Source organism: Coffea arabica, chromosome 3c (assembly GCF_036785885.1).
Source record: "Coffea arabica cultivar ET-39 chromosome 3c, Coffea Arabica ET-39 HiFi, whole genome shotgun sequence".
NCBI lineage: Eukaryota > Viridiplantae > Streptophyta > Magnoliopsida > Gentianales > Rubiaceae > Coffea > Coffea arabica.
This window is the reverse complement of record NC_092314.1, coordinates 13,664,347-13,807,130: the sequence shown is the minus strand read 5'-3', so window position 1 is coordinate 13,807,130 and position 142,784 is coordinate 13,664,347. Positions and strand designations below refer to the sequence as shown.

General features: G+C 36.0%; 13 protein-coding genes and 1 long non-coding RNA gene across 19 annotated transcripts in view; 10 read left to right on the top strand and 4 right to left on the bottom strand.

The window, feature by feature from the left end:
* LOC113735017 (probable disease resistance protein At4g27220) overlaps window positions 1-474 on the top strand; it is a 5,400-nt gene extending 4,926 nt beyond the window's left edge. Inside the window, exon 3 of the mRNA XM_027261893.2 lies at window positions 1-474. This exon is cut by the window's left edge and continues 3,424 nt beyond it. Coding sequence (XP_027117694.1) covers window positions 1-426 — 426 coding nt within the window. The 3' untranslated portion in view covers window positions 427-474.
* A 4,111-nt stretch (window positions 475-4,585) lies between these two features.
* Window positions 4,586-6,559, bottom strand: LOC140037641 (uncharacterized). Its single transcript, XM_072082309.1, has 2 exons — window positions 5,335-6,559; window positions 4,586-5,032 (listed from the first exon to the last, which is right to left on the bottom strand). The coding sequence occupies exons 1-2, from the start codon at window positions 6,371-6,373 to the stop codon at window positions 4,995-4,997; spliced, it is 1,077 nt and encodes a 358-aa protein (XP_071938410.1). The 5' UTR covers window positions 6,374-6,559; the 3' UTR covers window positions 4,586-4,994.
* A 7,510-nt stretch (window positions 6,560-14,069) lies between these two features.
* On the top strand, window positions 14,070-14,531 carry LOC140037832 (uncharacterized). Its single transcript, XM_072082974.1, has one exon. It carries the CDS (start codon window positions 14,070-14,072, stop codon window positions 14,529-14,531), a length of 462 nt encoding a protein of 153 aa, XP_071939075.1.
* Window positions 14,532-16,866: 2,335 nt separating this feature from the next.
* LOC113734711 (BURP domain-containing protein BNM2A-like) lies at window positions 16,867-17,955 on the top strand. The gene has a single exon (XM_027261367.2). The coding sequence runs from the start codon at window positions 16,965-16,967 to the stop codon at window positions 17,805-17,807; it is 843 nt and encodes a 280-aa protein (XP_027117168.1). The 5' UTR covers window positions 16,867-16,964; the 3' UTR covers window positions 17,808-17,955.
* A 15,156-nt stretch (window positions 17,956-33,111) lies between these two features.
* Window positions 33,112-33,804, top strand: LOC113735633 (uncharacterized). Its single transcript, XM_027262629.1, has one exon. It carries the CDS (start codon window positions 33,112-33,114, stop codon window positions 33,802-33,804), a length of 693 nt encoding a protein of 230 aa, XP_027118430.1.
* Window positions 33,805-40,992: 7,188 nt separating this feature from the next.
* Window positions 40,993-45,339, top strand: LOC113735631 (disease resistance protein At4g27190-like). The gene is made up of 3 exons (XM_072083236.1): window positions 40,993-41,320; window positions 41,419-41,524; window positions 42,038-45,339. The coding sequence occupies exon 3, from the start codon at window positions 42,191-42,193 to the stop codon at window positions 45,305-45,307; it is 3,117 nt and encodes a 1,038-aa protein (XP_071939337.1). The 5' UTR covers window positions 40,993-41,320; window positions 41,419-41,524; window positions 42,038-42,190; the 3' UTR covers window positions 45,308-45,339.
* Window positions 45,340-46,989: 1,650 nt separating this feature from the next.
* LOC113734753 (amino acid transporter AVT1H-like) lies at window positions 46,990-49,692 on the bottom strand. Its single transcript, XM_072082308.1, has 3 exons — window positions 49,342-49,692; window positions 48,460-49,067; window positions 46,990-47,762 (listed from the first exon to the last, which is right to left on the bottom strand). Exons 1-3 carry the CDS (start codon window positions 49,616-49,618, stop codon window positions 47,220-47,222), a joined length of 1,428 nt encoding a protein of 475 aa, XP_071938409.1. The 5' UTR covers window positions 49,619-49,692; the 3' UTR covers window positions 46,990-47,219.
* Window positions 49,693-56,663: 6,971 nt separating this feature from the next.
* LOC113734710 (uncharacterized) lies at window positions 56,664-64,148 on the top strand. 2 transcript variants are annotated; one of them, XM_027261365.2, is made up of 6 exons: window positions 56,664-57,330; window positions 57,909-58,038; window positions 59,129-59,457; window positions 60,819-60,900; window positions 61,004-62,710; window positions 62,893-64,148. In XM_027261365.2, the coding sequence occupies exons 1-6, from the start codon at window positions 56,909-56,911 to the stop codon at window positions 62,986-62,988; spliced, it is 2,766 nt and encodes a 921-aa protein (XP_027117166.1). In that variant the 5' UTR covers window positions 56,664-56,908; the 3' UTR covers window positions 62,989-64,148. The 2 variants fall into 2 exon arrangements, with proteins under 2 accessions (XP_027117166.1, XP_027117167.1); XM_027261366.2 differs by having other exon boundaries at window positions 57,081-57,330; window positions 57,914-58,038.
* Window positions 64,149-66,712: 2,564 nt separating this feature from the next.
* LOC113734709 (fanconi-associated nuclease 1 homolog) lies at window positions 66,713-81,011 on the bottom strand. 2 transcript variants are annotated; one of them, XM_027261361.2, is made up of 16 exons: window positions 80,669-81,011; window positions 80,431-80,575; window positions 80,063-80,122; window positions 79,114-79,628; window positions 78,948-79,052; window positions 77,313-77,577; window positions 77,177-77,239; window positions 76,404-76,478; window positions 76,197-76,318; window positions 72,529-72,632; window positions 72,353-72,440; window positions 72,133-72,273; window positions 71,826-72,049; window positions 69,569-69,842; window positions 69,185-69,418; window positions 66,713-67,748 (listed from the first exon to the last, which is right to left on the bottom strand). In XM_027261361.2, exons 1-16 carry the CDS (start codon window positions 80,768-80,770, stop codon window positions 67,305-67,307), a joined length of 2,961 nt encoding a protein of 986 aa, XP_027117162.1. In that variant the 5' UTR covers window positions 80,771-81,011; the 3' UTR covers window positions 66,713-67,304. The 2 variants fall into 2 exon arrangements, with proteins under 2 accessions (XP_027117162.1, XP_027117165.1); XM_027261364.2 differs by lacking the exon at window positions 66,713-67,748 and having other exon boundaries at window positions 69,356-69,436.
* Window positions 81,012-82,160: 1,149 nt separating this feature from the next.
* Window positions 82,161-86,241, bottom strand: LOC113734740 (uncharacterized). The gene is made up of 6 exons (XM_027261394.2): window positions 86,006-86,241; window positions 85,822-85,893; window positions 85,626-85,726; window positions 84,975-85,073; window positions 82,586-82,725; window positions 82,161-82,466 (listed from the first exon to the last, which is right to left on the bottom strand). Exons 1-6 carry the CDS (start codon window positions 86,048-86,050, stop codon window positions 82,357-82,359), a joined length of 567 nt encoding a protein of 188 aa, XP_027117195.1. The 5' UTR covers window positions 86,051-86,241; the 3' UTR covers window positions 82,161-82,356.
* LOC140037640 (uncharacterized) lies at window positions 82,697-83,703 on the top strand. The gene is made up of 2 exons (XR_011841585.1): window positions 82,697-82,811; window positions 83,263-83,703. It is a non-coding gene; the product is annotated as an uncharacterized lncRNA (long non-coding RNA).
* A 1,083-nt stretch (window positions 86,242-87,324) lies between the features above and the next one.
* Window positions 87,325-97,193, top strand: LOC113734708 (3beta-hydroxysteroid-dehydrogenase/decarboxylase). Of its 3 annotated transcripts, none has more exons than XM_027261358.2 (13): window positions 87,325-87,452; window positions 87,551-87,843; window positions 89,527-89,616; window positions 89,767-89,900; window positions 91,138-91,308; window positions 91,591-91,716; window positions 92,946-93,025; window positions 93,350-93,548; window positions 93,942-94,047; window positions 95,003-95,177; window positions 95,540-95,696; window positions 96,342-96,408; window positions 96,532-97,193. In XM_027261358.2, exons 2-13 carry the CDS (start codon window positions 87,579-87,581, stop codon window positions 96,675-96,677), a joined length of 1,716 nt encoding a protein of 571 aa, XP_027117159.1. In that variant the 5' UTR covers window positions 87,325-87,452; window positions 87,551-87,578; the 3' UTR covers window positions 96,678-97,193. The 3 variants fall into 3 exon arrangements, with proteins under 3 accessions (XP_027117159.1, XP_027117161.1, XP_027117160.1); XM_027261360.2 differs by having other exon boundaries at window positions 96,342-96,446; window positions 96,532-96,649; XM_027261359.2 differs by having other exon boundaries at window positions 87,329-87,452; window positions 87,573-87,843.
* Window positions 97,194-103,925: 6,732 nt separating this feature from the next.
* Window positions 103,926-116,372, top strand: LOC113734706 (aspartic proteinase 36-like). 2 transcript variants are annotated; one of them, XM_027261357.2, is made up of 10 exons: window positions 103,927-104,339; window positions 105,250-105,379; window positions 105,501-105,748; window positions 109,708-109,932; window positions 111,156-111,318; window positions 111,401-111,474; window positions 112,643-112,730; window positions 113,327-113,402; window positions 114,740-114,811; window positions 115,947-116,372. In XM_027261357.2, the coding sequence occupies exons 1-10, from the start codon at window positions 104,047-104,049 to the stop codon at window positions 116,102-116,104; spliced, it is 1,527 nt and encodes a 508-aa protein (XP_027117158.1). In that variant the 5' UTR covers window positions 103,927-104,046; the 3' UTR covers window positions 116,105-116,372. The 2 variants fall into 2 exon arrangements, with proteins under 2 accessions (XP_071938407.1, XP_027117158.1); XM_072082306.1 differs by lacking the exons at window positions 111,156-111,318; window positions 111,401-111,474 and having other exon boundaries at window positions 103,926-104,339.
* An 18,317-nt stretch (window positions 116,373-134,689) lies between these two features.
* LOC113734705 (uncharacterized WD repeat-containing protein C2A9.03-like) lies at window positions 134,690-142,661 on the top strand. Its single transcript, XM_027261356.2, has 10 exons — window positions 134,690-134,989; window positions 135,562-135,744; window positions 135,881-136,048; window positions 136,148-136,234; window positions 139,274-139,408; window positions 139,575-139,685; window positions 141,113-141,204; window positions 141,291-141,396; window positions 141,620-141,706; window positions 142,064-142,661. The coding sequence occupies exons 2-10, from the start codon at window positions 135,604-135,606 to the stop codon at window positions 142,475-142,477; spliced, it is 1,341 nt and encodes a 446-aa protein (XP_027117157.1). The 5' UTR covers window positions 134,690-134,989; window positions 135,562-135,603; the 3' UTR covers window positions 142,478-142,661.
* The last annotated feature ends 123 nt before the right edge of the window (window positions 142,662-142,784 follow it).

Below are 142,784 nucleotides of genomic sequence, written 5' to 3'. Positions count from 1 at the left end.
GTCGAGAAAAGGCCAGATGTATCAGTTGATCAATATCAGCATAATTGTTTTCCAAACCTCAGGATTATTGAGGTGAGTGAATGCTCAAGGCTGAGAAAGCTGTTTTCAGTTGCTGAGGCTCGATATCTTCAACAGCTCAAAGAAATAAACATTAGCAGCTGTGAGGATATGGTTGAACTAATAAGCCATGATGAGGAAGGAGAAGAAGACACTGAAGACAACAGAATTTCACTGCCGGAACTATACAGCATGAAGATCAAAGACATGTCTAACATAAATAGACTCTGTGCAATGTCTTTTTCTGTTGATCTACCATCCCTGGTACAAGTGGTTTTAGAGAAGTGTCCTAACATGGAAGAGTTCAATTCTGACCCCCAAAAATATGGTGTGGGACATGCACCAAAACTGAAGGTTGGACAAATTTGAAAGCAGGCAGCTTATGGCACATCAGATGAACAACTTTCAAAATAACCGGTATGGAAACCTCAAATGATTACATGTTTATGCATTCTCATTATAAAATGTTTCCATCAATAATCTACACGTAAAAAGATTTCTTTTTGTAGCATCATTAACTAAATAGACTTAACATCAAAACCATAACCAGGTATCAATCTCTAAGCCATTAACGATATTCCTTAAAGTGCAATTCAGGTATATCTATACAAGGCCTAAATGATATAGCGGATAACTAGCATAGCATCACTACAGTTTGTATTCCTTGCATGTTGAATTTAATGCCAGCTTCGCGGGGGGAGTAATTAATGTAATCACAATATTTCAGAAGAACGGGTGAAGCCATTAAGGTTTGTGATTAGCGAACTCAGAAATTTAAGCATTCAGCTTTATACGTCCAAAAATGATTAATTCTGCCTCTTATATGCCTTTTAATTGGATTATAATCATTTTCACTTTCATATTCCAACTGATAAGCTTTTTGGTTGTAGATGCTATTCATTCATTTATATTGTACATGTTGTCTATGTAGAGTTATGGAGCACAACTGAATGTGATAGATTGCAAGTAGTTCCTGGTGAGATAGTTGTTATACCTCTAGGGTTTCGCTTTGTTGTTGACCTTCCAGATGGGTCTTCACATGGTTATGTTGCTGAGATTTTTGGAACTCATTTTCAGCTTCTTGATCTTGGGCAAATGGGTGCAGCAAAAATTTTGAAAGTGATTATTTCTTGTGCAATCATTTGGTATTGATTGATTACGGTCAATTGTTATTATTTGTAGGTGCCCAATGGTCTTGCGGCTCCAAGGGATTTTCTTGCTCCAGTGGCCTGATATTGATACAGAATCTTCTGTTCTTAATATAGGTTGAGTTCTGGTTGGAACAATGTTTCCAAAGCACTGGAAGTTTGATGTTAGCAAGTTGTTGCAATTGTTTAGTGAGTCAAGCTTTTATAATAGATATCTAGCCACAAAATCAATGTTAAGCTACTGACTGCACTTATCCAGTTTTGATAGTGAATGTTTGAAGTGTTTTCTTTGGTAACTTTGATGTCCTCTTTCTTTAGTCATTGCGATTTCTTTTGCAAACGGTTTCCATATGCAAAACAAATTACTAAGCTTAAGGATCCATCCTTTTTGAATTTTACTAATAATTACTAATAATCGGAATACTATTTTTTGCATAAATTACTATTTTTATTACTTCATATATTTTGTTTTTCAATCTATACAAAATGTTTGAAGGAACGAAATTTAGAGAGAGAGTTTTGGGAAGATTTTCTTTATTTCTCTGATGCAGACTAATGATGGTACCGATGCCTATTTATAGGCTTTACACAAGAAGGTCATTGATTATCCTCTCACCTATCAACCACTAACAGATATCTATCAACCACTAATAGATAACAATCATTCCTATCATATCTCTAATTGATATACATTCAAACATTAAGAATATTCACGAATCTTATCTGATACCAATTACAATTCAATCCAACACTCCCCCTCAAGTTGGTGCATAGATGTCATGCATGCCCAACTTGCCGAGTGAGTTGTAAAAGTCCTTAGTCGGCACGGCTTTTGTGAGTATATCAGCTAGTTGATCTTCAGATCTCACAAACGGAAGCCGTATTATTTTTTCTTCAAGATTCTGCTTGATAAAGTGCCGATCGACCTCAACATGCTTAGTGCGATCATGTTGAACTGGGTTATGGCTGATATCGATAGCAGCTTTGTTGTCACAAAATAAGTTCATCTCAAATATAGGAGAAAAACCGATATCGGCCATCAACCGTTTGAGCCACAGAAGCTCACACATACCTTTAGCCATGCCTCTAAATTCAGCTTCTGCACTCGATAATGCTACCACCTTTTGTCTCTTGCTTCTCCAAGTAACTAGATTACCACCGACGAATGTAAAGTAACCTGAGGTTGACTTTCGATTGGTAGCATCTCCTGCCCAATCGGCATCAGTGTAACCATCAATATTAAGATGACCATTTTTGGAAAATAAGAGACCCTTCCCAGGAGAACCCTTTAAGTACCGAAGAATTCTCATCACAGCTTCCATGTGCCGATTACTGGGTGAATGCATAAATCGGCTGACCACACTAACAGAATAGGCAATATCGGGCCGAGTATGTGACAAGTAGATCAGCTTACCGACCAATCTTTGATATCTCTCTTTGTCAGTTGGTTTCTGATATGGATATTCTCCTAACTTGTGGTTTAGCATAATTGGCGTGTCAGCAGGTTTGCAATCCAGGAGCCCAACATCTGCCAACAGATCAAGTACATACTTCCTCTGGGATAGGACGATGCCTTGTGCCGATCTCGCCACTTCAATTCCCAGGAAATACTTGAGATTCCCTAAACTCTTCATTTCAAATTCAGCCGCCAGCTGATTTTGTAGTTTGGAGATTTCCTCTTCATCATTGCCTGTGATAATCATATCATCGACATAAATTATTAAGGCAGTTACCTTTCCATGCCGATATTTTAGGAAAAGAGTATGGTCGGCATTACTCTGCTGAAAACCATACTTCTTCATAGCTAGCGTAAAACGGCCGAACCAAGCACGTGGTGACTGTTTGAGTCCATACAATGCTTTCTGTAATCGGCACACAGTAGTTGTTTTCGATACTGTAGAACACCCTGGTGGGATATCCATGTAGACTTCCTCCTCCAGATTCCCATGCAGGAAAGCGTTCTTCACATCAAACTGATGCAATGGCCAATCCAAATTTGCCGCAAGAGATATCAGTACTCTGACCGTATCCAATTTAGCCACTGGTGAAAAAGTTTCCTGGTAATCGATGCCATAGGTCTGAGTGTATCCTTTAGCCACGAGACGAGCTTTATATCTATCGATTGATCCATCAGCCTTATACTTGATTGTGAAAACCCATTTGCATCCCACCGTCCTCTTCCCATCTGGTAATGGGACCAAAGTCCACGTGTCATTTTTTTGCAATGCCGACATCTCATCCTTAATTGCTTGAGTTCAGTTTGGATCTTTGAAAGCAGCATGCACATCTTTTGGAATGTCAGTTGACGACACATTATTCACAAAGGCTTCAAGAGGTTCAGATAGCCTGTGAGTGGACATATAATTGGCAATGGAATACTTTGATCGCTTTGCATGACTTTCTGGAGAGTACCGAGTCGGTGGCTTACCCCGATTGAATCTGTCAGGTAATACATATCTTGCAGTAGTATCTAACATAACATTAGAATCAGCAGGAGTACTTACCTCAGGAACATTCTCAGGAGACATGCAGTTAGGTACTGAAGAGGGAGGGATTATATCAACAATTTCATCAGTAGCATCAGCATTTCCATCGGCAGCTCCTCCATCGACGGCTCCACGGACAAAATCAATAGGACAGCTAGCAACCGTACTTTCATCAGCAGCTTTATCGGTTCCATCGACAGTGGGCTCCGTGGGCTCGGCAATGGGAGAAACAGTAGCTTCACCGACAGAATCAGTGGGACAGCACGGCCACGCTAATCCTGGCCAATTCTTTTCTTCTGTATCCCTTGTCTCCCCCTGAAGGGAAGAATTGGATGCCGAGGAGAAAAATGTGTCCGACTCCAAGAATGTAACATCCATGGTTTCATACATCTTGCTAGTGGTTGGATCATAGCACTGATAGCCCTTCTTGTGCACTGCATACCCCACGAAGACACAACGAACAGCACAGGGATCAAGCTTACTTCGTTGATTCTTGTGCCGATGAACAAATGCTACACAACCAAACGCCCGTGCCGGAAGCATTAGAACCGATGGTAGAGTGAAATGTTGAGACAGTGCTTGCAGCGGTGTCTGGAAGTTGATAACTTTTGAAGGCAGTCTATTCAATAAATAGACTGCTGTTGTGACTGCATCATTCCAATATCGGCGAGGAACATGGGCACCAATCAGTAATGCTCTTGCTATTTCAAGGATATGTCGATTCTTTCTTTCAGCTACTCCATTTTGCTGTGGAGTTTGGGTGCATGATGTTTCATGTATAAGACCATTGATATTAAAGAACTCTTGTAGTGGCCGATTAACATACTCACCACCATTATCAGATCGAAGAATCTTGACTGTTGCTGAAAACTGTGTATGAATCATGGAACAAAATGACTTGAAAATATCAAGAACTTCATTCTTATGTTTTAACAAATACAACCAAGTCATTCGAGTACAGTCATCTACGAAAGTTACAAACCAACGGACTCCAGTAGATGAAGTGATCGGGGATGGTCCCCAAACATCAGAATGTACTAAAGCAAAAGGTGTATTCGACTTATTCAAACTGACAGGATATGAGGCCCTATGACTTTTGGCTAATACACAGGTCTCACATTTTAAATCGGCAGTTTTGATACTCGAAAAAAGTGCTGGAAAAAGGTGCTTCATATACCCAAAAGAAGGATGTCCTAGTCGCTGATGCCACAGTCGAATCTCTCGTTCTTTGGTGTTATCGGTACTCCTTGTCTGATTGGCTCTACCGATACTGAAATCATCAATGTAATATAGATCCCCCCTCCTAGTACCACGACCGATTATCTCCTTTGTGAGAATTTCCTGAAGAAGACAGAAGGTTGGATACATCAGTACCATACAGTTAAGATCAGTAGTTATTTGACTTACTGATAGTAACTTATTTGACAGTGAGGGAATCAATAAAGTATTCGGTAGAGATAAAGACGGAGATAAAGTAACAGTTCCAGCTCCTGTAACTGGATACTGCACACCATTAGCATTGGAAATTTTCAACCGTCGTGGTTGAGTTACGGATGAGAAGTCAGTTGGATCATAGGTCATATGATCAGTGGCTCCTGAATCGACAATCCAATTACTATCGCGTCGATGTGAGGAGTTCATACCTTGATGCTGATTGGTAGAAGACGTAGAGTGCACCTGGGCAATATTGATATCAGCAACTGCAACGGCCACCTTTCCGTTCTGACCAGCAACATTCAGTCGATCAGCTGGCCAATTTCGCCCTTTGCGCTCTTTCCACCATGTTGGATATCCGTGCAACTTGAAGCACGTATCTTGTGTGTGCCCTTTCTTATTGCAGTGGGCACAATTAACTTCCTCAGTTGGCATCTCGGCTCGGGGTACTAAAATCGGCTCATTCTTCCTTCCCTTGGAAGCCATGACAGAGCCGATTGAGTGGTCTCCCCCTGTTATCATCACCGATTGTCTGCTGTCTTCTCGTCGGACATAGGCATATGCCTCTTCTACTGTTGGAAATGGTTTCATCCGCAGAACATCACTGCGAATCTGGTCCAGTCGGTCATCTAACCCATCGAGGAAAGTGTAGACTCTCTCTTCCTGTATGAGAGAATTATACCTGCTGATATCGGCAGCACATTCCATCGGGTTCGGCCGACGAAAATCGATCTCCCTCCACAAACCTTGCAAATCGTTGTAGTACTTTTCGATCAGCCCACCAGCTTGTCTCAGTCTAGTCACCTTCCGCCTCAGATCATACAGTTGGGATGTATCGGTTCCATCAAAGTATGTGGTAGCAATAGCATCCCATACCGCTTTTGCTGTGGGAAAACGAACGAAGGTACCGATCAAGGATGGAGCCATATTATTTATCAACCACCCTTTCACGATAGAGTCTTCAGTTCGCCACCGTCGATACGCTGGATCTGTTGGTGACGGCTGAGGGAGTTCACCATTAATATACCCCAATTTGTCCTTCCCTGAGATATACATCTCGACAATTTGGGACCATAAGGCATAGTTGGTATCATCCAACTTGATGCCGATCTGAGCCGAAGACGAATCCATGCTCGGTGTAGACTTCTGGCAGCTATTCAGGACTTCCATCATCCGAGTGGCAAAATCCTCTAGAACTACGTCAGCTTGTCCTTTCCTACCGTCCGTGAGCGTAGACGATTCGGCCATGGCTGGTTGTTGAAGAAATTATCAGAGTAACACTTTGGAGCAGAGATCCTAGAATCCCTGCTCTGATACCATGTTTGAAGGAACGAAATTTAGAGAGAGAGTTTTGGGAAGATTTTCTTTATTTCTCTGATGCAGACTAATGATGGTACCGATGCCTATTTATAGGCTTTACACAAGAAGGTCATTGATTATCCTCTCACCTATCAACCACTAACAGATATCTATCAACCACTAATAGATAACAATCATTCCTATCATATCTCTAATTGATATACATTCAAACATTAAGAATATTCACGAATCTTATCTGATACCAATTACAATTCAATCCAACACAAAATTGGGTAGGCCATTTTACATTTCTATCCAGCGAAGTGTGATTATGCCTTCTAGTTCAACACTTGGAGGCATGGGCCGCGCGATACGCGGCAACAATTTATCATGGATGCCCATGAAAAAGATATAGTAGATATATCCTTTAGAAAATAAAAGTTGACGTTGTTGGATGTAATAAAGGATGTAATAAGAGAGAATAAAATAACCAACAAGTAAAGGAAATTGTAACGTTACAACAAAAAAATAGGTTTTCTTTTATAAGAAAGCAAGATGTTTTTGGCGATCTGCAGCACTAATTTTTCACCCTCTCTTCATGTTACTTTATCTAATATCATACCATCTTGCTTTCTTATATCAGTTCATGAACTACTCTACTGATAAATTTTATGGTTGCTATTATCTTGATGCAATTTAATGAAAGGGCTGTGATAGTTTCTCATATATATATGACCTTCTTGTGATGTTCCATAGCTTCAACCGCAGTGAATGTGAGCAAATTTTCAGCTAAGTCACCAAATATCGACGCAGTTAGTGTATCTGTGTCATCGGTGAGATCGACATCAAAGCTGCATCTACATTACATAAGATTAAAGTTGCTTAGTATGGTAATTCATACAGAGATTAAGAATTTTGTGCAAAAATTAAATAGCTGAAAGGTAAGATTATTTTCCTGGGTAATGCTTTTTGCTTTTCATCACAGTGATTTTAGGTGTAAGTAGTGCCAAAATTTGCCGATGTCATACGATGGCATTTGGTACAAGCCATGTAATAGTACTTCTGGAAGATGCGTTGAAAGGAAAACTTTGCTTTCACCCATGACAGCTGAGGTATTTTAAAAAAATACATTCAAATTTTGAAATAAAATGGCTGATGAATAATATGTATAATACACCAAACAATCGGAGAAAAAGAAAGCTATTAAAAAATACAGCTAACCTTTTGAGTAGGAACAACATCAATAAGCAAGTGATTTTTTGCTGCGACGGATAAAACATCTGAGGGCTGCGATTTGAAGTCTTTTTATCTTGAACAAGATCAGCTAAGTATTTTTCATTCCTAACAGCCCTACAAAAATAGCAGAAAAGAGCATACTGATGTTCTTTTTAATGGTATTTAGGTCTAAGAGGTAGGAAAAACAAATTGCTGAGGAAAAGTTACCAGTGTTTGAGTTGGTTGGCATCTCTAACTGGTGGATTAACAAGAATGGCTGTCTTTTTTAGTTGACAAAGCAATCCCTATTTTTTTTTATATATTATTAAACTCAAGACAAACATAGGCATAAAGCATGAGAGAAAAGTTAATAAAAATACTTAGCAATAGTGTCACTAACCATCATACATGACAACTTTAAGCCTGCGACATATGACAACAGGAAACTTATCCTTCTGGTGAAGGATTGCCTTTCCTTCGTTTTCGATGAATTCATTCCAGAGAGATAGTACAACAGGATTCATTCTATGCATAAGGAGAGCAAAGAAGAAAACAATTATTATTGCAATAAAAGTTAATGCTGCAACAAGAACAGACATGTAATTTATGACCAACAGATTTGTAGAAGAAGATAATGCTTAACTCTTCATTGACAAGCACAAATCTCTGCACAGATGAGTCACCAGAATCCTTATGGACTAGAATGATAGAGGATGCATTAACAATAACGCCAATGACATCTGCATTAGAAAAAAAAATGTAAACCAGCACTACTTGAGGTTCATATAAATATAATATACAGGAAAATGCGCATTGCACTGACCAACAGTTTCATTCGCAGAGTCTGCATAATGGCCAAGATCTTTATATTCTGTAAAATTGAATCGAAATGGCAACACACCAGAATCATCCTCATCAACTTCTTCAACAACCGTGCCAGTTCCTATAACCCACTGAAGTTTAAGATCATCAATTCGAAACTTTTCAGCAGTAGGCCTAACATCTGCATTAGAGATACGATATTTTTTTTACAGCCTCAGCTTTGGACCCATTTTTTCTATGGCATAATTAAAATGTATCCCCTGAACTTTAGATCCCTGCAAAAGAGAGATTAGTGTAAAGGATTTAACAAAAAATGAGAAAAGTAAAAAAGAAAGAGTTAAAACCAAGCAGATCATAAAGTATATAATATTTATTAACTACTGAAAATTTCTATAGTAATAGTCGTTGCTATCATAAGTCTACCTTTGAGTCAGCAAGTATGAATTTTTGGTACTTGGTTGGAGTAGACAACGAAGATCTAATATTCATTTTTTCTTGGACTGTTACTATAGATGTCCATGACTTCATTCCAAGCTTTATATCATCAATAAACAAAACATCACCCATACTGCATTAAAGAAGAAGCAAATCTATATAAAGCCTCAAACTGAACAAATAAAAATAGAAAGTAAACATTAAATGCAGTGAGCAGAATGCAGGCAATGCAAAGAATTTTTGCAGTTAAAGCTACAAGAGTACAAATACCTTAATGCCTGTAGTCAATTTTTAGCTAATTCTAGAATTTCCCTGTAAACAACATTTCGGGTCTTAACCTCAACGACAGTATCATGAAAGGTTGGCGGCATTATCAAAACCTTAACTGCAGTTGCCATTTTAGCGCAAGATAAAGCAATGTATAGCTGGCCATGCGAAAAAACAGGCTTGCGCAGATAGATGCCTACACAGTCCAATGTTTGACCGTTGACCCTGCGACTTATTGATTGTCATGGCAAAGCAGAGCTTTATTGGAAATAGAATTCGTTTTAAAGGAATTCCAATTTTCTCGGTATCAAATGCCTACAGTGGAATTCTAAGCAAAACAACTTGTTTGCCTCGATGCTCACCCACTGTAGTCTCAGCACAAAGCACATGCTGTTTTAAGCTTCTACAAATGAGTCTTGTCCCATTACGTAATCCTTCTGTAGGATTTAGGTTCCTTAGAAGAATAATAGGACAATTTTCTTTCAGGACAAATTTATACGGAGGCAACCCTTTTGGATTTAAAGAATTCAGGAAGTCTTGGTAGTCCCCTTGATCTCTTTCATTAAGAGTTCTATCAGTGCTCATATAAACATAGGCTTGTCCAGGGAATTGGTCAATCATCATTTCATTAATATCATCAACACAAGAGTTCTTTGGTATAAGAACACACTTGTTGATCATCTTGAAATATTTTGATCTTTTGAAATCTTGTTTGACATACTCGAGTAGTATCGCCCTCCCAGTGAGTATTTGGTTACGGATCCGAAAGAGTGAAATGAAGGATGGAGGATGTAAGTGAAATTTCTACGGATTCGATATCTATCCGGTTGATGGAGTGTCATCATGTGGAGGTATTAAATCGAGACTTGGCAAGGCAGTGGGAATTTAGCTCCTGAAAGCTCCTGTATCCTTATTGATTGTGTTTTATCGTTATTTGTGAATTACCCAAACTTTCTAGCTATACTTCTTGTACAAGTGTAATCGTTACTTGAATTATTTGTTGCATGTTTTTCTTGGTCTCGCTGTGCGTTAGCTCATCCCATTAGTTTGTTTTCCTTAATAGGAGCTCGGATTGGAAAGAATTTTGGGGAAGCCGACTTGATTATCTTTTGATAGAAATTTGAATGTAATTGATTAGTCGACTTATGGTGATTGTATTTATGGGGAGATTTGATGTACTTTTGAAAACTTGTGATGTAAGATTTGAATATTTATTTAAGGAAGCAACCTTTCTTTGTATATACTTTTATTATTGGTTGTTTATCCTTAAGTTTGAATTAGATTCGTATTGAGTCCTAGCGAGATTTAAGCAGGCGTCCCGCCGATACCCTTGGGTTTGCCCTATGGAGAAATAGGAGCGTCACATTTTCTCGCTAAATCATTGAAATAATGCTCAAAGAGAACTCAAAGGTTGTTTTCGATTCAAGTTGTGACAACTAATCTCAATTCCAAAAAAAGTATCTTACATACTTTCGGCACAAAAATAGAGAAAAGGTAGATGATTTCGATTTCTCAAAACTTCTAATCTTATGCCCAAACTTTAGAATATAAAGGGACATTCACATTTTCCAACTAATGGAGTCAAAACTCATCAAAACTCCACTCATTTTCATAGTAAATGTCAAAGATAAAGGTTCCAAATTTCGAGTATAAAACTAGTGAAATTCTCCAAGAATTACTCTAGTTAAAACGCTCTATTTTTAGAGTTCAAACTCATGGGAATCAAGGGCATAAGACTAGGGTTTGAAATCCATTTCTCAAGTATGAGGTGAGTGAGGTGCAATTGTCCAAGAAAGTTAAGCAACCAAGAAACACATTAAGGGAAGTATAATCATTTGGAAACCAAGATTCAAAATGAAGGCCTAATGTTCAAAGAGATCTTATATCCAACCGTGAAATTAAACTCAAAAGGGACCAACAATCTTAAAGGAAGGTTGAAAGTTCTTAAAAGAGTACTTTGTTTGAAACCAGAAAATTTCCAGCTTGGTGCGACACTACTTGAAAAAATCATATCTCGAGCTTCGTAAGTCCAAATTTTGGAAACTTTATACCGTTGAAAACTAGTCTCAATGCACTAAAATTCTAGAAGACACTTTTCTCATAATCCCATTCAAAAGCATTCAAATTGTAGCTCAAAGTCACTGTTCCAGACAGGACAGAACAAAACAGGCTTGCAAATTCAGTAAATTTTGGAAATTTGGAAAAATTCATAGAAATAGAATCCACTCTTGAAATTTACATAAATAATATAAATTCAAATCTAGTTTCAAATGCAACAAATGGAATTCAATTCGGACCTTTCTACACCAAGATACAACAGTTCTAAGAAAGCTAATTTTTGGAATCTGTTTCACGGAATTTCCAGTTTTGAAGTACTTGACAGGGTTTCAAAATCTGGTCTTAACTAAAGTTACACAGCTCAAAATTTAGCATGGTTTGTGGCATTGAAAACTAGATTCAAAATTCTAAAATTCACTAGAAGAAACTATCTTAAAATTCGTTTGGAAAGATAGGTAAAAATGAGCTACAAGCTGCAGCTACACTTGTTTCTCGGATGAAAACAGTGAGGAAAATCAGTCATTTTTGCCGGTTCACTACGGCTTATAGGAAACGAATTAGGAGGTGCATTTTATACTGATAGAAAGTTCTCGGAGTCTAGTTTCAGATGCCACAAACAATACCTAATTTGAACTCCCAGACAACAAGTTATGGGCCAAAATGTGAACATTGGTCGAGTCTCCTAATCAAAAAATTTTCCAGATTTCTTCCTCACTTTAACCCCACTGTAACTCTACCAATTGTAAAGCTTTTTGGGAGATATTTGACACACGTAAACACCATCATATAAAAATCATTATAGCACCAAAATAACATCAAAATTTGAAATTAACACGAGAGATTCATCCAGCCAAAATTTGGATAGCAAGCATCCTTCATCTTCTAGTTTTCTTTTCTAACTTTCCAACTAAAACTAAGCCATATCTTCTCAAAATAAGCATCAAACCAACAAGTAAACATACAAAATCCTCAAGACCTCTACCTATAAAGTCACCTCAAGTTCTCTACCTAGTGTCAAGGTTCTTATGAATCCATCAACAACCCAAAGATTAACTAGATATAACCACTAACTACTATAAGTTGAAAGGAAAATATGAGGGCTTTGGATGATTACCTTGCTTCCAAGAGAGGTAGATCAACCACTAGTGTATAAGCTCCTAAACCACCAAAGTTCCTTCCTCCTTCAAGTCACCCTTCAAGCTTGTGTGATGAACCAAGAAAAGGAGCAAGTTTGAAGTGTTTTCTTGTAGCAAAATGGAAGACAAGCTAGCTGAAATTTTGAGGAGAAATGGGTGAAGGGGAAGTCGGCCAAGGGGAGAGGAGGAAGAAAGGGTTTCGGGTGGTAATTGGTGATTTGATTGAGTGACAAGAAAAATGACATAAAAGTGTTCTTGGTGCCCAAAAGTTAACAATCAATTAGTGAGCAATTAGTGCTCCTAATTGAGTTTAATTTAACTCACTCACCTCTAATCCCGCCATTAACTTTTCTTAGTCTACTATTGATCATTCTTAATTCTCCAAGATTATTGCACTCTTGGACCAAATTTACCTCGAAAAATGTGTAGTCGCTATTTCTTACTAAACGAGTCGGAGAAAAATTAATTTTACTAGCAAAACGTTTTAAAACATAAAATGAGACATTGTTCCATGCAAATAAAATTAAAATGGATGAAATAAACTAATTGGAGAAAACGGATAATTAAATAATTAAATAAACTAGTAAAATAAAATAAAAATAAGTAAAAATTTGGGTCCTCACAAATGGGGCTAAGTTATGAGATATGTTACAAGAAGGGAAAAGAAAATGTGGTAGCAGATGCTCTCTCCAGAAAGGGAAGGGAGGAGGCGCTGAGTGTACAGTGACTACCACAGTGATACCAGAGTGGATGAAGGAGGTAATGGAGAGCTACTAGGGTGATGACTGGGCTCAAGACCTCATCAGAGGAATCCTAGCATCTCTAGGACAGAGCTCAGATTACAACTACCAGAGCGGAATACTGAGATACAAAGGGAGACTTGTAGTAGGACAAGGGGATGAAATAAGGAAGAAACTCATTTCTGGCCTTCATGATTCACAACTAGGAGGGCATTCAGGCATACAGGTCAGTTGGATGAGGGCTAAACAACTATTCCATTGGCCAGGTATGTTCAAGGAAATCAAGACAGCAGTACTACAGTGTGATACATGCAGGAAATGTAAGGATAAACGTGTTGCTTATCCAGGTCTACTCCAACCCCTCCCTATACCACAATACTCTTGGAGTCATGTCACCATGGATTTTATTGAAGGATTGCCTAAATCAGAAGGGAGAGATACTATCCTGGTTGTGGTAGACAGGTTTACTAAGTATGCTCACTTCATGAGTTTGTCTCACCCTTTTGATGCTCCTAAGGTAGCCAGAGTTTTCCTGGACCATGTCAGTAAGCCACATGGCATACCTCAGAGTATGATCTTAGACAAAAATAAGATCTTTATCAACCAGTTCTGGACTGAGTTATTCACACTACTGGGGGCAGGACTGAACCTGAGCACAGCTTACCACCCCTAGATAGATGGTCAAACTAAAAGGGTAAACCAGGTGTTGGAAATGTATCTCAGGTGTATGACTCACCTGAAACCTAAGAGGTGGAACTCATGGCTATCCTTAGCTGAGTGGTGGTATAATACTACCTACCACACTGCTGTACAAATGAGTCCATTCAAGGCTTTGCATGGAACTAAACCCCCCCCCAGCTAGCCTTTGGCCCCTATATGCAAGCTAAAGTGGCAATAGTGGAAGACTGCATGAGAGACAGGAAGAAAATGGATGAACTATTGCAATATAACCTGAAGGCTGCTTAGGAGAGGATGAAGAAATATGCTGATGAGCACAGGAGTGAAAGGGAGTTCCAAGTAGGAGATTGGGTTTACTTGCGATTACAACCTTACAGACAATCAACTGTGATGATCAGGAACAATACCAAGCTATCTGCTAAGTACTTTGGCCCCTACCTGATAGAAGAGAAGATTGGAAAGGTGGCCTACAGGGTCAGACTGCCTGCTGCATCAAAGATACACCCTATATTTCATGTATCTTTGCTGAAGAAGAAACTAGGAGACAAGGCAACCCCTATCCTGCAACTGCCAGACACGGATGAAAGGGGGCAGATTAGAGTGGAGCCAGTGGCATTACTAGGCAGGAGGATGATTAAGAGAAAGAATGCTCCTGTAACTCAATGGCTAATTCAATGGTGGAGAATTGAACCTGCAGAAGCAACTTGGGAGGATGTTGTGATGATAAGGGAGAAGTTTCCTCAATTCCAATCTTGAGGACAAGATTCTTGCGAGGAGGAGGCATTGTAATGCAGTAAGAGAGCTGGACTGAAGTTGAAGGCACAAGCTAGGAAGCAGGAACGAAGAAGGCGTGAATATCAGAAGCTGAAAGTGTGATCATTGAGTAGGAGGATCACCAAAGGCGTGCTCTCAAAATCACGCCTTTTCTGGGTTTCATCTGTTCTAACAGAAGCCAAGAATCGCAACTTGCAGCTGCAATTGGACACGTGTTTAATTCTGATTGGTTTAGTTAGTAGTTTGTTAGAAATCGATAGCATTATAAGCGGGCCTGTCTGCTTCATTTTAGTCAGCTTTTTAGATCATTCTTTCCTGATTTGTTTGTAATACTTGGGGTGCAATCCCCGTTTTTTTCCCTCCCAAATTTTCCTTCAGATTCTTTCACCTTCTTTGCTTAATTCATTCTCTCTGATCTTGTAACTTGTCATTAAAGATACATTAATGAAAGTGAGTTCATTACAATCACTGTTCCATTGATTATTTGCTGAGATTTTGTTCCCATTTGAATTTGATTCATTTTAAATTGCTGCAATTCGGGTTTCTGTACCATAACATTCTGTCTCTTTGTTCTACTGCTTCTAATAATTAGGCAGCAAGAACATAAATATAAAAATGGCCAAGCAATGGAGAAGAGGTAAATATTGCAAAATCTATACCATGACCCTCTAATTATTGATGTGATTATAAATTATACCCTCAGCTTATACAAAATTTTTAACTTAGGCAGAAAGGCTTGGTATTGGGGACTTAGGTAGTGCACACCTGTGTATGGGCTTTAGTTGTAGCATTACCAAGTATTCAAGGTTTTTTGCAGAGAAAAATAGCCATGGAAACTATGACCTGAACATGAGAAGAAAAGCCATGAGGTACCAAAAAAAAAAAACCTTTCTTTATCAGGAAACTTTAATACTGTTAAATGCAGAGGTAGAGACAATTTAAAATTCAAGTCGCGGCCCCAATAATTCGTGACCAGTTTTATTATAAGATATATATTAGCGGATTTAGCCATTAAAATATCGTCCAGCGGCGAAAATGATAGTATGATCAGCTGCCGCAAACGATAACTGATTATCCCTTGCTGGATGTAAAGCGTTCCAGGCTAAAGAAAAAGTTGTTCAAAGAATTTGACAGGACTTCCATATTGGGGGACAATTTGGAAATAAATTACTCATAACCATACTTACGCATGATGTCAATAGCACATATAATTTCTTTTTTCGGTACAATGGAGGGGCCTGAGGACGGTTAAACCGCAACTTAGCAGATATTAATTTCGAATGTCTCGAAAGCAAAAGGCAACAAAATGTCAATAATTGAGTAATTTAAAATTCATTTACAGTGAATTTCAAAATATCAATAATTGAGATGATTCAATCATGTAGACAGCCTTGCAATTATTCTTACGATTGGCTATTTTTTAATTCTCTCTCACATGATCTTTAGGATATATGCTTATTAATCTTTGAGTTCCTATCAAGAAATTCTGCATCGATGTCTATCCACTCCCTTCTTTGTTAACTACTACTACTGAAGTATATCAAGCGGAGTCATAGCCATTTGCAAACTTCAAGCTCAGCTTTCAGAGATGGATTCCAGATTTGCTTCTTTGATTCTCTTCCTTCATCTGTTGTTTCTGCTGGTAACATAAAACATGCTACAACATTTTCTTAAATTATTCTACTTCATTTGCCAGTCTGCTAGCTAATATGAATATGCGCCTTAAATTTGCCCAAGTTTTTTTGACGTGGTAGGTTCTCTAACTGTGAGATGGTAATATACCTAGTCTAATTGTTACATCGTTTCCTGTCGGATTTCTACTGTGTTCTAGGAATTTGAGCCCAAAATTCTGATTTCGTTGAGAAAGAAGCAAAGGAAAAATTGATAATGTCCTTGTACATGTGCTCAATTTCGATTGATTTTTTTTTTGTTCCCCTGCTTCATCATTTGGTGTCGCTTTGCTGTTAACATATGCTTGAAAAACTGAATTGATACTTACTGTAAAAATATTTCCAAGTTCTACAGTCTAGCGGAGTTGCTGGGGTACAGGACAATCAATTCTGGATATATGACAAGAAAGATGACAGCACAATTGGCAATCAATTGAGGGCTATAGATAAGAAAATTGATGCAGTGGATAATCAGGCGTGGATCTATGACGGAAAAAGTGGTGGAGTCGACAAGCAGCTGTGGATCTACGATGGGACAAATGAGGCAGTAGATAATCAGGCATGGATCTATGATAGGAGATATGATGGAGTGGCCAAACAGCTGTGGATCTTCAATGGGATAAATGATGCAGTGGACAAACAGGTGTGGATCTATGACAGGAAAAATGATGCAGTTGGTAATCAGGAGATACATGATAAACATAATGGTGATAATCAGGAGATACACAATGGAATAAATGATGCAATGGACTATGACAGAAAAATTAATGCAGTTGGTAATCAAGCATGGATATACGATAAGCATAATGGTGGCAATCAGGACATAACAGGGACAGGACATACATCATCCCACCTATATCATACGGATCCAACAGGACACACATCATCCCACTTAGATCATATGGATCCAACACTCTTAGGTTTCTTCAGATTGGAGGATTTAAAGGTAGGAAAAACAATGTTCACCAAATTCCCCAAAACAGATCCCTTGTCATCTCTTGTATTGCTGCCCAAAGCAAAAGCAGACAAAATTCCTTTTTCCTCAGTGGAATTCCCAAAACTTCTTCAATTCTTTCCCTTCTCTCAAGAATCTCCCCAGGCCAAAGCCATGGAAGATACGCTAAGAAAATGTGAAGCTAAGCCCATTAAAGGAGAGAAGAAATTTTGTTCTACATCCTTTGAGTCCATGCTTAATTTTGCCAGAGGGACACTTGGGTTGCAAAAAAACGTCAATATTCTGTCAACAGTTCACCTCACGAGATCAGTTGCCGGACTACAAAAGTACACAATAATTAAAGTTCCTGTACGAATTTCAGCACCAAAGATGGTGGCATGTCATACCATGCCTTACCCTTATACAGTTTTCTATTGTCACTCTCAAGAAAGTGAGAGTCGCGTGTATAAAGGTTCCCTGAATGGTGAAAATGGTGACAGGGTTGAAGCTATTGCTGTTTGTCACATGGATACCTCTCATTGGAGCCCTGATCACATCTCCTTCCGTGTGCTTGGAATTGAACGAGGAACTTCCCCTGTTTGTCATTTCTTTGCTGCAAATCACCTTGTGTTGGTTCCATCTACTTCAGTTTAGTCCAGAAGTTGTGCTTAAGTTGTTTGCCGTGTGGTGTTATAATTTGTTTGGTTGTGATATCAAAAGTTTCATTTTACCAACTCAAAAGGCCAGTCCTGTTGAGGTTCAATTCGACTAGCATGATGTAATATGTACAAACAGATGCATATGATGGAAATTTGAAAAGAAGATGCACTTGTCTTTTTGAAACTAGATTTTAAACGAGAAATTGCCTAATTTTGAAAGAAAAGTCATCATGCTAAGCAATCTCAATTTGTAACCTTAACCAGCAAACTGGAGTTAAAGCTTAAGGACGCCAAAGCTTTTATGTACTCCAAATATGATCAATTTCAAGCACCAGATGCGAAACCAGTAAACTGTTGTGCAAAAAAAAAAAATGAGAAGAAAAGAGAAAAGTTAAACCGCATAGTTAAGAGAGCAGGCAATCAAAAATTTTAAATGTTCATAAGCAGCTGCACGGGTTTATTAGACTATTTCTTTCATTTTCTTATTGAATTCTATGTAAACTACATTTCATGCATCTGTTGCATACATACACCACTCAAGGAGGCTAACTAATTATTAGCTGTTTCTTTATCTCTTTTAAATACAGAAACATCTACTTCTTTGACAGGAGATTTCTCTCCTAGACAATAAACTTGGCTGGTGAGATATATCATAGCGCAAAGTACATTTTACTCCCTGTGGTTTAGTATTTTTTATATAACCCTCCTATGATTTCAAAAGTTATACATAATGGTTTGGATTAAGTGTTAAAATGACGGAAATAGTCATTCATAATGGAGTCACCTAAAACATTAAAAATAACCTTATGTAAAGTTGAAAATTATTTATTAATCAAAGGGAGTTATGTATATATTTTGAAAATCATAGGCGAGTTATATGATAAAACATTAAATCATAAGAGGTTTATATGATAAAACAAAAAAATTATACGGGGTTCGTGTATCATATATTTATAAGGGTAATTTCGACATTTTTAAAAGTTTCATTACAAATGACTATTTCCGTCATTTGAATATTTTAATCCAAATCATGAGGGGGTTATGTAAAGTTTTTAAAATTATAGAAGGGTTATGTAAAAAAAAATACTAAACCATATAAAGGTAAATTGTAATGCCCTAGATTATAACATTTGCCCTAGTATCAAAATTCTTGATGAATTGCTGTTGGTCAGACTGAGACCGAGTAGTTTGAGGAATGAAGTCCTTAACCACTTAGAGGCATGGCTTCGCCTTTCATGATGTGTTCCAATACTTCGGTGGGTCCTTTCTTGCAGTGCTGAGAGTAGCAGTGCTGGCAACCTGAGACAGATGATATACAAGATAAGAAAAGCTCACAGGTCATGCTAACAAAAAACACTAGCATATCTACCCGGAGATAATCGTGTGGAAGATCTCAACAGAACTAATGCTTGGGGTGCCCAGCTAGTGATGGATAAGATCAAAATGCATACTAAAAAAAAAATGAGAAGAAGAACAAGGGGGGCATGGATATGTCTCATCATATCTTTGATCCTATTTTGCTTCTGGGCCAAAATTTCTTTTGCTGTGTCCTTTGCTGAAAAAAGTGTTGTGGTTGCTTTCTTTTGAACATTGCTTGTACTAGTTACCACGTGTAAAATTCTTGAAGAAGCAGATCGTTAGCTCTCTCTCATTTTTTTTTCCGAAACGGAATTAACACACACACACAAACAATGAACACACGCAGAGGAATGCATCGAACACACCGACCCAAACGAACAATCTAAGGTAGGATCCACGAGAAACATCCATCCAGCCAATTAGCTCTCTCTCGTTAGCTCACACACACACAAACACGAGGAATTAGCTCTCTCTCATTAGCTCACGGGTTGTCTTGTTCTTCTCACCATTTTCGATGGCATCATATGCTGGCCATACCGATTCTTTCTTCTTTTTTTAATTATTACTATTATTATATTTATTTTTTGTTAGGACAACTTATATTGATTCACTTCATTTTCTGGAGAAGAATTTATACACTTGTTTAATATCTTCTACATATGTTAGATAAGTTTGTAGCTCAGACATTCAAATTATATCGAATTATCACCCAGCAACTGCAAATGGAACAAGTAGCAGCAAAAAAGATGTGTCGCCCGTAATTTAGACTTTACGAATTATGCAAATAAATTGAGAAAATTTGTGTTCACATTTTTATTGAGAGTTTGTAGAGAGTAAGAAAGACCGAGAGACTAGATGGAATAGATAAGAAAGAGTGTTAGGAGAAGAAGAAAGAAAGGAAGGTGTAGTGCCCTGTTTTGCTGCTGCAATTTTGTTGTTAAGAAAAGAGTGAGAGAAGTTGCAAGATATCAAGAAGGGAGGGACGCAGGAGCATCACGTAGCCATGTGCACAGATTTAGACAAGGGAACATAAACAAGAGGAGCAAGCTAGAGGCTGATGGGGCTGCGGATAGCTTCAAACCGTGAGGAGTGTTCTCCACTTGAGGTGAGAGATTTTTGACAAATCTGCTATGTAATTAGTATATTATTGTTTATAAGTGTCTATATATGAGTTCTTGATGAAATCGTGGGAATTCTAAGTCAATTAGCCGTATAACATCCATGAATCAAACATTGGATTCGGAACCATTGTAGCTGCCGAAGCTGCAGTCAGCTTTGAGTTGTTGTCGGAATTAAACTGTAATATGGTGTAGAAATATTAGAATTGAACTCCGTCTGTTTTGGATGAAACGACATTATTTGGCCTTCTTTCAGTATGAATATTGCACGCCAGTTCTACGTATAAATGATTTGGTGCAGCTCCGAAATTAGCTGAAAATCAGCTCTGGCGCAGTTGTTCAGCTCCTGCTTTGATGTTGCCTTGTCTTCGTTACCCTCAAATAGGTTTTGATCATAATTTGGGAATGCATTCTCCACGAGATATTTAGTACTTTAACTGGAGTTTCCATTGCTACAATTTGCAGAGCTCAAGATATGATAAGTTGAAAAGCAAAACCGGACCAGCCTGATAAAGGTTTGACAGCAGGCTTCTCTGGATTAGGGATGTAATCGATCCGAGTTGCTCGCGAGTAGCTCAATCAATAACTTGACTTGAAATTGGTTGATTGAGTTTGAGTAGCTCGATTGGTCAATCTAATTGAGTTCGAGTATTCAACAGCAAGGTTAAAGGCTGGTTGAGCCTTATTGAGTTTTTTTTTTAATTTTCAATTTTTAAAATATTATTATTCTGAAATTACTCTTATGCCCACAAGAGTGCTTGAATTTATGATATGTTAGTCTTCGTGTGAATTTTTTGAAGGGTGGAAATGTCTTTTCACTCCAAAAATTGTCCTGAAAAATGAAATCCCCTATTGAAGCAGCAACCCATTCGATTAGGGTAATTCCAATTTCCAACTTTCCATTCAATTCTCTAGCTTCGATTCTACATCTCCAATTAGGGCTTCTAAGATCTGCAATATTCTCCATTCTCCATATCCGATTGAATCAATATCCCCAATTCCTCTCCATTCTCAAAACCTACTAAGGACAAAAAAGAGAGAGAGGGACTGTCGAAGCTGGGCTTGGTCTGAGAGCTTACTATCGGAGTTGGTCCAAGAGCTTGTTGTTAGAGCTTGCAATGAAGCGGAGCGGAGAGCTTGCAGCTGGAGCTGGAGAAGTGAAGAACAATGTTTTAAAAACCGGACCGTTAATTGAACCGGTGAAGTGAAAGGGTCGAGGTTCAACCGGTCGGACCGGTTCAACCTCGGTTCAATGAATTTTTTAAAAAATAATTTATATAAATATATATATGTACAAAATAAGACATGTAATGGACTAATTTAATATTTTATATGATGAAAAGTTTACTATTTTTTAATAACTTGGATTTTTAAAAATAAATTTTTTAAATTATAAGTTAAAACAAATAAATTTCATCTCAATTTCAATTATATCTAAATCCAACCCCAAAATATCACAATATTTTGAAATTATACAAAATTCATGTATCTGAGAATTTAGATATTATGAATTTTAATTTTAATTTACGTTTTGAGATTTAGATATTGCAATTTAAAAAAGAAAATTTGGAATTCGAAGGAAATCAAGAAAATCGAAAATAGAAATGTAAACTTGATAAGAAACAAAAAATAAGATAAAAGTGAGTGGTTGTGGCATTAAATAATTTGGGTTAAAAAAAATTCTTTTTTAACTTTTTTCAATTTAATGGACAAAAACAAAATTAAAAGATGGAAGAAAACATTAATAAATTAAAAATAAAGAGGTTTGATTAAAAAGGGAGTGACAAAAGAAAAGATGATAGAGAGAGAGAGAGAGAGAGAGATGAAAATTAAAAAGAAAGAGCCATGAGGGGATGAGATTTTGTAAGAAAAATGGAAAAAAGAAATATGAGTATTTGCTTTATATAAATAAGTTATCAAAAAAAACTAATAAGATGTGATGGTGCAACGGTTAATACATTGGTCTTTTATTACAAAGGTCTTGGGTTCGAATCTTGATTGTTGCATTTTGCAAAACTTTTTTAAAAAAAAAAAAAAAAGGAAAGTTGAAAACCGGAAAACCGCCGGTTCAATCCGGTTCGGCGGTTTTCACGGTTCAACCGGTCTTTGCCCGGGTTTCTAGCAAAGTCAACAATGTCATTGAACCGGACCGGTGCCATGGCCGGTTCGCGGTTCAACCGGTCGAACCGGCCGGTCTGGTCCGGTTTTCAAAACATTGGTGAAGAACAAAACCTCGGACTGTGAGAACAGTAGTTGAGACTTGAGACTCGTTAAGAGTTAAGACCTGGACTAGTGAGCTTGTTTGAAGGCTGGTGAACTTCTAATAGTGTTTGCTCATTGGTAGAACTTTTAACAAGCCGAATGGAGTTGAATAATTGGTGTTCAGTCTCTATTTGTATATTATATGGACAGGATTCGAGTGCGATTCGAATATTAACAAATTATAAATATTGGTTAAATTTGATTCATATATTTGTATATATATTCGAGCTTGACTCATTAAATTATTCGAGCCAAATTCGACTTCGAACTCAAGATCAAATTTGATTTTGAAGATGATTTAATTATATTTTGAATAAATAATACCTTATTGAGAAAAATTTTAATTGTATTTATTGATTTTTAAAAAATAAATTATGCTAATTTATATATAATTACTTTTTTAGTAAAATATAATATATATGTTTAATAATATTAAATGTGTTTATATTTACATTTATATTTATATTTATAAAAATATATGTAGACACCAAAAAAAAATTTCGATTTGATTTAGTTTATTTTTTGTTTTATTTTATTTTATTTTACTTTATTTTAGTTGATTAAATTGGTAGTAACAAATTAGGTTCATCATTCTTTTTACAAAAAAACTTTTATTATTATTATTATTATCAAATTTCTAAAAAAAAGAAGAAGAAGAAAATTTCCAATAAAAATCCATTTTTATCTTTGACATTTTGTAAGGTTATTAGAAATTATCAAAAATTGATTTTGAAAAGAAAAATACAAAATAAAAAATATGTGGCACACATGCAATAGGTCCAAGTGAAGGAAATGCATATGATTGACAAATGTGTTAGGAGAGATAATGGACAAGTGTTTCTTTATTTCTTTGACACCACATCATCTAAATGATAGGGGTGGCAATTCAGGTACAAATCAGGTTGGCGGGTCGGGTCTGACTCGGCTTGTCAGAAAATCTGTTGACCCGAACCCGACCCGCTAACCCGTGACGGGTCAGGTATACTGACCCGAACTCGAAAATTTCAGGTTGACGGGTTGGCGGGTCGACCCGAAATGATCCGAAACTTAATTTTAATTTATTAATTTATCATTGTAATTTCTAATAAAATTAATTTCTCACAAAACTAATTACATAATCAAGTAATAAAAATTTAAATAAATAATTCCAAACCAAATCTAAAATAAATTAAACACCGTAAAAGTGTTTTATCCCAAATAAAATATAAAATAAATTAAAACAGTATAAAAGTAAAAAATAATATAATATATTATTTGTCCAAATATAATAATTTCAACTTTAGACAAATTAAATAAATTCATTTAGGATTAAGTAATTAATGCCTTTGAAAAAAAGAATAACTTAGTTTAGTTAGATAAAATTATTTTTATGTTTATTAAATTATTTTTAACTCGTAAACGGGTCATATCAGGTCACCACGGGTTGACCCGAAATCGACATGTTTTTTTTTCGGGTTCAACCCGATTCTGACCCGAATTCCCGAAATCTCAACCCAAACCCATTAATTTCGTGTTAGGTTCGTATCATGTTTTCAGGTCATGTCGACACCATAGCACGAAACGAACCTTATCTAACTAGGGAGAGAGGGCTGCGGGGAGGAGAAGAAAGAAAGAGAGAAAAGGAAGAGAGATCAGAAAGAGAGAAGAAAAGAAGGAAAAGCTGCAGAATTTTTCGCAACAAGGGCTGATTTTCAGCCATATTTGAGCTCGAATATCTCTTCGATCTTTGATTCTTTTAAGAAAACTTCAAGTTCTGCACCAATTAAGAAGTCAGGGGAGGAGATTTTGTTCAGAAATCCTTGGCAGAAAACATCAAAAAAGCCTTCGAATTTGCCCTCCAAAACCGGAGCTCTGGTTGACTGATACCCCTGCAATTTGTGCGAAAATCCCGCAGGAATCATCGTCTGTTCTTTCTTGTTGCTTCATCATCGTTCAAGATTCGTTCCCAGGTAATCATGGTCCCTTTCTATGTCGATTTACCGTGTTTTTTACAAAAACTGGGGCCCATCATGCGTGAAATGTTGAGCTTTTGTTGCTGGGTTCTTGAACCATTTCCCCTCCCTTTGCTAGGCTGGATTTCAGATGATTTCCTTGCCCATGAATCTTGTTGTGTTGGTGAATCTTTGATAATTGAATGATGGCAGTAAAGCCCATGAATTGCATGATCTTGTTAGCCTACTGTTTGCTTCGGATAGTTGATAAACAAAAAGAAAAGAAAGTTGCAGAAAGAAAGCTTTCGGTTGAACGCATGAAATATTTTCAAAAATTTTATTTTAACCCCTAATTTCTTAAGTAATGCTACTATGGACCAGAAAATTGGAAAAACTAATCAATTTTGTCCCTTCAACATGTTATTTTTCTTTGGAATGCTTTAGTGTGATTTTGGACAGATTATTCATGAGTTTTTGGGATGAAATGTTGAAGGTTTAATAATTGTTTGATAGATTTATAGTTTTGATTTGGATTTTAGTAAAATAATTAGGAATTTTGGGTAATTTTGTTGTTTAATTATAGTAAATGGGTTTTCATTGATTTTGTGAAGTTTAGCATTTGATTTTGGTAGGCCTCATCCTAAACCCTAATTTTATTTTATTTTAGTTTAGACCTTTAATACTTGTAATAATAATGATTTGACCCCTCAAACTTCCTTAATTCTTTCAATTGGGTCCTTGTTTGTTTTAATTTGTTGAATATGGGTTGTTTATTTTATTTGAATGCTTTGAGTGATTCAATTTCGTGTTTATTTCCATTTCATGTGATTATTTGTTAATTAAAGTGATGTCTTGACCTTTTCTTTGTTTTGGAGGGTAAATAAGAAAAAATTCATTTCATTAGGTCACCAATTCAAGAGAGGTATACTCTTCTTCTTTATTTTGATTTTACTTGATTCTATGTGCTCCTATATGACTTTATGTGTGTAATTGCATGCTTTTTTTGAATGTTTTTTATTTCATCTATTTATTTATTCATTTCATTTGTTTTAATTTTGTATATTTATTTTAATTTAATTTTAGTTAATTGAGAGGCATTTAAGTGCCAAATTGTAATAGTTAGGTTATTATTTCATTTTATTTTATTCCTTCCCCTTTTAGATTATAGTTAGGGCTCTAAATGTAATAGTTAGGTCTTTATTTGTTTTATTTGCTTTGTGTGTTTTGCATGCTTATGTGTTTACATGTTACTCGCTTTCTTAGGGCCTTTGGTATCACAAGGATTGGTGGGAGAATATGAAGAAGGAAATTGTACCATTGTACAGACTTTCTTAGGATTGCAAATGCTCCATTTGGTATCACAAGGTCATTTTGGAAAAAGACCAAGAAAGAATAAAAAGAAGAGTCGACAGACACCAAATAACAGCGATCAAGAAGGAGCATCTAACCATGATAGGTTTGACTTTAGATGTTATTTTTGTAAAAGGAAGGGACATAAGCAGAACGATTGCCCTAAACGTAAGGCTTGGTTTCAAAAGAAAGGTAATCTCCTTTCATTTATGTATTTTGAAACCAATTTAATCGATGTTCCTTCTAATACGTGGTGGCTTGACTCTGGTGCAACTATTCACGTCTCAAATAATATGCAGGGATTCCTTACAAACCGCAAACGAATGATAACCGAAAGGACAATTCTGATGGAAAACAAAATGGGAGTAAAAGTTGAAACCGTTGGAACCTATCGCCTTATTCTTAATTCTGGAAATTTACTAGATCTTCCCAATACTTTTTATGTATCCTCTTTTTCTAGAAACTTGCTCTCCTCATCTCGTCTTGATTTGGAAGGCTTTGTGTTTCATTTTGAGAATAATTCCTTTATCTTTTCTAAGACTAGTAGTTTCATTGGGAATGGCAATTTATGTGATGGATTGTATCAAGTAAATCTTGATCCTACCTTTTGCTAGAGTATGGTTCTTTCATTAAATTTTTGTTGATTTCATTCCGAGGGGATTGGTTTTCGTTATCATATTTGGTGAAAGTTAGTTTTATTTGGCTAGATTGGAAATAATTAAAAAATGGAACTACTATGCTATTTCACTTGTACACTTTAATACTACATTTTGTGCATAAATTGTATACAATCTGAGTCTTTAATGCTTAATCTCAATTAAATTTTGTTAATTAATTAATCTCAATTAATTTTTTTGTGGTCTTTTCTCTCTTTTTTTAGTCTATCAGATTTTTGTTTATTTTCTGTGATGTTAAGAGTTGATGGTACAGAAATTAAATGGCGTCAAAGATGCTTTTTTTCAATCAGCATTAAAAATTCTATTTTCTTCTTTTTCTTTGCTCAGGTAATTTCTCATGTCTTATCAATCCCCAGTTTGGGAAAGTTATGAAAACTTATAGAAGGAAACGTAGAACTATTCATATAACTGAGAATTTAATATTTGAATTTGAATAACTGGGCATTTGTGGGCAAGAATGAAAATTACGATGCGCGGTGTTCTTCTCCTAGTGTGGTTAAAATTCGATCCACAAACTCATATGCCATATATGTGTTACTGGGAAGATTTTGTAGAAGTCTCTAGGCTTTGAGTTTTCAGTGTTAAATAGAATATCTTTTTAGCTAAAGTATAATGCTCTGGAAGAGATAGAACATTGGCAATGACTTTACCTCCTTGGAAGGATGAAGTGACACTAACAAATTATAAAGTAAACATGAAAGTGTAAGAGAGAGGAACCTAATGAAGCTCAAATTTGGTGTTTTTAGAGTAAATTTTGTGATTTAAAAAATAAAATCTCAAATATAATTATTTTATCTTATATTATGAACCAAATACAGAAATAAACACTTTTAAAAAATTTTAAATTACACATTATCTAATATAATAAGTACTTATTAAATTATGTCTTCAAACAATATATTTAAATGCAGTTACACAGTTAATACGTACTTTTATTAAAAATTCTATTAAGAAAGTAGCTTTTAATAAGCTACCGCAACCCTAAACGGGCAACAGAAGGCACAAAGTGGTTCGAAGATAATGGAAGGGGGTTAAAGTACAAATCATCCAAAATAAAAGAGGGTTTAATGCCATTAACTCTAAAGTAGATAAGTTATCTTTTTTCTCAAATTTTACTCGCTATTAAAAAAATACATGGATTCTCACCTCTCACTGTCATCTTCCCATCCCATCCCCAATAAGGGCAGCAAGGCACACACCCAAACACACTAAAATCAGTCATAGCAACCAAAGATCAGATTCACTTGATAATTTTTGTTAGACTTGATAATGATATATTTTGAAAGCAAATATCACTTTAATTTGTCACCAATTGATTGGAAAAAGAATTTTGAACACATTGTTGATCTTTTCATGTCAAAAAAAAAAAAGATTCCATATATAAGAAGATTTATATCAACATAAAATCCATCAATGTGGACAAATTTGGATGATCTGAAAAAGAGTAGACTTTTGATAAATAAATAGAATGACCGTTCTCTCCCGTAAGACCACCCTATTCCAAGAAGGAGTGAAGGATGGTACTTGTTTGAGAACTCAATTATTGTAGCCTCATTCACTCCTTATTTATATGGGTTAATTACATTTACCTCCCCTAAGATTTAGCCAAACTACTAGTCAAACCTTGAGATTTAATCAAATAATAGTCTAATCCCTTGACTAAGCAAACGATTATCAAATACCCCCTTGCTGTCCTAAAACGTTAGTTAAGGTATGATGTCAGCAACAAAACTATTATGAGAGGACAAAAATGCCCTTATAGATCCATGTGTCATCACTAATTTCTTTGACTTTTTCCTGAAGTAATAATAACATTTTTTCTTCTCTTTGTTTCCTGAAATATACTAAAAGAAATTGACTGCCCAAAAACCACAAAAGAAAAAGAAAAGAGTTGCAAATTTTTATGAAAAGTCAATTTCACTAGTTGTTAACTCATAGGAAAAAAAAGAACAAAGAGAAATTAAATGAAAATTATTAAAAAACATAACAATAATAAAATATTATTATTAAATGAAAAGAGGAGAAATTAAATGAAAATTATGAAAAAAAAAGAAAAAGAGAGTATACCAAAATCAAGAAAAAAATGAAAGTCCTTTCGAGTTGAGAGCTTCACCTTGTAGCGGGTTTAGATTTAAATAGCCTTTTAATTTAATGGTTAGAGTTGAAACTAGAATTGTCAATTGGGATAACATATAATTTGCCAGCAACCTTCGTTCAAAAAACTTCTTCAAAACCAATAAGTATGTACTAGGTTTAATTGGAATAATATCATGTGCTAGCTTTCAAGCACAAAAGGCACATAATTGCATGGACGATTTGTTACTTTTCTACTCCTATTGGTACAAATCAATAGTTGCTATATGCCTCATGCCAATTTTCTACATGGTAAATATGAGGAATTTACGAATATAAAGTGAAATGGATTCTTTTTGTTATTAGAGATCTATAAATTTAAAATGAAATGGGTTTCGTCTCTTGAATAGAGTGATCTTGATGTTTTCTTGTTGACTTGTTGGCCGTTTGTGTTCTATTTGTCATGAACATAATTTTCATACAAAATTTGCAGAATGTTGTTTGAGCGGTGATGAGAGTGTGAGATGCAGCTGTTTGGTTTTTATTCTATTTATCATGAATAAATTTTTCATAAAAATTTTATTTAATTAGGTTTGAGTAGTGATTAGAATGCAAGATAAAGCTATTTAGACTTCTTTGGTGGTTTTGTGGTCACTTTGGGCCAAAATTGATGATCAAATCATAACTCACACAAAATTTTAAGTCCCAGCTGCAAATTTGACAAAGATCCACCATTGAATGTAAGTAGCTGGCAGCCTTCGACTGCAGTTGCCATATTCAAGCTTTTAGAAAGTTAGAGATGAAGAAGATTAAAATAAAAGTAAGGAATTATGATTTTCTTAGAGTATAAAATTATATCTGGGTGTTTGAAAATTCGTTCCTACTGTAAAATACAATACAGGCACTAGTCCAGCTAATAATGCTTATGGTTATCTTGTCTTTTCACCAATTCCGTCTACGATACTCAATGGAAGTTACTAATAGGGGGGCATTTGTTATTTGACCAAACTTCAAGGATCATTTGGTAGTTTGGCCAAACCTTAAGAGAGGTAAATATAATTGACCCTATTTACATTTGTTTTTACGATCAAAATGCCAAAAGAACCCATAAATGTGCACAAGTAAATATAATCATACGAAATTTTAAACAAAATTATTCGAAAATTTTAGTCACTTTAATTGTGGAAGTATGAGAAGGAAGTAAATGATGCTAATTTTTATTTAAAATGAAGCTAATTTGAGAGTAAATTTGCCATTTTTTCCTTTTTTTTTATGTTTTAGATTCGCACAATTAATTTTGACCCTAGATACCAGAGCAAATTTGTTTTTTGTTTTTCAAGCTTTAATTCAAAACACTTGTTTGACTTTTTCACGTGATGCCAAGGCTTTGATCATTTTCATAAAAATTGACAGGGTGTCGAAGCCTGTACAATAATAAAATTAAACCTAATTGCCAGTTAAAATGACCAAAACCCAATTCCAAGTACTGGAGCAGGGACTCTAGGTGTGCAATAGGTTACTTGATTCACCCTTTTCCCGAAGAGTTTACTTGGTCTGATATACCCGAATGGAATGGTTATTTCTTTTCTCAAATAATTATGAATTTGTAGACAAGGCAAGTAGGGTCGTATCCACAGGGATTGGGTATATTTGTTTCTTAAGAAATCCAAAATAACACAGTGGGGTGATTTTGTAGGAACGACGACAATCAAATAAATTCAAATAAGAAAATAAAATTAAATAACTAACTAGAAATTAAACCACGATTCACTGAACTTAGAATAACAATAATTAAAGGTCTAAATCAATTAAAACAAGGAAACAATTAAAAATAAAATAAAGTAGGCAACTAAAAGTCAAATGGCAATTCACTAAAATTAAGGTAATATTAATTAAAAGTCTAGCCAAGAAATAACTTCAACAATGGTTCACCTAATTGATCATCGAAGCAAGGACAATTCCAATTATTCATCAATAAATAGGTTATAACTACCAAACAAGCGATGGCAGTCAACCCCTCCTTGCTGTGTCGGTGATTAAGGTACGCCCGTTAATCACTACTCTAATTAGGGAATATTCTTAGGTACGCCCGTAAGATTTAATTCCCCAATTGTCTTACGTATTAGAGGAATCTTATTCTAACCAAATAATATACTACCAGGGTTATTTCAGATTAGCCCGTGTATCCCCCTGACACGAATCTAATCGTGCCAGTTGTCACTGTTTCAGGACAATTAAACAATTACGGATTTAATGCCCTAATTGACAATAGATTACCAAATCAATTAATTACCGGATCCAAGACAATCAATTAATTAAATAACCATAAGCATAGTAATTAAGGAATATGCGAATACCAATAAATAAGAGAAAAAAAATTAAATCGATCTTACAATTTTTAGGCGAACCAGAGCCTTCGTAGCTTCTTGACTAGAGTGAAGAGATTAGTTCATGTTTAATGCGAGGAACCCATGCAAAATTGAAAAGAGAGCCGCGGCCATCAATTGAGAAAATGCCCAAGTTCAATTCGGTCAAAGGAATAAAGCACAACTAAGTTGCAGAGGATGATTTAATGTCCTCGCTTGTCTGCTCATACGAAGGAAGAAGAAAAAGAACAACTAAAATCTACAAAAGGGGAGGTCAAAGGCTGATGCCTCCTTTCTCCTCACATACGTGAGAATGACTACTCTAGACTAAGAGAAGTCAAAAGTGAGGCTAGCTAAAGGATGAAAAGCTGAGGAAGCCGGATAGCTCCCTGGCCTCTGCAATCTTTTTGGTTTTTATCCCCTGCTTCCCTCAGATGTGCGGCAGCTCCAATCCCCCAAGGGAGACTTCGGCCCATTTACCCAAAAAGGGCTCGCATTTTGTTGTTCCAAAAATGCCCCCAGGACAAGCTTTATCATCTGGACTCTTTTCCTGCCAAATTGACATCTGTTATTATATTTTCGTTCTATTCCCTGAAATAAATGTAAAATACTAAAAGTGAGTAGAATCCCGCAATTAATTCACATCAAGTCAGGTAATAGGAGAAATTAATAATAAAATAAATGATAAAATTGTAACTTATCAATTTTCATACTTCTCTTTCACATATATCTGCACCATTTACAAATCTCAAGCAGTGGTGCAAACGTTCTACTTGTTCAACGAGTTGACTTTGGTTGCCTCTCATATTACCTCCAAACTTCAGCTACTGCATTTCCATCCAGCCATCGATCTGTGAAAGGTAATATTGACAAAGCAGATTGAGGATGGTCGTTTCTACCCGGATAGTCAGGGGCCTCACCCTGTAAGACTACGGAAAGTGTCACCTTGGCCCTCCATTTAGCGAGATGATCTTGATCCGTTTATCACCTCGGCTAGGCTCTTCATAATGAGCCGAGATGATGCCTAAGTGACTGACAACTGTGGAAAGGTGGGATGTGATTTCTGACACATCTGACCCCTGACGGAAAGCTGTTCTGACACATGCGTCGCCTGACTCTGACACCTGTTCCGGCGCGCCTTTTCGCAGGAGCCCATCAAATCAACTTGATGCGCTGCCCATGTCAAATCTTTAGAGACCCGTGCCAGCAATCCCTCTTTCCTATCCATCCTCTATAAATACTCAGCACTTCTACTGAGAAGAGGGATGACCAATTTTTGGTAAAGCAAGTCATATTGATTTTATCTGCTACTATATTACTTCTCCAATACCGAACTAACTTAAAATTCGGAGTCACACCGGGGGATTCAGCCCCTCTTGTAACCTAAGCAGGTGACCTTGCCGGTGTGACCTTTATAGCCGGGACGCTGCCCACTCTTGGTTCACTCCGGCCGGTAAGAAATCACCTCTTCAATTGGCGCCGTCTGTGGAAAATGTAAGACATTAGAATATGAAACCTACACGTTCTAGAAGCAGGAAAGCTCTCACTATTGGGGCTGAGCAGAGTAATGCAGCTCAGCAGGAAAATATTTTTGAAGGGCGAGAGTCCCCAAGGATTCAGCCCGCAAACGAAGAAGCCATAACCCGTATGGCCGAGTTTGTGACTGAGAACCCTAACATCTTTGAAGAGTTGGGGAGGTACCTTAAGAGACAAGACAAGCAAAAGGCAGAATCCTCTAAAAGGAAGTCAGATGAATCTCCTGAACGATCATCTGAAGAGGAGTCTGATGGGAGGCGCCTAAACCGGAGCGCTTCAAAACGGGCATTCTCCAAGGCCACCTCTAAGGTAGCATCCCTGACCAAGGCATATTCCGGAGGCCTTTTAGGACGACGACCTGAGGAGGAATCTCGGCCCTTGGGAAGACCCGGGGTGGATTACATGAGAGCTCCACCTTTTACTGATGATATTAACGAGGAAAGGCTTCCCCCCAACTTCAAACTCCCCTCGATACAATCTTACGACGGCTGAGGTGATCCTGAAGATCACATCCATACTTTCATCTCGGCCTTCCGCCTATATTGTATCCCTGACCCCGTCATATGCCGGGTTTTCCCAGTGTTCTTTCAGGAGACAGCTCGAAAATGGTTTTGGGGTTTAGAACCTATGAGCATTTTGATCCTGGGGGAATTAGTGGAGAGATTTTTCAACCGATTTGTCTCCTCTCGGCCTACGACCAGAATCTCGGCTTATCTGCTGAATATGCAACAGAACCCTGGAGAGTCACTTCGGTCGTACGTCCAGAGATTCCATGAGGAAAGCGTGCAGATACCTGACCCTAATGAGCAGGTTACCATCGCTGCTTTTACCCATGGACTCGTTGCCAGGGTATTCAATACGGGGATCCACAAAAAGTATTCCCGCACGCTCCACGAACTGTGGTTGAAGGTCGAGAAAGGCATCCAGGCCGAAGACCTCAACCGCATGAAGAAAGAGGTCCAAGCCACTCGCTCAAGGATTGATCCACGAAGGGGAAAAGATGCTGGCCGAACTGAAGTCGGCACAGGAAGCGGCTTCCAAAATCCTAGCCGAAATCGCCGCAACGTGTTTGACAGGATATCTAAGAGGAAATCATCTATCCCCGAGTCTAAGTTGACTCCTTTGAATACCACCCGATCCCGGGTATTATCCGTAATGGAACAGAACAATCTCGAGAAGGCACCTCTCAAGATGCTCGGTAGCAGAGATAAGAGGAACTCGAACCTCTACTGCCTGTATCACCGAGATATCGGGCATGAGACTGAGAACTGCAATACCTCGAAAGGGAGATTGAGAGACTCATCAGTCAAGGACACTTAAAGCAATTCATCCGCCAAGGGGGAGGTCATCAGCGTAATGAGCCTCGACGTGACGGACGAGGTTACCAACGTCGAGGTGAAATGCGGACGTCGAGAAGCAGCTGCAGACCTCCTGAGGATCGTAGGGAGACAAAAAGGCCTCCCCGAGACGGATCTTCAGGTCATGATATAGGGTATGGACCGAACATAGCCGGGGTCATCAACATCATCGCTGGGGGTCCGACGAGAGGGGATAGTCAGAACTCTCGGAAGAGAACCTACAGGCAGGCTAACCCGGATCAGGCTGAGTCAAGCTCCCGCCTGTCCGAAGTGATCTCTTACGGACCTAGCGATCCTGTCCCAACTGCCTCGAGCAGTCATGAAGCCTTGGTGATTGAAGTGCTCACTAACAATTACATTGTTAAGAAGGTCTACATTGACCCAGAGAGTTCGGTGGACGTCATGTACCTCCGCACATTTGAAAGCCTTAAGTTGACCAGGGAACACATGACCCCGGTAAGGATCCCTCTGATAGGGTTCGGGGGACACATCGTGCATCCCGAAGGGATGGTCACTTTGACGGTGACTGTAGGGCGTCACCCCCGTTGCCGAACCATCCCTGTCAATTTCGTGGTTTTGCTAAGGCCGACTCTCCGTACAACTTGTTCCTGGGTCGACCCACGCTTAACGCTTTGCGAGCGGTATACTCTACATATCACCTGAACTTTAAGTTTCCCACCCCCGCGGGTGTTGTCGAGGTAAGCAGCGATGTCTGCGCTGCCAGAGAGTGCTACCTCGCCACTTTGCAGGCAGCCTCCACATCGACCTCTGGTAGAAGGTCCGAAAAGAGGTCAGACATCCTTTCGATAGATTGCCTCGATCATTAGCAAACTGAAAAGCTCCCGAGGCTGGAGTCTGGGGATGAGGTGGAGGAGATCTCCTTGGATCCCACAAAGCCAAATCAGACGGTCCGCATCGGCATCCGTCTACCTGGCCTAATCAAGAAAGGTATGGTGGACCTCCTTAGAGAGTACCGGGACGTTTTCGCGTAGGCCGTAGATGAGATCTTGGGAGTCCCGCATCACCTCATGATACACGAGCTGAACGTTGACCCCCAAACACGCCCAGTCAAACAGAAAAGAAGGCATCTCGACCCTGAGAGCAGCCGAGCTGTAGGTGAAGAGGTGAACAAACTCCTGCCTGCAAAGATAATCCGGGAGGTTCAATATCCGACCTGACTGTCCAACCCAGTCATGGTCAAGAAAGACACGGGGGCTTGGAGGATGTGCGTCGACTTTACCGACCTCAATAAAGCCTACCCCAAGGACTGCTACCCATTGCCTAAAGTCGATATCTTGGTGGACTCGGCAATGGGATATGAGATCCTCTGTTTCCTTGATGCCTTCAAGGGATATCACCAGATCGGAATGAGTCAAGAAGATCAGGAGAAGACGGCCTTCTATACTGACCAAGGCACATATTACTACACCACCATACCTTTCGGACTAAAAAATGTCGGAGCCACATATCAACGCCTGGTCAACCAAGCTTTCAAATCCCAGATTGACCGAAACGTCGAAGCCTATGTGGATGATATCCTTCTCAAAAGCCAGACGACCTCCACCTTTCTTTCTGACCTGAAAGAGGTCCTTGAGGTCCTCCGGAAGACGCGAAAGATGTTAAACCCCAAGAAATGTGTTTTTGGGATCACCTCGGAGAAATTCTTGGGTTACCTAGTCTCGAGGCGAAGCATAGAAGGGAATCCAGATAAAGTGAAAGCGATCCAGGAAATGTCTCCACCTCGGTGCATCCGTGAGGTGCAAAGGCTCACAGGACGGTTGGCGGCCCTGAACCGGTTCCTGTCCCAATCAGCTTCCAAGGCGTTGTCTTTTTTCAAGGTTCTAAAGAAGGCTGACAGCTTCTTCTGGACTGAGGAATGTCAACAGGCTTTTGAGCAATTGAAGGAGTACCTTCACCACCTCCCAACACTCACCTCGCCTCGGCCAGGGGACAAGTTGTTTTTGTACCTGTCTGCCGCGGTCGAAGCCGTAAGCGCCGTGCTGATAAGAGAGGAATGTGTGCAAATTCAAGTTTATTATGTCAGTCGAGTCCTCCGGGGTCCGGAAACCAGATACACTCAGGCAGAGAAGCTCGTGCTGGCCTTAGTCCACGCAGCCCGCAGGCTTAAGCCCTACTTCCTAGCTCACCACATCTGCCTGAGGACTGACCAACCCCTCAGGCAAGTTTTATCATGGTCGAAGGCTTCCGAACGCCTTACTAAATGGACTATCGAACAGGGGGAGTACGACCTGTCTTACGAATCTCGTACAACAATCAAGGTTCAGGCTCTCGCGGACTTCCTTGCCGAACTCATTTTTGATGAGGCGAAGGAGACCACCCCGGCTACCGCCGAGCCTCAACGGTGGATATTGCATGTGGACGGCTTGTCTAATAGTGAGGGTAGTGGGGCAGACTTGCTACTCGAAGACCCCCAGGGGGCGGTGTGTTCATACGCCTTAAGGTTTGATTTCGCCGCTTCAAACAATGAGGCTGAATATGAAGCAGTCATTGCCGACTTGCAACTAGCTCGTAAGCTCGGGGCCGCGCACATATTGGTCTACAGTGACTCCCAACTCGTCGTGTGCCAAATACTAGGCGAATATGAGGCCAGGGAAGAGGTGATGCATCGCTACCTCTCCGAGGTCCTCCAATTGGTGGCACGTTTCGAGTCTTTTGAAATTCAAAAAATACCGCGGTCACAGAACAGGAGGGCTGATGCCCTCTCCCGACTCGCTTCTATCTCTTTTTCTGATTTGAACAAGACGGTTCTCGTAAAAGTTTTAGTCGAGTCAGGGTACGAAGGAGAGGTCTTGTACCCCATCTACCCTGGGGACACTTGATGGGGCCTTTGATCCGATTTCTCAGTCAGGGAGAGCTTCCCGAGGACCGAGTTGAGTCAAGAAAGCTTCAACGTAAAGCAATTCGGTACACCCTCCAACAAAATCTCTTATACAAAAGGTCGTACCTCAATCCGTGGCTGCGGTGTATCACGCCAGAAAAAGGCGAGAGAATCCTCCAAGACATACACGAGGGACTTTGTGGTGCTCACGTCGGTTACAGGATGCTCATTAAAAAAGCTCTGTTACTTGGGTATTTCTGGCCCACCAAGAGGGTAGATGCCCAAGTCATGGTCCTTAGCTGTCCTTCTTGTCAGCACCACGCCCCTGAACACCACCAGCTGACTAATCTTATGATTCCCATCACCTCGCCGTGGCCGTTCGAGCAATGGAAAACTGACATAATCGGCCCATTCCCTAGAGCCCCAGGCAACTATGCCTACGTGGTGGTGGCGGTAGATTACTTCACCAAATGGGTCGAGGCAGAGCATCTGAGAAGTATCACTAGAACAGCGGTTCAAAAATTCTTCTGGAAGAGCGTGGTTTGTCGCTTCGACCTACCCCGGGTGGTCATCTCAGATAACAGCAGACAGTTCGTGGATAATTCTTTTAAAGCATGGTGCGAAAACCTTAGAATCGAACAGCATTTCACCTCGATTGGACACCCCCAGGCCAATGGACAGGCCGAAAATTTCAACCGCACTCTCCTTCATGGGCTCAAGACCAGGCTTCACCGGGCTGGATTATCCTGGAAGGAAGAGTTTCCCAATGTGTTGTGGTCCTACCAGACCACCCCGAGGTCGGCAACCCAAGAGATCCCGTTCTCTTTAACGTATGGTTCCGAAGCTGTCGTCCCAACGGAATTCATTACCCCGAGTCCACGAATGGCGGCATATATCGCCGAAGTCAACGAAAAAGAACGGCAAGTTGACCTCGACCTCGCCGAGGAGAAACGTGATATGGTTGCAGCCAAAGTCGCTCTTTATAAGAATATCCAAACTGGCTACTATAACGCTCGAGTCAGACACTTGCGGTTCAATCCGAAAGACCTTGTGTTCCGGAAGAATTCGATCAGTCGAGCTGAACCTCAGGGTAAACTGAACCCCAAATGAGAAGGACCGTACCGTATGGTCGAATCCAGCCAAAATGGATATTGTAAACTGGCATACCGAGATGGATCTCGGGTGCCTCGAACTTGGCATGTTGAAAATCTCAAATTGTATTACCCTTGAGAGGTACGTGCTTTTAATTTTAAGTTCTCTGGGTTATTTCTCACTTATCTTCATTTTATTACAAATGAAAAATAAGGAGACAAAGCAATAGTAAAAGGAGGAAAAATCGAGCTCAATTAAAAGAAATGCAAGAATATGAAGTCAGTTGAATAAAAGTGCAAAAAGTAGAAGGCCAAGGTCCGAAGTGCTCCTAAGCGTCCATGACCTCGGCCCTCAAGCACAAAAAAGGAATGCTCATAAGCATTCCCTGCCCCGGAGCCTTGCTCCCTCATAGTTTCTCCCCCAGCCTCGGCGTCTTGCCGGCCCTCGGCCTCCCCGCCGGCCTGGTTTCCTTCAAGGTCATCGCCATCGAGGTCAAACTCTTGGAGCCACTTGTTGAAGTCGGTCCGGACCTCGGCTAAGTCCCTTTCAGTCTGGATACCCTCAGCCATGCGGTCGCACAGTTCCTTGGCATTTTCGTTGTAGTGTGGAGCGCTCTGAAGGGATTCCAGCTGTTCGGAAGAAAGAAAGGGCGTCGTATCGTTAACAGCCGACGTATAGCCGAACATAAAGCTCGGGCATGTGAGTTCGCCGAGGTCGTGAGTGAAGGACTCCGACTTTCGGAAGGCCTCCAAGGCAGTGACCCCGGTCTTTTCTATTGCCTCCTTGGCCGACTGTTTTTCTTGGACCCTTCTTTCTTTTTCCTCGCATAGGGCTGTTATCAGGGAGTTTTTTGTGACTTCGGCCTACTTCCTTGCCGCCTCGACTCTGTCTCTTTCCAGCTCGGCTGCCCTCAACTTTTCCTCCAAACCGGCAATCTTCTTCTGGAGCTCGGCAGGTGGTTCATAGGTTTCCATGAAGTGCCCGTACCGTTGAAGCATCTCAGCAAAGAAAGCCGTGGTGGAGGCTCAGGAGACCGAGGCGCTTTGCATCAGCTCAGCGGGAGGGAGCTCCCCGGCGTAGGTGCTATCCCGCGGCAACACCGAATGCACCAGAAGCTCATGAGCGACCAGGGGGTTCTTGCAGCGGTCATTGACGTTAACCTCCCACTCCGGACACCAATGTGCTTCGGGGTGCCTCTTATCCTCCCCGACTTCTTTCGAAGGCACATGATGAAGGTTGAACAGTGAAGACCCCGTGACGAGGTTATCCGAGAATACGGTCATACCTTGACCTCGAGGTGGAGAGACTATTGTGACCCCACGGAAAGGAACCCCCACCGGGATGGTTGAGGCTCTGGACCTCACAGGCGTGGCCGAGGTGCATGAATCTTCGCCTACAATCACCACCGGAGGCTCGCGGTCAGTCGTCGCCGCGGTGGTCTTCTTAGCCGGTCTAGTGGAGGGCTCAGCAGCATCCTTGCGCTTCTTGGGTGGCCTCTTCACCACCTTGACGTCTCCCAAGGTTATCAAGTCAGAAACCCTCACCACTGCAAAGTATGAAGAAGAGTTAGTTAAAATTCAAGAAAGATAAACAAAAAAGGGAAATGAAAAAGTACAAGGTTTTTGAAACTTAGAAGAGAAGAAAACGGGATGGTTCGAGCTGATCAAGGCTTGGCTGATCCCGCCTTCCACGAACACCACTTCGAAAAAATTCCAACAATTAAGCCTGAAACCCGACCCCATTAGCTTCTTAAAGTTGCGTTCTTCCAGTTTGTCCGCGAATGTTTCTTTAACCGAGGTGGGAGGTCTCCACCAGAACCCCTAGGGGAAGTCCTCGGGCGGGACAAAGATGAAGTTCCTTTTCCATTCCTTTATCGAGGTCGGGGCGTCTTCCACCAATTTCGGAACTTTATTTCCGAAATAGAACCAACCCTTCTCGCTCCCGCTGTTCTTTAGCAAGTAACAATGGCAGAAGAGGTTGACAGTGGGCTCTATCTCTTACTGTCGGCAGAGTAACTGAAAGCCGATGAGGACGCGATTGCATTAGGGGTGAGCTAAGTGATTCTCACCCCCCAATACCTCAAGCAGTCCCGGAGAAACCTTATTGTTGGCACTCTGAACCCAGCCTCCAGTTGATCCACGTAAATGGCCACCCTACCCTTCGGAGGCAGTGCGGCAGACTGGTGTGATTGGGGCAGATAAATACTGTAGTCCCTTCTCCATGGGTACTTGCGGACCACCTCGGCTACTGAGGCTTGTCCCATACTACTACTGAAGGTCGGCATCTGGCCGTAGTTAAGCATTGACAAGTTCGGAGGAAAGGATGGCTCTTGTACGCCCTCGTCCCTAGGGACCTCATTCCCGAGGTCATCATTGTACAGAATCTCGGTTTCGACCTCGATCTCCTCATTTTGCCCTTCAAATGTCCCAGCTCAGGGAGACGCTTCAGCACTTCCTTCCCCGACATCGGACGCAGTTCTCTCCTCGGAGGGGTCGGGCCTCTCTGCCTCGGTGAAGTCGGGTCTCACTGTCTCCTTGTGTGTGCGAGCTGTTCTAACCATTAGTACAGGAAGAAAGAAGGGAACTTACTCAGAAGATGCGGTTTAGGGGAATTGCCGAAGTGAAAAGACACAAGAACAAGGCTCTGGAGTGATTCAAGATTTCTGGTAAAGAGTGAAACGGTGAAAAGAAACCCCTATTTATAGGCCAGCAGGGTGAGACCGAAAGGGCGGCACCTTTGGGGTTCCCTAGAGTGGCCTCTCTCCCCTCATTAATGAGAATACTGTTCATTTGACAGTCAATCTCATGGATCCGACATTAAAGCTGACAGCCGTCGTTTCACCTCTCTCCCAGTCCCGTCCACACAGCTATGACGTGTCCTTGCTGTGTCCCATGTGCTACATGCTCGTTAGCCTCGGGAAGTAACGACCTCGGGAAACCGCGATCTCGCCCTTCTCGAATCTTGGGGGATTTAGTGAGAATTGTCGTTTCTGCCCGGATAGTCCGGGGCCTCACCCTGTAAGACTACGGAAAGTGTCACCTCAGCTCTCCATTTAGCGAGGTGATCTTGATCCGTTTATCACCTCGGCTAGGATCTTCATAATGAGCCGAGGTGATGTCTAAGTGACTGACAACTGTGGAAAGGTGGGATGTGACTTTTGACACATCTGACTCCTGACAGAAAGCTGTTCTGACACATGCGCTGCCTGACTCTGACACCTGTTCTGGCGCGCCTTTTCACAGGAGCCCATCAAATCAACTTGATGCGCTGCCCATGTCAAATCTTTAGGGACCCGTGCTAGCAATCCCTCTTTCCTGTCCATCCTCTATAAATACTCAGCACTTCTACCGAGAAGGGGGATGACCAATTTCTGGTAAAGCAAGTCATATTGATTTTATCTGCTACTATATTACTTCTCTAATACCGAACTAACTTAAGATTCGGAGTTACACCGGGGGATTCAGCCCCTCTTGTAACCTAAGCAGGTGACCTTGCCGGTGTGACCTTTATAGCGGGGACGCTGCCCACTCTTGGTTCACTCCGGCCGGTAAGAAATCACCTCTTCACAGATCAAAATCAAATTTGTGTTTTTATGATTTCCTTTCATGACATATTACCTAAATGATGCATGCTTTGACATGGCAGTTTGGAGCTAATAGCAAGAAAGACCATACAATTGTTTCTGTAACTGCGTAAAGACATCCTGAAAGGCTGAGTTCATCATTCGGTAAAGCATTTTTCCTTACAAAAGGTATGAACCTTTTTGTTATTAGTTTACATCATTGTGGTTTAATGCCAAGACTCCTCCTAGTTTCGGAATAGTCTCTTTTTCTTTTGTTTTGTTAACCATTTGACCCACTCCACACCCTTCTCACCCTTCTCACCATTAACTGTTAGGATTAACCTGACAGTGAAAAAGACCATACAAGGCCTCCCCTTGGCATAGTTTTGGGATAGTCACTTTGTCTCGTGTCTTAAAGGTTTGAGTGAAACCCCTTTGTTTGGGGTTATTAGATCCTTTGTTACACCTTTTTTTTGTTATTTTCTTCATTTTCTTAGTCTCTGTAGTCTCTGTCAGACGTTTTTGTTCTTAGAAGCTAATTATTAGTACCTAAAAATTTAATTCTTTTGATGAAAATAATAAATTAGCAATCTAACTTTTGACTTTTAAAAAAAAAATTGTTGTGAAATGCTTTATATTTATAAAAAAATAAAATAAAAATAAATATAATTCCTTTTTCCTTTCTATTACATTCTTAATCAGAAAAGCAGGTCCGAAGATGTCAATTTTGGAGCAAGCACATCAATTCTGAATGAGGTAAGCGGGGCTGGAAATATTACTTCAGGAGCAAGCACATCAACTCTGAAGCAGAAAAGCAGGGCTGAAGGTGTCACTTCAATAGCCAGCACATCAATTATGAATGAGAAAAGCAGGGCTAATGATGCCACTTCAGGAGCAAGTGCATCAGCAACGAGCAGGAGCATGAAAAGAAAAGCTGAAGCTGTCACTTTCGGAGCAAGTAAACCAACTGCAAATGAGAACGTTGTCCTGCAAAAGAAAACAGTTGGTGAGATCATTGCTCAGCAGAGAGGATTGGTAAATCAGATTATTTCCGACCAAAGAGAAGCTGTGGACCAGATCTTTGATGCATTGCAGGATGACAGCTGCGCAATCATAGGAATGTACGGGATGGGGGGCATTGGTAAGACGACTCTGGCAAAGGAAATTGGTAGGATGGCTGAAACTAGTGGCCTTTTCAATAAGGTGATTTTTGCTGTTGTTTCGCGAAATATGGATGTGAGAAAAATTCAAGGTCGAATTGGGGATATGTTAGGTCTATATTTCCAGGAGGAGAGTGAAATGGGAAGAGCTGGTCGGCTCTTTGAAAGGCTAACTACCCAGGAAAGAATCCTGCTTATATTGGATGATGTTTGGAATTTTGTTAATTTCAAAGAAATTGGAATTCCTGTTAATTTTAAGGGCAAGGGTTGTAAGATCCTGATTACTACTCGTCAAAGAAATCTTTGCAGCACTATGTTGCTCATAAAAACAAATGAAATTCCATTGAGACTCTTATCAGAAGAAGAATCCTGGAATTTGTTTAAAAGTAATGCGGGGTCATTGACTGATACATTTTCTCCCCAACAAGATGATGTCGCCATGAAGGTTGCTAGGGAGTGTGGTGGGCTCCCATTGGCACTTGTAACGGTTGGAAGAGCACTAAGAAACAAAGATCTGGAGCTTTGGAAAGCTGCACTTCAGCAACTGAAGAAGTCCAGACCCTTGAACATCAACTACAATGAAAAAGACATTTTCTCATGCCTAAAGTTGAGCTACGATCATCTGCAAAGTGAGGAAGCTAAAGAATGTTTTCTATTGTGTTGCTTGTTTCCTGAAGATCATGATATAAAAATTGAAGACATAGCTAGAAATGCACTCGGAAAAGGAATGTTTACAGATGTAGAGACAATGGAGGAAGCAAGAAGAGAAACACGATGGATAATCAGAAACCTTACTGACTGTTGCTTGCTTCTGGACAGCAGTACGGCAGATTCTGTAAGAATGCATGATATGGTTCGTGACTTTGCCATATCAATGGCGTCTACAGGGGAACATGGTTTCGTCATAAAAGCAGGTCTTGGCTTGAAGGAGTGGCCAAATCAGGAGACTCTTGAACGCAATGCAGTAATCATTTCTCTCATGGCTAATCATATTCAGTCACTTCCTGATTGCCTAATTTGTCCCAAGCTCGAAATTTTGTTGTTGGCAGAGAATGAGGTTTTTGAGGTAATACCAGAGGGATTCTTTCTAGGGATGCCAACGCTCAGGGTGCTGGATTTAAGTGAAAAAATTGGTGCTCGCTCTCTAAATCGCTATTTTGAACCAGACAAATGGACCTCAATGCCGTCCAGTTCCTTCAAACTTCCCTCCTCGTTTGAAGCCTTGGTGAACCTTCGGACTTTGCATTTAAATCACTGCAAGTTGGATGATGTAGCAATCCTTGGAAAATTAAAAAGACTTGAGGTTCTAAGCTTCTATGGATGTGATATCGAAGAATTACCAAATGAGATTGGAGAATTAGTCAACCTGAGGTCGTTAGACCTAAACTTCTGCCAAAAGCTAAAGACTGTTCCAGCAACCCTGATATCGCGTTTGTCTCGATTAGAAGAACTCTACATGTGGGAGAGTTTTCATCAGTGGGCAATTCAAGGGATGGTTGAAGACACAAGTAAAGCATGTCTTTCAGAAATAACATCCTTGTCCCGCTTGACTACTTTATGTGTCCTAGTATCCAATCCTGAATCGGTTCCCAGAAAATTTCATATACCTAACGTACAAAAATTTGAGATAGTTATTGGTAAAGGGTATGATTCAGTGACATGTTACCCAAACTCAAGAAGCCTGTCTCTCCGACAAATTAAGACTTCAATACCGGAAGGAGTGAAGGACATACTTCAGAACACAGAAGATATGAGACTTTTCTGCTTGTATGATGAAATGATAAGAAGTATTTTAGATGTTGATCCAGGGACCTTAAACAACTTAAGGTATCTTAAGGTTGTTGCTTGTATGGAAACCCCGTTTCTGTTATCCATGAACCAATCTGCAAGTGATGCCCCTGCAATCTTGGCAGCTTTGGAAAGTTTACATCTTCATCTTATGAGCGAATTGTTCCTCATATGTCCAAAATTACTTCCAGTTGGTTCGCTGCACAAGTTAAAGCTTTTAAAGGTTCAAAGTTGTAAGCGGATGTGGATAGCAATCACTGCCACATTACTCCGAAGGCTACTGAGTTTGGAAGAAGTTGAAGTAACATGGTGCGAGCAAATGTCGAGTATATTTGACCTTGGCAACATTAGTTCTGAGAATCAACAGTTCCTTCTGTCTAATCTTAGAATTATAAGGTTAAACGGTCTGGAGAGTTTGAGAACCATATGGAGAGGAGGGGTAAAACCACTTCCTCCTTCAGTGCGCCTTGCAAAACTAACAGTTGTTGAGCTCAGCAGCTGCGGGCGCCTAACAGTTATCTTTCCATATTCCATTGCTCAAAATCTGCTGCAACTTGAAGTTCTTAAGATAAACTGCTGCAACAAGTTAGAAAGCATTGTCGAGGAAAGGCCAGATGTATCAGTTGATCAATATCAGCCTGCTTGTTTTCCAAACCTCAGGATTATTGAGGTGAGTGAATGCTCAAGGCTGAGAAAGCTGTTTTCAGTTGCTAAGGCTCGATATCTTCAACAGCTCAAAGAAATAAACATTAGCAGCTGCAAGGATATGGTTGAACTAATAAGCCATGATGAGGAAGGAGAAGAAGACACTGAAGACAAAAGAATTTCACTGCCGGAACTATACAGCATGAAGATCAAAGACATGTCTAGCATAAATAGACTCTGTGCAACGTCTTTTTCTGTTGATCTACCATCCCTGGAACAAGTGGTTTTAGAGAAGTGTCCTAACATGGAAGAGTTCAATTCTGACCTCCAAAAGTATGGTGTGGGACATGCACCAAAACTGAAGGTTGGACAAATTTGAAAGCAGGCAGCTTATGGCACATCAGATGAACAACTTTCAAAATAACTGGTATTGAAACCTCAAATGATTACATGTTTATGCATTCTCATTATAGATTGTTTCCATCAATAATCTGAACGTAAAAAGATTTCTTTTTGTAGCATCGTTAACTAAATAGACATAACATCAAAACCATAACCAGGTATCAATCTCTAAGCCATTAACGATTTTCCTTAAAGTGCAATGCAGGTATATCTATACAAGGCCTAAATGATATAGCGGATAACTAGCATAGCATCTCTACACTTTGTATTTCATGCATGTTGAATTTAATGCCAGCTTCTCTGGGGGAGTAATTAATGTAATCACAATATTTCAGAGGGAGTAATTAATGTAATCACAATATTTCAGAAGAAAGGGTGAAGCCATTAAGGTTTGTGATTAGCGAACTCAGCAATTTAAGAATTCAGCTTTATACGTCCAAAAATGAAGCAATCAACCACAGTAAGAATAAAACCTCATGCTTCTGATTGTTTGATCAAGCTATATACTATCTATGTTTGGTTTAAGGTGATCCTAACTTCTCCTTTGTGGTTACATAGGCTTTTTGTTAGGCATAGACGATTTTAAAACAAAATTCAATGGTCTGATCTTTTTTTTCTTTTTCTTTTTCTTCAGGAAAGAGAAACCAATTTAGAGGACAAGCATCAGGAGCTAGAACTTCTCCTCAAGCATAGTGAATATCTTGAAACAACTCAGAACACTGAACATCCAAATCTCTACATTCGGTGTCTGCATATTCAGATGCTTATAGTGCTTATTAGAGAATATACGAACTGAGTTTTGTTTTAGATATTTCTGGTAAGCAGGGGATCATTCACCTATTTCTCTGATAATGTTCTCTTCTGAAAAAATTCATGGTACCTGAGCAAGTGGTTCTGAATAGCTGGTTGAAATTTGCAATAAGCACCGTTAAGACCAAAGCTGCATTACAAAATATTCATAGTTCACTTGGATTATCATAAGATAGATATATTTCATTACAAGGTTAAAATTGTTTGCAATCAGTTGTCTGTTCTACTCTGGAGAATTATTGAACCAATCTTAATGTTATATCCAAAGCCTTTATGTGGTTAAAATTCAGTTCCCAAACTCATATACCATATATGTGCTGCTGGGAAAGTTTGGTAGAAGTCTAGGTTTTGAGTTTCCACCGTTAAATGGAATATATTTTTAGCCAAAGTATGATGCTCTGGATGAGATAGAAAAACATTTGGCAATGACTCGCCTCCTTGGAAGGGGGAAATGACACTAATAAATTATAAAGGAAACATGACAGTGTAAGAGAAAGGAATCTAATTGAGCTCCTTTTATTTTTTTTTTCTTTTGAAATTTTAAATTTGTATTATTTTCATTGGACTGCTTAGAGCTGGATAATCATTCATAACTTTGTTAAAAGCATAAATAACATTTCTATTTCATTCTTCATGGTTGTTATGTTTTATCTGGTTGATTCCTTTTGCTCAGCCCTTTTACCAATCTGCTAAAGGAAATATTGTTCTCAGTCAGATCTAAAATTCTGTTAGGAGACAAAAAGAGCAGCAGATCCTCAGCTTGATATTGCCTCGTATTCATTTCATAAGAATGATTTAAGTGCTCTAAATTAGTTGCTGTGCCTGATAAGCTATCAAATTGGATAAACAGAGACTAAATATTATCCTTTATAGCATACGCATAAGCAAAGCAGTTCATTGTGGAATACATCTCACTTGGGCTGATATTCATATATTTCTCAAACACAGCTGTGTAGCACAACAATATCCCAGAACTTAGCGGAAATTCTCTCTATATCTCTTTCTAGTTCTCTTTATTCCTTCCGAAAAGGGATGGGAATAATTAGAATCTTGCACAGGCCTTCCTAACCAAGTAATCACTAGGCTGAATGAGCTCTCCGTAAGTTTTGCAGAAGCAACCTAGAAGATGAAATGGTTCCAGATGCTCCAAGAAGTGTGCCAAATGCTATGAGAATCATATTCAGAATTAAGGTAGGCCTTGATATCTGATTCCAGAATATCTTTATGTAGAAGGCACAAGGAAAGATCATGCAAATTCCCACGCTTACTAGGGAACCTGTAAGGCTTAGAACATACTCAAAATATGGCACAGATAGAGCCAGTACTAGTATCACTAGGAGTAGAATTGAGCCAACACTTCCCCTTATGATCATCTTTGTTCTGGATTTCATTGAATGAGGAAGAATATTCTGCTCTAGTTGGATCGCAAATGGTGCAAATTCCAGTGCATATTTGGTCATTGGCGTTAGCACTGTTGCCCATAGTGCAATCTTAGTCAAAATAAGAGCTCTAGGCATGCTTAGAGTGATCTGGGAATTCACTTCAGGGCCAAACATCTTAGCTCCCATGAAAGCTAGAGATGTGTATAGAACTGTGACCAATGAGAAACTGACAATGGTTACCTGTAAAAGCAAGATTACCAAATTTTACAGGCAGATTGAGGAAATAAACTAAAATAAAGCCTAGTTATTGAAGGAAAATTCATTTAAAGAAATGAATAACATGAATTTCCCAGAGATATTTACTCAAAGAAAAAAGAGAACCTTACAATTTCCAGCACTAGTGGCACAGAGGGATGTGATTGCAAATTAAAAATGAGCCTTAGAGCTACTATTTTTGCCAAATTCCTTGTGGGGCTCATACAGTGGTTATACAACAGTCACTCAATGCTGCTTTTTTTATATATATATTTTAGCAATGTAAGTGCCTGAAAACTGGCAAACATGAATGTAGAATTTTTTGCACAAGACTTTGAGTAGCTCTAGGATCCTTTTAGGAGTTTCGTGATGCTGAGATTTTAATTATTAAAAATTATATGTTTTATGGTTTTTACCCTATTCATTGGGATTACCAATTTGGTGTTGATTACATGCAAATATTGCTATTAGTTCCTAGATGACAAAAAATGTCGATTTGACAAGAAGCATGTCATTCCCCACATTTGTCACTTTTTCGACTTATGGAAATGTCCAAAAAATGTTCACCAAAAAGAAAAAAAGATGCAAAAAAAAAAAAAACAAAGAAATGGCTTGCCTCAAAAACTATAAATACAGATAAATGAAATACTTCAATATTAACATATGAAAGGGGATTATGTACCTTTGTAAACTTGGAAGGATCTTTCATGGCTGCATGTAGATTTGGGAAAACAACATGACCAGCATAGCTGAAGATGTAAAGTCCAGATATAGCAGGAATATTGTGGAGCTTGAGTGCTGGTATGCTGTGATTAGCTTTCACAGCTCCAAAAATGGCAGTGCATGCCACAGTTACAAAAATCAGAAGTGACATTAGAATACCAGCAGTTGAAAGAAAAGAAATTGAAGAAAGATCTCTTAGCCATAGGCTTGGAAGTGCAACCAATATAGCTAAAACTGTAAGGGTTTGAGATGTTGTTAAATTTGTCCATGACAATTTTAGGTGTGTGCCTAAAAAAACTGTGGCCAAATTGTCATGTAGAGAAATGGTATAAGAAACAAGGGCCATGAAAATTTCAGCATAGATGAAACTTGCTACGATAATTCTTCCTTTTGCTCCAAATGCATTCTGCCCAATATCTTTGTAGTCTCTTGATTTTGGATATTTTTCTAGACACTTTCCAAGTAAATGAGAACCATATGCACATGATATCCCAAGTCCTACAAGTAGGAATGCAGAAGTCCATCCTCCATTTTCTAGAGCATATGGAGCTGATAATTGCCCTAGACCTGCAAAAACAACGCACGAATATCAACACCAGTCAGTACAATTTGATATATATATATATATATATATATATGAACGTATATCAACGCACGAATAGCCCCTTTTTTCTAAACTAATAAAAAAGGGGCTACTACTTAACATACAGTTACTATAACTACATTCAAATATAACGCAGTATATTATGCAGTGATGTGATACAATGCTTGGTTCATTTCTTGAATTATCTCATGCACTAATTGCATTGATGATAGATGAAATGCATAGAATGACACGTACCTATAAGCATTCCAATCATGTTGATGACAGCATGAAGAAAAGAGCAGTTGTTTTCCTCTAAAGCTTTCTGATCAGCCAAACTTTCCACGTCTTTGGCAGTTTCTTCAAAGTTCAGCTTGCTTTCTTTTGCACAAGCATCCAAGCCATTGGATGTTTCCTCAGCTAATTTTTCTTCATTGCATGTTGCATTTGCAATTTGATGATGATGATGATGAGGCAAACAATCAGAATCCAGGCAAGGTAATTTGCCACTGGATTTCCAATTCTTACCCCACATTGTATTTATCTAAGTTCTTGGATGGATAATATGTGCAAATAAGAGGTTAATTCTCCAAACTATATGACCTCAGAAATATTCTCCCAAGCTTGATAACCAAGGGATGACATGGGTGTATTTATAGCTTAAAATTTATAATATTCTTAAATTCCTCAAGCCTAACTTCCCAAATGCAAGAATCTGAACTTCTATCTTTTTTCTCTTACATTTTCAATTACTATTTCTTGGTCAATTACATGAATCTTGCTATTAAATATTCTTCCATGGGGATTATTGATAAGAAGGTTTTTTTTTTTTTTAATTCTCTTTCAGTTGAAAAATGGTGGGATTTAAGAAACAGGAAGGGAATATAGGTATTTAAATCCAAAGCATTTAATTCCCGGAGTCTCGACCTCTAAAAAAAATCCAACATGTAAAAAAGTAGGGAAAAAAAGAAAAAAAAAATGATAAATGAATAGTTATAGCTCCACTATCATTAGCATATTCATGCTTGTAAGAAGAATGCAAGATACTCCACTTCCCTTCCCGGTGGCACCAGCTAGCTGACGACGACGGTGGGGTAAACAGCTTTCATTTGAAATTTTTTTTAAAATTTTATCATTAAATTTTGGTTTTTCAAATAGATCGTTAACAAAATTAGATTCTGCCCCCTCAAACATTTGACTCGTAAAATTCAGTCCTCCCATTTTTATATTTGCTTAAGATTTGACATGTTTTTAAGGAAGAATCAGATCATTCGGTTAAAATGGTCAGACCATAGTTGATCTTGGTCAGGTCCTGTAAAGTCATTTAACAGTAGGTTATATTTAATAAAACTAGTAAAAATCAATTAAAATGAATTCTACCAATTTGATAGTTACATAATTATTTTTTGCACTTTTCCTGCAGTCAAATCAATAATTTTTAGTATGAATGTATGAATGAGGCAAAAGTTTCATTGTCAATGTATGAATGAATGATATACGTAATTGTAACTCAAAAAACAAAAGAAAGAAGAAGAAGAATTAGCAGCAGTAGTTTTTTGTCCAGAAGATCTTGATCTAATAGTTAAGGTTTAAACTCCAAAATTCAGAAGTCTTGAGTTCAAATTCCTTCTTTCCTCCATCTCACTTTTTAAATTCTATCCCTCTCTGGAAAAAAAAAAAAAGAGTAGTAGTTCTCTCGATGAATTTGGACCTAAAAAGGGGAGAGAGAACAAAGGGGGCAAAATAGAATATATTGTTCTAAGCACTACTCCAAGATTCTATGAGATGTAATTAGCATCTTCAACATCAGATTACAGAGAGAGAGAGGGTGTGTGTGCATATATATATATATATATATATATATATAGTAAATCTCTTATACACACTGATAGTGTATAAATTATCATGGTTAAATGCACGACACATATGTAAAATTTGGATTTCAAATTTAAATTCGAATTATGTATCATGTATCTAATACTGAAAATGTATACAGTGTTAGTATATAAAATATTAATCCATATTATATATATGTGCATATATATAATTTTGTGTATATCAGTCCACGTCAGGTAAGGGGGGTGGCAATGGGCTGCCTGTCTCCACTAGCAGATTCTACGGAATTGCAACTTGAGAATTTTAACGGTTAAAACCGCACCAAGACATTTATGGCATCGTCATGCTGAGGAAGTATAATGACATAATCAAGCAAAAAGTTAGAGAACCAATTGAGGATTCTTTTCTTATTGTCACCAAGTATATTGCATGGAAACTAAACAATCTGCAATGTGTAATGTACAATGAACTTTTCTAGACTACATTCTGCTGCACCACCAATACTTGCATCAATTGCACATTTTTTTATATGTAATTTCCTTTTTGCTTATGGGTCAAGAGGGAAGTTAAGGGAAGCAGGAAATGGGGAATTTAATAACACATTTTTCCTTTCCATTATCTGGGCACAATTCAAATGTCCCCTGAAGATTTGAACTTGCCTCTTTATTCAATTTTCAGTGGAAAAGATTTCAAATTTTGAGTATTAAACTCAAGACCTGAGAAGCATAATCTCTTTTGTGCGAAGGTGATTGAATTAAGAAACTAAGGGCTACATCACGTACAGAAGATTAATGCTTTGTATTTTCTTCGGACAATATCTTTGGTTAATTAGTATACGTTAAAAAACATTGTCGGAGTCTATTTCAGGTTTACGATAAAACTATTTAGATCATGAATGTAATTACTATAACTTCAATATCACAAGAAATATATAGTGCACCAAATCTCAATGAATTTGTTAGACCTAATAAGAAATAAGGGCAATATAACACAATATGTAATAGTCAAAACTACTACATAATCCTTAAGAATTTCAAATATATGGTAAAAATTGCCAATGGACGTCGAGGTTGAGGATACATATACAATGGAATCAGGCCTAGTTCTCCATCAGAAAGAAGTTGGTGCATGTAACTCCTTCAACTGCTCACATAATAACGCGTTAATCATAATCAGAAGGCCTATTGCTCTCTTTGAATGAGATGGTTCTTGGAAGAAAGAAGAGAAGGAATAGAAGCACATCCCACCAAATTGATACCGTTGGTTAAATCCCTTTATTCTCTTACAAAGATACTTTTTGTTTTTAAATTTTTTGGCAAGATGGCTCAAAAATACTTAATTTTAGAAAAACGAAAGTGGAATAAGTCGTTACTTAATTCATGAATCACGAGGAATTTGAACATATGTTGATTCCCTGACATAATAAAATTAAAAGAAAAAGGGGTTACCTACTACGTATGAGTGTGACACATAGTGGATCCTAAATCATCAAGTGTGAATCCAATCCCAACATAAAAGATTGCCTTCCTGCACCAAATCTACAGTGTGATTAGGTACTCTAGATTCCATTCAAAATACATGGCTCCCAAGAGAAAGGAAAAGGAAGCATGCATGCATGCTAATTCTCCTCTTTTGTACACCATGAATGTCTTTCCGCTGTCTATTGTTGGAGCTCACATAACTGTAGTGCAATATGACAAAAAGATGCCAAAAGAATCGTATCAAATTTGCGACACGCCCCCCACCTTATTGGAAGAGATAGAAGATAGCAAGCCTGTTGAAATATGAGATTTGACATGTTGATTTACAAAGGATAAGTTGTTCCTTGGGAATATTTGATTATGCACTTTGCTTTCATTTGTTCAATTCTACTGTTAGGGGAAAATGAGATGGGATCCACCTGAGAAAGAATTGTTGTTGAAAATTTGTAGATTCCTTTCACTCTCTCGTTTTACGATGTTTAGGAATTTAGAAGTCATTGACGTCACTTGGGAATTAATGTATTCGCTTGTTTGAGCACATACATTTGACATATTAAAGTGGCATAAAAATCTAATCTACCTATTATATAAGAAGAAAGTGGAGTTACTATAGCAACTCCAATGATTGCCAAGTGGATCCCTCTCATTTTGACACATGGCCTATTTCTTTTCTTTTCTTCATTTTGCTTTGTTTTTTCTTTTGTTCACTTTATTTTCTTTCTCCTTTTTGATTAAAGATAATTAAACAAATCCTCATGTACATTGTAGGTTTGTTATTTAGTTTCCACTTTGTACTCCATTTTTTCCCCTCTCATCCTAATTAATCATTTATTCTATTTTTTCTCTATTGGATTAGTTGATGCATTTTCTTTCATTTTTGTCCATAATTAACTAAATGAATGATTTCATTATCGGAGATCAAGAATGGGTTTGATATTTCCTTTCTTCCATAGACCAATAATTATGATTCATGATCTTCTACTTTTAATGTCTCTTTTTGGTATATACTATTTGTTTTTTTTTTTTGTCATTTTTTGCGTATTGATCAGCAACCTTTGCTTATTGCTTTTCTCACCTATTTCATTTTCATCTGACTTTCTTTTCTGCCCAAAATAGGTATGTGATGTTGTGAATATTTTTCCCCAAATCTAAAGAAACATTTTTTTTAGTTTTTTATATTTTATTTATTCTGAAACTACTTTTTGATCTTTTTATTTTTGGAAAAGGTTGACAACAAGACGGGTGGTGATTACATGAAGAATTTTTAGGCTAACAATGAAAGAATTGTAACTACTTTTCCCTCATAAAATAAAATAAATAACACTATTATGCAGATTCATTCTAATTCTAATTTTTTATTTATTAAAATTGTTATTTGATAATAGGGTGATAGTACTACAGTAGAGGAGAAAAAAATCTAATAAATGAAAATCCAAGGTAAACGATGATCAGGAAGAAAAAAATGATGCCTATTAAATTAAAAATTAACCAAAATCTCTTAATTTATGGATAGGCAATTATATTTTAATTTATATAAAGTTTATTAATTGTGAAAAGTGCTTATAAATTGGATAAGATGGATGATGGGTAAAATAATTGTTGGGGCTAGCAATTTAGAATGTGAAGATAATATTTTATATCTCTTCATTCAACATTTTGAATAACTAGCTTGTATCCATAATAGGTAGTTTATTTTCATGGTTTTAATTTTAGCAAATGATAGCTTGGAAATAAAAGAATTGCAAAATTAGATTTCAGAATCTTTTACTTAAACTGGTTCTATATGACTTTGTACTCTTATCCCTTTCTATTGCCCAGAATGATAGATAATGTAATTAGAGTTTGAGATGATTGTTAGGCATAGAACTGGACATATCATTACTATTTGGCTAAAGACGTTAATAATATTTTGTCGATTTGACTAGCTAAAACAATTGCAGTTTTCAAAGGAATGCATTTGGTGGGAAGTTAGTATTGAGGCTTTTAGCTTAGAGTGTCACTCTACAAAATATTATTAGAAAATTCTATTTTGATTAAGAAGACATATTTGCAATCAAACAAATTGTTGAATTTGAATTTGCATATGTGGATTTACAAATATGGCAATTCATGTTTTTATTTAAGCTTGCTATACGCATTCTATAACTATTTGGTTAGATAATGTTTTCATCTATTTGTAATGCTATTAGACATGATTTAAATGGATAGATTAACTCGCTCTGTCTATCAAAAAAGAAAGAAAAATATGCAAGTTTGTATTTTTTTTATTGATGTTGAAGATAGTGACAGGTTTTTGTGGCTTTCTATATTTTTTCTAATTATTAAAATATTAGAAACATTATGACTACTCTTTATTTAATTACAACTAAAACTGTACTGCTATTAAACTGATAATGCACGCATAATGGATTTGCTTTCTTTTTTTTTTTTTTTTTGGTATCATTACGTACACATAATATTAGTTAAAAAATTCTTTTTCCAAATTACAATAAATTGGAATTAACTTTATATATGAAATTTCTTTTTACAGCAAATTTTAATTATTTTTATACTTAATTTTTTTCCTATATTTTTTTTTCATTATGTACTAAAATATTTGTTACTATGTATTTAACTGATGTTATTGAGGGCCCTGGCTGTGCCGAGGTACCTCTAGTTGTGCAAACATGAGAGTATCCCAATACCGGTGGAGATTTGCCACTTGTCAGCAAGGGAAATTTGACATGAGAAAGAACCACAGTAACCAAGACATTGCCTTTTTTTTTTTTTTTTTTTTTTTTTTTTTTTTTTTTTTTTACTTTAGCGGCAATGGCTAGCCTAGCCTAACCTACTCCTACTCCTATGGAAGGGGGGGGAACTATTTTTTTAAGGGAAGTGATTCTAAGGAGTGGGCCAATTGAGTCGGGAAAATCAGACGAGAACTTAACCACCATCTGACCAGACGGGTGCACCACTCACCTGTCTGAATTTAGAACACTCCTCATATTGAGGCACATTGATAGGAGATAAGGTTTAAACCCTTGGCCTCCCACCCCACTATATACAGTGATTTGAACCAAGGCATTGCCTTTCCTTTAAGGTTTTTGTAGTAAATGAGACATCTCACGTTGGTGACAAAAATAACTCAACCGCTTTTTTAGAATTTTCTGGTTTTGGTTGAAAAACAAACCTCTATTCTAAAACTTTTACACTAGTAATATGTTTCTATATGCGGCTGTTTTAGACACATCACCATTTTTGTTTTTAATTAATTAGTTTAAAGCATAGTTAGCAAAATACGGAATGCACATAATATGAAATATTGTACATATGCATATCATTCAATTTTCCTTCAAAGATGTGATTAAAAGTTCGATACAAAAAAATACGAATTCAATAAAATTATATATACAAACTGCACATGAATAGTATGACTATATTTGAAAGTTTCAAAACTAAAATATTGATTAAAATATTACAATTTTTAAAAATTATGTTACATTAACAATCATTGGCAGAGCCATGTTGTAAGGGTGGGCAATTGTCCCTTCCCCTTCCCCCTCAATTTTGTAAAAATTATATAATAGGCTTCAAAAGTTTGAAATTTTTTAATTTTTTTTATGATTGCACCCTCTATATTTAAAAAAAAAAAAAATCCTTCTTCTTTGGTATTGCCCATTTATATTTTGAAATTTCAATCTCCCCAAACATGTGCCCCTAATACACCAATATTCTTTTATACTTTTTCTCACTACTAATCACATTTGATGTGAATTAAATTTGGAGGATTACCATTATTTGTGATATAATATGATTAGTATTTGTGCATCACGATGACATTATACCTTGACTAATTATTGACTCATGCTATGACAAAGATATACAAGGAGTGGATTCTATGTAATTAGTGGCGCAAATAAGTCGAGCCTCAATCTACTAATTTTAAATTAATTTTTTCCTTCCCAAAAATATAAAATTTGAGATACTAATTTAAGCCACATCAAGTGTTGAACTCTCTGATTGCACAAATTACTATAGAGGCCCAACCCTCAATTTTCAATGAAAAGGTTAATTTCTTGCTTGAATTGCGAATTTTCATAAAAAATTTTCTCGCAACATATTTTGAATCATCTTCTTACCTCACAGACTTACATCGTTATGATATATTTTTTTTATAACAACTTAAAAAACTTGCAATCCAAATCACGCCTCATTGTGTTCTTCTTCATGTATATAATCCGCCGCACTAAGGTATAGCACCTTTGAATCCAATCCCAATGTAATGATGCCATAAAAAATTTCAAACAAATAGTGATCTGAAGCCGCCAAGCACGCTTTTGATACTCATACATGAAATCGTCCCAACACACTATTGAACTCGCGAAAAGACACGAAACCAGAAACCGGAAACAAATAGCCGCTTAAACCCTCCTCCTCCTGAATATTCTCTTTCTTCTTCTCTTTTGAACTCCTTGACCGTTTAAACCCTCTTATTTCTTCCTCCAAACCTAAAAAACCCAACTTTTTCCATGGAAGAAAATTCCGATGCGCCGCTCCACATGCTCCGGTCTCTGGAGCTTCGGCTCCTCCGCTGTACTCTACCCTCCGATAATCCCCTGCCGACATTTCCACCGTCCGATGAAGTTCCTCCCAATCTCCAAACCCTCATTTCCGATGTCGTTCAATTGATCGAGTCAGGGAACTATGTCGAAGCTCTGTCTTCCGCCGCAGTTAAATCTATCTTCAGCTTCAACTCGGCCACCGCGTTCTCTAGCTCGGCTGATTCAGCCGAGTTATTCTATTCCGAGTTAGTCCCCCAGAGCGTCGTCGTTTTCGTGAATGGGAATTCCGATTCGGAAATTGATGAATTGGAGAAATGTTTCAGGGCTTTTCTTGTTATGGCCATCGCCGTCGCGGCTTTGCTGGCTTTTACTCAATCAAATGTTACTGGGTAATTTCTAATCTTGTATTAATTTCCATTAAATTTTCAGTTTTTTTGGTGTGTTTTTTATGATATTTATTTGTTCTTAAAGTTTGAGCCTTTCCAATTTATTTTTCCTTTTAAGTTATTTGTTTTTTGTTTATGAATTCGAAGATGAGTTACTTTTGCTATTACTTATTAGCATCTGCTTTAGCGAGCTCGAGCAAGTTAAACTGGAGAAAAATAGGGAAAGATATTTTTTAATCGGTTATGATTATTATTTTTATTTTGAAGAGTTAGGGTGGTAAGAAATTTTTTTTTTTTTATTTCCCTGCGTGAGGCATATTGACTTGAGAAAGTAATGTATATGAGTTTTTTCAATCTATAGAGTATTTCTGTAGTAAAGTAGAAAATTAACTGGGGAAAAGTCAAAATTGTATAATCTTTACATGGAATGAACAGGGTTTTCATTTAATTTACCTGATTTCGTGCACAATTTTATGTTGTGATAGTGATTTAAGACAAATGAAAACTATACATTTTTTGAACTGTCTGATTTGATGATTTGTTCAAATATATGAACTGATGTTCATGTAATTTGGTTGTAGTCCAGTGGAAAAAATGCCAGCGATGCCATTGTTGCCAATTAATGATAATTGGATAGAGTGGGAATTATGGGCACAAAAGGACATAATGTCGGTTGGTTCTGATGTTCGAGGAAAATTCTCAAATCTCCAGGTACTGGTCTAATAGGCAGTCCTTTTTTTTTTTTTTCAATTTTCTGGTTCTTTGAATCGTTTTGGTGTTTTAAGTTGCAGCTGCAAAGTTGATTCATGTTTGATCTCCCAATGGCTTATTGAGTATAAGTTGGAGTATGTACTGTGACAAATATTGGTTTTGTGGTGATTATATTCTTTTTCTGATGGGACCTTTTTCCATTAGAATATAATATCGCCAAAAGATAAAACAAGCAATAAGATCTGCAGTAAATTTTGTGCTGTCTCAGATGCTTATGTGGTCCTTTCCAGACCATTTTCTTGATTTTTGTTGCTTTCCTTGAATTCATGTTATCCCTGTCCACATTGTAGGTATCCTTTAGTAACTAATTGCCGAGGTTCAAAAAACAATCTATATTTTGTGGAAGCTACACTTTTATATGTTTCTGGAAAATCCTAAATTTTGTTCTGAAATTTCGTTTTACATGAAATCCTAAACATATGAATTTATTCTTTAGTGTTTCTGTTGCGACAGACCTGATTAGAGTTTTAGTTCATTTTGTCAGACACAAGAAAACTGATGAACAACAGACTGTTTAGTTCCTAGCTTTCTTTTGCTATGTACATTTACTTAGATAGGCTTTCTAGACCAGGCTATCTTGAAAGATAAGTTCAAATTGGTCTAGGCATCAGAATTCATAATTTAGTAAGGAGCAAGATATGGGAAATTATTGGGCCCTCATTTTCCATGGCTTCATGTCTATGCATTAACTTATAAAGTTTTAACAGAGTACATTCAGGTAGAGGAGTATCCTGGTACATACTATTTACATACTATTTTAGCTTAATAGAAGTTGACATCCTTCTGTTTCATGAGCTGTAATAGGACAGTGTTGACTGGAAGGTAGAAGTTCTATAGGAATAGCTCATGTCCTTCTGCTAATTTAATTAACATATGTTCTATGGTATCAATGGCATGGCTGTAGGATAGGTTCATATGCATGTGTTGTCAGCATGATAATGATACATTCAGCTTGTTGACTTTGATATGTTGTTTTCTCCTTTTGCAACATCTCTTAATGAAAAACATTTGGTCTGTTTGCTTTTTGTAGTATATAGTTCTGTCAAAGATTTTACTGATGAAGACGAAAGATCTGTTGCTAGACAGCAGTATCACTACTGCTGCTTTGAGAAGTATTTGTTGGTGGCTTGCTAGGGTGCTGCTCATTCATCAGAAACTGTTGGATGAATGTTCATCCACTGTATTTGACCTCTTACAAGTATATTCACATGAAAGTTTACGACATTTTGGTAGTCTAGGCAAAGTGACAAATTATTGGGGTCAAAGGCTATCGGAAGAAGATGCTTTAACTATCGTATCCATGCTCCATTTAGAGGTGGGGATGATGGAAGTCACATATGCACGGGTAGATTCTTCCAGGTGAGTCACCATGTGTATACTTTCAAGCTGTAGCTATGTTGTGATTGATTGCTGAGATATCATGTAAGGACATTGTATAACAAGTGATGTTTCTGGTGCAAGTTAATATGATTTCCAACTCTCCATATCATCTGATATTGGTGCAGATTTGAGTTGGCATATTGATGTTTGGTTGGGTTGGATCCTGTCTTAATTTGTCCTTTGGCATATGCTATTCTGAATACCGTCAATCTCTATAGTCATGGTATCGGATAGATATTATACATAATCGGATTTTAATCAAAATTGTCTGTAGTGCATAGTGCCATTGTGGTGCAAAAGTTACCCTATGGGCTAAAGGCATATTTGGGTTCCAGTGGTAGTACATTTTGAGGTGAGATACTAAATGGGTTCACCATGAAACCATACATCCAGTTTTCTCAAGCTGATTTTGGAAGATGATTAACTTACCAAGTAGCTGCATAATGCTAGCTTTCCAAATGCTTTAGAGGTGCTATAGCATGTGCTGCAGTGTACCTTTTCTGACTTTGGTTCCTTTTTGTCAATAATTGTTATTTGTAAAGAGCAGACACTTTTAGGAGGCTCATGTAGACCACATGTGATTTATGGATGCACTCTTATGCAGGTGTAAATGTTTTTTAATAGAAGTGCCTGCATATAAAGGTCAAAATGTGTTATGCACTAGCTGAGATGGAAACATGATAGCGTTAAATAAATATAGGAATACTTAAGAGTAGCACAGAATATTGTGATGGAATGGAAAATAATGTCTAGTTACATCTGCTTACTTCCTCCAAACTCCGGTATTTTGAAATTATGCTGAAATGTCAAGATTTCTAGGTGATGTGGAAGGTAATGCAAATGCATTTCTCATTTTAAGATTGAAAAACTTAATGTAGTTTTGAAATATTCTAGTTTGGAAGGCTAAGACATATTAGTAATACTTCAAATGTTTTTCTTACCTTTTGTTTTTCTTAATGTGATGCGACAAATCTACTATATGGTCTTGAAAACTCCTTGAGTAGAGTTCAAGTCGAGACAGGTTGAAGTTGATATTTTTAAGGTTAATGGTAAATATGCCATTTATTTCATTAAAGTAACTGCATTGCTAGCATGATAGGAAGCTAGTGAAATGACCATAAGGGAGTCAAACTGAAATTGATATATTCCCATGTTATATCCATGCCGTTGTATCGCATCTGAGTATCTTATTCATAGTTGAAGACCTGTTATGTTATTCTCGTTGAGGATCTGTTCTTTCTTAGATCTGTCACCCTCACCCTTTGTTGACGACCTTATAATTTTCTTACTTGTTCATTTCCAATAGCACTATTAATTTTTCTAAAAACTCTTTATGTCAGACTGCACTTTGAAACAGCTCAAAAACAATCAAAACTTGATTTTTCTGTTAGTGGAGCTCTTGGATTCCGCACCATGCATCAGGTATTTTAAATTTTACTTGTATTGAATAGAAACCTTTAGTGAGATGTGATGGATCACTTAAGATTCTCAATCCATGGCCATCCTGATAGAGTGGGGAATACAGGTGGAACCCAAGGCTCAGTTGCTGCTTGTAACGGGCAAAAGCAGTGATAGTACCACTGGATCAGTTAGCCATGAGATGCAGGGTGACATAACCACCACTATTGATGGTACATCACTTCAGCATCCTCCTGAAACACAGGAAGCATCTGACGTGTTGATGGCCCCTAGAATTTTAGAAGATAAAACTTCTGATAGTGGTGATCAAGCTGTTCAAATTTCTAGTATTTCTGCCACACAGTTGAAGGCAATCCAACAGGCTGTGATTTTGGCGCAATGTCTTTCTATTGAGAAAAGTGCTCGGAACGATGAATTGCAACACTACAAAATGGCACCATATATGGAGGCAATAGATTCTCAACAATCCTCACCATTCACAATTAAATATTTTTGCAACATGTTGCGCGTTCGGTGGGAATCAACTCGTAGCCGCACAAAGCAGCGTGCACTTTTGATGATGGAGAAACTAGTTGAAAGTATAAGTGAACCTTCTCCTGGTGTTGTGCAGAGGATGTTTTACTCTTTTGCAGTGAACATCCCTGGAATTCCTGCATTACGCAAGGAGTTTGGTGATCTTTTAGTCAGCTGCAGGTTGATAGGAGAAGCTATCAAAGTTTATGAAGATCTTGAGCTTTGGGATAATTTGATATACTGCTATAGAATTTTGGAGAAGAAAGCAGCAGCTGTAGAGCTCATCAAGAAGCAATTGTTGGAAAGGCCTAATGACTCAAGGTTATGGTGTTCACTTGGTGATGTTACAATTGATGACTCTTGCTATGAAAAGGCCCTTGACATTTCAGGGAACAAGTCAGCTCGAGCTCTGCGATCCCTTGCTCGCAGCGCATACAACAGGGGAGACTATGAGAAGTCAAAAGTTCTATGGGAGTCAGCAATGAAACTGAATTCCTTGTATCCAGATGGCTGGTTTGCACTTGGTGCCGCTGCTCTGAAAGCTAGGGATGTTGAAAAGGCGTTGGATGGGTTTACACGTGCTGTTCAACTTGATCCTGAAAATGGAGAGGCTTGGAATAATGTAGCTTGCCTCCACATGATTAGGAAGAAAAGCAAAGAGGCTTTTGTTGCTTTCAAGGAAGCATTAAAATTCAAGCGAAACAATTGGCAGATGTGGGAGAATTTCAGCCAAGTGGCTGCAGACGTTGGCAATTATAGCCAGGCAATGGATGCTATACAAAAGGTCCTGGACATGACTAGTAATAAAAGATTTGATGTTGATTTACTAGAAAGATTGATTGTAGAGATTGAAAAACAGGGTTCAATTATCAATTCTCATCCTTCAGAGGCAACTGGTGGCAACGACACCCAGCATATGCATGCTACCTCAGATGTTAATTATGCTGACAAATCAACAATTTCAGAAGACTTGGCTAGGAAGCATGAATTTGAGCATTTGATGCAAATGCTTGGCAAGATCTTGCAGCAGATTGTTAAAAGTAGTGGGGGAGCTGATATTTGGGGGCTGTATGCTCGATGGCACAAATTGAAGGGGGATCTTACGATGTGCTCTGAGGCCCTGCTTAAGCAAGTCAGAGCCTATCAGGGATCTGATTTGTGGAAGGATAGGGAGCGGTTTGTAAAATTTGCACATGCCTCACTGGAACTTTGTAAAGTATATCAGGAGCTTTCCTATCAAACTGGTGGACGTCGAGAACTGTTTGCAGCTGAGATGCATGTTAAAAACATAATTAAGCAGGTGAATGTTGCCTTTAACTTACTGGACATATTTTCTTACTAGCGGCATACTTTTGCTTGGCACCTTGTACTTCTGATGAGTTATGAAGCTTATGCAAATGGATACTTTCAGTTATCTGACTAGTGACTATGTTGTTATTCAATCTCCTTGTCGAATTGACTGACAGATTATTTTTTTTTCAGGGAGCAAATTTTTCAGACACTCAAGAATATCAGGATCTTTTGGCCAGTCTGAATCAAGTGCAAAAGGCACTGCAAGAAGACTCAGGTGCTGCGTAATATTCCTACGACCTCATCTGCTGTTACCATTTCTGCCATTCTTAAGGAGGTAAATCTGGTGGATGGTAAAAAACTACTTTTGACTTTGCATTCCATATCAAATTCTCTTGCCCTTCAGAGTATGAGAAGGAATTTTTGGTAGACAAGAATAAGCCTTTGAAGCCTCCTTTGCCTATGTGAACTGCTGGGCTGATAATTGAACACATTCAGACTCAGTTGATTAACCATACTACATTTTCTAGCACTCTGAATGTGCTGTAATCACCCGAAATGCTTTTGAGAGCGCTGTGGAGTAGTAGGCCATAACTTGATTATTGGGACGGATGCCATTGGTCAGAGCCAGCTCTTGAAGTTGAAGGGTAAAGGAAAGATTATGTTTAAACTCACAATGAGAGGCAAGTCAGTTGATGCGTGAAGAACAATATCAGAATTAAAGACACTACTTCATTGGCTATACATAGAGAAGGAATATGGTGAATGTGTCGATATATTGAAGTGAGAGGTATTTCATCTTCAGCTCCTCCATGAGTACAGCCTTTCATGGTTTATGGGGAATGGACTATCCTGAGATGTATTATGTGGAGAAGACTGTCATGATCATGAGAGGCTGTTCCCCGTGGCCAATGAGAAGGGCTAAAGTTTGACACACAGCTCTCTGGTTAAGTTATAGCAGCACCGAGCAACATCCAGCAATTCCAGTCCTTGTAAAAAGCCAGGGGCTGAAATTCAAAGCTGAGCTTTCTAGTTTAATTGCAAAGGCACTTGCAACATCTAACAACTCCAGTCCTGGTAGTAAAAGTTGAATCTAAAGTTGAATTGACACTCCGATACAGTCTGCTACTTGCGCCTCTGTGTTCCTGATCGCAGAATCAGAAGGGACTCCCTCTTCTACTCTGCGAAGGGCGCAGACCACCCTTATTACATAATATTGGAAACAGAATACAGGTGAATAATCTGTGAACTGTTGTTGCTTGTTGTTCACCTGGTTGAGATTTTCTTGGTAATGCTACTCCTAATGAGATTGATTTACTAGAATTCTGTTAGAAGATGACTCACGATTCTCTAGTCTGATTGAAGATAACGTTGAGTTTCTAGCCGTCTCAGTCGTGAAAGTTCATATGTAAAATTTTCCTTAACCATCGATTATGACTTTCTCTCTCTCTTTTTTTTTTTAATCTGAATAGCTTAGGCGCAGACACCGGTGCTCTAGTTTATGCGGCTAATCCAGGTGAAAGAGTTAATATATAATATTCTCAGCTTCAATTAGTATGTTTTCTGATTTAATCATCAATTGTTCTTTTCATGTAATAAGGTTTAAAATGTATAGGTCCTTGGTTTGTTGACCAATGAGTGGTTCTTTTTGCAGTTGATTCTAAAGCATTTATTCAAGCCAGAAAGTGAACAAAGTTACCGGTTAATGTATACTTGGCTGTTACCGGCTAGTCTCTAACACAAGTTTTTTTAGGCTTTCTCTTCTTTGTAATTTATGATAGAATAATTTATACAATTGATATCGGGAAAAAAAAAATGTTTACTTGGCTGTCGCATTAAGGGACTCTATTCGTTCACAAATTAGTCATTCTTGCTGACTGATCCTGGGATGACGAGAGACTGACTGCCCCTGGGTTCTAATCATTTCTGAGTTAATTGGTTTGTTTAGTATATTTGAAGGGAGAAATCATAATTTTCAAATAAATTGAGAAATAAAGAACAAAAATAGAATTTTTGTTACGGAGGAAAAGTAGCAGTCAAGAACAAAAATAATTAGGGGTGTAATCGAGTCAAGTCGAAATCGAGTGTGCAAATCCAGCTCGGGTAGTGTATTATTGGAACTTTATTCGAATTAAAAAAATTTGGACTTAACTCGAGATCGATTTTGAACTTATCGAACTCTTGAAAATCGAATTTGAACTCGTGCTTGTCGAGTTCAATCGATTTGAAATCAAGTTCATTCAAACTTAATCGAGCCTAATCAAGTTTGATTGAGTTTAATTAAACTCTACAAATTTTCGAATTTCACATATTAAGTATGAGCTCAACTCATCAAGTAACTCAAACTATTTGAACTCAAGTTTTGACCAAGCAAACTCACTGAGTTACTCGATTAAACTCAATTCATTGCACCCCAAATTAGGATGATATTAACTCAAACTTTAGAATAAAAAATAGAAAGACATTCAGTAGTTCTATTGCAAACAAAGAACGAATTGGTGAAATAAAAGGTTATAATACATAAAATGACATAGTGGCAATATTGGTTATGGCTTGGGATACAGGTTTTTCACATGGTTCATAACTTATTGAGATGATATCAAAGACGGTACGTGTTTTCTTCATGTATAGTGCTTAAAAGATACAAAATAAATATAAAAAAGACTAAAAAAAGAACTTATATGATCAATTCTATTAGCTAATAATATAGACCAAATACTTCAATTTGACAGGCTAAATGCTGTCTAAATAATATATTCTGGCACTTCATCTTACAAAATTTTTTATACCGTGAAATGTATAACAAACTTATTCATCATCTTTTTAGGACAAGCAAAATATCAATTTAGTCCCTAAATTAATTTTGCTAAAGTCAAAATAGTCCCTAAACTTTAAAATGAGTCAATTTAGTCCCTCAACTATTTTTACAAAGCCAAAATAGTTATTGACCTTTATTATAAGTCAATTTAGTCCCTTGACTATTTTACTTAAGTTGAAATAGCCCTCACTATGTTTATATGGGCAAAAAACAGCAATGAAATTGAATTTATAGAAAGCCAAAAAAAAATTGAATTTCTTTCTTTTTTATTTTTATTTTATTATTTTTTTTTAAGTATATGAGAGAGGACTCAAACCTAGGACATCTTAACTTCATACTTTTTTTTTTTTGCACAATCTTGTTATGTTATTTTCCTGCCTTTTCCATTTAATGGATTGATTTGGATCCCTATGAAACTTTGTAAAGCATCAGCTCCATTTTTTTTTTTTTTTTGGCCATAAGAAGCTTTAATTTGTTTTTTTTTTCTTTGCTCACTATAGGATTCAATTTTGTTGTCAATTTTCTCACAAATATATGTTTTTCTATTGTTTTAATAAGGGCAATGATTGAATTTTCTATTTTGCCCCCCATTTGTGAGTGCAAAAAGTTAAATAAATTGGGTGGACGAGAGCCAATTAAGGACAAAACTACCCCGGTAAACATAGGTGTGGGACTATTTCAGCTTAAGCAAAATAGTTGAAAGACTAAATTGGCTCATAATAAAATTTAAGGACTAAGCAAGTCTTTCAACCATTTCAGCCCTAGTCCTACGAATCGGTTCGTTTACAGTTGCTCATTCAGGTACTAAGCAAGCGTTTGAGAAAATCAGTTGTGTGAGGAATTGAACTGATATCTGAACTCTGAAGGGTAAAACTAATATAATAGAGAGCAAGCATACGAATGACGCTCAAATTAGTTTCGTCTTGGAAGAGAGATGTATTTGGTGCATGTTTAATCTGTAAACACTGTTTAATACATTCAGTAGAATAAAATTGTTTGTTTACCAATTTTATCAGCGGATTTAATCAAATATTTTGGTATCAGAGCCGACCACAATGGAGCACAAGCATCAAAAGAAGCTTTGATAAAGGCATGCAACATAGGAAACAGACCAATTGAAAGAATAAGCAAACATTACAGAAGAGAACTCGAAAAAAAAAAAAACACACACACACACACACACACACACACAAATTGCTAATGAATTTAGAAGCCAACTCTATACAGGAGACCAGTACAGAATGTAGATGACTTCACTACACGGTATGGCTTCAATGTGACACAATTCAAGCTGGAGGTAGAATCGAAAATACAATTACAATTCATTTTCTTTCTATCTTTGTAGTAATTTATTGAGGTGGCTCCAATAAACTGGCGAATTTTCTTCAGAAGTTACAGGGAGGGTGGAAAAGCACTACTTGTGTGAAATGCAGGTCAAACAATAGTTACCAACAAAACAATGATTGGTTGGGAAGAAGAAAATAAGAAGAGATGAAGCAATAACTTTTTACCGTTACAACTGGATGACTTCTCAGCAATCCTAGAGGGAAGAAGTCTCTGAACATTGCAGTGCAATTACAGGCACAGCTCCAAAAGTAGGCTTAGCATTTGTTCAGAGAGCCAACCCCTTCATCGTATGTTGAACTAAATCTTTACATCTCCAGCTGTAGTCGTGGGATAAGTGCAATATCCCTCTGAAGATCAACAGGCGTACAGCTCTCTGAGCAGGATGACATGTTGCACAAATATTTTGGTATGATGGAATACGCTGTGATAAGAACACATTTTACTTCACGACTGGAGCAGTTACTTTGCACACTTCAACGTTGAAGCCGCAGTCCATAAGAAACAGCAGCCATGCACGCTGCTGTTCGGAAAGTCTGTCCCTTGGGCCTTTTACTTCAACAAGCTTTGCTTCACCTTTATAATTGTCATGAAAACGCCAAAGCAAGAGATCAGGCATTCCACTCGACCAGCTCCGATAATCTTGAGCCAAATGCCTGCAAATTGATGCAAGACAGGGACCCCCAATGCATGTGACAGCAGCACGAAGCTCAGCCAAGGAATGCTTTTCCCAGTTCACTCCCCTGCAGGCTGTTCCTGCATGTAATTCCCATGACGTGATAAGAATTTCTTCTGCCATGCCATCATTAATCTTTCCCAGAAGTCCCTCTATAAGGCTCTTTCTGGCTGTATAAAAGCTATCTGTCTCCAGATCTAAGGGAGCTGTCTGCAGAATGAAAAAATTACATGTCTCAACACACAAATAGGGTATTATGATAGAAAAGACAGAAATCCTTATAAAATAAAAGCATAACAGAAAAAACAAGCGAGCGAAAGGTAGTAGAATTTATAAATGAAATGAACAAAAAAGACAGTACCCGATCTAGCTAAAATTTTAATAATAGAGGTTCTCATTTATAGCAAATGTAATTGCATATTACCCAAATGGGAATTCAACAGCACACAAACATTTGTAAGGTGTAATGCTTTTCATTTGTACCACCTCTTGTGTTTTAATTCAAATGTCTTAATGAACAATCTATACATGATCATTTGAAAATCATTTCCTATATAGTTACTCTATATGGTGAAGATGACAGGTAATGCAACCTTATATAAGAGCGTACAATATACAGTCAATTAGTTAAGGCTCTCCATTCTTGTCACAGGTTCAACTCTTACCATCGCTTTCCTACTTCCCATCTAAATTACCTTGCATTTCAGCAACAAATATTAGGAGGAAAACAAAAAATCTGCTGCTAACTCAACAGAGTGTCCTTAATGATGTCTGTAGCTGTAATTGATTTGGCAGAATACTCCCAAACCAAATCGGCAACAGAGATTAAGGCCATTTTAGACAAGGATATTCAATTTAAGGTTGAAGAAGTACTAACCTCATTTTGAATCCATTGAATAAGAGACAGGTTAAATAGCTTCACACAAATGAAACAACGAAACACATAGTGAAGATTGGAAGATTGGTCTTCCATATGACTGAATCCTATATCAGTTTTAACTCAGCATTTTTATCCAGGTGTTATCAATGTATTTGCCCATTGCCACTTGGATCAATTAGCTAAAACAAGCACATTTAAACTCTGCATTTGCAAAGAATAATCCTTTTTCTGCCAGGAAGAAACAGTAATACAGGAGCTCCCATTTTCAATGCCACCAGAGAAACTTGTTCTAAATAATCTGGTGTCAGAATAATTTAACATTGCCTCATTGACAGATACCTAAACACTGTTAAGAACCCACATAAAAGCAGTAAACGCACAATATCTCTTACTCGGACAGAGCATGTCATAATTTCGGGGTTTAAAAGAATCATAACAGTCCCTCAAGCTTCAATAGTATAAACTCAAAGCTTTGCCCCTATGAACTGCAAGGAAAATTTAGCTCACCTTAGACCAAGTGCGACTAACAAGATGTATTCCATTCTAAACCAATAGCAATTGACTACAACTTTCAGCTCTTTTACTGAATCACTAGCCATTTAAATAATAAAAGAGAATTGCTGTTATTGGCCAAAAAACACTTCAAGAAACCCATGTTTCACTCCGGCATGTAACCTACTTTGAACATATGCAATCAGCACCAAAAAAAAGAGGTATACTGTCCTGAACCTGGAAAATTGAGAAATTGAATAATCACAAAGAGTACCTGAAACTTGGTGCAAAAGGCATTTGGCACATCAGCAAACATAATATCCCACATCAAAAGCCCAAAAATAGTCAACCAAATGCCACTCTCTGTATGGACACCAATCCATGCACCTCCTTCTCCAGCGTAATACTGCAAAGCAAGTTCTTCCACTCCACATTGCTCTCCATCTTCACCATAAAATATACTCCTCATTCCTGTCTTACTGTTTAATGGTCTACCTTGAATATGAACCTAATCACATTAACCCAACTAAAACTATCTCAATAAACAGTTACATGTAATCAGAGACCCTTTGAGATAATTAAAGGCATGATCCTGAATTAGAATACATTTGCAGTCTTGTAGCTTAAATCAGTTAAAGCTGGTTATCTAAAGGATTACCTCACTTATCTTCCTTTTAACAGATTGTGAATAACTAGGAGTTCTCCAGCGCCTAGGTGGCCTTCCCAGTCGTAGAACCCGCCTTTGTAAGGCCAATCTTGAACCAGCACGAACCCAGGGATCAAGTAACCCATCTTCAGCAACTTGAAGACTCTCATTTATACGTCCCACATGTTCCAGGTCAACTGATAGCCTCAGTGTCCAGTATCCCCTTCTTCTGTCAGAAATGAAATTAACCAGAAGACGCTTTAGTAGCTTGATAGCTTCAATATACCTGAAACAAAGAAAGATAATCAGACATATTCACCAAAAAGAAGAAACATCCAGATTGACAGTATCAAGCAAATAACTCCCTAAGCAATAACAAAGGACCAAATTTCACAAAAACCGATAATGATGGATGCTACAGAACACCCATGAGCAAGAGCTTGATAATAAATTCACAATACCATGATACTCTCTCAGATATGATAAAACTTATCCAGAATCAATTTCCTTCAACGAAACAAAATTGATATATTAAACCCAATCATCTTTCTTTCTTTTATTTTCAATTTAACAGAAACATTGTCACCATTGCAGAGGCATTCCATAGAATAGTAGATCAGATAGTGTATCACATACTACATGTCCTTCAACCATAGACTCAAAATGGTAAGACAGGTCCAAGAAGATAATAAGCCAGGTTCCATTAGTACACTACTATCACAGATGGTAGGAACCCTGTTATCTGATTAAGTTTACATTGAACATGTTTAGAGGAGCAATGCATAGGTCATATCACTACCACTGTGTTCATTTGTATCACATAGGCCACTGAAAAGATGGGATTACATCTGTAAACTGGTCTTGTTGCGCTAAAGCTCTTACAAATGCATAGACATATAAATAAGTTACACTAACAAAAGTACATGAAAACCAACATGTTAATCTTTGTGACAAATGAAATTCGTTACCATCACTAACTATTAGAGACTAAAGTGTGCATAAATTATTAGCAAATCCCCTGATTACAATAATATTATGCTTCTTGATCACATGCGGTAGGGCCAAGCTCTAACTAGATATCATCTTGCTTTCAACATTTCAAGCTCGGTCACATGGCTCTTTACCATGCAGAGCATTAGATGACGTTGGGCTTCTCGGATATGGTTGATTGCCCCTAATTCGGGCCAGCTACTCACAGCAATGCTACTTGAGGCTTTCCACATTTGAAGAAGTAAGAAGATCTCCAAATACCACCAACAACAAAAAAGAATGCTACAGACTAGCACCGGATATTTTCTGATAAAGTACTCAAACTAGTCCAAACAGGGAATTAACCATTCCTGGCATTCTTAAACAACTAAGATCACACAATCATGGCTTTTATAGCATTACATTCTCTCCGCCACTATTTAAAGCTGCTTGTTTCAACGTTATTCACCATCCCTTGCTCTGACTGTGCAACAAACTGTCAATATTAAGTCATTTACCCAGCCCAAATTTCAACAGCTGCTGATCTTTAAAAGTAACATGCATGAAAGACAAGCTTCTGATATTTGTTTCTTGTTAAAACCAAACATTGAAACCCCAATCATTTGGCTAACATTAAGGATCAAAGGACTTAAGAAGCTTTGAGATCTCTATTACATGACATGATTTCTCATCAGTGACCTTACTAGCTTTTGAGATTACGTTCCCATATAGTTCCATTTACTGGTGCGGTTCAACAATCTTGGTAAACTTGGTTTGGAACACATGATACTAGGTCAAGCAACCAAACCTCTTAGCCAAGCTACTTATTCTTAAATCTTAACCAACCACCGAGGGATGGTCTTTGCCCTTTCCCTAGTACATGAGTTGTTTGATACGAGGAAGTCATACTCTCAGCTGTTTAATGAATTACAATGTCTCATCTCAAGTACAACAACAGACTATCCAAACACAACAGTATGAAGCATAAGGAGGCAATTTCTCTGCAGTGTGTTGTAACCAAAGTTTCAATGGATAGCTTGTATTCCCCTTTCGAAGTTGCTGCTTTCCAGAAGCAGTACAACAAAATCTTTTACTCGATAAAGATGATTTACTAAAAAATCTTGATTGTAGAAAGGAAAAAAAAAAGTGAGACAACAATGAAAGTGCTGTTCTCAGTTGCTAGTTTCTCTCTGCTGGCAATATTGACAAGAGCCACAAAAACATAGAAGCCTCAGAAAAATAGAAAGCAAAATGACTAGTTGATCACATAGTAAATGTATACTAACTAGAATCTTCGTACCTCAGCTCACGCTCAAGGAATGAAACACCTAACAAGACCACCTTAGAGTAGACCCATGAAGCTGAAAAACATGACAAAAATGTATCTATTGATCCAGCAGTTGATGATTGGACTGCTTGTACAGGATTGAAGATGCGGTGGTCAGAAACCTCTATGCACCTTGAAACCAACTCAGAATTATTTAAATCCAGAGATTCATCCATAATTTGTGCAACCTCAATTGCCTAGAGAGCAGATTTGTATGCATATTAAAGATTAAACAAAGAAGCATAAAGGGAAAAAAATGGATTTAAGTGGTAAAGCATACCTCCTCATAAGAAAGCAGTTCGTTTCTATGTCTAAAAATATGGTCTGACAATATACAGTTGTAAGTTGGATACTTAATAATTCCTAAATCAACAAGTAAAAATGACGATAAGTCCTGCTCCCCATTCAAGAAGAATAGCCGCTGCAAAAAGCAAAAGATCAAAATGACCATTATAGAGGAAGATCCAATAAGTATTAGTATATCAGAATTGAGGAAGTACCTCAGCTCGCCAAATAAGAGACTCAGCTGATGCAGTTACTCGAACACAGACTGCAGTTTTTAGTAAAATCAAACTCAGTAGGTTGGAGCTGCATGAACAACAGATGGAGGTAAGGTACATGAGATCTCAAGCCAGACTATGCATTTTTACAAACTCCAAGAAAACACTCATCATACCAGATATTGTCCTTGTATGAAGATAGAAGTGAACTAATCAAATCTTGTTTTTTCATAACAGGAGTGCACTTTTTATGTCTCTTCCAATACGTCCGCGTAAAATTCTGCGACCCATCAACACAAATAAAAGGTCAAAAGCTAAAATTTCAAGTGTGCACAAATACAAATCAGAAGTGACAACTCCTACTAGTCAAGAGCATGTAGTTTGACAAGATAAAATTCAAAAAGGCAAAAGATATGCAATCAAAAAATGTTTTACTTTGTAATCAAGACATGCAAGCCACTGTCATCAGCATGATCGAATGAAAGGCAACTCCTAATCAGCATGAAAGACTTAAAGGTCCTAAGCTTGATGATTTTGACAAGGAGCGCACCATATTCTGTTTGTTTTGTAAAGTGAAAGTTTGGAGTGCTAATTCATCTTAAAGGCTGATATTGGAATTTGTGGTGTTAGGTAGCACAATGCTCCAAAAAAGTAGCAATTCCTATCTTGTAAACAAATCATAGTTATGAATTATACATTATGCTAATATGTTTGAGGAAATGTAAATGGATACTGTACCAATGTCAAGTTAGAAATTGGCATGACTAGAAGAGTACAGATAATTTATTGGTTGAACCAAAAGAGTAATATTCACTTAAACAAATGCACTATTTTGACCATTCACCAGTAAGAAAGTATGGAACGAAAGCTGCTTTTACAGACCCAACTGTAATGATTATGTAAGGCATTTCTGCATTTATCTTTAGCGCCAATATGAAACATTCAAATTTGCTGGAATCAAAGTAATCACAGAGAAGTTGGAAGGGAATTATTATTACAAATCGCCAGTAGGCAAGAAATATCATGTGAGGAGATGGGAAAGAAAAAAAAAAGAAAAAGCCATCAGGTTGCAACACATTTATGAACTAACAACAAATGTACTGTTGATATGACACTAGGTGGGACAGCATTTCCATCCGCCAAGAATTTCACTGGGTATTGCAGGAAGAAAAGGTAATGGAGTGAAAAATCATATCTTAATTAGAAAGGCAAAGAGAGATAGGAATCAGACACATTTTAAACATCAGACTAGCTGCAACCTCAAATCCATTTTAAGGCTAAGGCGTTAGGAGAACAATCAGATCAGAAGATTAAGACCAATTTAGAAGAACTTTTAAGGAAGCAAAAGCAAGAGAAAGAAATTTTCAATTGACTATTCTATTGATCACAAGATATTTAACTTGTGTGCAAGTGCAGAAGTGTTTTGTTAAAAAACAGATACCAGAAAATGCTTCTAAGAACAGATTGACATAGGAAATGTAACATCCAAAAGGGATACTGAGGTTATGAGACAACTGATGCAGAGGTGACTATGACAGCGTTTGGACGATTATCATAATTAAGAAGCAAGGTCATTCTAACCTCTTAAGACAGCATAAATTAAGTTGGACTCAGTTTGTTAGTAGCATGACGCATGGTGTAGAAAAATAGAGTAAAAAACAATTCAATATAGGCTTAGAAGCTTACAGCAACAATGAAAATTAAAATAAGGTCAAAAATTACAAATAAATCTATATACACTATCACGGTTGGACGAATGACACATAAACAAATTTTGAATTTCAAATTCAAATTTTACACGTGTCATATATCTAACAGTGATAGTGTATATACTGACAGTGTATACAAGATTAATCCCAAAAAATACAGGTGAAAGTATGAAGGGTCATAAATACAGTAAAGAGTAGAGTCGCAGCAATACATCAACTGTTACCTAGCATAATGAATGCCATTTTGACCCCCAAAAAAAAACAGAACAAAAAACAAAAAGACAACAACAACCTCAACGTAGGCAATTTCTAGATACTTTGTCATGAGATCATTTTTAGATTAATCGTTTTAATACTAGCTGATTTATAATTTTCTTTCTATGAGTGGGCTTTACATGCAAACTCACATATGAAAAGATTTTTTTAAATTTTGAGTAAAGGTTGAATAACATCTGTAATAAAATATACTTCCTTAAAAAATTGCATGGCTTCCTTATATCCGTCCCACAAAATTCCTAATCAGCTAATTACTTACCAAAATTCTTCAAGTAGATTGACATTGACTAAATTCAACTTAACCCCCTCCTTTGCTGCCCTCCCACCACCTAGATACAGAAAAATATGGTCCAACATAGAAGGCCATTTGGTTGTTCGTTGTCCATATGTTTGTGGTTTAAATATCCTCCTTTTTATTAGGCTTTTAGGTTAAACAGATGTTAAGAATGCAAGGGAATGTTGTTAATTCATGGCCTTGAATGGGGACATTTGGCCTTGTCAAACTGACAGGACAGGTAAGTGAGATTTTAGAAACCTCAAGGGTGTTAAGAAACATTATGAGAAACTTCAGGAGAGGTTTCGGAAATTATCCCAAATAAGAAAGTGGTAAGGAATACCAGGAAAGAGATGAGAAAATAATGTACTGTAAAGAGGAACAAAACCCATATGCGGGTCTATCTAACATTTGCTATTTAAAAATCAATGAAGCCAAGAACCGTTATCCTATTGGACAAATATGAAAGCTAAGATCCAGAGCCTAAGTAATAGTCATAATTTAAGAAATTTATGGCCCGTATCTGTCCACACAGTGAAACTTTTTCTGCATAGTCATCAGAAGCCAATTGTTTGCTTTTGGAGCATAAACTATGGGACCATTCAACTTAAGAAGGAACCATCCATAATGCTCCATCTTATGCGTTTGCAAAATGTACAATGGATACAAACAGGTAAGCACAATTAAAGTGAAGCAAGTCCAAAAAAGAGATTAGTATTCTAGTTTAGGAGAAAATCAGAGTCAAGAGCATCAGCATTTAGTTCTTCTGTTAAAATACTTTCAAGTTTTTGGGCCAAATGCCATGGAAAACACAGCTACGCCTACACTCTCCAGAATCCCGGATACTCAACTAAAATAGGTAAATACTTGGGTTCATCCAACACAATCACCAATAGACTCAGTAAAAGATGCACTTGTCCACAAAAAGAACACGTCCTTTAGATCAGTTAACATAACTAATAAACCAGTATCAGCAGACAGCGATGACCAATGGCTGAGAACAAGCAGAAACCACAAACTATGTGTTTCATAACTGTGGGCCCCAGCATTATGTGCTTCATGCACAGTTCAGCACACAGGAACAGCTACACTGTAAGCTCTATGAAATGAAAATAAGTACCTTGTATGCTATTGCCATGTTAATAACTTCTACGAAGTCAAGATTCTTCCATAGATAAAGAGAAAACAAGGTAACTTATTAATTATTTCAATGAACATCTTTATGATGAATCGAGAAAACCTGCCTGTTCATTAATCTACCGAGGGAAGGGAAAGAAGAGGGAGGAGGAGGAAGAAAGGAGAGAAAGAGGGAGAGAGAGGAGAAAGGGAGGGGGTGGTAGTGGTGGTGGGGTGTTGCTGGGGGATGGCGGTGGTGGGTGGTGGTGAGTGAAAGAAGAAGGTAATTTTTTATTTATTATATTTATTCATTTTTTAGGTGTATTTAGTTGTATTTGATATATGTGTTTTGGAGTTGTTTTTGGAATTTTTTACTGTAGATCCCACAAACAAAACAGTTTTTCACAATAAGTCTCAACCCATACAGAGCCAAAATTTTTCTGTGAAGCACAAAATGCTATATGCAGACCTCGTCGATGACACTATTGACCAGTTCCCGCAGCTCACCAACGTTCAGTACATTCAAGATCTCCTTTAAGTCATCTTCTTGGACATCATTGTCTGATTCAATGGAACATAGGAAGCCTGCTTCTGGATTACAATAAGATAGAAAATTTGAATTGTAAACTACCAAAACTGAATACTCTAAAATATAAAACTTACAAAACTTGTGTACCAGAAAGTTCTTTGATAGCCCCTTCACAGTCAAGTATCTCAGTGTATGAGATATTGGACATCCTAAACCATGGTCCTGAAGAAGAAGAGCAAAATAATCAGGCCATAGATTTCTTAGCTCTAACCTCTCCCATTATGAGTAAGCATCTCATACGAAGCGAGGTTGGTACGCGGAGTGTAGTAAGAGCCATAACCCAGGAAGTAACTAGAAATAGATTATCGACATCAATCATTACCAATGCTTTCAATTTTTGAATTGAATATTTTGTTACATTCCTACCAGAATGCTACTTGGTCTTAGGTACCAGTTTTATCAACATGGGAATGTTACAAATGCTACACGCAATTCATTTATTGTAACAAGTAAAGTTCAAACTTCAACATCAAAAGACAACAAAATTCTCTCTAGTTAGTTGTGTTTAGAAGCCTCACAATGATTTTTAAAAAAAAATCCACTCATTTCAAGTACCATCAAAATTGTCTCCCCATGCAGACAACTAGAAGCAAAGTGGATGTTACCCAAGTGCCTAAAACTTTTCGAGCTCTAGGCCAGCCTTTGATCATTTTCAAGAACATCCTCATGCTACTGACTGGTTATACTTCATTTGTATATCACACAACAAGACAGACTGAATAGCAATACTACAGCATAAGTTGTCTTTGCAACCAGGAATTGCTACTTTCCTAAAGTTGACAAAAATGAAAAGCAAAATCTGTAGAATTCTTCAACTATAATCTGTTAAATAAATGAAAAGGATGCCTGATAAGGAAGACCTTTTCTTGTATAAAGCCGAGCAAAGAGCCTCTGACTGTCATCCGAAAGCAAGGTCAAGCGTTCTGTTCAAGGTAGATACGTAATGCATAAGCCACCAGCGGGATCTTGAACTTCAAACAATTATTAAATTTTTACCAAGGAAAGTCTTTTCTCCATCAGTCAAAAGATGTGAATGGCTCTTTAAAACCTCTTGTATCATTAGAACAAGGTTCTGCTGATATCCTGTCATGCCTGGAGGACGAGTCTTCGCAGAATCAACAGCATACACAGCATGTCTCCACAAGGACTTGAAAAGTTTCCAACTGTCACAATCTTTTCCATCAAGTACTGACTTATTTTGACAGAAAATTTGAATAGGGACAACAGCAAGAGCATGCTGTGGAACAGAAGTCACATGACCCTGCAGAATGATCAAGACAATCAAAACCTAGTGAAAATCAGGGAAAAAAAGATACTTTCAGCAACTAGCAGATGCAGCTATTGCATGCAATTGTGTGGTGTCAAGCAATATAAAGGAATCTTGGCAGGTACATAAACAATTGTGAACTTGATAAAGCACTCCAAACAATCTCCTGTTGAAATTCACTTTCATGGTTGAAGATGGCACTAGTGTAGTTAATGTTTTTCTGTATTATCCCCTTGAGGTTCTCTTAAACCTTGAGTCCCAACCTAGCTTCAGGGCTTGTGTCAATAGGAAGTATTAAATGCCAATTTCCCATTTTTCTTTTCATTTTCCTTTTCCACTGTTTGCTGCTATTTAAGTTCTTCAAGGAAACCAACTTTATCTGTATGGGCATTGGTGTAGAGATTTGACTCAATATGAGGTTCACATGATGTTGAAGCACCAATCCAAGCTCATGTATGACATGAAATATGATCCTTCATTCTTCAGCTTTGCCCTTTTTAGGGGCCTCAACTACGTCAATTATTTTACGTATATTAGGGTTCTTGTATATTTAGAGGCAAAAGAAAAGGTAGGGTCCATGCCAAACCCTGCCCCCCACTCCAAAACACACACTTTGGAGGTGGATTTACTTTTCAAAGGCCTCTGAGATAAAGAAGTAAGTGCACTAGAATCATCTCTGCTGCTTCTGCAGGAGCAATCATCTGAACTTTCTTGTTTCTTTTCAACTACATTACTGAGTGGCAGTGCATTCCCATTTTGTTATAAAGACATGAGATACTGAGATAAAGTTTCCATTTACATTCTTGACCCAACACAGTGCTTTCTATGTTATGCATCACACCATCTGAACTAAGCATGAAGTGGACACTGTGAACCATCCCAAACATACTACTTCTTCTGAATCATTTACTTTGTCACACCTTCTAGTTTGGCACATCCCACAAACACTGTCACCTATTCCAACAAAGTCAGTACTTTCCATGTTACATCCCAATTGTACCTCACTAAACAATCAATGTAGATACCAACATTTGGTCATCTCGCAGCTTATTTATGAGAGTGTTTCTGGTATCCAAGATTTGATTCCTAAAAGATCATACCCTGTCCCAAGTTCTGCAAAAAATTGTGGTAATACTACATTGCTTCGAAAAAGTTTCCCACTTGAAGGTAAAAGTCACATGAGTTCAACATGCAGAAAAAAGAGAGTCAAATATAAATACACACACACACACAGAGATCCAATCATTACATGTGGTAAAGGTACAACCTTAAGCACAAAGCAAGATGGTAAAATGAAGATGCCAGACCAGAACATTTGACAGAACAACCATTGGATACTTCTAGTTTAGCAGGGAACTAAGTACCTCAAAATATAGGTGGAACTTGTCTATTAGGGGAGATAGATGCTCAGCCAACTTGCGTGGTAGAAAACCGATCACATCATTACACCCACGATCTGCAGAAACGACCTGGTTCAAAGAGTCATTACTGGTTGCTAAAAGGACAAATCAGAAGCACAAAGACAACAACCTTAATAGCATTTGGATCTTTGGGATTCTCAGGGTCTCTTGAGAGGATCATCTTTGTCTGAAGAGTTAACACTGTTTGATCAGCAAACTTTCTGCCAACAATGAATGTTTGAAGAGACAACTCTGATAGTTCATCATCCTCCATGCGTTCCTGCCTACCTTTTTCAGACACCTTCCCTTCAGAAGGCAGTGAAGGGGAATCAACATCATTCTCGATTGTTTCATCATTAACTGGCTTATCTGCATAACCTGCTACTTCATTGTTTCCAGTAGCAACTGACTCCAATGGCCATTCCACTTGATTGCTACTGCATTTTTCAAAACATTCTGTGTCATCATATCCATGATGTCTGTACCATCTAATACCATTAATTGAATCACTCTCAGCAACATCAACAACTTCAGCAGAATCCAACACAACAGAATGAACTTTGACTTTGGATCTTGAGCAAAAGTTCAACTGAAAAAGGGTACGCTGACTTAATTTCCGCTTAGTTCCTCTAACAATGCATGCATCTACAATCATTAATTGAAGTCATAAGCAAGGAATAAAGATGCACATTCAAATTAAATTTAAAAAGAAATGGAATCTAGAAGGAAAACAAGAACACAGAGGTTCTTCAAATCTATCAAAATATACAATTGCCCCTGCTTGACATCTATATTCTATACTATAAAGATGAAGTTTTGAAAAGCAAAAATGAAAATAAGAATTGCATTCTAGAGATCCCGTAGATTTAAAACTTTCTGACATTATTGGCCTGACATTGAAGGATAGGAAATAAGAAACCCAATAGGAAATAAAAAATACATACTCTCTCATTCATCAGTTCCCTTCATTAGAAAAACAACTCTTAAAAATATTCAGAAACAAAATAGATACCCAGTTCTTCTGCTCAAGCTGTGAAATTCAATAAGACTCTTCATAATTTTTTTTTTTGAAGAATTACCTAAACGAGAATTGCTGACGATAGCATCACAAGGTTCAGTCCCTCTAGCAAGACATGCATCTGAAAAATCAGTAATTGAAAGCATAAGCATCCATAAATACCAAAAGTAGGAAAAATAAAATAAAAAAGTTATCATTATCCATCACATATACTATTATTGCTTATTCCACAATGCTTTCAAACTTTCTCCAGCATTTAATCTATTCAAATTAAAAAAACAGACACTCTTTTCCAACAAACCTGTTTCCCTTCATTCAAAATAAAAACAAAAACCAAACGAACACCACAATTATTTTACATCAACACTACCAAACATCATTCCTTTAATTATTAAAATGTTAAAAAAAAAAGTCATAACAACAACACACCTAAGTGAGAGTTGATGACGTCATTGTTTCCAGGAACTTCGACGCCGCAAATCGGACAACTAACCAGCTCCGGAGCACCATTTTTATCATCACCCGAGCTGGTTTCATCATCAACCTCTTCTTTCTTCCACAAATTCAATGTGCTCTAAAAATGACGCAAAAAAATATTAAAAAATTCAGGAACAAAAAATAAAAATTGACTTTTTCAACAATCAAATGAATAGAACTCTGAATTTACCTCAGGCGAAGGGAGAGCGGAGGAGATGATGGAATGGCGATTGGGTAGAAAACGACGCCGTTTGCCAATCAATCTTTTCAAACTTTCTCGCCCGGTCAGCATTGATAGTAGTCTTCGATTCAATCCAATCCAATCGAAGCTATAACGCGATGAGAAGAGGAGGGAGGAGGTGCGAAAGGACTGTTGCGAGTGTGTGTTGTGTGTGTTTTTTGGGCTGAAAGCGTCAATGGATTTGGGGGGTGTGCAGATACAAAAACTACTAAAATAAAATAAAGGGAGGAATGGTGGGAAACGGGGAAGGTTTGACCCCCCGTCCCGCCAAATGGTGGATTGAGATTTTCGAAACTTCTAGCGGAAGATTCTACCGGTAGACATATTTTATAAATATATTTTAATACTTCGATGGCAAAATTACACATTTAAATTTGTATGCACGTGAATAATATTTGAACATTATGGAACTAAAGTCTTTGATTAAAAATCACACTCCCTCTCTTCCATAAAATTTGTCATGTTTGTCATTTTTTCTTGTTTCAAATTAATTATTATTTTAGAAAAGTCAACTCACATTTTTCAATAAAATTTTATCTTTTTTCTCAACTCAATTTTTTCAATGAAATTTTTGTGTTTGGTTTACACCTTATTTATTCCAAAAAATTGTCTCAAATAATCTCATATCCAAACACTTATCTTTACCCTTCATGTGTGCACCATTTATTCCCTACAATTATTAATATATCAAAATAAAAAATGATCTGCTAACCCATCACTAGATATAAGAGGAAAGTAAAAATTCATTTTTTTACTAACATCACTATATATAAATTACATGTTCTTTAAAAAATGAACGACATATTAAACAAACAACATATTTTATGGGACGGAAAGAGTGCTAATTTTTCAAGTATTACTATATTTATACCAATTATAACTCCTAATTCTTTTATTCTTTTTTTTTATAACCAAATTTTGCTTTTTTTAAATGCTTATTCTCGTGTCATGTACAAGACATTAAATTTAATACAATTTTATTATCTCTGATTTTTATATCTACAAAAGCTATGATACACGTCTTTGCTATTTTGTATGTACCTCAATAGGTATGCCATTATCCTTACTCAAGTTTTTAAATTTTTCCAAAATTTGATTACATGTTTTATGTAGTTAATTAAAAAGTATGAGTATTTTTTAAATATACAAAATACAAAAAGAATTTTGACTCTAAGAACGGATATTATATAGATATAATAGATATAATACAAATATTTACTGCCTCTCAAATAAATTTCGCCAGTGAAATAAGTAAATGATGGAGGATGTTATGGGTATGTAACTCTCAAGGCAGACTCCCAATTTCAAAAAGAAAAAGAAAACTTTTAACAAAAAAAAAAAAGAGGAAGGATGTTGTGGGTGGTATTTGTGAATCAAAACATTGGCGATGGACTGGAAGCAAGACAAGTGCTAGTTAAACTACTTGCTCATTAACTAGGTATTTCACAAATAACCACTTAATATAACCAAGAACATGATTGAAAATTGTATTCAGCTGTTTTGGTTCCTTCAAGAATTTCTTGCATAAGATAAAACAGCATAAACTACATATTCTCCATGACATCTGCCCTACCAAAGAACATGAAATGGAGAGCTCACACACTGTGACATCCATTAACAAAGATAACAAAGGTCACCTATTCTATTGGTTTCCTCTTCCTACCAAGAACAGGAGCTCTTTGCAATCTTGGTCCACCCATCCGCCACTTCTTGAATGCTGCCGTGGACAATTGACCAGCCTCATATACTTCAAATTAATAGCCACATGATCAACATTCAAAACTCTGATTTCTAAAATGAAAACAGGGCAACAGAAAAGGAACACAGAGATGAAAACGAAATAACCAAATGATTATTATGTCTTACATTTGGCCTCTTCATTTGTTAGCAGTGTTAAGTGCTTGGGAGCCACTGCAGATGCAACAGTATGTGCCCTTACAAGAACCTCCTTATATCTGGTCTGAAATGCAACTAGGAGGAAAGGTCCAATGGTTTTGTCACCAACCCTATTTATCAAGAATTCGGATAAGAATGACATGGTAAGCCACAGGTGTCATCCTCAGGTGAAGTTTGATGAAACGTAACATTAAAGGTGAGTTTTATGAAAATGTTTCATCAATCTCATGAGTTACATGTTAGTCTATGAAAGATTTGCTATAGAAACTAAACAACATCATCAGGTGTAAAATAACTTAGGGAGCCAATTTATTAGAGTTTTTTTCCTTTTTCTTTTTGAACGTGTTGACTCAACCTCAAGATATGAACCAAAAAGGATCTAGACAATTCATCATACAATGGAATCGGCATTCGTCACCCACTCATTGCTTGTTCTTCCTTATCTAATTCTCTCCTTCCTTTCACACACCAATTCACACCCACTCAACATACACAGCCATATGTATATAGTCCTACAATAAAAACAAGGCAGATGGGAGATGCATGAAGTTACATACTAGATTAAAAGTTTAATTAAAGGGGCTACTTGGGAGATTAGTGGTCAGTAAAGAAGAAAAAGTTCATTCCTCTTTTCATTCCAATATCAGGTGGATTAGGGGTTGTGGATCAATGGTTGTGATACCATAGCTATATCGTGGCTTGAGGTGGGGACAAGCGAAGAGGAAGTGGTAGAAGGGAGCAACTGATCATTGGTGATTGTTATGCTTCCTAGGATAAGCAAAATATTTCAGCCCATCTATTAACCAACAGATGGGGAAACTAATAATTTTCTTGGATGCTGTTTTCTATGGATAGAAAACTTACTTCCTGCGGAGATAACCAGTAGACAAACAAACCCCAAAAGTTGCCGCTAGCACCATGTATATAACTGCACTTTTATACATTCAATTATACTTAGCTCTGGTTGAATGCAGACTCGCAACACTGTTTACTTCTCAGCTAAGACACATTACTGTTTGTTATAAAGATAAGATTTTTTACTTGACAGACTTTGAATAAGTATTGTAAGTTCGTGGATGTTCTTTCAACTTCTGAGCTCAGCAAATATTCTTTCTAGTTGCAGAATAAGTTTTAAAAATTTTGTTCATTAATTATGCTTGTCTTTCTATATAAGATGGAAGGTTAGTCACAACGGCATGCTAATTCTTTCTTTTTTACTCCTGTTGGCTCAAAAAAATTACAAAAGAGAATGAACAAATGGTTATTGTATCTGAAATAAAAACCAACAGACTTCTTGCTGATAGGATTTACCTATTGCTTGACACTACACAGCCATATTTTCTGGAAAAGCCTTCCAATCATGTACGAGCAAATAGCAAGGATATAGAGAATATAAGCGGTAAGAAAAGGGGAAGAGTAGAAGGTGGAATACACAGACAAGTATAACCGTTCGATCATGGTTCTCCAACTTAAAATTTCTTTTGTTATCTTGACTGTCTTGTCCATTTTGTTTTTCCTTTTTGTTCTCAGCACCATCTACTAAGGATTCGTTAAGGAAAAGGAAATCCATGTCTTTTTTTTTAAGAACAATCCAATGAACGTTGCAGCAAAGACTAAGAAGTTTACTTCAGCAAATTGGTTTACTAGACTGATCTCCTCACTGCTCCCCTAGGGTTGTAAAAAGAGTGCAAGCATAAAGAAAAGGGCAAAGCACCAAACATGTTCTCTGTTTCCAATCCTGTTTAGGTTCCAGATTTTCAGACCAAAAGAATCATTGCAAACAAGCCTTTGAAAAAACATATAGTTTCTGCAGACTTCAATTCCAACATACGTTTAGCTTTGACATTCTTTTCTCTTACTCAACCAGAAATATTTTAACCTTTAAACATCTTCGTGATGCTTTCTGCTGATAATCTCTCGACAACACCTTTTCAGGCTAAGTTCTATTTCTAAAATATTCAAGGGATCAAAATTCATTTCTTTAAAAGTTAGCAAATAAAAAATTATTGTAGATGCTGATAGCATGATATGAATTACATTGTGCTGTGACAAATTCTGGACCAAACTAATCTTAGTGTGCTTTAACTTAAGATATTAAAGGAATAAACTTTGGTCGCATGCTTAACCATAACAAAAAAAAGATAGCATGATTTTGAGATTGCATTCTTTCATTCAAGTTGAATAAGATCCTCTGACATGACAGGATATTCCCATAATATAATTATTAGAAGTTTTTCATGTATGTTGGTTGTATGGGGATTAAAGACTGGGAAAAGCTCATTTAAATGAAATTTAAGACAAAGTCAAACACTAGGCATAGATGAAGCAGATATAGACCAAAATCTTAATAAAAACTTACAGTGGTGCTATTTTGAGTCCTAGTTCATAGAAATACTGGCATCGACCTCTTAGATCCACATGTGCAGCATCAGCCTCAATTTCCTTGCGCGTTCTAGAACTGATGGAAGCCTCAAAAAAAAAAAAAAAATTGGCTAAAAATAAATGTCATCAAAACTTTCATGAATACAACTACAGACATTCAAGAATTTACATGTTTGGAGAACTTCAAAGTCATCCCAAAAGCAGGTCATACAATTTTGTGACGCACACCACTCATTCTGATGTAAATTAATTTGATATTTTTGATGAACAAACTGCTTGAGAGACTAAATTGCAAAAGCCCAGGTTTCCACAAAGAATGAATAAAACCACCACCCATCTTATTACCACATCACGTCCTAATCACCAGCTAAGTTTGTAGCTAAGTACAATAGAAATTATTTTGATTTGTTGCATTGTCTTCATGAAGATTTACAGCACACACACACACACACACATATATATATTACATTCTAACGCTTAAATGATAGATCTTGATTGCATTTTAGTGAAAACTATATTAAAATACAAACATATTATAGCAGTATCCTTTGAAGAAAATCATAAGAACTCATGTATGGGACAAAACTTGTGAGAAGAAAATATTATCAAATAGTGGGATGACTTATACACTTTTCTGAAGTACGGCGGAACGTCGACGGCTACCACTCCTCTCACATGTAAATCACGAGCTAGCCAAAATGGTAATTCTGCTTTCGCACCGGCTTCAACCTGAACTTACGAGAAACAATCACTACCACCACACAAATGCACAGAAAAAGCACACATAGAGTCAACCCTCTGCCCAAAAATCACTGACAGATCACCTCATTTGTATCATCACTAGAATCAAGTAGCCCGAAACAGTCTGCTGCCTGCTGGAATACAACTGGTAAAATCTTTTTTTTTTCCCATTGAGAAGAAAGAAATCATCAACAATTGTTAAAAAAAACCAAAAAATTATAGTGATAAATTTACAAAGCTGTAAGAAATTGAAATTCTTCTGTTTACCTCCTCTTCAGCTAAAACATCATCAACATCATAATAATTCGCCATATTAAGAAGTTGAAATTCTTCTTCTTCTTCCGAGGGAAGGACAAGATTGATTTTGCAGAAAATTTGGGAGGGAGGAAAGGGATGAGAATGGAGGGAAAATGTTCTGATTTATTGCTTTTTTGGGAGTATTTGAAATGAGAGTTCGAGTTGAATTTGATGTACTTCTTTCAAACTATGTAAATTTATTGATCAAGCCCTTTTACATGCAATGTTTTTATATTTCACCCCAGGATGTATGATGTTTGGGTGACACTTCTTCTAGTGGCTAGAAGCCTAGAAATGTAAAACAAGCTAGCTGCTCATGAGTCATTCAGGTCGGTTTGTACGAGGTTCATGTGTAAGTTACTCGTTGAACTATTGAGATTGGCTCCACTTATGAATAATTCGTTTAGACTCATTTGTATATTTATTGAAACTAGTACTCCTAATTTTCGTAATAATTATGTAGATTTAGTTTGTCTTGATTGATTAGGACTTTGTTTTGTTTTTTTTTTAAAAAAAACCCTTCTTATATTTGGTAAAATAATTTCTCATTAAATAAAATAATTAAATTGGTTAAACTTTTCAAATTGTAAAATTATATAAGAATTTCAAGCACACGGTTGAATTTATGTCATATGAGTCTAGATTAATGTCGAGTTTGAATTCGAAATTATTTTAATGAGTCAAACCTGAATATAAATTTTTGACTTATTTATCGTACGAGCCAAGATCGAGAAGTTCTTTTTCTTCGAATGACTTGAAAAGATTCAGGAAAACTTGGAGAAAATTTAACTATCACAATTCAAACGAATACCTACACATCCGTTGATAATATTTTCTAGAATAGTTTGCATTTTTTGAATATATATAAGGAGATTTGATCTATTAATCTACGTTCAAATAAAATTTAAAACTCTTTTTGTGGTTAATTACTTCTAAAGTAAAGCTCGATTACTTAATGACTCGAAAATTAAAAGCCAAAATTTCAGCACAAAGCCTTCTATTTTTACTTTCAGCTTTCAAGTTTGAACAACCCATCTAATCAAGTCCACGCGTCGTATTCCACACCGTCAACTGATCGTTTAATCGGGTCAACTTGCGGGGCCCCAATCACACCCCAGACAAACGTCCAAGACTGAAACAAGGGCTTGTTTGGATTGCTATTTATTTGTATAATCATTACAATTTTGTAACATGTTTTTTATTTTTTTAATTAATTTTTTTTTTACATACATCACGTCACAAAAAATATTACGAAAAAAAATCTCTAATAATTCACGGTACAATCTACTAAAGCATTCATCATCTTCCCTACGGCCTACACCACACTCTGCTTCAAAATCTCTCTCTCTCTCTCTCTGCCCCATAATTACACACACGACACACTAGATTCATAGTTCGCTGCTGAATCCTCTAGCAGGTACTATCTCATCTCTCACGGACATTCTACATTGCACATTTTTTTTTTGTATAATTATGCATGTAAATTTCTGAATCCAATGGCAATGTGATTGAAAGGAAGCAAAAAAATTAATATCAGGCGAAAATGGAGGCGGAAGCAGAAGGCCAAGACCTAGGGCAAGGGCAAGGAGAGAGGTGGTGTGTGGTGACCGGAGGGAGAGGGTTTGCGGCGAGGCATTTGGTGGAAATGTTGATCCGATACAATATGTTTTGCGTTCGGATTGCGGATTTAGGCCCTACGATCAAGCTCGAACCGCAAGAAGAGAAAGGCATTCTCGGCGAGGCGTTGAGTTCTGGTCGTGCTAGCTATGTCTCCGCGGATCTCCGTGATAAGTCTCAAGTGCTCAAAGGTAAGAAATCAACATTTCTTGTGATTTTCTTTTCTTTTATTTTTGTACTTTTTCGGCGAATTTTTAGTTAAAGTGAGTGTTTGGTGACGCCTAGGAACGTCGAAAGTTTTCAGTTAGTTTTTCCTGATTGCAGCAGTAAGTTGGAACTTGCAATCAAGAAAGAGAGAGAGAAGATGTCTTAAAAAGTTGGTGACTTGGTATCTGAGTAAATAAATGTAGTATTTGGCGTATTCTTTTCATCATCATTGTTATTGTTTTTTGTTAGTTTTTTATGTGTAAATGTTCACCTGAAATGTGTCTTGGGATTTGAAGCAATGCGTGATAACTAATGTGTGTGATTTCGTAGGACTTAATGGAAACATAAAGGAAAAAAGTTGGTAAATTTGATTATGTATCAGTAAGTTGATAATAGCACGGATCAGCACTACATGCGGCATTCACCTTGTGCGCACACAAAATGCACATAAATGCAAGTTTTTCATTAAAGGTTCTGGGATGAGTTTGCCTTTTTCCTTTTTGGTTGGGTGCAAAAAGCATAGATATTGCAGTACAAGACACCCCTTTTTTGGCAAATCAGGTTACTAGTTTCTTTTGTGAATTTTACTCTGAAGTATCCCTGTAGGTGTGGTATACGGCTAATTGAGCTGAGTATTCCTAAATTTTGTCAAACGATTAAAGAAATTTCTTGAGCTAACAGCTTTCAATGTGGTTTGTAATTCGCGAAGCTTATCAAATTACTTCATGAAGTTTGTGCATCCTCTAATTGAGAGAATCTTGCGGTCACATTTGTGTTAACAGAAATTCAATGAAATAAATATCCAGACAAATCTATTACTTCAGTGTATCCTGATGACAATTACCTATCTGCATAACCCATCACTTTGGTGCCCATTTCAACAAAAACATTTGAAGGAAAAAAATTTGCAGCCTTTTTTCTTAATATATAAAATTAACATTATGATTATGCCCTTTTTTTTAAGGTTATGATTAAGATTATGGCCTTTGTCCTTAATTGCCTCTGATTTTCAAAAGCAGAATCAGCAGCCAAACCGTTATTTTGCTTCTGACTTTCAGCTTTTATTGCTTCCAAAAAATCTAAAAGTTGGTCTTGAAAGCAATCAAGAACACAAGAAAGTAGCTTTTTATAATCCAAAAAACTGATCAGGTGTTTAGAAGAATAGGCCCTTGAGTGATTATCTTTTAACTTGAACTTTAAGCGCACGAGTTGTTTCTATATGGTACTTGATAACCTATTTTTCATTTTCCAGTGAATTTTACTCCTTGTTTATCCCTTGAGAATTTTTGTTTTTCACTGATTACTATTAAGGGTGCATTGTCTAAGTATGTTATGCCTTGCTAATTAATTTTAAAAATGTAAAACCATCAAATATTTTTCTGTATTTGAGTTATACCAGGTCACACAAATGAAAAGAATATCAGAATTACTTTTCAAGACATTCTCAAAAGCAAAGTTTTCATTGAACTTTTCCAGTAAAGCCACGAGTAAAACCACTTTAAATACTACTTTAAACATCATCATAAGTGGTCCTTAATATGTCATGACAAAAAAGTGTAATATCTTTCTGTCCATGCGAACTATACTTCACATTATGGTCTTGTCCTTTAAGCAAGTTTATGTGGCACATTCTAGAAGTATTCTGATGTATCGTTCTCATGTTGTAGCTTTCCAGGGAGCTGAGGTTGTTTTTCACATGGCTGCTCCAGATTCTTCTATCAACAACTACCAGCTTCATTATTCTGTCAACGTGCAAGGTAAGTTTCTTTGATAAGAAAGTTGACCAGAATAAAGAACTTCTTCATGTCTACTTTTCTTTGCACCTTTACTTGTTGTAAACAGTTGAAATATTTTCTACTGGGCTACCAAATTTTGCTTCGTTAACATGACAAGTCAATTACTTGCAGGTACCAAGAATGTTGTTGATGCTTGTGTTGAGCTGAAAGTAAAGAGGCTTATATGCACAAGCTCACCGAGTGTGGTCTTTGATGGAGTTCATGGGATTTTTAATGGTGATGAAACATTGCCTTATCCTGCCAAGGTATGTAGCATCTATAAACCTACTTGGAATTGGTCTTTTGCTGGGACTATACTGGATTTGTATCACTAGAAGCTTTCTCAGTCACAATTGGGTCTTCCAGCTTTTTTACCTGATACCATTGTGGTTGATTAGCAGATCTCTGTTTGCTTTTCATCTCAAATGAATCTGGGATTGTTCATAATCCTGCTATCAAGAATGCTAGATGATACTTAGCACTATTCTCTTGGTGTTTTACTAATTTCCATTTCATAGTTGCAGTTATAAACCTAAAAAAGAGGAGAATTGTATTTTATTTACTTTTCCTTGTCCTTTGCTGGCATCTTTATGTGGTTGATGTAGTAATTTACTTACTGTCTCTATGTAGCTATGGTTCTTCCTTGCTTTTTCTTTTTGACTTTGGAAAACACGATTTAATTTGGGATTTTTCATGACCATAATCTGGAAAATCCTGTGTCTGCTAAAAAATTGTTGTGAAGAATATTAGAAACCCTTGTCGTGACATCTGTAGGATAATGATTAATTTCCTTAATATGCTTTAAACACAATGGGATTCCCTAAATCTTAACTGTGTAGACGTGCAATTTGTCACATTGATGGTGTACTAATGAATTGTCCATTCACTGTTGGTGTCGTGAAGCTAAACGTTAGAAACTCTAATGTTATAATCTTTTCCCTGATGTGACAACACTTTATGCTTGTTCATGCATCAATTCTCGACATCTACTCTTTATCTATCATCCATTTCCATTTTCATTGTTGACAAAAGGAAACAATTCAGGATTTTTCATTATATGTGGCAACTTTGCGTCAATAAATTTACCAACTGTTGTCACAACAGTGTGTTTTAACTGTATCAAAATGCCTTAGAAGCCATTCATCTATGAACTTTGAATTAAACAATCATATACTTTGCCATATTGGACGGTTCGTGTTTTTCATAGGTTATCTAGCATATTTAGCAGCAGTCTTGCGCAATTCAGTGTTCAGATGCAGTCACAAAACTTAAAATTAGGAATTTGATGGATATCCAAGGCTGCATGTATTTCAAATTATGTTTTACTTGTTTAAGGATATGAACCCTGAAACTTCTTTTTGATTTGTTTTAATTTTGGCCAAGCTATTTTTTGTTATCTTCCCTCATTCATTTTTTCTTTTTTTTTTTTCCGTATTAATCTTTGAACAAGCTTTTGCTGAAGTATCTTGTTAGCTGAGTGTACTTTACTTTCTACATTTTCAGCACAATGATTCATATTCTGCCACTAAAGCTGAAGGAGAAGCACTAGTTATCAAGTCAAATGGCACTAATGGCCTTCTAACATGTTGCATTAGACCTAGCAGCATTTTTGGTCCAGGTGATAGGTTACTTGTGCCTTCTTTAGTTGCTGCTGCAAGGGCTGGGAAATCTAAGGTTAGTATGACTTCTGTGAATTTTAACTTCTACATGTACTTAGCTTCACTACTAAGTTTATGGTTCTTTTTATAATTACATCAACTAAGCTTTTCTTTTAAAACCAAACAATCCTGATTTTCTGATGATACTAGCTTATGATACTTCTTTCATGGTTTGGGTCATTGTGCATTGACACTTTTTATAACTGATTTGGAGTCTTGTGGCTTTGTTCTCTATTCTTGCTAAGGTTGTATGGTCATTAACTTTGTATTTTGTTGACCTTCTAATATGTAATGTTAGTTCATAATTGGTGATGGCAACAATCTGTATGATTTCACATACGTCGAAAATGTTGCACATGCTCACATATGTGCTGAACGAGCACTGGCTTCAGGAGGGGCAGTTTCAGAGAAAGCTGCAGGGCAGGTAATGATATAGATGTTCAGGGCTACTTTGTTGTTTCAATCACTATTCTGGAATTCAACCACTTATTTGCTTCTTCTTCTTCTTCTTCTTCTTTTTTTCTCAAACAAATGCTGCTTCAAGTTGTCGTTTTGCCACAAAGCTGGCTTTAGTTCCTTATGTCTAGCTTTGACCATATTTGCATGCTGAAGAGCTTTGCAATTGTTATTCAAACTGGGTGATGGTGATGCCCTGTTTAATTATAGACAATTGCTGTACATGTTTACGCATACCATATGATATGCATGTACACCCAGGTTCATTCTGTGATGCACTGGAGAATCTCAAGCTAACAATTATGAGGTTCAGAGGTTGCATATTTGGATTTTTCAGGCATTTATGTAGTGACACGTTAGCTTTAAATTTTCAGTCAAATTATCCCACCTAGCTAAATGGAATTGACAAAGCTCACTTTTGGCACATTGAATGAAGCAAAATGCCACTCCTTGAACTTGATACAAGTCATGCCCTGAATATGATTTTTACGTAAAAGCAACAAATTTCAGTTATATCCTGATGGACTTTGCAATGTATTGTTCCTTGAACATTCATTGTAGTTATGACTCAAAAGTAGTATCAAAATTCAGACTTGTTGTTCATTGAATGAAATCTGCTTCTTCTATGCTATTTATAAGAATTTGAAAGGTATAATGGTTCAGGAATTTCACCTTTAATCTTTTTCTACAAAGCAAGATTGTATCGTTTTGCCTTTCTTGATGTGTTCACTTTTTGTGTCCTTTTGTTCTTCTCGTGATATTTGTAGTTCTTGCATCTATAACTTTTGATTATGCTTAAAACATTGTATAAATTCAATAAAATGAATTGAGAATTGACTGGTAGGAAATCTCTTATTGTAATTTAGTGATCCTGAAAGTTAACACGCTGAATCTCCAGCCCTCTAGCTTTGCAGCACCTTATAAGCACGGTGGTTGTAGATATGCTATACAAAGAATTTAACCTAGCTTTCATCCTTCTGCTCTAATATGGGAAATTAACTTTAATGTTGTAGAGGTTTGCCCTCCAAATGCTTTTAATTCCTTTGCTGGCTTGGTTAGCTAATGTTTTTGGAATTGGAAGGATATGCTTCAAAATCATGTTTACTTACTAAGCTATTCAGATGTACGGCTACTACTATCTTTTTTGTTCTACAATGCAAACCTTGATGGAGTTGTAGCCACAAAATGTTCTTGCAGGCATATTTCATTACAAACATGGAGCCCATCAAGTTCTGGGAATTTATGTCGCTTGTTCTTGAAGGTCTTGGCTATGAAAGGTACTTTCTACATTTTGTCCTTTCAATTAACGGATGAAGAATGAGCTTTAGTGACCCTGTATTGTTAAGTTGTACGTAAGTGAGAGACAAGTACTAGCCATATAAATTTTCAGTTTTGTTTCTGTAGCAATCGGGCTTTAACTGAATATCGTCCTTTTTCTGGAAGAGAGATAGAGTCGTCAGATTTTGGTCACATGTGTTGACAATGAGAGAGGAGGTAAAAGATGGAGGGTGGTTGCTTATTTGTTTAACTGTCACCAAGCTGCCATGGCTAATAAGATTTTAAAGTATACTATCTTTATTCTGATTTCATATAGTATGCAGGCCAAGAATTAAACTTCCCGTCTTTCTGATGATGCCTATAGCACATATGGTGGAGTGGGTATATAAGATGCTGGCCCCCTATGGGATGAAGGTTCCACAGTTCACTCCTTCAAGAATCAGGCTTCTGTCTTGCAGCAGGACATTTAATTGTTCAAAAGCAAATGATTTGCTTGGCTACACACCAGTTGTCTCTCTCCAGGTTACCATGATTTCCATTAAACCAGTGAATTTTCTACATAGTCAAATATGCAAACATTTCTTCTACCCTAGTAAACTTTGGAGCCTTTTGACCATATCCAATCTGTACTTGTAGCAGAGTCCCTTCATGAAATACTTGGTTTTGTATAATGCACTATATTTATGCTTTGCCTTTTTATTTAATTATTGTTTTGGGTGTTTCCTGAGAGGGATGTTTTATGGTTTATATATTCTTGCCATACACCCTATAATGAGGGGCTCTGATTGGAAGGAGATTTTGATTTGTTTCCGTTTGATGCAGCAAATGTAATTTCAACATGTTAAGTAAATCTTTAGAATACATCTCCTGGTTTTTGTATTTTTCTTTTGACAATTTAAATTTGATTTTCTGCAGGAGGGTCTTAAGCGAACAATTGAATCATACCCACACTTGAGAGCTGAAGTTCGACCTAAAAGGGATGGTCCATCAAAAGCATCAAAAATTCTTGGTAGCGGAAGGGGTAATTCCCTTTCTTTTTCTGCAGGTTTTTTCTGTTTTTTTTTGGTAACTAATTTCCCATGTACTTGTCATGATAACACACGTTAGAAAAATGCAGAGGCACATAGCTTTTGTTGTTTTTGGATTATTACTGAAAATTCTTGATTTTCCGGAAAGTGGTGAAGTAGGAATGTTGAATTACAAATGATAAATGTGGTTTAGTAGGATCCCCTGGTTATTGGACCTCTGAAACGGTATTATATTGTTAAACATTTTAAGCATGTAGAACGATCTCTGAACCCTTCATGATTTTCACAGCTAATGCAAACCAGTTAAACCATTGGACAAAGAAACCACATGTTGGGTCCAAATAAATATTGGTAACTTGCACATGAGAAGCTTAAATTAGAAACCACTGCTTTTATCTGATGGGCCTATTCACTTGTGTATCCAGTTAGTGTTGTAATTAAGGTTTCTTGCAGAAAGTGCTTGTAATGTTACCGTTGAAGTTCCAGGAGAACTGTACATACAGGGAGAATGTGACGCTATTGCATTAATAATTGATCATGTCTTTGTTTCACCCCACTTGCATTTTTTATTATGTTGTGGTAACTTTTATCTTAAACCAAGATACTGTTACTGAGAGCAGTCTAAATCTATGTAAGCAAATTTTTAATTCTCTGGATATACCTAGAGAATTTGACAATGTGATTGGTGATCTTGATGCTTCATCCAATATAGTAAAATGTTGTATTCTTTTCAAGTTATTATGATTTATATGTAGCTGGAGTAAATTATATAAACTTGAAGAATTGATGGTTTGTACGATGCTACTCTGTCAAGCATGGGTATGTCAGACTTTGAAATACAAAAACATGTATGATGGTCCAATTACTCCACGCACTTATAGTAAAGGATAGTGAGAAAATTCATAAAGATCATATTTGGATTTAATACCATGGAACTACATATTGCAGTTGCAGACACACTTCTATGGAGGGATAAAAGGCAAACGCTCCTCATGTTGTTGGTTCTGGCTGCTATTTACTTCAATTTCATAGCATCTGGACACACCATTATAACTGCAGTTTCCAGACTTCTCTTGGTGGCAGTGGTTTTCCTCTTCGTCAATGGAAGGTTACCCGGGAAACTGTATGCTCTCTCTCTCTCTCTCTCTGACATATGTGTGTGTGCGTGTGTATGCATGTAAGTACTTGTACACATGCAAATTTTATATGATAACCATGTCTCTTGGGGCACACATGCACCTGGGCATTCTATCTACTGATATGTGTTACAGGCTGTTATACTACAAGGAAACTAAGGCGACATCCGTAATATGCATTCCTCCTTGTTCAGTATTTCTATACTTTGATCCAGATGACTATCTTTGTTCAATATTAGAACATGTGTGCAAGTAGCTAACATTTCTGCATACTAATTTGAAACAAATTGAACATGTTAAAATTGTCAAAGCTTTCATAAAAGCTTATATGCAATGCATAATGGTGCAGATTGGGTTATCAAGTTGAGAAAATTCCTGAATCAAAGTTCCACATTTCACAAGAGTCCTCGCATCAAGTTGCTCAATCAATAGCCTCAGGGTGGAACTCTGCTGTGATCGATTTAAAATCTCTATGCAGAGGAAATGACTGGATACTATTTTCAAAGGTATTGCTCCTGCATAAATTGTACAGTTTTGTTCTAAAGTAAGATATATCATCCTGTGATCTGGAGTCTATGCTAGCTGAATCTTATGGTGTTTGGTTCAATTGGATTGTTTTGGAGGTATATGTACACCTGATCTTCTGCACAGAGCCTCCTTTTTGATCGAGTTTAATACAAAGTAAAGGTCAGCAGTTAGTGCCTGGGAGGGAAGGGGGGCAGTTGATTTGTGCTATCATTCTTCAATAGGTCAATCAGTAACTAGAAAAATAAGCTGTAAAAGTTCTGTGGCATTCTTGGGTTTTTCCAAAACACCATCACTACTCGAAACTATCTCCATTCCTTACTGTTCAATTTACACCAATTCAACTTGTTCTACTAGTTAAAAGAGTATCTTTTTCTTAAGATTAGAAATATATTAAAGGAACTGCCTTCCTTTCTCATGTGTTATGGCAATTCCATAAATAAAATTTTTTCTGATTCTGATCTCGGTAAAAATTGCAGAAAGGTAAATGATATTCTAAAATTGTCATCTTGCATTTTTATAATTATTATTATCATCATCATTTTAGATTTCTCATTATTATTATAATCCTGATGGAGTTTTCATGAATTAATCTTGGCTGCTTCCTTGGTCATTTAATAAAACAGGTGGTTTTGTCTCTTTTGATTTTGAGCATCCTTGGAGCCCTTTCACTACGAAGTTTGTTTATAATAGGTTTGGGCTCTCTTGCTTTATACCTGCATGCACACAAGGCATGTTCTCTTCTAGATGCCTGAGTAACCCTGCTGGAGTTTACCACATCTGGTTGGTCTGATTATCTTCTTCTTGCTATGGCAGGGCTTCCCATTGCCTTTGTTGCTTTCTTTGTCTATGAGAAGAAGGAAGAAGAAATAGATGGTTTTGTCCATCAAATTCTTCTGTCTGGATGTAAACTAAGGTCTAACGTCGCAGGAAAGTTTTCGAACCTGAAGAAACAGCAATAATGATCCAATCTGCATGAGAGCATTTGTCATTCTTCCTCGCTCGGTGCCTTCTTGGGTATTAAAAGCTTGTTTCCCTTGTTTCCTTCTTGGGTATTAAAAGCTTGGATTTTCCATCTGGTTTTATTGCATTACATTCACGGGACTGGTTACGAGCTGAATGTATCGACAATTTGGATTTTCTGGATCTGGTGCGTGCAGTTGTTTCCTAACAAATGGTATAAGTGCGGAAACGTGTCTTGCTGCTGGAGCTAAATTTTGTGCCGCGGGCATTGCTTCCGTCCTTTAAGCCCCTTAACTCGATTTACTCAGCTGTTGTATTTAATATAATTTGCTTGTATTTATGGTTAAGGAACTTGATTTGTTTTGGTGAATTTTTGGGAAGCATTTACCATTTTAATTTGTTGAGAGAAAGATATAAATATAATTCTACGCATAGACTGAGGAGTAACTTTTCGTTCTAGGACAAAATTTGTTCTCTTCTCCTAATTCTATTATGATTGATAAGTCATTAAATTCTTCTTGGGTTTTAATCAGTTTTAGCTAGAGAGATTCCATCCTTTTAGATGTAGAAAGGAAAATTGCCAATTTCATCCATCAATTTTTTTAGCCTAATTTAACCCTTCAACTTGCAATTCCTTTCCAATTAAGTTCTTTTGTGATGGCATGACTAAATTTGGTCGTGGGGAAGGGTGGGGTGCTGGTGGAAGGACGGGAGGGGAAGAAGATGCGAGGAAGAGGAAGAAGGGGGAAAGAAGGAGGAAGAGAGAGAATGTGAAGATGAAGGCGGTGTTGGTGGTGGAGGGAAACGGTAGGGGAGAATTAAAATTTTTTAAAAATATCTCAATAGATTTTTAAATTTTAAAAATACTTTCAAGATACGTTTAAAAATATCTTTGCCATGAATTGTGTCAAACAAATGTGATAGAAAACAAAACAATGCAAGTACTGGTATTAATCAAGTCAAATCAAGTATTAGATTTGAATTATGTCATATAAGTGCGATGTAAAATAAAGCAATGCAAGTATATTCGAATTATGTCAAATAAGTGTGATGTAAAATAAAGCAATGCAAGTAGAGATGTTAATCGAATATTAGATTTTTAAACTCGACTTAACATTTTATCGAGCTAGGCTCGCTCGAGTTCACTCGTTTAAGTGAATGAGCCTTGAAACCTAGTCAAAATCGATTTGATAAAAGTGCATGTGGCTCAAACTCGACTCATTAATCACAAACAAGTCAGGGTCGAGTTCAAAAAATCCAACTTGTAATTCTATTACCTGTATAGTGTGACATGGTATATATGTCCTGACTAACGAATCCAATCGAGCTGCTTGAATAGGATTTCTTATAATAGCTCCTTGTCACAAAAATTTCTTGTAATAGAATTTTAGTAGTAGTTAATAGTAGAATAATTTGATTATGATGAAAATGGGAGTAGTAGTAATGTAAGCAAATAAATATAACTACCTTTCGTAAGAAAAAAAGCAGGTAATAATATCATTTTAGTTCTCTCTATATTCTCCTTGCAATTTCTCTATTTCTTTTTTCTTCTCTTCTCTTTCCTATTCTGGTTCTATTCTGCTTTTGTTCTCTTTTTGGTTCATTTTTAGTTCTTATCATCATCTTCCGACTCCAGCCCAAGAGCATTTTTGTAAGAAAATGGGCTCAGTTCCTGACAATTGGTAGGCTACAGTTACCAAGACATCAAGAAGTGTGGAAAGAAATTGGAGGAGTCTTCAATCGTTAAAGGCAAAAGATTCAACAACCAGGAGGATCAAGTGAAAAATAGGAAGCAAAACTACAAGAGGCTCTGGGTTCCCTACAACAATTCAAGCAGGATCTCCACCATCAGATATGAGAGGAAATGGATATAAATCAAAAGAGGGTGGAGTCCATGATTGGAGGATTAAGGAAGGAATCAAGTGTTCTAGTCAAAATGGTGACTAAAGACGAAATGATTGAGGCAAGGGAGTCTTTTCAGGCCAACCACACACCATTGCTTCCTACACCTCCTCTCCAGAACTGTCTTGCCATAGAAGGAGACGTCTACTCTGGGAGTAAAGAAAGGTTTAGTAAGGGAATACCCCTAAATCTTCCCAAGATTGAACTAACTATGTTCACAGGAGAAAATCTCAGAATCTAGTTAAGGAAATACCACAAGTATTTTCTTACTTTCCAGACTCCTGAGGAGTATAAATTTGAGATAGTAGAAATGTATATTTGGATGGTAAGGCTGATATTTGGTTCTAGGGAATCAAGATGGGGAAACTTAAGCTTACTTGGCAAGAATTTTGTGACCTGTTGTGTGAAATATTTGTAGAGAAAGACTCAAAAGATGTGGTGGGAGAGTTCAATAAGTTGCAGTAGGATGGAAGGTGGAAGACTGTCAAGAACAATTTGGTGAAGCTTATTTTGTTTCTAGTTTCATCAATGGATTAAAAATGAGATCAGAACCACGGTAAAGATGTTGAAATTTGTGAAACTATCAGATGCCTTTGATATAGACCAGTTACAAAAAGAGTCATTGGATGTGCACAAACAAAACTGTAAAAGTAATCAGAAAGTTGAGATAGATCAGTAATATAGTTTCTATAATAGTCATGAAGTTGCACCTGCAAATGCTTACAAGATTCCTTTGCCTAACACTTTCAAGAAGGACTTTGAATTACCTTCTATAACCAAGAAGATTTTGCCCAAGATATACAGTACAAGAAAAAACATAGATTGTGTTTTAAATGTGAAGAAAAATATGAGGCCAATCATCAATGTAAGTTGAGACATTTGAATCTCATGGTAGGAGAAGATGAGAAGGAGGATGAATTCTGGGATGTCATAGGAGAGCAGGATGAAAAGAAATCCTGGAGAGCTTATAGAAGCTTCACTCTATGCTATTTCAGAATCCTTGAAAAGAAAAACTATCACCTTAAGGGGAGAAATACATGGAGCATTTGTGTACATCCTTATGAAAATAGGAAGTTCTGACTCTTATATTAGTCAACATATAGCCAGAGGACTAAACTTACCACGTGTAGTTACAAATCCATTCATTGTAGTAGTAGAGGATGGTGCTAGTGTGACTGATTGTGTTAAGTGTCCTAAAGTTCATTGGATCACCAATAGTTACAAGTTCTACTTTGATATTCGGGTGATGGAGCTAGAAGGATGGGATGTGGTATCGGGGATGGATTGGATGACTTATTATAGTCCAATCACGTTTGATTTCTTTCTTGAAAGGAAACGATCTCAGGGAATTCCTCAAATATAAGAACAACTATTTAAATATGGCACAAGAAGGACAAGACAAAATCAGAGATGTAGAGAGACAAGAAAGGCCCAAACTTATTTCAGAATTGCTTAGCCAATTCCAAGATGTATTAAGAATCCCTACAGCACTTCCACCTAAGAGGAGTCTAGATCATGCTACACCACTCAAGTTGGATGCTTAACCTTTCAAAATCAAGCCATACAGGTACCTCGTTCTCAAAAAGCTGAAATTGAGAAACAAGTATTGGAAATGTTTAACAATGGGATAATCAAGCACAACTCTATTCCCTTTGTTTCCCAATTTTGTACAACGCTAGTCTCTTTGCTTCACTAGTTTTGTTGGCCAAAAAGAAGAATGGCACCTGGAGGTTGACATTTGAATCATTTGACAATTAAGGATAAGTTTCCTATACCAAATATTGAAGAACAACTAGATGAATTGGGTGGAGCAAAATATTATTCCAACTTAGGTTTGTGTGCAGGGTACCATCAACTTAGAGTGAAATTAAATGATACATTTACAACTGGTTTTCAGACCCATGAAAGGCATTATGAGTTTCTAGTCATACCTTTTGGCTTGACAAATGCTCTTGCAACCTTCCAAGCATGAATAAGTTAGGTTTTCCACTCTTATTTTAGGAAGTTTGTTCTCATATTGAAGATATGCTAGTTTACAGTAAAACTTTGGAAGAGCATCAGGAACACCTTAAGGTAGATTTGAAAGTCTTAAGAACCAATCAACTCTATGCAAAAGCCTCAAAATGTTTGTTTGCTCAGAGGCAAGTGGATTATTTGGGCCATGTAATGTCTACAAAAAGGGTAAGCATGGACATGAATAAAGTGAAGGACATAGCAGAGAGGCCTACACCAGGTTCAATCAAAACACTCATAGGGTTCCTTGGGTTGACTGGGTACTATAAAAGGTTCATCAGAAATTATGGAATAATATGCAAGCCACTCACTAAAGTTCTAGAAAAGGATGCTTTTGGCTGGAATAAGGAGGCATAGTGTGCTTTTGAAACATTAAAATAGGTTATGTGCTCTGCACCTATGTTAAGGCTTCGTGACTTCAAAATTCCATATGTTCTAGAGTTTGGTGCTAGCAGTGGTGGAATTGGGGCAATGTTACAACAAGAATCACACCCCATTGCATATCTTACTAGAGCTCTGTCAGGAAAGAATTTGGAACTATCAGTATATGAAAAGTAGCTGCTAGTATTAGTATTAGCAGTTAAAAAGTGGAGACATTACCTCATTGGATATCACTTTGTAATCAAGGCTGACCACTAGTCCCTCAATTACCTACTAGAATAGAAATTAACTACTCCTTTGCAACACAAATGGCTCACTGAGCTAGTTGGTCTTAACTATAAGATACAGTACAAAAAAGGCTGAGAAAATTCTACAACAAATGCTTTGTCTAGAAGTGTGCTTTATAACCATGAACAGGGACAAGAATAGAACAACTCATGTTCGGCTATTTCAGTTGTGAAACCTTGGACGAGTTGTATAAGAGTTATGAAGAGGAAATTAACGGTCAAAATCTCATCTCACAATTATTTCTAGGCCCTGGTTCTCTTGCAAACTATGAGCTGGTTGATGGTTTGCTCAACTATAAATGGAAACTATTGGTAGGATCAGCTAATGACATTAGGAAACAACTAATTAAGAGTATTCATGACTCAGCAGTGGAGGTTCATTCTAGTGAAAGAGGTAGTTTTCGTAGGCTCCAATCCATCTTTTATTGGAAAGGCATACGAAAAGATGTGATACAATACGTTAGATCGTGTGATATATGCCAAAGGTTTAAATTTGAACATGTGGCTTATCCTGGATTATTTCATAATCTACCCATATCAGAGTAGGCTTGGGTTCATATTACCATGGATTTTGTGGAAAAGTTGCCTATTTCAAATGGCTATGATACTATTTTAGTGATTATTGACTGTTTTACCAAATATGAACATTTTTTTTGCACTCAAACATCCCTTTGATGCATCTCAGGTGGCATAGCAGTTCCCAAATGGCATTTACATATTGCATGATTTGCCAATCTCTACAGTCACGAACAGAGACTAGTTATCTATCAGTCAATTCTGACAGAAAATTTTGAAGCTTTTGGGAGTATTTCTACATTTTATTTCATCTTTTCACTCCCAAATAGATGGACAGTTTGAAAGGCTCAATCAATATGTAGAAAACTTCTTAAGACGTATGATAGGTGACCACCCTACCAGATGATTTAAATGGTTACCACTAACGGAATGGTGGTACAATACAACATGTCGCTCCTTACTGCATGCTACACCTTTTGAAGCAACTAAATGGCTATCAACCTAATCACATACCATTGGAACCTTATCAAGACTCACTTGTTCTAGCAGCTGCTTATATGATCTAGGAAAAGGTTAGATTCACTCAGAACATCAAGAAACACCTTTCTAGAGCCCATTAAGGGATAAAATTCTTTGCTAATTGACATAGGAGTGAGAGATCCTTTGAAGTTGGTGATATGGTGTTCCTTAAATTGCAACCTTATAGATAGCAAATAGTGGCTATAAAAAAGAGTTTGAAGCTGTCTGCTAAGTTTTTTTTTTTTTTTTTTCGAAACGATAAGTGCTTTTATAGATGAACAAACACTTTACAATTTCAAGTAAAGACTTGAGGGGACTATACAGTCAATGATAACTATCACCGAGGAATCCAAAATTCCTGATCAACAAAAAAGTCTAACGCATGAGCGCTAATTGTATGACTAATATGGTTAATATTCCTGTTACCTAAGCAAAAGGAGCACATATGAAACAGGTTCCTGAGGCAGTGGATATCCTCCAACAGTGTTACCACTCGCATATCCTGAGATTTTAGCTGCTGGACGAGGTGGAACGTCTGCTTATTCTGGACATGAACTTCTATCTTTTCAAAATTGTGAACTGTAGCTTTACACATCAGGAGTTTGATAGCTGTTAGTTCATCAATTAGCTTATCTCAGGATATGCGAGTGGTAGCACTGAAGCTGTCTGGTAAGTACTATAGGCTTTTTGAAATATTAGAGAATGTTGGACAGGTTGCATTTAGATTCAAGTTAGCAATAGGGGCTAAATTGCACCCGGTATTCCACGTTTCACTACTTTTAAAGGAAGATTGGTCCTTACCCAAACAATATCCCCACATTTACCTATGTTTAGTGATCAAGATGAATGTATGATGCAGCCAACAAAAATGCTGAAGATGAGGGCAATACTCATTCCAGTCTTATGGACAAGACTGATTTCGTAGGGGAAGTATTGTCAAGAATTTAAGGACTTGAAGGTAATCAGTTAATTGCAATAATAGTCCTTGTAACAAAAATTTGTTGTAACAAAATTTTAGTAGTAATAGTAAAATAATTCGGTTATGATGAGAATGAGAATAATAGAAACTGTAAGCATATGAATGTAACCACCTTTCGTAAGAAAAAATGCACGCAAGAAGATGATTTCGGTTCTCTATATTCTCCTTGCAATTTCTTTTTTTTCTTCTCTTCTTTTTCCTTTCCTGGTTCTATTCTAGTTTTGTTCTTTTCTTGGTTCATTTTTAGTTATAATCATCAACTTCTGACTCTAGTCCAAGAGCATTTTTGTAAGAAAAGGGGCTTAATTCCTGATATTCGAGTACTTATCTAGCTCAAACTCAACTTGTTTATTGAAATTAATAAGTCGAGTTCGAGTCTTACGGAATCAAATCTTATTGAGTTTTTGAGTTGTTTAAATCGATTAACAGCACTAAATGCAAGGAAATAGAATTGTGAGTATCATGTGGTGTGTGATTCACAATTTAACCAAACATGAAGAGCAATATATGTAATTAATCTTTTCAACATTTAAGATGGGATTTGATTGGATAAACACGAAGACTTGCAAAGTAGACCAAAAGGTCAATTTTGAAATACATCCATTTCATTCCAGCCACTAATTACCAATAAAACTCCCCATCTCATTATCTCAATAACCAATTGAATAACAAATAGTAGTAACTAAAAAAAATAAAAAGGAAAAACACACTCCAAAAGAAAAAAAAAAAGAAGCAAAATTACTAAACCACCAACAATCCGCCGTCTTCTCAATGAGCAACCGCGCTGCTATTGCCGCCGCCGCCCCTGCGGCGGAAGCAGAAAGAGTAGAAAAAATGGGAAGAAATAACACCAGTAGTATTTTTTGCTTATTGTTTTTAGTTAATTTTTTGAATTTGATTAGCACGAAAGTAAACGCCGGTGGAGTATTCCAGGTGGATTACAAGTTCGCCGGCACGGAGAGGTCTCTCAGCGCTCTTAGGGAGCACGATAGCATCCGCCACCTCCAAATTATCGCCGGCGTTGACTTGCCCATTGGTGGCACCGGCCGCCCTGATGCTGTCGGGTTTGTTGACATCATCTCTCTCTCTGTTTCTCTTTCTCCATGATTTTTCCTGCTAATTAAATAATCAAAGTGAAAAATCATGTTTTAAACGGTTGTACTGTTCGATAAGGTATGAGACTCTGAGCATAACGTACAAGTATTAGAACAGGCAAATGAAATGTTGTAGGGATGCATTTTGTACTCTCTGTAGTTGTCTTTGTACCACTGTAGCTAATTAAGATTTGCTTCAAAGTTCCTTTCCCCGGTAAATGTATATGTGTGACTAATTTTGTGGTAGTAGTATATTTTTGAATGGATAGAGCAAATACTGAGGTGAATGAAGAGTTGTTCTTTATGCTTGACTGGTTGTGCGGTCGTTACCGATAATGATTACTTTAGTGTAATTCAGTTCTGGAAGTCTTCTCTGAGTGCCGAGGCAAACAAATTTGTGCTAGCATGTATTGTGATTTGAGCATTGGTAAATTTTCATTTTGAATAGAATGGGATAGCTTGGTTGAAAATTTTACTAGCGCTTATTAGCATTTCAAATATGCAGCTTTTCGGCACATAAGTGAAAATCTTGTGGCTGAGTTGGGTAATTTAGAATCATTTATCGGGCATGAATAAAAAGGATGACTCTGTTCCATTAGAAATTGATGACAATTAAATTCATACATTTTGGACATGAATTCTCTGTTTGACTGATGGACTCATGGAAGGGGTTTTGCACCTTTTTTCCCCCTTTATCAGTCAACCTGAACGAGTCTACCTAATGTTGGATTTTGCTGTTCCACTTACCAAAAATAAAAAAGGATAATTTTGAACTGCATCTAAGATGGAAGGTGATTAGATGACTTCAGAGATGTTCGCATTTTATTTCTTCTTACTATTATTTTGTATTGGAGCTTAATTTCTGATTTCTTAAATGTAGGCTGTACTATGCAAAAATAGGGATTGGGACACCTTCGAAAGATTACTATGTGCAAGTGGATACTGGGAGTGACATCATGTGGGTTAATTGCATTAATTGCCAACAATGTCCTACCAGAGGCTATCGTGGTGTATGTCTCTCATTTTAGGCTTTCTTAAGTGCCATATCGTAATCAACCCCCACGCACCTTTTCCTAGGACAAAATTTTTGTATATTGGTGACATGGTTTTAAATTTGTTCTGCTTTGGCAGCTCGAATTAACCCAATACAATCCAAAGGATTCTCTTACTGGACAACTGATTACTTGTGAATGGGAATTTTGTAAGGAGATCATGCGCGATTCATCCTCGGGGTGTACCTCTAATGAGACTTGTCTATATACTGAGGTTTATGGGGATGGGAGTTTTAGCATGGGATACTTTGTTGAGGATTTCGTTCAGTATGATCGGGTTTCTGGTGATCTTCAAACTCAATCAGCAAACGGAAGTGTCATATTCGGGTTAGTTTATTTTCTGCTCGTATAATTGTATCATGAACTTGCTGCTTTATGAGCGTGGATTTCTTGGTAACTATGTTGTTATTCATGACTTAGCATTTGCATCTTGCTCCTTGTAAGCGATTCACATTTCAAAGAGAATCAATTGTAGGAAATGGTTTTTGGGTCAAACCCAGGTATCATCCTATTGTTTTTTTTAATGAGCTTTATGGTACTCTTCCTATTAGAAGAGATTTTGGGTGCCCTTTCCACCCAAATTGGGAGGCAATAATCAATGGACAAGAAGGAATTCAAGAGAATGGCAGCAGATAAGGAAAACTGGAAGAATTAAAAAGAGGAAGGAAGGATTACAAAAGAATTAATATTAACAGTAACCAACTAATTTTAGAAGTTGATTTCGGGAGAAGCTGATGTATGGTTTCTCTATCTAATTTTGCAAATGGTTAAATCTGATTCAAGAAGTTGCCTTGGATGGCAGTCTTGTGGTTTAGGTGGAAACCTCGGCATGTGGAGTTGTGAAAGGTCATTGAGGATGCCCTATTTTAAGTATTTTAAACCCTTGTGCATCAAGGCATTTGTACTTGAACTAGTGTAACAGAAAAATGTTATAGAGGTGCAATCCTTGTGTTATGATATCTACTGTTGGTAGTTGCATAAGTGCTTAAGAATCTGTAGTTGTATGAGGATAACTAGCTCTGTTTTTGTTAAGGGTTATAAAGATTAAAATTATATGGATTCACTCTTTATAGTAGGGTTGTGAATACAAGAAAACCTTGTATTCCATGAATGTCCAGATCCAGAATAAATGATTTCTTTGATGGAGGTTTTTGGAATTCTTTTAGTTCTACTATTAGTAGGACAATGTGAATTTCTCAAAATTGACCTTCAAAATCAACTTTTGAGGATGTTGTGTTAAATTTGTTTCCACATTGGAAATGCAATATGTGTCCTCATGCACAGTTGTATGTTCACTTGGATTTTGAGATGTATGCTTCGTCCGCTTTTGTTATCATAAGTGGCTGGTACATATCACACATGATGCTGAGCCTCAAGTCCTTGAGCACCTGCTTATGTTTTTAGAAGACTTCATATGATATGCTGGAAGATGGTGGTAGGTTTTTACTTTGAACCTAGTATTCGAGTACATGTTACTGCTGGTGGTTGTTGACCAAGTTCTTAGAAGGAAGGAGAGAAGAGGAGGGAAGACCAGGGTAGTGGAGGTGTGGTGGGCATAGCCGAGACAGGAATTTCTGCATGTAATATGATCATCTCTCAGTGTGATTTTGTACACAAGGGTGGATAAAGGTGCATTACTTTAGAGAATTCAACGTAATATTTTTTATCAGTAAACGTAAGTTGGATCTTGTCGATGATTTATCAAAAGCTCATTGTGCTTTTGAGGTTTTTTTTTTGGGGAAAAATGAGAAGAAATTATGCCTATTTTCTTTATATGTATAGCGAGTTCTAGAAAAGGTCTTGAATGTTGTTGATTGTGATGTTTGTATGGTCAAAAAGGAAAATTTGAAACATAAGTCTGGAAAAGAAAGATTTGGGAATTTCAATAACTTCGAAAAGGAGTTTATGGTCTATGACAATTATATTCAGATCAGGCATGGGGATCCATTAAGTGTAGCCCCATCAGTGATAATTTTCTAATGCACCCATAGAAACAGAATGCCATAGAAACTTCAATTATTGTGGGTAGGAATTCAACTCTATAACATGTACATGTATAGCAACTTTGAGATGCAGAAGAAAGTTGGTTTTTTAGATTCTCTAGAAGTATTGCATGTTAAAATATGAGAACTTTATTGTACACGTTGTGAAAATACGTTCTTGATGGGAGAGCTCTGCAAATCCTTGTTTTGTAATGGATTTCGGAATCTGATATTTCTGCTGAGCAGATTGTGGATTCTAATATGGAAGGTTGGATGGTGGTTCATTGTTAAAAGCCGAAAGTGATTGGAGAAGTGAAGTCATTCAGGTAGAAGTTTAATAAGACTGATATTGGTGGTCAGCATTGATTTTGAAAGATAAATGGATGCAAGTGCTATTTAAGTTTTCAACTAAAAGCTTTTGATCATTTAGAAATGTTTTAAGCCCCTTAATACTTGTTATGGACCAGCAAATTGGCTAAGATGCATAATTTCTCATTCTTCTGCTTAGAATGACAATTTCTGGTTGTTTGATATTATTTTGATGGAGGGATTTTGAGTGCAAGTAGCTACCCCAGTATGGATTACTAATCAAATCATTTAAAGAGGTTCTATGCACAGTGACAACTTCAACCTGGATATGATATCTCTATTTGAAAGATGGTCCGTTCAGCATGAAGATTTGTCATATCGTATCTGTAGACAGAATCTGTTGACTTACAAAATGAGTTGATGTTGTATCAGGGAGTGTAAAAGTAGGAAATCTCTGGATATTTGTAACATGATAATGATATAAAAAGTCACCAATGTGTGTTTGTAGTAATTCTGTTTGCCCAACTCAAAACTTTCTAAGAAAGTCCCTTTAGAAAATACATGTTTCATTTCCATGAAGGAGCTGACTTCAATTTTTCAATTATAATCTTACAATGCTCTGTATGCCAAAATACATTCTGCGCCCCAGTGATCTGATTATACAGCTGACATTAGTTTTAGAATTAAATGTTGGCTTTATAGTTCAATATTGGTGGATGTTCAACTTATAAATATAGAATTATATGACTTATTTTCCGATCTGTTCTTGTTCAATTTTCCAGTTATTCACACAGATATGTGAAGTCTGTGCAGGTCAAAATTATATTAAGCATCAAAGAAGACAACGAGCTTCTATATGTTTCTTTCAACTCCAAGGTTAGGTTTGCTTGGGAGTGTCTACATTCTATGGATTTGATTGGAAACTGAACATGTAGCCCCTACTAAGATAGTGCTGTGACTATAAACTGTTGCATTATCCACTACCCCAATAGCTAAAAAACTATATAAAGAATAATCTTTTCTTCTATAGTTTATTGGTGAAGTGGTAGCTGAAAGTCTCAGGCAACTGTTAAGAATCCATGGTTTTTTAAGCTAATCTCCAGCTTCTTTGATGAATTTTTGACAAAAAGATGCCTCATCCCACTTACAAAATTTTGTCCGCCAATGTGGTCAACCATTCAAGATGCTTTGTTGCTTTCCATGCCCATCATTGTGTAACTCTTAGTTTAGCTGACAATTAGTTAAATTTTGTGGTAGCTTGGTGTCCGACAACTTCCGAGCTGCCCATGCCATGGGATAATCATCCCTTGCATATTGCACACTCAGATTGAATTTTGATATCTGGAAGGTTTGAGTAGAGCTGCTTATGCAGTTTCTTTATGTTGCTGCAGGCAGGTTATGATATTATAATGTGCCAAAACCTGGTACAGTGGTCCAAAGCAAGTCCATTAACCTTTATAAAAATGAGATGGGTTTAGCAGAATTTCAAGTTCAATGTTACTAGAGCTAAATCAATTCTAGAGTACGCATCAAGTCAAGTTGCTTGGTTGTGGTACAAGCTTTTAGTTCTGGATTCTTCATTTCATTGATGATCATAATCTCAAGCAAACCAATATTTTGGGAAATTCTTTCTGATCTTATTCACTTAGTTGTTTATTTTTCTGAAAATGGGTCTTTGCAAGCATATCATGGGTATGTAAGGTTTGTTTTGCAATAATACCAATATTCTCTGTGGAAAAAGTGTTAGGTGACTGAAGAGATACTTTGTATTTCTTTCTTTATCTACTCTTGCATTGCATTGCAGAAGTTAGACAAGAATTCTGTGTCAGTTTTTCACTTTTTAGATATCTTGGGACTGCAAATTTGTCTTATGTATTCTTGTGCATTAGTTTTAATCATAGAAGATGGTTTACTGGATTAATGGTTTGCCTTTTGCAATTGGTGATGGATAGCTTCTTTCTTCCTGTCAATTACCAAATTCTGCTTATTTGGCAGGTGTGGTGCTGGACCATCAGCTGATCTTAGTTCATCTGATGATGCCCTTGATGGTGTACTTGGTTTTGGAAAGGCAAATTCATCCTTGATTTCACAGCTTGCATCAGCGGGAAGGGTGAAAAATATGTTTGCCCATTGTTTAGATGGTGTAAATGGTGGTGGAATTTTTGCCATAGGACATGTTGTTCAACCAAAAGTTAACATGACAGCTTTAGTACCAAACCAGTATGTGGGATCTTTCCTATGAACTTAATTACTTTCACTTTTCAGATTTCTGAATGATAATTTATGTGGTTTGCTCTGTATGTTCTTTTTGTGTGGCACTGCTTGCTCGATCATGTTTAACAAAGTTGAATAGTTGGTTTGGCCTTTTTTATCATTAGATTGGTAGATCAAGAGAAAGGGTTTTACAATTACAATTAATTTGATGTGGCAGTATTTGATATGTTCAATTTGCTTGTAATGTTCAGGAACATTTTATAATCCTCTGAATTGATCAATTGGAAAAATGTTTTCTTATGTTCTTTGGATTACTAAATTGGGGTTTTACCTTGGTTATTTAGCCTGCATATCTGGTTCACCCTTGATTGAAATTTCAGTTTGATTACTTTTACATCTTTTTACTTTGAAAATTGGAGTTTGGATGGTCTGTATTGATTTATGTATCTACATTAATGTGTCAAAAGTTTTTGATTTTTGGTTTTCTGAGAAGTGATGCCAGCAGAAACCGGGCATATAACCTTATTCTTGGTTGACATTATTATAAGTTGGTAACTAGAAAATCTGGTGCCCTTGCAAGCTAACATTTAGGAGAACAGATCTAAATGTGTGCTTTTTTATGGAATTTAACAGTACAAATGGATTTCCATGGATTGCTTCTCTTACATGTGGTAGTTTGTTTTGTCATGTTCTATGAACGATGTAGCAGATGACTTGTATGATTGAAAACTATCTTTGGATAGAGACAACTCATCTTTGTCTTGTTTGCTGATTTTGCTGTTGGTTCTTGTGTGGAGAATCTATTAGCTTATCTATGGAGATAAATAACTTAAGCAGATATTTTTACAGTCAGTAGATGCAGTGTTGTCAAATCTGGAAACATGTATCCATAAATATCCAAGTATGGAATATGCTTCTTCATGTATTGGCGTTCTTAAACTATCCAGTTATTGTATCCAAATTACAGATTTTGCAGGCATCTTACATACAAATTTGTTGAATGTGCATACAAGACTTTGGATCTAAAATGTTTCATTACTGGGGAAAATTTTGTTTAATTGTGATCTCAAGTAGAAGCAACTCATGACCAGTTTAGCGTGTCTTGCTGTTTGCCTTCTGTCTGACGTGTTTATAATATCATATTTTAGGTTGTGGTTTTGAAACATAAAATTGGCCTTTTATTCCTCTTCTGTTAACCAAACGTGTACTTTACCATGGAAAAATGTAAGGTCGCATTACAATGTCAACATGACAGCAATTGAAGTCGGTCATGCTATGCTAAGTCTTCCTACGGAGGTATTCACTGTTGGAGATACAAAAGGGGCAATAATTGATAGTGGTACAACCTTGGCTTATTTCCCAGAAATCGTATATCAGCAACTAGTAGTAAAGGTATCTCTTGTCTTATATACAGAATAACCTTAAGTTGGGGTGCACTTGTCTTATCTTTTTTTCTTTTCGAACATGTTTGAAGATACTGTCCTCGCAACCTGATTTGAAACTGCAAATAGTTCACGATGACTATACGTGCTTTGACTACTCTGATAGGTATGGTGATTAATTCAACTAACCATCTTTTTTTTTTTTTTGGTCGTTTCTTATGACGTGACATCTTTTAGAGCAAACATTCAAAGTTGACTGAGGTGTAGAGAGATGATGTGAGCGGGATAATATTCCAGTGCACCTTTCTTGTTGGATGGGTTACAAAAAACCTGATTCAAGTGCACAACTAAGTTGTTTGACCTGATTCTGATAAGTCAGTAAAATATTTTTATCTGATAATTCAGAAAAAATAAACACATAAACTAGTGATTAGTTTTTTTTAAGGGAATATTTTGCTGATGCTGATTAATAGTTACTGTAACCTCCTCTATTGTATTGGAAATTATTTCGACTGTGCTGTGATTTTCATGTGACATAATACGAACTTTCCCTGGAGTCAGTGACATTCTTAAGAATTGCTGGAGCATACATGAACAAAAGTATGAAATTTTGAATGAGATGAACCAGATGCACTATTTGTGGGATCTAAGAAGTGGAGTTTATTGTTTCGTGGAAAATCTCAAGCTGAGTCTTTATAAGTATGACAAGTTTTTGGATGTTACCATATCAAACGTTACTAAATGGTTCAGTTTCTAATTTGAGGTTCTGCTATATAACTTTTATTTCAATAGATTAGGCCAATAAGGCTCTCCCATATGTCTTAATCATTTTTTTGGTCATTTTTTTGGTTAATAAACACCGAATTGTCTATGCCAAAATTCCACCATCTCAGGGTGTTGACTTGAAACAAAATTATGTTGTCTTTAGCTTTTCATCCTTTATACAAATATTTTCTGTCTAATGCTAAAATATATGATCTACATGAGAATGAGGTAAAAATGCTGCTTGAGACGTGCCAATTCCAATTCCAAGGGAAAGCTTACTTTCAATACATTTAAAAATAGCTTCTTATCTTGCTAAGAAGTCGTTAACTTGATGGAAATTTCTCTTGAATTTGGAATTTCCATTTATTTCTTGTTAAAGTTGTTCCTCACACATACTTATATTGTTGAGGACTTTATGTGGCTTCATCTATTATTCTTTTCACCCAAAGATTTGAAGCTGTTTCAATTTTGTCCTCCAGTTATGTTGTTTGAGATTCTGTTAGATAACTGGCAATTGCAATTGGTGGTTTATTGGGAAATTTGAAATAATGTTTTCTTATCTCTTGCAGTGTTGATGACGGGTTTCCCCCAGTCACTTTTCACTTTGGAAATTCACTTAATTTGACAGTTTATCCACATGATTATCTATTTCCTTTTGTAAGTATCTTCTACCCAGGTTTCTTTTGTGAAGTTAACACTGTGTGATAGACATCAATTTGTTTTCACTTTTTTTATATTTTTATTTTTTCTTCTGTTTTCAATTTTGTTCTTTTTATTTTCATTTTTATTCTTGGCCCCCTTTTTTTTTGTTTTTGGGGGGGGGGGGGGGGGATCGTGTTGGTGGTGGGGTTCACAAGATGTTTGTTCAACTATTGCCTTTTCCTAATTTGTTCTTAGTGGTAGAGTTAAAAGAGTTCTGATTAGTGACTTGTTCATAATTTGTTATTTACAGTAGAATTCTGAATTTGCTTCAGTACAGTTCTGGTTAAGAGTTGCATGTTGCAATACTGATGCTTTTGTTTCTGTATAACAGTGAGGTTGAGCACTCCACTATATTGATTTTAAAGTCATAATACTTGGTTTCGGTGTAGGTCAGGTGGTTTGGTACATATTAAATCATGACATATTTTTTTGCTGTCTCCTTTGCATCAGAACTTCTCTTCTGCTGTTAATGTCCTCAGAAACCTTCTTCAAATACCCATGCTCTGGTTTTTAGGTCTAATGAAATTTTTTTCTTCTTGCTACTTCTGCAGGATGGGTTAATGTGTGTTGGATGGCAGAACAGTGGGGTACTATCTGGTGAGAAGACGAATATTACGCTCCTAGGAGGTATGTTTCTCTGTGTTTAGTACGTACATTACTGGTTCTCTTTGATATACAGAACTCATCATCTCACTTAACCATCTTGAGCAATTAACTAAATGCTTCTGTCCTAGTTGCTCTCTCTATCTGGCTTTCTGTTTCTCTCTTCCTGTCTCTATTCTTTGGTTCATCTGTCCTCCCCTCCCTCCTCCTCTCCCCCCCCCCCCCCAGCAAAAAAAAAAAAAAAAAGAAATTGTGATGTGGAACTACTAATAATTGAGTCTCCACTGAACTATGTTCTCTATGGCCAAACCTTTCATGCAAGTTTCACCTTTTATGACTTGGAATATCTCTATGCAAAGTTAAGATTACCAATATGTGTTGTAAAAGAAATAGGAAAAATCTTGATTTGATACAAGTAACTGAAAAGTTTCAAATTTGGGAGCTGATACTTGTCGTTTTACAAGTGCATATTCAATTGGCTGGGGTGACTAGACCACAGATTATTAGTTCTACAACATGAATTGCAGTTTCAAAACTTCTGAAATATGACACAAACCTTGATCATTCTTTTCCATCCTATCAATCTTTTCTTCTGGAGAACCAAATTCAAACCTCAGCTCCCTTTTTACTGCATTACTTGGCAGTCCTGCATAGGACTGGTTGTTATTTACCAACCAGAAAACCTTACTCCCTCTCGTTTCGGGCAGTGGCATATTGCATAGCACAAAAGAGAACATTTAATTGATAAAGGGAATTAGGATAAAGAAAAGAATAAAAATTTAATCTAATAGTATCTACCAGTCTCTAATGGAATTTCTAGAATCTTGCATGCCTTCAAAATCACATAAAATTCGTTTTCATTCTTCTTATTCCACTTCTTTTCTTTTCCTTTTTTCCTAATCTCTTCAATTCTACACTTTACCCATCCTGAATATGAAAATCTTCTGTAATGTACAATTATTTTAACCTTTTAGTTTATGATTTAGATGGTTGCCTTGAGTCTATTTTTTGAGTGTGAGATATAGTTTTTTCGGTGAACTTCAAATCATCCATGCTCTAGCGAGTTTTGAAGGAACTGAATCCCAAGGAAAACAAGTATTCTAAAGAGATAAAATCAGTCTAGTAATGCTGAGGTTGTGGCTTACTGTAGCAGTTGGAAGCTCTTCATAAAATCAGTCAAATGGTCACTGCAGAAAAATTGTCTTTCTTTTCTTTATGCAATTGTCAACATTTTCATTTCACTGGTTCACTCTCTCCACTGGAGCCTGAATTTTCTGTAACTCAATGACCAGCTGAATGAGCATCTTTAGTCCTCTCTGCCTCATTTGTTGTTAACCACAATGCACTCTTTTGGTTAACAGATTTGGTACTGTCAAACAAGCTGGTCTTATATGATCTGGAAAATCAAACAATTGGCTGGACCACATACAATTGTAAGTATGGACAAACATGTATCTGTCCAAGTCTTCTTTTGATGTTTTCAAGAATGCTAAAGATTTATGCTGATTTCAACATTTTCTAGCTGTTGTATTCTTGTGCTTGTTTCATTCAATTATCTGTTGATCTTGGTTGGCGTAAAGTGGCATTCCTACATCGTCCATTTGGACAGTCAATCTAATAGCAAGCTAACTTAACAACGGAATCCTTCCCCTTTTTATACACATGTTTCTTCTTTTGGAGGAGGAAGGATCACACTGCACTTTTGGTTGTATCTTAAGGTGCTTTTTGGAATGGGTAACATTGGGACCCTACTCTCAAAGTCTCCATTTGTGTTTTTGTTCACCTTTATGTTATTCTGTTGAATGGGAGAGCTGGGAAAGATGTGGAGTTGTGGGTGTGGGCTTTTGTTAGATGTGGATTGATGTGGAGAGCTGGAAAAGGTGGAGTTGTTCACCTTCATGTGGATTGTTATTTTGATAATATATTTTGTTAGCTCTAGGTTGTCACTACTTTTTTTTTTTTTTGCTTCTTTTTCACAAGAATGGGATGTGAAGGGTGTTATAACTTGTCATGCCATGGGCTTCCATATTTACATTGCAAGATTGGGCCTTGTTTTTTAAACTGGTTTAGTTGTTACATATGATATCAAGCAATAGTGCAATTGTTTCGGCTGAATATCTTTCAACCAGAAAGTAAGGGAGCACCTCTAACTTGCTTGACTGCATGATTTGATTTTGTAGATTTCTACCTGGTGTACTGATAGCATTTTGCCATCTTTTGGTAAATCTATAGAACATTTCTTGTGCATGGAAAGTAGAGTGCAGACCAATCAAACATTATATACATTTTCATATCATTGCTATATGCAGCAATGCATTAATTCTTTTCTAGCATTCATGAGATGCAAGCCTTACAAAAATCTTATCTACTCCAAGTTTTAATGATTTGTATCCATAGAAAGTTGTTACTCTGAAACCTTTATTTATTTATTTGTTTTTGGAATGGGAAATGCAAACTTGTTGATCAAGTTACACAGCCTGAAGGAAGGAGCTTGATGTTACTGCCCAGCATATTTGATGTTCTGTTAGAACCACTCCTTTTAACTGCAAAATTTATCATTGATTTCAGGTTCTTCCAGCATTAAACTGAAGGATGAAATTACAGGGTCAGTGCATCTGGTTGGTGCTCATTCTATACCATCTTGCGCCTTCAGCCAAAGCGCACAAAAGGCTTTTATCTTCTTGTTACTGATGACTCTGCTGCAAGCTATTTTCACTGGTTTGTGACTGCCATGGTGAATGTTAAGACCAAGAAATTGATACAGAAAATAATTGACTGTTAGAAAATATTCACAAGAGTATATAACAGAGTGGTGTGACTCTCAAGATAGTGATCCAATTTGGCATACAAAGGTTAGTTTTTAGCCTGTTCTAGTACCTTGGAAATTTTGCAATGATAGTAGCAAATTCTCTGAAAACAAATTTTGTAAATAGCTCTGTATATACAGTGACCATCTCTTATATTGCAAGATATCGGCAGCATGTTCTATGATCATCCATGATTACAGTATTATTAATTACTGTACTCCACAAAACTTGTAACCCCCCATATTCCCAGCATCAGTTGCAGCTTTTGCATGTACTTTAGGTTACAGTATAACAGTTCAAGAGTCTTGAACAGACCACTAAATCAGTTCCTTTGATTTTCATCAAAGAAACTTATATGGACTGCCTACCAGATTGTTAAGGTTTGCATGAATTCTGGATGGTGAATATTTGGCATTAGTTCAGCTCTGTAAGGATTCTGAACACCAGACTAGATATTGAGCCCAAAAAAATAAGATGGGTGGTTCTTTCTGGATCTGGTTTTTGTAAAAACTCCTAGGTGCCTGGCTGTTTCTCTCTAGTCATATAAATAAACAGATTTCAAATCTTTTATCTAATTGTATCTTATTGCTAGAGTTTATTGTCTATCTTCATGCATCGGATCTCTTAAAGGAACCATATGGACCTACCATTGTGAATTACTGAGAGCTTGAAGTTTATTTTCTTCCAGTCTTGAGCTTCAACAATGATAGGTACACAGACATATATATACACATACATACATGCATGTGTATATGTATACATCATTGTTATACATCTTTCATGCATTGGATCTCTTAAAAAAAACTATGTGGACCTACCAATGTAACGTACAGACAGCAGGGGGAGGAGGAGGGAGGAGAGGAGAGAGGAAGGGGAGGCTGGTGGTGGCAGCCGGGGACGGGATGGGTGGTGAAAATTTTTCAAAATTTTAAAAATATTTCAATAAAATTTTAAATTTGAAAACACTCTGAAATGCATTTTGAAATGGACCATCAATGATAGTTGTTTTTCACATACATCATTACAGTAAAATTTTTTAAAAACCTAAAAACACCTAATCTATACGGAGCCGGAGTAGCCAAAAAGGAAATGATAAATAGTGAATAGTCTTTAGAAGAAAGAATTGTACAAGTGGTTTTGCACATTCATGATTTTCCTTTTCCTTTGAGGGAATAATTTATCATTTTGTAATGTTTTGTATGAAAATGATGCTTATCGTTCACAACAAATTTAAAACACATCATTGCATTTGTATATTTCAATTTGGGCTATAGTTCAGTGTGTGTGTGTATATATATATATGTATGTATGTATGTATGTATGTTTACGTTCACATTCTTTGGAAAATGCTTGTACTATGTTTACTAATGGAGGTTAAGCCCTAGGAATTAAAAGTTTTGGGAATTATGAATAATTGACCATCCAATCGGCATATGAACTTGTGTTCATTTCTGCATTCTGTTTTTGGAAAGAATCATTTCTCAAAAAATATTTCTTTAGAAAATTTCATTCTTGTTCTGTAATTGGTGCCTTTTTATATCACGTATATATAACCAAAAAGTTTGCTAATTGCATTAATATTTTTCTAAAATTACCTTAAAATCCGACCGAGGCCGACATTTCAAATGTGAGATATCAAAACAAAATATTTATAAACGCGCGTGCATGGCCATATGTGCAATTATCAGTTCTCGAAATGAGGTGTAACAAGTTACTGCAAACCATTGCTTTGCAAGGACATGAATCAGTTTGCTGAGATGCGTTTAAACCTTATCAAGTGGCTACTGTGTCCCCAAAGACAAAAACCATGGAAATGTGTAGTTAGAAGTAGGCTTTTTTTTTTTTTTTCCTTAGACTTTTGATGTTAGTTAATTAAACCTAATCCCAGATTTAACCCCAAAAGCTGGCGTTAGAAGTAGCTTGAGACAATGAAAAACTCATGTAACATAGGTGGATATATACTCACGTGTATGCATTCTGGGGAAAAAATTTTGATCTTAAAACTATTTTTTTATCAAAAACTGAACCGTTTAGATCATAAGTTTTTGGAGTTTTTGTAAAAAAAAATATATATTTGGATAGCTATTATTTGCACAAATATTATTTGATTGCATTGTAAACACATTTTTCAACATTTTTTTTTATATTTTCAATAACCTTTTTATCTCACATACATCATCACAAAAACGCTATATTAATTATTCCAAATAATATTTCAAATAAACTCCTATCCAATCACATGTATTGGTGTAATATATGTGAGGTAAAAAGTAATGGAAAATGTGTCAAGTAATTTTTTTTCCAAAAACTCACAATCCAAATAAGGCTTAAATGTCCAGAATATTAAAGTTTTGCCACCTAGAATGCTTTTCCAGTCAAAATGATATGGGGAAAAAATTCATTCCAATGTCTAGTACGCATGTTAGAATGGAATGTCTATCCCATTTCTAGTGTTTGGCACATTCAATTTTTAGATGTCAAAATAGAATAAAATATGTATAAAATTGACTTAATTACCCTAAAATCTATTACTAAGCATTATATATTTTCACATCATTCTATGCTATTTGTTATATATCTTATACAAAGAATTTTGACTCTTTTTTTTTACGTTATGAATAACTTGTGTGCTTATTGAAATAATTTGATTATAATATTTTCTTATTTTTGAAATATGAATATTCATTTTAACTTTTTCATTTTAAATAATAGTACTATTACTAGTTTATAAAAAAAAATTAAATCACATGAAATTAAACATTCATATTCTCTCTTTATTATTTTTTCACTATCTATGTAACGTACCAAAAAAATCCTTGTGCATATTCACAGAAGTTTAAAAGAACAATATCTTAAAAATTAACAAAGAAAAAATATTTTAAAAATGACTAGAATAGTTTGTTAAAATAATTTTGGCCAATTATTTGATTAAACTAACAAAAATCCTTCCAATTCGTAATAGAACAAAGAGAGATACGAGGATAAATTTGACCCCAATAATTTTTAATGTTCTAGAATAAAGGTGGAAAGAGCTTTCCTTAGAATTTTGTGAGAAATGGTGTTTCTAGAAAAAAACTGGAATCAATTTTTTAAGGAAAAAGGCCTTCCCGACTCAAAAGATCCATATCAAATATGAGAATGAAATGAAAAAGTCGAAAAGGCCTTTCCATTCCAGGAAATTCCTGCGTACCAAAATGAAGGGTCAGATAAAAGATTGTGCAGTGTGAACACGTTTAAATAATCTCCAAACATTGAGGAGTGCAATGGTGGAATCCCAGATCGCAGACACAGAACCACAAAAGATAGGCTCGGAGACAAAAGTATCACAAAAGATACACAATGTTTCAAACCAATTCAAACCTTAGGAAATTTCTATGCTTCTTAGAACCATTCTCTAAATTGATATAATAATTGGTTGACACATGCCTAATAATGTAGCATCTCCCAAGGTCCCAAACGTTGGGTCAGGAAATTGATAAACTTGAAATGATGCATTTTGGTCCCTTATATATGAGGTATATAGTTTTTTAGTTCCTCGCTTTTAAAATGATGCATGTAAGTCCTCTATATATGAGGTTTTATACTATTTTATTTCCTCACTTTTACAATAGGTTTTTTTGGTCCTTCACATATCGAAAATGTACCATTTTCATCCCTATTCTCATCTCCAGCTATATTTTCACTTTCAATTCTAATGTTGAATTAAATTGAACTAAAACTCAAAAAAAAAAAACTCTTAAGGTATCTAAATTCATTCTCTGAATTCTAGAGTATTATCATAAAATCGAAAGTTTCCAAACACAACTGGTTTTTTTTCTTTTAAGGTGAATGTTAGGTTTAATGTTCAAAAGTTTTATGTGAGGTGTTTTTAGGGTCCAACTGAAATGTTTTCTTCATAATAACACATTATGAGTGAATTTCCAGAGTTTTGTAAAATATATTCTATTCCTTAACATGTTGTAATTCTTGTCAAACTCATGTAGCATTTAAACTAAGGCAGTTTTCCACTAAACCTAAGTAAGCTTTTTGCCATCTATGATCACAAGTCTCAATTGATATGTCTAAACTTTTATGAACCAACATTGTGAAAGAAAATAAGGTTTATTATTAGCTAGTAGCGGCAAATTAGTCTAAAACTTAGTTTTGTTCCATGGGTAAACTAACCCAAAGTTTTGTTATGTTATTGATAGCAGCAAATCAGTCAAAAACTTAGTTTTGTTATTAGTGACGACAAATTAGTCTACAATTTAATAGATTAACTTTTTATACATTAACAGTACGGTAATTTTTTTATACTAATAGTTTTTTATGTACATCACATGTGCATAATTTGAAATTTGAATTTGAATTCATGTTATGCGACATATGACCTAAAACTGTTAGTGTAAAAAAAAAAAATTATATACTGACAGTGTATAAAAAGTTACCCAATTTTAATTATGTTGTTAATGGGAACAAATTAATCCAAAATTGAGTTCTATTTTTAGTAGAGACAAATTAATCCGAAGTTCAGTAATGTTATTAATATGGACAAATAAGATAAGCCCAATATATGGATTTATATAGTTACTAAAATGTAGCATTATTTTTGTAGTAGAGATATATAAACCCAAAATTTTATTATCCTACTCACTTGGGGATAACTAATACAACCTTCTCCAATCGGATTATTTTATCCTCTATAAGAGAAATTAATTCGATTAAGTGGAATGTCTAATCCTATACATACATACATATATATATATATATATATATATATATATATATATATAAAGTAATCAAATTTGGAATGGCACAAGATTAATAATTCAATCTTATATCCTCAGTCATCCCATGAAGTAAATGAACCCTTTGTAAACAAAAGAATGGTTAATAGTCATGATTTCTAATTTGGTTTACCATAAACTACCTGGATTTTAAATATCAGCTAAATAAAGCCAAATTTACCTATTGTAACTTAATTTTCAAAAAAGAAAGAAAAAACAAAACTTCTAAGCCGTGCTTCAACTATAAATAGGAGCTTGTATGCCAATGATGCCTTGTTTTAATAGTTGAAGTTGAAACCTCAAGAATTGCAAATTATAGGTACAAATTCCCCTCCCTCCTGCCTACTTCTTAAGTCTTATCCTTTCTTGACTAAAAATATAATTTTAAAAAATAATTAAAACAAGAGTTCATATCCATCTATAAGTTTGATAGTTGTACCTCTCCCTTTTTTATTTTTATTTTTATTTTTTTGGGATAGTTGTACCTCTCCTTTTAAGCTCCAAATAAACAAACTGTCAAAGTTTAATAACAGGCCAATACCGGAAATAATTGCATTAGTAGCTGATATATTTTGGTTAAATAATACATTTCTTAATTGCTCGTGGCATGGGAGAAAATCAATAAGACGAAGGGAGTATAATATACAAATTACCTAAAAGTAACACTTATAAATTACTTTTGGTGTTCAAATGGAGAAATTGATGTGATCTTCTGTTTAACATTATGAAACAGACATTGATCAAATTATAAAACCAAAATCTACATCAAATACCGATCAAAATAAGTTTGGTAACCAAATTTTATTACTTTTTTCCAAATATCTCCTATATTGTTTAACCCTCAAATAGATGATGAAAATCCAAAAACATTGTTGACTTCCACTAAAAATTTGAAACAATTCTCAACATTCAACTTGGAAGGCAAATTTATCATTTTGTTAAGTTCTCATTCCAAGCTTATATGAAAAAGGCTTTAGTCTTTTATCTATATTTATATCAAATCAGATAAGTCTTGAGTAGTTGTTAACATCACTTTTTGCAGTTTTGAAATTGCTGATATTTATAGTACGTAGATGGGAGGTTTGTAAGCAAAATAAAGGTGTAAAATAGTATCTAGTAGTTTTAGTAAATGGGAAAAGCTTTTGGATCAGGCTAATGCAATTTTAAGAACTAAAATGTTGATTTCATATCAAAGAACTAAAATATGATGTTTATGAAGAAAAAATATTAATATAATAAAAAGTGAAACAGAAAGTGATACAGAAATTTGAACAGAAGATCCGGTGTGATAAATATGCCTTCACTGATTTCATTCGCCAACTACATGTGCTTCATTGGATATCTTCTAGTTGTTTAGGATAACAAAATAATTCAAAATGACAAATTAATTTATATCTAGATTCTGATTGGAGTGGCTCCAAAATTTTTCTTTTTTTTTTTCTGTGGATCCAAGATTATTTATGGACTGTCTTCCTTTTGTTTCTCATCAACTAATCTTAGGTCTAGATTGCCACTTTTATCCATCTCATGGCTCACCAGCTGAAAAAATTATCTTGGTTATTGATATTACGCTTAAAATTCCCTATACTTTTGCCTGTTTTTGCATTTTAGTCCCTTATGTACTACACTTAAGAGAGTTATAGTGAAATTATTGTCTTCTATTCTGCCACTAAATTGGAAGTTTCTTGAAATTCTGTCTTGTATGTTGTTGCAATTTCTAGGCCATTTCTCATAGTTGATGAAGACTGCTGCAGTCACAAAATTGGTCCTGACAAATGTAGAGATAAGTCACAACCTGTGTCTCCATCAGTCACTCATCATAATAATATCAAATTGAAAAAACCAATATAACTTCATAAACAAGCTCAACAAATTCTCCACCATCTTTCCTAATATACCATTTTATGGCATATTCCCAAGCATTTGATGATTGGCTTTTCCTCCCAAAAAAAAAAAAAAAAACCCCTCAAATTTCCATCTTTATCTTAACTTTCTAGGTTTTAGAACCAAGGGCGCCCACCTTTTTTTTTTTCGGAGATGACAACTATTGTATAACCTATCTATCCCAAACTACAGGGGAGGAGGAGTCTAAAAAGATTTTGTGTTAGAGACTTGTAGGATCAAGGAAGTGCTTTGGTACAACCCTTAAATTTTTTTTACTGCAGGTGAGATTTAAACCCTCACCTACAACTCAAACAGAGTCTTAAGACCCATCTTGGTGGTCGCCGAGCTAAGCTCAGTGGTTCCAAGGGCGCCTACCTAACCATGTAAAGATTTTGCAAACTGGTCAAAACAATCATTTTGGCTGTTGATTTTAAATCATTTATAATAGTTTACTTGCTTTGTGCTTACCTAACCATGTTGATTAATTGCTCTAAACAAAAACGTGAATCTTTGTTTACTCTAAAAAAACGAAAAAAAAAAAATAAATCATGTACAAATATCTAAGAAAGATTGTTGAACCAAAGCAGAAAAGATTTGGTTTCTGGAAGCTCCGCCAGTAATTAAATCTGAAGACAACTGTTTCTATTGACTTCTTGAGTTAGAAATACAACCTTAATATTTGTTAAGTGGGTTAGAACTAACAACAATTCCCGTTGTAGGTAAAGCTTAATGAATGGAAGTTATCATCATTAGTCACATAAACAAGTTAAACACGAATTCTAATATAAAAATGAACCCATCATTATCGAACTTGCCATCTGATGCGATATCACCTAATTAAAATTCTTGATATGGTGTAAGTTTGTGGTAGTCTTTTTCGTTCTAATCTTTTTTTTCTTGTTTGTTAATTAGGAACTTAGGACTTACCCTACTAAGTTTTAGCACTTCATAGACAACATGGACAATTATGGCCAATTAACTGCTGCTACTGCTGCATAAGAAATCATTCAAAAAGAAAAACTGTCATTGTAGATTTTATAATACGTACACACATATATATATACATACACTGGAGGGAGGAATGAATTGGATGGTATAAGCGAAGAAAGTGTACATGAGAGATTTCAAATTTGATATTCTCCACTATATATATAAATATATATATATATATATATATATATATATAAATATATAGTGGAGAGCCAAGCTATACACATATATATATACAGACACACACACCCAAACACATATTCCAAAGACTTGACTATGCAACCGAGTCTCATTGATATTGACCATTCCATATTCCTGAAAAATCTTATGTAGTTTTGTCATGATTTAAAAAGATATACACAACATATATAAATACACAGTGTCTATGTGTGTGGGTGTGCAACTATTGAGGAAATATATTAAGCAAAGGAATTATTAATTGCTAGTTAATTTTCTTTGTTCTTTTACTTTTTTCCTTCCTAGTTTTATTGATTGTGCGAAACTTAAAATTGGGTTTATTTTAAAATTTTGGATTAATTAGTGAGTGTATGAATTTGGTGTATGAAATTAATATTGATGCTCAAAGTAAATTTGAAGGGGATTTGGCTTGATTTACCCGTTTCTTTTCTTTGCGAGAGACTTAATCGATGTCCACACCATTCATCCTGATTTCACGCCTTGTACACCCTAATAATGTATCAAAAGTGTGAAATTATGTGAAAATGACAAGAAACTGCATAGTTTTGCACATTAATAATTTCTTGGGCAAAGCACGTGTAGTTTTGTATTATTACCCCAACTTAGGAATTGGCTTTTCAAGATTTTTGGTTTTTCAGTGTTTTTGTGTCCATTTGACAAAGCAAGGCATGTGATGGAAATGATCCACAAGGAATGTGGTATCTTTTACTGATTATGTTGCTTCCTTTTTTGTTTTTTCTCCTTTCTTTGATAAATAATACTCCCTCCGTCTCACTTTGATAGTTTTGGTTATTTTTTCACACAGTTTAAGAAAAAGTAGTTAACTTTGTTGGAACAATCAATTTAGGTAACTATTTTTCTAAAATACCCTCACATTAATTACAGTATAACTTTATAGAAACTTGAATTGACGGTAAAAAAAGAATCAACTCTCATTAAATAAGGTAGGTTTATAGTAACAACAACTTACATTGAATAAGGTTTATTTTAGGAAAATTAAAATACAACTACATTCTTTAATTGGAAATTAGACTACAATTTGGTACAGATAAAAAAGCAAAACAGGACTATCAAAGTGGGACGGAGGAAGTATGAATATACCTACAAAAAGCGAATGTAAATTATAATATTTTTAAATGATAGATACAAATATAAAAATTTCTAAAATCAAGGAGGTGGGTCATTCTTTCGTTTATTTATATCGTTTCAGTCGTATGTCGTTTAGCATAAGATTTTTTCAAATAATATATGATATGATTTCTTTTGAAAGTTAATGTAGAAAACGAAAAGAAACGCAACAATTAAGTTCGAGTGACACGAGACATCTCTCGGTAATCTCACATCCTACCTATTAAAAGAGCGAACGTTGAGGAACAGTAGAAGTGTCGTCCCCGCTGATGTTCTGCCGGTTGCTTCGTGATTTCCTCCAACATTAGGGGCAATTTGTGCATGTCATTTTCCTTGCTGTGTGCTTTCTATTTTTTCACCGTTTTTCACTTTTCTTTAACTGACCCATGTATGCATTGTTAATGGCCCTCTCAACTGCGGTTTATTTCGGTTTTGCCCAAGTCAGCGCTTTTGTGGTTTCATGTGTGTTTAGTAATTGTTAATGCCCTCTTAGCCATGGTTTATAAATTTACATTAACAATTTAGTACAAGTTCCGCTCCAAATTTCGTTTGCATTCTCGTCCAAAAAAATCTGCTCCAAATTTTGATTACGTTCTTGACCAGAAAAAAAAAAATGAAGAGTCCCTTCGGTGACCACTTGTATAACACTACTTTTTGCACGATATATTAGTGGAAAAAATAGAAGCTTCCTTCATTGCACACTTATTTAATGCTCTTTGGATACATTAACTATTACTATTTTTATTAGCAATGAATTCATGCTTTATTATACTAAAAAAGTTATTGAAACAATTGGACCTCAGCAAATTTAACACAAAAAATATTAGCATGATTATTTTTTAGCAATGAAAGCCCCAATTGTTTCAATGCCACAAGTTCATTGCTACCAAAACCAAATTTTAGTATAATTTTGCACCAAATTCAATTGAATATTTTAACACCAATTTTGTAAAAAAAAAATAAGAAAGCATGAATTCATTGCTACTAAAATTTTGTTTTTCAATTTTGCCCCGAATGGATTCTAAGAAAAAAAATGATTTTGCTTGCTTTTTCTCTTTGAGAGATATTTATAAATTTAGATTAACTGATGCAAATTTGGATGCATAGAACGTATCATTAACATTTGAATTAATCTTATATATACTACTGTCAGCGTATACACTATCACCATTACCATTAGATATATGACACATGTGCAAATTTTGAATTTCATGTGTTATCTATCCAACCATAATAGTGTATACATTGACGGCATGTATAAAATTTGCTCTTAATATTTTAGTGTGATTTTCACTCCAAATTTCATCTATGTTCCTCACCAGAGAATCTACTCCAAATTTTGTCTACATTCCTGATAAAAAATGAATAAATAAGCCACGAATTCATTGCTACTACCACAAAATTTTAGTATATTTTTGTTCCAAATTTATTGAATATTTTAATACCAATTTTGTTCGGAATTTTTCTACATCACTAGAAAAGAAAAAGAGGTATGGTCAGCTTTGTCTACATTCCTAGCCAAAAAATAATAATAATAAAGAGTTCCTTGAGTGGCAACTTATATAACACTTTTTGTACTAATTCATTGCTACTATTTTTATGCATCGTTTAATTAGTTGCATAAAAATAGTTTAGTATAATTTTGTTCCAAATTTAATTGAATATTTTAATATCAATTTTGTTCAAAATTCTTCTACATTGTTGAAAAAAAATGTATGGTGAGCTTTAATTACTTGTATACATTTTAAATAGTGAAAAAGTAATAATACCAATAGATGATTAAACAAACCACATATAAAGTCTTGGTAAAAAATAATGATGAGCTTTAATTACTTGAGTACATTTTAAATAGCCAAACTTTATTATTTCCTGTCTGTTTCTCTGACTTTTTCTAATCCTTAAATGGCTTTTTTCCTAACTATTACTTTGTATTAATAAATATAGCGTAACAAAAAATTCTACAATAAATTTTGTTCCAAATCTCTCTGCATTAGTGAAACATGGTTGGTATTAATGAACATAATCTAATAAAAAAAAACCCAAGGTACATTTTGCTCCAAATTCCTCTATATTAGAGAAAAAATAGAAATTTCCTTGATTCGACATTTATTTAATGCTCTTTGGATACATTAATTATTGCTATTTGTATGCGCCATTTATTTATTTATTTGTTGCTAAAAAATAATTATGCTAATATTTTTTGTGTTAAATGTGTTGAGCTCCAATTGTTTCGATGACTTTTAGATAATAGAAAAATAATGTTTAATAGCTAGAAATGCTACACATAGAGAATGCAAGGTTGAATTTATTTTTTCCTACTTGCTTCCTTGAAAAGCTTTTTGCTCGATAAAATTGTATCCTAATTGCTCCTTTCGTCCCATTTTTTCCTAATTGCTAAACCATGTGTTTTGAAAATTTCAAAAAATAATAATAATTAGTAACAATGAGTATGTAGTATTTTTGTGCCAAGCAAAGAAAGTGAACGGTCCAATTTATTATTTGTTATTTGTTCCTCTACATTAGTTTATATCTTAATAATATAAATATAGTTTGAGAGAATTTTATATTAATATAAACATGGTCTGATAAAAGATTCTAAAATAAATACAGACGGTCCGGTGAAAAATTGTAAAATAAAATTTGCTCCAAAATTATTTCCATCTTTGATTTCCCTCTTTTTCTTCTGTATTCAGATTTAGCTTAGTGTTTGAACGGTTATACGTGATAAAAAAAATGCCAATATAAATCCCGCTTCAAAATTTCTTTTACATATCTCACTTTTTTCCTTCCCTTCTTTATTCAAATTTAATTTAGTATTTGAACAACCATAATGTCATAATAAAATCCTAACATAAATTTTGTTCCAAATATATAAATTTTATTCCACTTATTTTCTATTTATATTAAAATAAAAAATAAATGAACTCTTGATTAGATACTTATTCAATACTTTCTAAACAAATCTACTATTATTATTCCTATACATTATTTGTTTTTTACTTAATTTTAATAGCATAATAATAATGATATCCTCTCTATTGGGTATGGTGAACTCCAATTGAATAAACATGACATGATTATATATAAAAAAATCATCTCATAGATTTTACTCCAAATTTCTCTAAATCAAATATTTTTTCCTTTTTTTCCTTTGAATTTAGTTAAACAATTTAATATTAATTATGTTCCAAATTCCTCTCAATTCTTCACAAAAACATTAAATCATTTATAATTGAATATACTAAGCTCCAGTTAAACACAGAACCCATGTTTAAAAAAATTATCTTATATATTTTACTTCACTTTTCTCTGCATTTCAAATTTTTCCCTTTTTCCATTTAAATTTAGTGAAATATTTTACCTCCAATTCCACTTCCATTAATAAATATTTCAATAATAATATTATTAAACTTTATTACTTGCCAACTAACATCATCACTTAATATTTTTCCTATCACCATTAAACAAAAGCCTAAAAAATCCAAATAACATGATTCACTGTAAAATCTGCTCCACGTTTTCAGAGCAGTGTTTTGCTCGCTCTTATTTTAAAAGACAAATGCAACTCATTAGCTCTTCTTCTTCTTCTTCACTCACCCACATTTCAAGCACACATTTCACAAAACATAAATTTTATACAATTTCCTTGCAAGAAAACATCAACCCCAACATCTTTTGACCTTCATAGAGTCATTTTAACTGATCAAAATTCAAGAAAAAGAAAAAGATTGAAAAATAAAGGGTGTGAAGCCTACACTCCTTTTTGATAGCTTCTCATCATGATAATGAACATCAACATTGGACCATTTTTGGTTGTAACATAAACAAAGTCATATATCACACAAACAAGAAGGAGAGCTTCTCCTTGTTGTCTTCGCCGACGGGAGCTCCTCTTCATAACCCTAATTCCAGAAATCATAACCCAAATCAATCATTCCCAACATGACTTCTGCCCCACTATCATCAAGGCTTCTCAGGGCATATCGCGCCGCTAAGAAAACTGCCACGAAAGCCCTTAAGACCTATCTCATCGCCATGAAAGATGTTGACAAGAAATACCAACGTCTGCAGAGTTTTCCCAAAGTTGTAATTAGATCCAAAGCGGATCTCAAGGCTGTTATCAAGGTGAAGTGGACCAATCTGAATTGGGAGGTGAAGGTTAAAGTTCCCACGAAATATAAGCCCAATGGCCGAGATAAGCCGTCGGAACAATGCCTCATGGCAATCGCTAGTAAGGTTGGAATAGAGTTTGTGTCTAGAAAAGTTAGGAGAGGGTGAGGTTTAGGAGAATATTAAGGAAATGGGGTTAGGCTATTAAGGAAATGGGGTTAGGGTATGGGATAGTAGGGGGGTATGGGGTCTTCTTGATGCTTTTGACGTTGATGTCATGTTAATATTTTCTATCGTGTAAATATGCTATCATTATCAAATGCTTTCCATTTCCCTTTTGTTGTGTTCTCTATTTCCATAAGGTAAATCTCAAATGAGTGTTTTATGCTAAAAAAAAAAGAAGGAAAAATTAGAAAAAAAAAAGAATGGTGCAGCTAATTAAAGTCACAAACTATCACCAAATCATGGGTAATCCTGCGCAAAGAGCAGGGCAAAACCACCTAGTACCCATCAAACAGGCAATGAGATAAGTCGTGAAATGGCGTGACGCAATCCATGCGGATTATATGTCTATCTGCGCTCTGATTGCTTCGGGGTAGTTTGTTGCAGTCGAAACCCATTCAAATGCAATGAACCGACCAACTCTTGATCAAATTATGGCATGTTATCCATGTCGTTATCTTGTCGTGCCCGAAGGAATTGAAGAGGGCTTGGCTTTTGGGGATATGGAAAGATTGGAATGAAAAATCAAAATCAAGTGTGTGGTGAATCTTTGCCCCATGTTTCTCTCCTGTTTAACTTTGGCTAACTTGCCCCTCATCCAAACAAATTTGTGTTGGACGAAGGGGCGCAGGTATGGGATCAAGGAGGATTAGTAGTTTCTGCAGCTGGATAGTAAAAAAAAATAATGATTAGCAGGTGTGTATATATATATACACACACGCACTATAAGTTATTTGGGGAGATGATTAGGGTTTTGTATATATATGATTATGAACATATTATATATCTATAAATTACTATAAGTTATTTAGGGAGATGATAAGGGATTTGTAAATATATGATTATGAACATCTATGTATCTATAAATTACTATAAGTTTTTTGGGAGATGTTAAGTTTGTAAATAAATGATCATGAACATCCATGTGTTGCAGATTTTCCATTTCTAATTCAGTTAGATAGTTATTCTGCTAATTAACTTATTAATTGTGTCATTAACCATTTGAAATTTAGCAATATTTGAGAATTTTGACGTGATGGTTGCTTTCTGTTGTCCTACTCTTTTGCAAAGACATCAATTCATGTTCTATAATGGACAAACTCATGATGCCTCTATAAACAAGAAGAAACTATAGGTGGTTGGATCTTTTATACTCGTGCTTTTGTGGCTTAAAGAAAATTAAGAAATTTTGTAAAGGTATGAATATGATAGAATGAAATGTTGAGATGTAGGGTCAAAATCTAATATCGTAGCCTTTTTGCATTTTCCTTTTTTTCTAATGTGACCTTATATTTGTGGCTATGACCATGAGGGCCAAATTTGACTGGTCCAGCATGGCTTCAAGGCCCCATACTACTTTTAATTAGTTCCTAAAGTTCTCTGAAGTTCAAGAACTTGAAGGATTATTTACACAAAAACCTCTCTGCTCGGACAGAGTTGTTTTTCAAAAACATGTTCTAGAAAATTTCGTACATATGTTTTAATTGTCTTCTTATCTAACATACAAATTTATGTAAAAAATTGTTAATATTTCAACAGTTTTCTAAAAATACCAACCAAATGGAGCGAAATTATTATTCAAATGTGAGAAATAAATGTGAAGGGCTACTCTACAAATGAAGTGAAACAAGTGACCCTTGGAAGGATATGGAAATAAATATTTAAATACAAATAAAAAATATTTAAATACAATGAGATTCATATAAAGGTAACCAAAATACCTATTATACCCCCAAAGACAACAATGAAAATGTTATTGGAATAACTATAAAGAATGAAAAATTCATGTTGCACAGAGATTATTGGTTTTTATTTTTGGCATTTGAGAAAAATCTTTTGATTGGAAAACTTATTTTTTTTACTTGCAAAAAATATTGCTATAAATTAGGGAAGGAGAAGAATGGTTGCTAAGATTACTTGGAAGTAAACTATCAAGATAATGAGTAGAAAGTTGGATCCTGGCTGGGAGACACACAAAATCACAAAAGATATGCATTGTACTAAACTAATTCACAAATAGTGATTGTACCCTTCAAATGTAAGAACTGGTCTTGATTGAAAGAATATATACTTTTTTTTATTGAGTTCTGGTTTTTGTGAGTTTGAGAATTAGATGCATATATACAAACTAATTTTACTCTCAATCCCTTTAATTTTGCAAAGCCTTGTGTATTTATAAACTATAAACTAGACGACAAGTATGCCACCACAACAAATTCTGCTTTAGGCTACACACAAAAAAAAAAAAAAAAAAAACCAAACACATTGAAATAAAGAAGAAGAAACTAACATTAGGCCCTATTTGGCACTTGAGTTTTTTACCAAATTTGTCTGTTACAAGTTTTTTAAAAACTTTAGCTGCAGTAATCTCAAAAAACTTTTCAAAAATTTTAAACTATACACTTAAAAATATTCAAAAATTTATACACTTCAAAAATTTTTTAAAAACTTCCACAGTAAGTTACAGTAAAGTTTTAGACAAACACCCAAAAAACTCACTTGTCAAACAGGGCCTAGGTTTGAGAAATTAAGTAATTAGTTTAATCGTATTAAATCGTGATTAATGACCGAGAAGTATTTGTAATTTCAAAAAAACGCATAATTTGTAAATTTATTGTGTCTTTTCATTAGAGTAAAAAAAAAAATTATGAGAGAGTACTATTAGGCTAAATGCGTTGATACATTTAGGTATTAAAAAAAGATAAACGTACAAAGACACTTGAAAACAATCATTTTTTATGCTTAAATTAGACATTAGATTTCATAAAATATAGCCCCTTTTACTCAAAGAATTATCATCCAAAAAAAGCAGGTTAATTAACCATTTAACTTTATACATCACTTTGTCATTTCATAAATTGGAATAACAGGCACAGAAACAAAAGCAGGTAAGTGAGTCATTAACTCTATAGATTTCTTATTTTGCCATTTCATATACTCCAAAGAGTATCAATGGAAGTTAGTCTAGCAAACTAATTCCATCATTTTTTTCCCCCAAATTCTAAGGAACATCCCTAATTTTTGCTACAAGCTTCTATAATTCAATACTATAAAAGATTTTTTTTTTAATGAGTGTCCGGTAGATAACTTATTAACGTATTTAAATTATACTTAAATTATATATAATTATAATTATTACATTAATATATTTAAATATTTCTAAATTAATTATATATATAATTTTAAAATTGACACCTGAAATACTTGTTAACGGGTGGCCTATGATGACTCCAATATGGTAGCATAAACCACCAATTCTTTGTGATTATTACAAAGTAATATTTTATGATTTTATGCAAAAGTTGGGCACATTCCGCACTTTCGAGATCCACGTTACGAGATGGATCACTTCCTTCCAAAAAAGTATACGGTCACTCATTACCTAAGCAGGGGCTTGTGGGGATTTTGTAGGACATAGGGAAAAGAAAATCTAAATGCCTCGAGAGTTCAGCAAAAACTTTGATAGGTCTAGTTTACTGGATCCAGTGGTCCAAATTTCGTCATATATTTAATATTTGAATCGGTGAGATAGTATGATAAATTTTTAACCACTCAATTTACAGGTGAAGCCGTAGATTGGATCTACAGAAATTTTTGCCCTAGAGGTCAAGTTTGAATACCTAAACTATGCTTTTCTAACTCTAAATTTTGTCATTACTCTACGGACGACACAGTAAGCCAGGCATCTACAATTTAAAACAAAAGAATTTGGATGCTTCAAGGATTCACGTTTGAATGCCTAAACTATGAGTTTAGGCTCTAAACTTTTACCCTTTCCGACATCACCCGATGAGTTCAAGACTTAGAACTTGTTTGATAACGTAATTCAACATTTATATTTAGTAGGTTCAGATCTTAACATGTTCAAACGTATTTGATAACCAAAACTAGAATATCTAGATTAATTAAGTGGTACTGAATTTTCTAAGCAAAATTTATTTCAAAATATAAGTGATAAGTCATTCACTTATTACTTAACGTGTGATATACACTCAAATATATCAAATTTAATACTTAACAATTTAGCAACTTAATGGATTCAAATTTCAGTTTTCAAACTTTAATTTTATTGAATGCACCCTTAAAATCTAGCCAAGGACCTTAGATGCTTGAAAATATCTTAACTTTGTATTTTAAAAGTACCATATGAACATCTCACAATGCATTATGGATTTTACAAAATGGATCTTGGACGTGGGGTTAGGATCCTTTCTATCAAATCTCTCCATTGGTTTCTTCATCTATTTATATCTAAATGTATATAATGTTATAAAATTTTGTAATTGTGTCATTACTTTTATTTTGATCTCTTGATCAACATGCTAAAAATTGATATTGTTTTGAGAATATTTTGATATTCAATTTACACAAAACATTTGAACAGTGACAAATGTGTCAAAATTGAGAAAAATTAATCAGATCGCAAAACTTGGTAAATTCATATGAAATTTTGTGTATAACTAAAATAAATAATGAAATATATTATGAACAGTGTTGAATTTCAAAAATAAATTTTAATTTAATTTTATTAAGGTCTAATGGAATGAAATTCTCTTCAATGCAATGCAATGAAAAGGAGTCTAATCCTTTAAATGCTTAGAAATTTATGTCTGAACACCTAAACTACGAGTTTTAACTTTAAATTTACCTATTAGGGAGGGATAAAATCATCCCCCTCTATTTTAAATTTGCATTTTTTTATACATAAATAACTTATATCGCTTATATTTTCCATACATTAATAACTTGTAGTACCACTTACAATATTAAAACTTCTACAAGTAGTCAATTGGAAATAAAAAGATGTAAACTTAACTTCTTTCTTACCAATATCCCACAAAAATAACCGAGTAAAACTTGCACTAATTTCTAATTCTTGCTAACTAACTCAAGATATTATCTAATAAACTATGGTACCCAAACCATAATTTGTTGAGAATTAAATAAAAATGTTTATTGGAACCCAATTTTTTTTTTGTTAAACTTAACTATCTTCTCATATAATATTATCAAAATCGAATTTTTACCTTCCTTTTTTTACCGCGGCTTGACAAGTATCCAACCGTCCACATCCTCTCATCATATCCAATTGGTATGCATGATGACATATTGCCACTACTACCACCCCTGAAATGAAACCGCATGCGTGCATTGTAATTGTACATTTGTCCTAGGAGACATACCATTCCCATCATCATCTCTTGTTAAGCTTAATGAAAACTGTTCACAGGTTTCTATGACAATTTCTTAGCTGCTGATAATAAAAGCTTCAGTCCCCACCACTATCCTAGTTGATGTGGGGTACTGAAATTACTGCCCCACCCCTCAGTCCAGAGTCCAGAACTCCAGACCAGAGCAGATAAACCTTAAAATTGTTTCTGGGTTTTCTTTGTTTTTTTGCCTGTAAAAGAAATCTTGAAACTTTGCATACATGGTAGTACAAAAGCTCTGAAAAAAGGGTGTTCTTATTATTAGGCCATATCTCAGCTTTGAGGTGATATTTCAGGTAATTTGGTGTAGAAAATCGAAAAAAGAAAGAAAACATATTGTTCTTTATTTTTTCAGGTGTTTGTGTTTTATCATAATTTTCATAAAAGATAATGGTTTTGGAGCGGAAATTTTGTGGATGAAGGAATCTATATAATCAGAAAAGCTTTTCATTTCTGCATACCATTTCTTCCTGGTAATCTTTGTCTGCATGCTTCATCATTTCGGTCCTTCTTTTCGTTTTTCTAATTTCCTTTTTTTTTTTGTGGGTCTAATCCAGAAATGGGTTACTGAATTTTTTCATTTTTGTACACTTTATGTTGTCCATACAAATGTTCTGTCATATATAATGAGAACCAATTTGACCATTTTTTCCTTCCACACTATTTTTCAGAAAATCCCCGTTTTTCTTTCCTTTTCTTTTGGTGTTTTTTTAAAATTAGATGCAGAGAGAAGGGGAAAAATGATTCCTTTTCTGTTTTCCTTTGTTTGTTTACTTATGGGTAGCGGTGGTGGCAATATGGAGGTTAGCTTTGTTGTTTGAGAAACTCTGTTCTTGGTGTTCTAAGGAGCAATAGTTGTATGTTGCAGGTGTGGAAAAAGCCAACTAAAAGGAGAGAAAATCAAGTAAACATGGCTAACAACCGCCAAAGAGCTCACCAATTGGACTACATGGAGGAGGATGGAGAGGATGAAGCAGATTCCGTGGCTGAAATGCAAGGGGAAGCCCAAAATGATGATACACAAGATGGAAACCTTGATGAATATGATATGGTTGGTTTACTCAATTGACTTGTTTAAGTATAAGATAAATTGGTCGGAATCCTGGATTTTTCTTTGTTTTCTACTTTCAGTCTGTTATGGAATTAGAATCTGTCTTTGATGGTAATATTCTTTTGGGTGCTTTTAGCTTACAAAAGTTACTGATACCTCGGCTTCACAAGCGAGGAATGGGAAGGATATACAGGGAATTCCTTGGGATAGGTTAAATATTACAAGGGAGGATTATAGAAGGACAAGGATTCTGCAGTATCAGAATTATGAAAATGTGCCTGCATCTGGTGAAACTGTTGATAAGGTAGGTAACGTTGGTTTAAGTTGAGTGAGTTGTCTCTCTCTCTCTCTCTCTCTCTCTCTTTCTCTGTGCTATGAGTTTAATTTCAGATTATTTATTTAGCAATGCACGCCAATTGAGAAAGGTGGTGAGTACTATGAGTTTTTCTACAACACAAGATTGGTGAAGCCTACCATCCTTCATTTTCAGGTATGTACTAAAATGCTATGCCACTGCCTAGTTCTATAAGCTGATGTCTACATTTTGTATGTTTACATGAGGTGTTGCAGTTTCAAATGCACCTCTTCATATTTCACTCTCTTTAGTAAATAAAGGTGGCACTATGCAGACTATCTATCTTCCACTTCTTGGAGTTTTTATTTGAACATTTTGCAAATATTAGGCCTTCTTGTGTCCCCGTGTTATAACTCGTCTTGCTTGTAATTATGTTGCTGAATATCTGAGTTCATGCTTGAGGTGGCAGATATGTTGCTTTGATTTTTCAGTGTGTTTTTTGATTGATACACTTATTGAAGTGTTATCTTCCGATTTGTTGGTCTTCTACAATCGTCCCTGACCTGAAAATTATTGCAAATGGTAGATATAAATGATCTGTTGTCTGTATTGATCTGTCTTTCCATGTTTCTGCCTTTTAGAATTGAAGAATCAGATTGGGGATCAAAGTATTTAATTATTGATCTGAAGTGCAGTACAAGCATATTTAAACTGTTGAATAGCTAGAAGATTAAGTCTTCACTCTTACAAGATAACATGTCAAGCTATAAGTCAACCTATGCTCTTCTTTGAGCATATCTTTGGATTTTTCTGACACATCTCAGCTTTTCATTTAAGTTCTATAATGCCATGGCTTTTTTTTATTTTTTCTGCAGAATGTGATTTTTATGTTAAAAGAGAGAAGGATATAGATATTATTTATAAGGCAGTATAATGATAACTTAGTCTCTCTGTTATGGGTGAGTTGAGTTTCATGATGCTGTAGGAGTTTAACCAATAAATTGAGCAGATAAACATTAATGTGAGTTGAAACAGGTGCTCTTTATGGCACTGGAGCTATACTCGGGCAAGTACTTTCCTTAAATCTCTGCGAATTTGAAGCCTTTGGTTATAATCAAACTTTCTGCCCCTAATTGATTAATGTCTTTGATCCTTTTATATCTTTTTTTTTCCCGTATGACCCATTACTTTGCTGTTATGCACCTTATTGATTATTGTCTTTATGTTTTTGTGAAGACCTAGACTCTAAGACATTCAACCATGTTTTAGGCTTGCAATAACCACACCTACAAATTTGTCACATGTAGGATGAATTATCCAAGATGGTATGGTTTTACGGTTTCTGTTTCCTCAATCAGGCCATGGAAAAGCCTTTACATGTCGTTATCAATCAAAATCTCATCTTTATTCAAGCCTAGTTAACATGCAATTAAGCCATCTACCAAATGTTACATTTATTAGTCTTAACTGAAATCTCTATCGTTGCTACTGAAGAACCTCTTTTCTTGGAAGTAGCTACCTAATAAATTGTTGGTTGATGTGGATTCTATGCGCCTAATCCTGTCTCTAGTCCTGAATAACCATACTTCTTGGCTTTGTGATTACTCTGCTTCACCAAAAGCTACCCACTGGCCACTTAGGTGGCAGGCCAATCCTGCGAATTCCTGGAAGATTATGTATGACTACGAAGATCAGTACTCACTTGTCTGTGTTGGGATTGAAAAGTCAGTCAGAAAATATTGCTTTGTCTGGATAGAGCATTATTCCAAATAATTATTTGGAATAATTACTGTAGCACTTTTTGTGATGTGATGTATGTGAGATAAAAAGGTGGTTGAAAATATAAAAAGGTGGATTGGGAAATGTGTTTATTTTTAGGGAATTTTTTTTTGGAAAAATTATCTATCCAAAAATTCTTTCTGTTTTTACCCCAGATCAAGTAGTTTACTTGTCAAGCTCACCTACTACAACTGAATTGGCTACTAGAGTAGTTCCTGTTATTTAGTAATGACAGAGGAATACAGTCAACGGTTGTAGCATCTTTAGGTGTCTTCTGGGTTAACATATTGTTTTTAGAATTTGCTTGAGCCATGAGAATGGGGGAGAGCTATTTTACTCTTTTCCTATTCCTTGCTTTAGAAGTTTTAAATTGTAGATATTCTTATGATGTCTCAAGCCATGTCTGAGTTAGAAGTGCTCGTTTTGTAATTGAGAATGTGATCTAGCCAAGAAAAAAGGAAAAAGTTAGAGAGAGAAAGAGTTATCATGAGTTCACGGCTGTGCTGCTGCTTTAGTTCTTTAATTTTTTAGTTTCCATAAAATCATATTCCCTCCTTTGCCTATTTGGTAGTACAGAATTCTCTCCGACCAGCAGAAGAAACATAGAGTAACGTCGTTGCACTTGAAAGGTCTCTACTATGACTATCCTATGGAACACCTTGTTCAGTGGATTATTTCAGAACAGGGATTCATATCTGTTCCACTCTCTTTGTATATTTAGGCAGTGAAAGAATTTATCCAAAGTAGTTTGCCTTGGGCTGGACTTACATTCATTTTTATTTTGGTCTTGAGTGACTTACATTCATGTTGGATGTTAGCCCCTGTAGCTTCTGTATTGATGCTAAATGTTTTATTGTTCTCTATTGCATTAGTTCTTGTCTTTCAATATCTATCATGTAGTCTTTATCTTCTGTCACCAGTTAAATTGTCTAAGAAACTAGAATACTTTCGTTTCAATTGGTAATGCAAAGCAGCTGCTGCTTCTGTTCTTTTTCACATTTCTTTCCTTGGATGGTACGTCTCTATGGCAGGATTAATGGCTCTTCATTTTGTTTCTGTTATTAATGATTTTCTGTTTCCCTTTTAGTTTAGTACTTGATTAAGATTTTGTATGTTGTTGAAGGTCACTTTATGTTATCACAAGCTATGCATTTTTCCTTCTCTCTTTTCTTGGCTTTTCCGTTTTACTTCATTCCATGAAAGAGTCAATATTTTGTTTGCTTAGTCTATACTGGTGTATTGAAGTTCTCTCTGACTTTATCTGATTAGAGTGTTCTAATTGCTCTCACTATCATCACATGACTGCCTTGCCTTGCCTTGCATTAGAGTGTTCTAATTTATCTTGATTAGAGTGTTCTAATTTATCATTGGATAAAAATGACTGCCTTGCCTTGCATAATGGTATCGAGCCCAAAAGGAGAATCAGTTCACATATCTTTTTGCTTCTCTATGCAGCTCAGAAACCTGGTGTGGGCTACTTCTAAACATGATGTGTATCTCATATCTAATTACTCCATCTTGCACTGGTCAGCTCTGCTTCACAGATTGTCCGAAGTCCTCAACTTCTCTGGACATGTGGTACCCACAGAGGTGATTAAATAGTATTTGTTACTCGATGACTATCAGTTGTTATGTTGCAGAGACTGGAAGTGTGGTTATTTCAATTCATCCTCTTTATTTTTTCTAAGAATTTCCCTTTCCTTCCTAATATTCTCCTTGGCTTCCCTGAACTTTCCTCTGTTGATGATAAATGCAGAAGCATCCTGGCAATTTGTTAGAAGGTTTCACCCAAACCCAGATTAGTACCATGGCAGTGAAGGACAGTTTTATGGTTGCAGGGGGCTTCCAAGGAGAAATTGTTTGTAAGGTTAGCTGATATAAATCTCTCTCTCTCTCTCTATATATATATATATATAAATATAATTTTTTGGTACATTTCTTGATGGCTTAATTTTTTTTCCCTTTAAATTTCCTTGTGCATGTGCGATTGGATAGAAAACTTCCATGTTGTGGCTCAGAAATCATTTTTAACTTTAAAAGTAGTTTTCATGCTGGTAACGTCACTTTTTGGAGATGGGCAGATTTCATGAAAACCTTTATTTGGTAATTGGAAGTATGAATTTGCTTTGTTCTGCCGTTAAAGCTTGTCACTCCTCCTTATCTTAATTTAGTCTATTGTACTTCCGCTCCCTCTTTCCAGTATTTAATGTACTGCTTTTCCTCGATTCTTTGTTGCTAACTGTATTGTGAAGAATTGTTGTCTATTCATCTGGATTCCACGACTGAAAATGTGAAGTAGCTTATAGCTTGTGGGTCCCTTTTCGCCCCTTTTATTCCAACAATATATGTCAATATACCATATGCTCTCTTGCAAGGTGAATTACCATAATTTGACGTCCTGATATTGCATATCTCTAATTTACAAAGATTGTATGCTCTCTCTCTCCATCTGGGTGGTGGTGGTGGTTGGATCAGTACACGTCCAAAATCTCTGATCATCTGTCCACATTGACCTTGTTGGTTGTTAGGAGGTCCCTAGAAGTTCATGTAATTTGATGTTGATCTAGGAGAGTTCCAAACATATCTGGTGCTGAGGTCTTAGATGCTTTCGTCTAGGATTTCTTTGTGATGAAGCTTTCAAGGTAGTAGAATGTTACTTTCATAATCAACTAGCCTATGAGAATGATAGTCTTCTTGGCTATGTAGTTGAGTAATTGTCAATCAAGCTGTACAATGCAAATCTCCTGAGCTTTCAAACTTTGACATTTTGCTCCATTGGTTTAGCACACCATTGTACTCATTCATCTTATAGCAGACCATCCGCTCATAGTTATGGTCCTGTTGTTTTTTCTTGTCCGGTTTACATTGATTTGCAAGTAACACTAAAACATTCTTGCCTTGTTGTCTTCTGTGTTCTGGACTAATATTTATCATGCATGATATTGCGATCATCACAAATTTCTGTTTTATCCTTTTCTTTTTGTGGGTCCATGGTATGACATAAGGATGGATAGCACATTTTCTCGTGTTCCCTGCAGACCTCATGTAGTAATCAATGGCATTGGGTTGACAGAATGAATGTTATTGGATAAAGTAAATGTGGCATTCTTGAAATGTATTTTGAATTATGAACCTGTCATTTATCATCATATACAAGTTCTACATTCAAACATTAGTACAATCAACACTGTTATTATGTTTGATTAACATGAGCAAAGGTCAGCCGAAGAACCATAAAAGCTGCTGATTTTGAGTGTTTCCTTGAAATGGTTTCCACGGATGAATTTTGTGCAGCGCCTGAATAAACCAGGGGTAAGCTTTTGTGCAAGGACCACATATGAGGATAATGCCATTACCAATGCTGTTGAGATCTATGAGAGTATAAGGTAGCATAATATTTCTAATCTTCTATTGGCCTAGTGCCTAGGTAATGTTCCCATAAAACTCAGTTTCAGCATAAATTCTTTTGCAGTGGCGGGCTTAATTTCATGGCTTCCAACAATGATTGTGGCATAAGAGAATACAACGTGGAGAAATACGAGCTCATTAATCAATTCCAATTCTCCTGGCCAGTGAATGTAAGTGTTTTGGCAATGCTGCTCTATTTTATGGTGTTCCTTGTCTTCCATTTTCTCATTTATCTACGAACAATGATGTGTGCCATATTTGTCATGCATATAATAGGAAGAGCAGTTGGTTTTGATGGGATTGATTAATTCTTTCATTTTCTTCTAACTGAGATATCTAATAGTGTAATATCAAAAGAGTCAGAAAAATTGTATCAACTGGTTTGTTTTGCAGCATACTTCAGTGAGTCCAGATCGCAGACTTTTGGCTGTTGTTGGAGATGATCTTGAGGGCTTGCTCGTGGATGCCCACAACGGAAAGGTACATGTGATAAGTCTTTGCTGTAATTCAGTTATGCATCGAATGCCGTGGACTTTACCGTAGACATCTGTTTAGTTCAAATATTATGCACTTTTGATTTTTGATATTGGTTCATGTAGTGAAATGATTTGTCATTCTATTAAATTCTGTAGATAAACCATAGTATTTCATCTACCTTTTTACTACGGTAAGTTGATTACTAGTAGTGTGAAGATAAAATCTACCAGTTTAGGACTGCATGAAGAGGCTAGTGATCAAAGATTAAAATAGTTTGTTTTCGGTTTCTGTTACAGAGAGTAAAATACAAACATAATAATAAACTTCTACTGACTTAATGGTACACTTCTGCTGTCTCAGACTGTGGCCTCAGTTGTTGGTCATAAAGACTACTCCTTTGCGACTGCGTGGCACCCTGAAGGGCATATATTTGCCACAGGGAATCAGGACAAAACGTGCCGAGTATGGGATGTAAGAGACCTATCAAAGTCGTTGGCAGTTTTGAAGGGAAATATGGGGGCGGTCCGATCACTCCGGTTCTCGTCAGACGGGCAATTTCTGGTGGTGGCTGAACCTGCAGATTTTGTTCACGTTTATGATACAAAGGCAAATTACAGCAAACAACAAGAGATAGACTTCTTTGGCGAGATTTCTGGTGTATCTTTAAGTCCAGATGATGAGTCTCTTTTCATTGGAGTCTGGGACAGGACATATGCAAGCTTGCTGCAATACAACAGAAGGCATAAATATGGTTATCTTGATTCCTTCATGTGATCTCTTAGAAATTTTACTTTACATAAATGTTTTTGGGATCTTTTCTTTTGATCATTCTATTGTTTTTTACATAGGTTTCTTCAAAACCTGCTCTTGGTCTTTAACTTATCGTCAGAAAAGTGTACAGCTTACAATGAAAAAAAAGCAAAATTCTTAAAAAGACATCTCATCTCATGCCTTCCAACACCAGTGCCAAAAGTTCCCTATTTCTGTTCTTCTGTTTCTCCAAAGAAAGGGGGAAACAAAGTAAAAACGAAACTAGAAAATGGTGAGGGTCACTATCATCCTGGTTGATGCGCACCAGTGG

Bases quoted from the DNA above. Each gene is read 5' to 3' on its own strand.
- LOC140037641 (XM_072082309.1), bottom strand. From the start codon at position 6,373: ATGGCCGAATCGTCTACGCTCACGGACGGTAGGAAAGGACAAGCTGAC. The intron at 5,033-5,334 runs GTATGAACTCCT...TGTCTTCTTCAG, and splicing joins TTCTACCAATCAGCATCAAG to GAAATTCTCACAAAGGAGAT.
- LOC140037832 (XM_072082974.1), top strand. From the start codon at position 14,070: ATGAAGAAATATGCTGATGAGCACAGGAGTGAAAGGGAGTTCCAAGTA.
- LOC113734711 (XM_027261367.2), top strand. From the start codon at position 16,965: ATGGACTATGACAGAAAAATTAATGCAGTTGGTAATCAAGCATGGATA.
- LOC113735633 (XM_027262629.1), top strand. From the start codon at position 33,112: ATGAGCATTTTGATCCTGGGGGAATTAGTGGAGAGATTTTTCAACCGA.
- LOC113735631 (XM_072083236.1), top strand. From the start codon at position 42,191: ATGAATGAGAAAAGCAGGGCTAATGATGCCACTTCAGGAGCAAGTGCA.
- LOC113734753 (XM_072082308.1), bottom strand. From the start codon at position 49,618: ATGTGGGGTAAGAATTGGAAATCCAGTGGCAAATTACCTTGCCTGGAT. The intron at 49,068-49,341 runs GTACGTGTCATT...TTGTTTTTGCAG, and splicing joins CATGATTGGAATGCTTATAG to GTCTAGGGCAATTATCAGCT. The intron at 47,763-48,459 runs GTACATAATCCC...TTGCTTTTACAG, and splicing joins ATCCTTCCAAGTTTACAAAG to GTAACCATTGTCAGTTTCTC.
- LOC113734710 (XM_027261365.2), top strand. From the start codon at position 56,909: ATGGAAGAAAATTCCGATGCGCCGCTCCACATGCTCCGGTCTCTGGAG. The intron at 58,039-59,128 runs GTACTGGTCTAA...TGCTTTTTGTAG, and splicing joins GAAAATTCTCAAATCTCCAG to TATATAGTTCTGTCAAAGAT. The intron at 62,711-62,892 runs GTGAATGTTGCC...TTTTTTTTTCAG, and splicing joins TTAAAAACATAATTAAGCAG to GGAGCAAATTTTTCAGACAC.
- LOC113734709 (XM_027261361.2), bottom strand. From the start codon at position 80,770: ATGCTGACCGGGCGAGAAAGTTTGAAAAGATTGATTGGCAAACGGCGT. The intron at 76,479-77,176 runs GTCTTCCTTATC...CTTCTTCTTCAG, and splicing joins TCGGCTTTATACAAGAAAAG to GACCATGGTTTAGGATGTCC. The intron at 67,749-69,184 runs GTACTCTTTGTG...TTCATTCTGCAG, and splicing joins CCTTTTGCACCAAGTTTCAG to ACAGCTCCCTTAGATCTGGA.
- LOC113734740 (XM_027261394.2), bottom strand. From the start codon at position 86,050: ATGGCGAATTATTATGATGTTGATGATGTTTTAGCTGAAGAGGAG. The intron at 85,727-85,821 runs GTGATCTGTCAG...TCGTAAGTTCAG, and splicing joins CTAGTGATGATACAAATGAG to GTTGAAGCCGGTGCGAAAGC. The intron at 85,074-85,625 runs GTATAAGTCATC...GGCTTCCATCAG, and splicing joins CCGCCGTACTTCAGAAAAGT to TTCTAGAACGCGCAAGGAAA.
- LOC113734708 (XM_027261358.2), top strand. From the start codon at position 87,579: ATGGAGGCGGAAGCAGAAGGCCAAGACCTAGGGCAAGGGCAAGGAGAG. The intron at 89,617-89,766 runs GTAAGTTTCTTT...AATTACTTGCAG, and splicing joins TTATTCTGTCAACGTGCAAG to GTACCAAGAATGTTGTTGAT. The intron at 91,717-92,945 runs GTAATGATATAG...ATGTTCTTGCAG, and splicing joins CAGAGAAAGCTGCAGGGCAG to GCATATTTCATTACAAACAT.
- LOC113734706 (XM_027261357.2), top strand. From the start codon at position 104,047: ATGAGCAACCGCGCTGCTATTGCCGCCGCCGCCCCTGCGGCGGAAGCA. The intron at 109,933-111,155 runs GTATGTGGGATC...GAAAAATGTAAG, and splicing joins ACAGCTTTAGTACCAAACCA to GTCGCATTACAATGTCAACA. The intron at 114,812-115,946 runs GTAAGTATGGAC...CATTGATTTCAG, and splicing joins TGGCTGGACCACATACAATT to GTTCTTCCAGCATTAAACTG.
- LOC113734705 (XM_027261356.2), top strand. From the start codon at position 135,604: ATGGCTAACAACCGCCAAAGAGCTCACCAATTGGACTACATGGAGGAG. The intron at 135,745-135,880 runs GTTGGTTTACTC...GGGTGCTTTTAG, and splicing joins ACCTTGATGAATATGATATG to CTTACAAAAGTTACTGATAC. The intron at 136,235-139,273 runs GTATGTACTAAA...TTCTCTATGCAG, and splicing joins CTACCATCCTTCATTTTCAG to CTCAGAAACCTGGTGTGGGC.